Source organism: Gopherus flavomarginatus, chromosome 2, assembly GCF_025201925.1.
Source record: "Gopherus flavomarginatus isolate rGopFla2 chromosome 2, rGopFla2.mat.asm, whole genome shotgun sequence".
Lineage (NCBI taxonomy): Eukaryota > Metazoa > Chordata > Testudines > Testudinidae > Gopherus > Gopherus flavomarginatus.
In genome coordinates this window covers 193105434-193249612 of record NC_066618.1, presented here as the reverse complement: position 1 = coordinate 193249612, position 144179 = coordinate 193105434, and the positions used below count along the sequence as shown (strand labels likewise).

General features: G+C 44.3%; 1 protein-coding gene and 1 long non-coding RNA gene across 6 annotated transcripts; one reads left to right on the top strand and one right to left on the bottom strand.

The window, feature by feature from the left end:
* Positions 1-37695: 37695 nt before the first annotated feature.
* Positions 37696-128354, top strand: KCNG2 (potassium voltage-gated channel modifier subfamily G member 2). Of its 5 annotated transcripts, none has more exons than XM_050941829.1 (4): positions 37696-38505; positions 54558-54695; positions 103250-104074; positions 125979-128354. In XM_050941829.1, the coding sequence occupies exons 3-4, from the start codon at positions 103319-103321 to the stop codon at positions 126792-126794; spliced, it is 1572 nt and encodes a 523-aa protein (XP_050797786.1). In that variant the 5' UTR covers positions 37696-38505; positions 54558-54695; positions 103250-103318; the 3' UTR covers positions 126795-128354. The 5 variants fall into 5 exon arrangements, with proteins under 5 accessions (XP_050797786.1, XP_050797787.1, XP_050797788.1 ...); XM_050941831.1 differs by lacking the exons at positions 37696-38505; positions 54558-54695 and adding an exon at positions 38900-39105 and having other exon boundaries at positions 125979-126530; positions 126622-126718; XM_050941828.1 differs by lacking the exons at positions 37696-38505; positions 54558-54695 and adding exons at positions 45966-46032; positions 101061-101158.
* Positions 49221-49836, bottom strand: LOC127045630 (uncharacterized). Its single transcript, XR_007772783.1, has 3 exons — positions 49722-49836; positions 49618-49669; positions 49221-49460 (listed from the first exon to the last, which is right to left on the bottom strand). It is a non-coding gene; the product is annotated as an uncharacterized LOC127045630 (long non-coding RNA).
* Positions 128355-144179: the final 15825 nt, after the last annotated feature.

Genomic DNA, 144179 nt, shown 5'->3' with positions numbered 1-144179 from the left:
AGAATGAGAGAAGTGAGTTAAGTGACAGGCTTTGGGTGGGTTAAGGGAGAATGAAGCAAAGGGTTATTTCATATTTTAAAAGTATAAGCTCATAATAATCATTAAATAACATTGATATTCTTTGGCAGAAATCTGAGTAATCAGGGATTCTTGCAGGAAAATATGACGACAAACAGAAAAATGTGTGATCTAAGCATCTGTTTCTCAACGACCAGTCTGTGGACCAGCACCAGTCCCTGAGGTCTCCCTGACACAGTTTAGGAAGGCAGCAAGCCAGTCCCTGGTATCAAAAAGGTGGAGAAACCCTGATCTAGGAGAGTTTAAAAAAAAAAAAAGAACAAAATGTCTAAACAGCTGGAAGGTCTATAAAACCTTGGCCTGTCACTGAAAGATAAATGAAGTATTTTAAAGATAAAATGGAAAGTAAAGTCTTCCAAATGGAACTCAAATCACTTATGAATTCATAGTGCCTCACAAATTCCAAATCTATGAGTAGACTGAAAGCTAACATCAGAACATAAGAATGGCCAGACTGTGTCAGACTAATGGTCCATCTAGCTTGTCTTCCAACAGTGGCTGATGTTAGAAGCTTCAGAGGGAATGATCAGAACAGGCAATTATTGAGTGATCCATCCCTTGTCATCCAGGCCCCAATTCTAACAGTCAGAGTTTTAGGGACACCAAGAACATAGGGGGTTGCATCCCTGGCTGTGTGTTGTGCATGACCGCAAGTATTGCCGGTAGGGTGACCGGATGTCCCGATTTTATAGTGAAAGTCCCGAATTTTGGGTCTTTTTCTTATATAGGCTCCTATTATACCCCACCCCCCTGTTCCAATTTTTCACACTTGCTGCCTGGTCACCCTAATCACAGGCCACGGGAGGCTAAGCCTCCCCAAATAGCCCGGTGTGGCCCATGCTCTCCCCCAAGGCCACCTCCAGCTTGCCGCTTCCTCGTTGACCCCAGCCAAGGCAGGCTGCTCCTCTTCCCAGAAGCAGGTGGGCTTCCTGTGGCCAGGACTCAGGGCAGCTAGGGCTGCCCAGCACTGAGGCGGTCCCTGGCACTCCAGGCACTGGGGCCATGAAGCCTGGTGCTCTAGGACGGGAGCCACAAGGAAGCTCAGGGCTCCAGCAGGGGGAAGACGGGGGGCAGGGCCAGGGACTGGCTTCCCCAAACAGGCAGCTCTCATGCTGCCCATGGTGCTGTGTGAAGAAGTACTTCCTTTTGTTTGTTTTAAACTGCTGCCTAGTAATTTCATTGGGTGCTCCCTGGGTCATGTGTTATTATGTGACGGGATAAATAATACTTCCTTATTCACTCCTGTGACTGCCTTTTTCCCAGACTTGCTTCAGTCCTGTTCCAGTCTGCTCCAGCCCTGCCCCGATTTGGTTCCTGTATCCAGTTCTGACCCTTGGCTCTGATCCATGAGTCCTGACTTCACTATTCTCAATCACTGACCCACAATGCACCCACAAATCGGTGCATGATCCTGTTCCCTTATTTACATTGGGTGAAATCCTGGCCCCAGTGAAGTCAGTGGGGCCAGATTTTCACCACTGACTTTAATGGGGCTACTTTCACACAGAGTGTAGGCTTAGACCCTTGGGATACACACACACACACACACACACACACACACACACACACACACACACACACACACACACACACACACACACACACTGCCGAAGCAAGTCTCAGAGCCTGGGTCAACTGACTTGGGCTTGTGTTGCTTACACTGCACAACTAAAAAAGGCAGGGGAGACATTCAGGCTCACTGGGTTTTAGATCCCAGGCTCCAGCCCAAGCCCAAATATCTGTATTGCTATTGTTAGCCCTGCGAGCCTGAGACAATTGACTTGGGCTCAGACTTGCTGCCACAGGTCCTTTTTCTGCTGTTCAGCTGTACCCTGGAATGGTATAGATTAAGGCATAGCCTATATTAGAAAAGTTGCTCCAGTTTAACTAAACTGACTTTAAACCAATCTAACTAGATCAGGGCAAACACTTAATATAGGTGCAGATATAGCTGCACTTAAATCTGTTTAACCTTTACTTAAATCCTTGCTCTCTTCTATATCTAGTGCTAACAGCCATTCACGTTTTGATTATTTGTATTTGATGGGGCTGGTCTGCATCCTATAACCTAGGTCTGTCGGATTTTAAAAATCCCCCAAATATCTGTGCAGGCTAACATATTCCCATATCAGAATGTTGCTTCATGACATTTATCCTTGACAGTAACAAGATGCAAGCTTTGGGATAAAATGAATTGGTCTTTGGGGACAAACTTTAATAGGAGGGACCCTTATATACCGTATCTCTGAAACTTTATAGAGAGTCATTTAAGAAACCAAATATACTTTTTAGGGCATTTCCCGCCATCTAATTGTCCCAACTTTGTGGCCTAGACTTCTAGACCAGTCCTCCTTATTCTCCAGAGTCTCCCTTGGTGCTTACTTTTGAAGGGACACATGCTATTCCATTTTACCACTATCATTATCACTTCTATCAGCCACGTATTAAAATTTATGGGTCAAAGTCTAAGGTTCTTAGTTGGTTTTTACTCATTCCTTGCTCAAGCAAAACACCCATACACTTTCAAGTAACAAAGAGTCCTGTGGCACCTTATAGACTAACAGACGCATTGGAGAATAAGCTTTCGTGGGTGAATACCCACTTCGTCAGACGCTTTTTACAGATCCAGACTAACACGGCTACCCCTCTGATACTTGACACTTTCAAGTGATAGTTTGAGTAAAAACTTCCTGATCTGGCCCATGGCCAAAGCACAAACCTCCATATCTTATTCAGCATTGATTTTTTTCCAAGTAATTTTCTTGTTATCTATATGAGTGTTCAAAATATTTCCCCTAAGGCTACATCTGGTTGCCATCACAAAGCTTCATGAGTTTCTGGCTGCCCTTCATGTCTCTGGAATCTAAATTTAATGCTGAGCAAACTGGCTAAGCTCCTTTTGCGTCTGAGTGGATTTCCTCATTCTCTCTCTCTTTTTTTTAAACTGTAAAAAAATCTTAACAGCTATCACCCTCTGAGCAAGCCTAAGATTGTTTCAGAATTCTGTCTTCATTTTTGTCTTCCAAGTTCCTAGCTAGCCAGCAACTATTGAATGTGCAATAGATGAATATGTATGGGATGTTACTGAACAAAACACACTGCAAGTTTCTCTCTTTGGATGGGAAAGCTTCATCTCTGTTTTTTTTGTTGAAGCAGAAAGCAACTGCATACCCACTAAGCAGAGCAGAAGTGACCTCACCATCATCACCACCTCCATCTGGCCCACGCCCATCGCTTCTCTCCAGAGTTTCTCACTCCCCTGCTTTTTCAGGTTTCTTTGAGGGCTGGCTTAAAGCTGTATTTCATATTTAATTTGTCTCACAGCATTTTTTTTTTTTTACCATTTGTCCATTGGGTTGTCCTTACTTGATCTGTTGCACATAACTGTGTTGTAAAATAGTTTCAATAGTAACAGCACAATTTTTAAAAGTGTGTGTAATATAAACACTATACAACAGGCATGGGTCTCAGAACCTTTTTCAAGGCACTTGCCACATTCAATGAGCATTCAAGTAGAGAATAAAATGAAAAGGGAGTCAGACCCAAAGAGAGGCCCTCCAGTGACAGTTGCTCTGAAATCCAGCAGCCGCCATCCTTGCTGTTCCTGACAGTACTTACTGAAGAGAATAATGTGCTGAAATTCAGATGAACTCTGGGGACCAGTTGCCTTCAACTACACTGGTCAAAAAAATACTGGGTATTGCCTGGGCTAGCTCTGAATTGTGATCTACCATGTTGCAACACACAGATTACCTATTTCAAAAGAAAACATTCAAGAATATGGATCTGGTGTCAATGCAAGAGGGAGCTTTTTCAATTTTGACTGGGTTAAAAATAGATTGTGGCTTGTGCTCAGTAAAACATGAAAGAAAGCATATTGATTTGCCACAGTTCAGAAACTTAGTTTTTGTATCATCTCCTCATTTACATTTGTTTTGATTGGCTCAAATAATTGGAAGGACTGTCCTGGAAAACTTGATGTACATGAGAAATTGAATTACCACAGGGACTGTGTTTCTAAAATGCACACTTACTCCAGCCAAGTGAATGAAGATGTTCAACTACCATGCAATAAAGAAGTCAAGCAAAATACAAATCACAGTTATTTTTTGGAGCAACTCAAGTGCATCCAGTATTTTATGAGGTAAGGACTGGCGATAAGGGGGCATTCGGATGGTGAAAGCAATTTTCAGAAGCTCTTTGATATTGTTTCAACAAACAACCAACTTGACAAAGAAATTAAGCAATGGTTGAAAAAGAAGTGCTGGTAGACTTTGCGCAGCATTATCAATGCACAAATTACAGAAGTGTACTGTCAGGCATTTTTTAAACTTATTTCTGACTGCTTGACTTTGTCTATATTTTCTTTTGTTATTCTTGAAACCAGGGATGTGAGTGGTCATGAACTACTTGTGGTTGCTTTGTGGTCAGCTAATAATAATTGAGGTTGCAGAAGAGTTTGTTGGGCTGTATGGTTGCCCAATGATGGATGTAATATCTCTATTGAATATAATTATAGATGTATTGCTGTGACTGGGATGAGACCTCAAAAACATCCACAGACAGATTTACAATGGTAAAAATGTACTTCAAGGAAAGACTTCTAATGTGGTGACAACCACTGAAGAAATAAAACCGAAAAGCTTTGTCAATTCATTGTTTAAATTATAGCCTCAACCTTATTTTGCAAGATGCAACAAAGAGTTGTCTAATGGTTAGAAGCACACAATGAGCAGTTCATTAAGTCCACAACATAATCCATGCCTTTGCAAAAAGGCTAGCCATATTTCAAATCATGCAAGCTGCATTCCTATTAGATAGCCCTAAGGCATTAAAATCTTTGTCTCAAATTAAGTGGACAGCATGAACACCCGCTATCAAATTAGTGCTCATCAATTATCAAGCAAACACACTGCATACTGTTGTCATTGAAGGTCGAGGAACCAAAGAAAAGAAATGAGGAAAAAAAACCAGGACTGATTTAGCTCATGGAAAAATTTGATATATGCATTGGACTGAAAGCTTGCTTTAGTGTATTTTCCGATTGCGAGGAAGCAGCTGGAGTACTGCTGTCAAAGAGCATAACTGATGAGTGCCCTGTCTTTGATTGCCACCCTTTGTGAACGCTTAAATAGTTTACAATCAGAGGCACACTTTGCTGAACTTTATACAGGAGCTTCGGAAGCTCCCTTCTCTTCATGTGTCATTATATAAGGTCTACATCTGTAATTTTCACTCCCTGCATCTGAAGAAGTGGGTTTTTTACCCACAAAAGCTTATGCCCAAATAAATCTGTTAGTCTTTAAGGTGCCACTGGACTCCTTGTTGTTTTTGTGGATACAGATTAACACGGCTACCCCCAACACTTGACACCATGGATGACGGAAATGCACCATATGTATTTAGTACTCCTGAAGAAAAATTCATGAACAGTTCATTCAACTGCTTGACATTGTAACATGGGAGCTGGATTGGAAGTTTAATCAGAAAACTCTGAAAGTACTTTACCAAATTGAGAATCTTGTGATTTCAGCTGCCAATGGCGATATCTTTGAAGTTCTGAATGAAATCTGTATTTTATATGCAGATTACTTTGATTTTGACTGCCTACATGTTCATTTGATGATGCTGAAGGATTTGCTGAAAACAAAGTGCTGAAATTATCTACCATTGTGGAAATACTTGGAGCTAATGAGAGGGCACGCCAACGCTTTTCTGAAGTGGACTAACTCATTCACCTCTATTTGACAGTTTCTATATCCAAAGTAATTGCAGAACGAAGTTTTTTCACAATGCAAAGAATCAAAATTTACCTCGATTTACAAAGTCACAAGAAAGAATTAACTCTGTATTTTTTCTCGACAAACACAAGGACATTATGGCTTCTTTGGATCAGCTAGATGTTGGCAGGTAATTTTGTGAATTTAATGTTGCCAGGAAAGACTTCATGGCAAGTAGGATTAATTAGTATTTCTTCATGTAGGACACTAAAGAAGACAAAATGTTAACCATTTGTTAATTGTATATAGTTCTGCAAATACAAGTTATTGACTGTTGAAGTTATGGAGAATTACCTCACCTTCTGAAAAGACTGAATTCTACAGTGATGAAACAATGGAACTCCCAGACTTTCATGTTAATTTAAGTTGCTTTTAATACTACTACTACTGCTACTAGTAGTAGTAATAAGCAAAATAAATGACATTGCAAAGCAATATAGCCTATTTTGATATCCTAATCTCATACAGGTATATTTTGGAATGTTTTCTCATGTAGGTTATGTTTCCAAGGAGGTATGAATGCAGTGACCAGCATTCAGGTATTTTAGTATTCTCCGTTAAGTGTTACGTTATACAGTAATAATTAAAAAGAAAACAGATCCTGCAAAGTTGTTTGATTGATTGCATTGTGACTGCCTGTCATTCCTTCACTTTCTTTTTAATTACTATCCAGTATAGCAATCTTCATAAATGGTTTGAATACAGTAAAAAAAGCCTCATGTTTCAGTAGGTTTTTGAGATGTCTGGTTGCTTCTCCCCCAACACTTTTGCAGTCCTTCCAGCACCCATCTTGTACTATCAGGCACCCAGAAGAACCATTGAGGCATCCAGACAAAGGTTTAGACCACGCAAGGCCCATCCTTCACTGTCACCTCTCAGATGGCTACCTCATCTAAACGACCATTTTGACACCTTGATAGAGGCCCACAGACTCTCTCATTAGATCTTCAGCTGCAACGTCCATCCATTCCCCCACCCTTTTAGAGACCAAATTGCCCATTTCCTCCCTTCTTAAGATGTATCACCTCAGACAACTGGGTACTGGAAGCAATCTCAGTGGGCTATTCCATTCAATTGAGCACCGTTCCCCCTTCCCCTCTTGTCCCTATTCAGAGATACTTCTCATGCGGGGCTCCTAAAGCAGGAAGTAGAGTCCTTCCTGCAGGTGGGGGCAATCAAACTCTTTCCTCTGGAATGTATTAGAAAGGGTTTCTGCTCCAGGTACTTTCTGGTCTGGAAGAAAACAGGAGGATAAAAACTGATTCTAGACTTCCAATCTCTAAATACTTTTATTGATACACAGCACTTCAGGATGGTCACCCTAGCAACACTCATTCCATCATTAGATCCCAGGTACCAGTTTGTCACCCTCAGCCTTTAGGATTCCTCCTTTCCTGTAGCCAAACTCCCAGCGCACCAGGACTTCTCCAGGTTTGTCGTGGGAACTGATTATTACTAGTACTTTGTCCTGCCCTTCACCCTATTTTCTGTTCAGAAGATCTTCAGGAAGGTCTCCTCCTTTCTTTCAGCTCACCTGTTTGGGAATAGTCAATTTTCCCTATCTGGACAACTGGCCCCTAAGTGGTCAATTTTTCCTGGAAGTCCAGTCTGCCACCAAGAAAGCCCTAGCTCTATTCCATTCCCTAGACCTTCACTTCAGCACAGATAAATGGACCTTGATGCCTGCGCAACACACAGACTTTACCAGGGCCACCCTAGAGTCTGTGGCAGCCAAAGCTTACCTACCTGTAGACAGGTTCGTCATGATATCCACCCTGATCTCCACCTTACAGCAGAACCCACAAAACACAGCGAGGGTTTGTCATTTGCACTGAGAACATTGGCAGCTCAAATGTTCATAACCCACATGCAATTACTGTCTGTGTCTCTGTCTGTGTCTTCAAGCCTGTCTCATGGAGGTCTATATTCCCAGTATGTGGAAGCTGTTCAGGGAGGGGTCGGTCCTTCAGATAGTACTCAACTCAGTCAGTTATTGGAAGGACCCTCAAAAAGTCTGCATGGGAATCTCCTTCTCACATCTATCTCCCACACACATCACCACAGATTCCTCCCCTTTAGGGTGGGATACTCACTCACAAGCTCACACCATTGAAGGCAGAGGGACTCTGAGAGTTTTCACTACACTTCAACATCCTTGAACTTTGAGCAGTCCGTTATGCCTGCCTCTCATCCTATCTCTCATCTGGGGTCCCACTGGTCACCGTGATGTTGGAGAACTGAGCAACCACAGACTATATAAAGTACTGAGGAGCAAAATCTGGATCCTTATGTGAAGAATCAGTGAGGTTGTGAAGCTGGTGCATATTTATCTGCCAAGATCACAAAGCACCATTGCAGATTCACTGAGCAGAATTTTCTGTTGAAATCATGTTTGGGAGCTGACTGATGTGGTCTTTCCTAGAGCTCTACCTTACCCAGGGTCATCCTCTGGTTGACCTCTTTGCCATGCCTTCCAACTTGAAACATGACTACTTCTTCTTGAGGAAAGGACATGGGCTCAAACTTCCTGGAAGACACACTCCTTGCCCCTTGGCCCCAGGGTTGTTTATACACCTTCCCTCCAACACCACTTATCCACAAAGCCCTGCTCAAACTGAAATAAGAAAAAGCAGTTATAATTTTCATAGATCTGGCATGGTCAAGACAGATGTGGTTCCTGACCCTCAACCCATCTGGAGATGCACACACCTTTGCACCTTCCCCTAATGACAGACCTCTTGACCCAGGAATCAGGATCCATAACTTACCCCAACCTATTATCTTTGCACCCAAGGGCCTGACTCCTCAATGGTTCTCAGGCTGAGACAAAGAAAGCTTTCCCAAGTCTATTCAGTTCTATTAAATAGCAGGAGACCTACCACATGAAGGACTTATCTGCAGAAGAGGAAGCACTTCAAGATCTGGTGCACCCAATGCTCCATATCTCTTGCCATTTCTCCATATTCAACTACCTACTAACCTTGAAATCACTGGACTGTCCCTGAGGTCTATCAAGGTTCTTCACCAGTCAAGGGTTTCTCAATCTTTGCACATCCTTTCTTAATGCCTTTAACAGGCTGCTGGGGACATGCAGAGCTGTGAACCACCATGTTACCTCTCTACCTCAGCAAGAGTGAGCTTTGCTGGCTATTAAACTGTCAGCTCCATGCGACACCAGTCTGTTTTCCTCACCAGCAAACTCCTCAAGATCTACCAGCCTTAATCTTGAGTAGCAGGTAACAATCAGTGAACTCCAGCCCCTGAGCTCCTCAGAGATGTCCCTATGCAATGCACATCCCCTATCACTGTACATTCACAGAAGATATTAAGTTTGTTGTTCCTTTAAAGAGTCAGTACATTCCAACTTATTATGATACCTGGGTTAAACACACCCTTCCCTTCAAGTACAGCACTGAGTTTGGTTTATAGTAAAAATAAAACAAGTTTATTAACAAAAGGACATAAGTTAAGTGATGCCAAGTAGAAGGAATAAAGGTAGAAATAAACAAACAAAAGCAAAAGTACAATTTCTAACGTCTAAAACCTAACTTAAGCTACAGTCTTTGTTCTAGGTTGTTTCCTCCCCAAAGTTCCTTTCCTGGCAGTAGTTGGCTAACTCTTATCCAGAATCCCCACAAAGTCCAAGGCCCTGTTTTTCCTTGTCTCCTCAGGTGAACAATAATCCAAAGTCTTTCTATGTCTCCTTATGACTCAAACTTTGCTTTGTTTCAAGGGTCAAATTCATGGCCTAGGATCCTGTCTCCTCTGGAGTGGGGTGTGTGGGTGGGTGTGTGACTCCATCTTGATGAAAGTGTGCCTTGATGTGTTCCAATGTGATGCTTCCTGCTGCAGTTTCACAACGTAAATGTTCCCTTCTGGGGTTTCCCAGGAAGAAACGTGAGTGAGGGCTGCACACCGTTCCAGTGTTTGTGGGATTGTTTGTCTGTTTAATAGATCTGTTAATGAAAGGACTTGTGATAAATTGCAACTGTTTTTCATGTTCTCCTCAGGTCTCTCATTCTAATAATAATAGTAATAATTTTTCTGAGGCTGTAGCCGCTCAGAAGACTCAACTCCTATTGATCACTGCAGTCTAAGGGATTAATCGATACTCAGTACACCAGTCTATCAGGCTACATCTAACACTTAGAATACTAAAAGTGGAACAGTTTGATGTAAGTGCCATCTGTGCTGCCTAACTAACCTGAGAAGTGAGGAGGAAAGAGAAGAATCTTCCTGCAATCTCATTAATGCAGGCTTGCATGCCTCTAAATAAATTTGCTAAAATTATCTCATTATGCACATTGTTCGGCTGTCCTTTCTAAATGATGAGCACTTGTGGTGTACTTTAATGGATGTCGTTTATTGGCATCTAATGTTCCACCACCCTTATCCAAGGAGGAGCTGTTAAGAAGCATTAGTTGAACTATAAATATTTGTTTCCAATCAAAGGATCATATGCTGTGATTAAAATATGTGATTTTGTATCATGAATAAAACAGTGTGGAGATAGTGTGCCTTCAAAATAAGGTTTTGTCCCATAGTTTTCATAAATTATCCTTTATTTGATAAGGTTTGGGGGGGGGGGAAAGTTTAGGGCATGTAATGTAATGGGTTTTTTTTGGTTTTGTTAGGTTAATTTGTTTCCTGTATATGAGAAGTTAATGCTTCTGGGTAGTCAGCATTATGTTACTGTAGGCTGAATTGAGTATTAGGATAAACAAGAGCCTTTATATGCATGCTATTTAAATGTATTGAAAGAAATATCCTACAGATATGGGTGGTCACCTTAGTCCTTACCATTAAAATTTTTTTACTGATATTCAAGTTACATTGATCATTTTCAGGGTAAACCTATTATTAGTGAGTAGGGTGTTAATATCCTATATAAAGAGGGGAAGCCCCAGTGCCCCGACCCCATTCCCCATCAGGAATGCTGGGGAAGCGGGGCAGGGAGGGAAGGGGCCCCCACTTGCTCTGGCCCAGGGCCCCACAAACCCATAATCTGCTTCTGAACACCATACTATAGAATGGATAATGAAGATTGCTTTAAATTATTCTGCCATAATCCTCTCCACAGAAAGCCAAATAATACACTGCAGGCTGGGTCTCCAGAAATCCTTTGGGAAGTGAATCTGTTTAATTCAGGACCAGGAGCACCAGCAGCTGTTCTAACACAGTGGAATTGCTTGAAAAAATACTTTTAGTTTCTTTCAACATATATGAACTTTTAAATGATCATTGCTATTACTGTCATCCTACATAGAAATCACAGTGGCCCCGGTTTTCAAAAGTGGAGCCCTCTAATACTGAGTGCTGCAGTTATGGCTGTCCAATTTTAGTCCCCTATTAGGGCTCTGACTTTCAGAATTGTTCTGTATCCACAATTCCAGTTTAAGCTGATGGGAACTGAGGATGCTCAACGTGTGAAAATCAGCTCCGTAATAAGTGCCTAAAGTCGGGAATCAGAATTAATGGTTCTTCTGAAAATTTGGCCCAGTATTTCTCTAACTCTTTTAACACTATGCCAGTGTTTTCAAACCTGGGCGGTTAACATTAGGCTCCTAAATCCTACAGTTAGATACCTAAAGAACATTTTCAGAAGTGCTGAGCACCCATAAATCCCAGTGAAGCTGGTTGTAGCTGCATGTGCTCAGCACCTTTGAAAATCAAGCCACTTATTTAAATGTCAAATCTGAATTTAGGAAACTAATATTGGGCACAGAGGTTTGAAAACTTTAGGAAATTATTCTGACTTCCTGGGATACCAAAATTCAATCTCTGTACAATTTGTGGCAATGTCCTGTGTATTAATGAACTTTATTTTCTGTTTGTTTGGGTTACAGAAGGATATTTTTCAGTGTGAAACTGAAATTATGAAACAGGATATAATAGTCTTTATTATAAGCCATTTGCTAACTTCTTGTATTTCAAGAGTCACTCAAGGGGCCATTAATTACAAAGAAACAAGTAAAGGTTGTTGGTGACATTTAATCCATAACCTTGGTTTTATTCATGACAGATCCCCAGGAAAAAGAGAGAGAGGCGCTTTCTAAGGTGCTCTTCCTCATTGAAGCAAAGTCTCTGTTTTCACACCATGCCCAGGCAGGAGCACAATCAACAGAAGTCGTTTAGACAAAGCACATTGGCAGAATTCATTTCAATTTTTCATACACACCGTTGGATTCTAATTAGCTATCACCTCTCAGTAAAAGAGTTCCTGAGGGATTGTTCTGAACAGTTCAGTGAAGATGTCTGTTCAGTGTGCAGCATCTGACAAACAGGCTGATGGGATACTAGGAAGCTTTGTTTTAAAAGAAAGATTATCAAATAGTACAGAAACGGTTATAAAAGCATTGAAGTGATACATCCACATCCCCGTTACGGGCTTGAGGCAATGATAATGGATGGGTCTTTCACCTTTTGGTCAGTATTATTACCATCAAAGACTGATGGCCTGTGATGGGAATAGAATTGATGACCTCAGCATCCATGTCTGTAGGTGTATCAGTTTTGCACATTTTACAAGCACTACATTTTACATCTTTCATGAGCACTAGATGACTTTAAACCTTTCAAAGAGAGAGGGGCTGATCTTCCAACTCTGATTAGTTACTGGTCTAACAAAGAAAGCATGTTGATTCAGATATCCCTTCTCCAGAGTACCCTAACTCAAGGCTGGCTGGACCTCAAAATGAGCAAAGGCCAAGAGCAGTTACCTCTCGACACATAGCTAGGGCCCTATCAAATTCACAGTCTATTTTGGTCAATTTCACAGTCATGGGATTTTTAAAAATAATTTCATTATTTCAGCTATTTAAATCTGAAATTTCACGGTGTTGTAATTGTAGGAATCCTGACCCAAAAAGGAGGGGGTTTTGGTGGGGGGGGGCGGGGTGGTAGGGTGTGGTCACAAGTTTATTGTAGAGAGGGTTGCAGTACTGTTACCTTTATTTCTGCACTGCTGCTGGCAGCATTGCTGCCTTCAGAGCTGGGCAGCTGGAAAGCGATGGCTGCTGGCCAGGAGCCCAGCTCTGAAGGCAGAGGAGTTGCCAGCAGCAGTGCAGAAGAAAGGATGTCATGGTATGGTATTGCCACCCTTACTTCTGTGCTGCTACCTGCAGAGCTGGGCTCAGTCAGCAGCTGCCACTCTCTGACTGCCCAGCTCTGAAGGCAGTGCAGAAGTAAGAGGAGCAATATTGCAAATCCCTTAAAATAACCTTGTAACCCACCTACCCACAACTCCCTTTTGGGTCAGGACCCTCAATTTGAGAAATGCTGGTCTCCCCCGTGATATCTGTATAGTACAGGGTAAAAGCACACAAAAGACTAGATTTCACAGGGGGAGACCAGATTTCACACTCCAGGATGAGTTTTTCATAGCTGTAAATTCAGCAGTGCCCTACACATAACCTAATTCAATTTCTTTGCTTGTCCTTCTGTTGTGTAGCAGCTCCTGGACCATGTGGAAAAGGGATGGGGAGGCAGAGGTAGAAATACCTTCTTTGACTGTGCCAACCAGGCAGCCTTGCTGAAAGAACCTACATTCAATGTTCAGAACTGGTCACCTAGTCACTTTGTATGAAACCTGAAGCTCATTTTTCAGGCTGTACCAGCCCACACTAGCCAAATGCATAGATGGAAACACAAAACATTAATTTAATGAAAATGCAATCACAGTGGTTCTCTTGGGGAAGGAAGTTGCAGAATTGGAGACATCCAGGATATCGTCGTCATTTCTAATTGTGTCAGGCTACCCTCATATTTAGTGCTTGCTCCCTTTGGCTGCCACTGTCACAAGTCTGGTAGCTGGAAGAGGGCTCAGCCTCAGGCTTGCATGGCAGGAAAGATGGTCTGTGTAGTGGGAACTGTGTAGAAATATTATTTATTTGCCTATTCTACAGAGGCAGCTGTGGATGTTAAATCCCATCCTATCAATCGGTCTCCGTAAGTCTGATTCTGCTTTCATTTCCGCTGATGTAAATTAGAAGTAGCTTCTCTGAAGTCAGTGACATTACGATGGTTTGAGTGAAAATGGAATGAGGTCTCTCATGAGTTAAAAATGTAGTGTGTTTCCTGTCCTTTTATAGGTACAGACGACAACTTAGCCATTATCTCACTGTGTAAACTGGTAGAGTGAGTCAGCAGCAAACACGCTTTTAGCAGTCAGCAAGGTCTCCTCCTCAAGATGTTGTGACATTCTGTACCTTGGAGGAACGTACTGTAACCCATATAGTCTTCATTTTCATATAATTGTGATCTCTCCTATAAAGCATGCCTTGTAAGGTATCAGGGGAAAGGTTATGATCTGCTGAAAGTCATTTCTCAATCCATATGTGTGTATTATTAATGCATATGAAGCAATGGGAATTGCGTTGTATGGTGGTCACTAAAGCATGCTGTCAGTTGGGGAATCAGCCAGATATTCGCTCCCCAGAGGCAACAGCAAGGAAAGTAACCAACACCTGGACAGGGTGTCAAATAGCCCATCAATAGCCATTGTCCAGCAAGGGAGCTACAATGCAATGACTCACCTGCATGAAGCCCCATCAGGGGAATTGGTCATCCTTGCTTGAAGAGACTCAGCAATGTCACACAGACATGCCTGGACTTGTGTTCTACAAGCATATGGACTGAGAATATAAAACAGGCAGAGTGGGCACATACATGGTCCTTCTTCTGCCCCCTTCTCTACTGCAAGCCACCAGGACACTGAGAAGAAGACAAGACTCCAACACAGGAGATTGACCCAGGTTTAAGGAACAAACCTGTATATGAAGGCCTGCAATATCCAGTGGGGTGAGAAAAAATGCTTAATCTAGTTTCTGCTGTGAAAGTAGAATGAATTATATAGTAAGAATAGAAAGGATTAAAGAAATGTTGTCTGTACCTTTAAGCAAAGTTGTTGGAATGTTGCAACCAGGTGTCAGGAATACAGACATTAACATAGAACAATTGCACCATTTAAGGGCAATTGGTGAAGCATTAGCCTTAGATCGATAACAGTTAGTAAGGAAATAGGATATGCATGCTGCGCCCCAGGTGAATTTTACTGTTTTGATTTCTTTGTCCCTTTGTCTAATTCCCGCTCTTTTATCTGTATAAATAAGACTGTTTGGGCCTTGCATGGCCACTCACATTATCTGGGTGTTATTGGCGGAGCGCTGCGCTAATAAAACAGAGTGGTCTGACAAATTGTGAGTCCTGATTCTAACTTTGACAATTGGAGGGATTTTTTTAAAAAATGATACACACTACAAGTTGTTGCAGGGGTACTTACTAACATTAAAGTTATTTTAATGTTTAATATTAACAGTAACATTAGCATCAAATCTATAAAAGGTATCTTGTTATACCATGCCTTTTATGTAGGCAGTTTGTGTGCTGACCAGGTATGTTCTTTATTTGCAGCTTCGTTTGTGCTGGCAGTTCTCACCTTTCTTTATCAGTTAGGTAATTTGCATCAACACAGGCTAGGCTTTTGGATTCAAAGCCATCAGCAGAGCTCAGAGACTCTGTCTTAACACACAGGGATCTGAAAAAGAAAACACAGCCTATTGTGGCTCTTTTTGGAGCCCTAATAGGATTTTAATTCAGCAGCATGTTTCATTTGCATTTCTTTTACCCCTTTTTACAATATACACCGCACATGTCGGAGGGAAAATGCACATTCCTTCTATACTATAACTTTTTAAAAACATTAGCCATATCAATTTTTACATAAGGTGTAACTGTTTCTTTTGTTCTTACAGAGTTTTCATGTATCCTTATCAAAGTGACAGTCTGATTCCACAGAGCCATTTTAAGGCTCAGTGTTTTTAACATTGCTTCTTTTTGTTTTGTGCCCCTCACCTCTGCTGTTGCTTCAGAGGGTCACTGTTAATTTCTTATTCTTTTATTACAGCTCTTATCTGCTATTGTTACAAAAAAAACAAACCAACCAAACAAAAAGACATTCTCCTGATTTTGACTGCCCTATTGCAGCCATGACTTGGTCTTTATTTAAACACATTTTAATTTTTGTAAAGAATCAAGTTACCCCTTAAGGGTTAAATGCTAAATCCCAAAGCCAAACAACACTAATTACCTGTGTCTTGCAAAAAGGTCTGTCAGTTTTGCAACTTTGAATTAAAGAGTCAAATGAATTTTTAGTGGCATTAAAAACAAAATCAAAATCAATTTATCTTACACCTACAAAACTGGAGTTTTACAAACCAGATGTGCTGGTTTAGATTCTTAGAATTTTACATATTTTCACAGACAAATAGATACATACATTTTTTTTAAACATTTCTTTACACTACTTTGTTTTTACATAGCTGTATATATATTTGGATGATTTACAGGCATTCTTCTGGAAAAGGGCCCATTTTCCCTTTAGAATGGCTGCAAAGAAACCAAGAATTCTCTCTCTTTAACATGGTCCTTTTTTAACATTTTCCACAAAGTTTAACTGCTTAATTCTTTTTAGCCTCTGTAGAGTTAACTTTTTACTCTCTTTTCTTAAATTATTTGTTTATGTCCCAAAATGACACCTTTATCACCTCAGATTTCTCCATTTTAAGTATTGTTAAAGGGGTTCATGCCTGCACTTACTACTTTTTTTATCCTGACACTATTTCCTTAGGGCTTTCAACTTGTTTCTTTATCTGTTGCTTGCCTGCTTTTCTGGGCCCGATCCTGCTTTTTCCAATGAACCCTTTGTGAGTGATATTGTGGTCATTTCACAATTTTGAAAGAAATGTTCAAGGAAAGGGACCAGGAAGGGTGGGGGCTAGTTGAGGAGCTCCCCCCGCCCCCAGCCTTGCTGAATTGGTAGTGGGACACTATAAAGAATCAATTTCTGAGGCAGATAACAAAGGGGAACAGAACAAGGGACTTTTTGTCCTTTTTACAATGAGATGGGAGTATGAAGGGGGTTGGATCGATCCGGGTTTGGAGAACGGGGTAAAGGGAGCGCTCAATCTGGTGGTGGGAGAGGAGGCTTTTAATAAAGCTTTTAACTTATTATTTGAATATTTGAGAGAGGCCAGTTTTGATTTTGTCCATCTATGATTTGCCTCTTCCCACCACTGCATGAAACAATTAACCTCTCCTTTAGCCAATTTAGTTTTAGGTTGGCCGAGTTTGTCCTTTAAGACGTCCACTCAGTCTTTGTTTCAAGATTTTAACAGTGGCCACTGAGTTTTGGGATCCCCCTGAGTTAGTCTAGACCATTTTTCCAGAAATTTACTGGAGTCTGGACCCTTTTTACAGGACTCTGGACCCATCCTAAATACATAAAATGAGCCCGGCATTCTGCATTACACAGTAGTGTGGAAAGTACGCAGCTCTGATAAAACTTGGTTTTGGTGTTGTATTTTGATGATTTCCAGATTGTATTTAAGCTCCTGAAGGTGTTCCTGGCTTTATTGATTTTGTTCCGGATGTCCTGGCTTGTTCCACCCTCCTGGCTGATGGTGCTGCCCAAGTATGTGAATGTTTATACATTGGTAAGAACATAACCCTCAATCCATACCGGTGATGGTGAGATAATATTAAAGGTCCTGATATCTGTCTTATTGCGGCTGATTTTTCAGTCCAATTTCCTGGCTGACTGCATTGAGTCGAATTGTTTTTTCTTGTATATGGTGTTGAGTATGCGATAGGAGACTGAACACAGTATCAAGCCCTAATTTCCCAAAGGCATTCTCCCTCTGCTGCGTCTCAAGCAGCCACTCTTAGGCCTTCTCTATGCTAGGCTTTTTTTTAACCAAAAATTGCTACCACTGTTACTGGTTGGTCAGTTCTACGAATAGTATTAACTGTGGAAGGGTTAGTGTAAACAGGACACTAATGTTTTATTAACATGTCATTTTAGACCTGCATTATTCAATTAATACATTATTTTTTCAACAAGCGTTATCAGCATGGAAGCATATCCTTTGGAATGGTGGTTGAAGTGTGAAGGGGCATACGAATGTTTGGCATATCAGACATGTAAATACCTTGCAACGCCAGCTACAAAAGTCCCATGCGAATGCCTCTTCTCACTTTCTGGTGACTTTATAATTAAGAAGTGGGCAGCATTTGTAACGTTGCACTCCATAATGTTTTATGGAAATATGCTTATGAGTGTGAATATAATGTAACTGGAATATGCTTTATGCAAAAGGCCTCTTGTAAGTTATCATCACAAAGCTTATAATCTCCTCAGTGTGTTCATCTTATTTATATGTATGTATCATTCTTGTATCTAAAGCTAGAAGTATAAAGTATAACTCTGAGGTCCTATTGTAAATATGCAAAGTATGGACTATTGATGATGGTTTAGAATCTCGATGGCTCACATTGACTAGGACAATTGGTTGTAAATGGCTCTGTTTACTTGCAAGCCTTCCTGTGTTCGTGTAAGCCAGCCCAGGAAGAATGGTGGAATCCATCTTAAACTTGGTGTTTTTCCATTTAGAAGGAGAGATGGGGATCCAGAGAGACAAAAGATTCCCACTTTGTGTCAAAGCTATAAAAGCAGGTGGAAGAGAACAAAGGGGGTCCCAGTCATGAGATGCCTGCTGGGAACTAACAAGGACTGTACCAGGGGAAAGGATTGGGCCCAGACTAGAAAGGAGTCTAGTCTGTGAAAGAAGCTTATTGGAACATCCCTGAGGGTGAGATTTACCTGTAAAATTTACCTGTAAAAAATAACGTATTAGGTTTAGACTTGTATGTTTTGTTTTATTTTGCTTGGTGACTTACTTTGTTCTGTATGTTATTTGAAACCACTTAAATCCTACTTTTTATTCTTAATAAAATCACTTTTGTTTATTAGTAAACCCAGAGTAAGTGATTAATACCTGGTGGAGCAAACAGCTGTGCATATCTCTCTATCAGTGCTATAGAGGGTGGACAATTTATGAGTTTACCCTGCATAAGCTTTATGCAGAGTAAAACCGATTTATTTGGGGTTTGGATCCCATTGGGAACTGGGTGTCTGGGTGCTGGAAATAGGTGACCTGCTGAGCAGTTTTTGGTTAAAGTCTGCAACTTTAGGGTCGTGGACCAGACCTGGGTCTGTGTTGCATCAGGTTAGTGTGTCTGGCTCAACAAGGCAGGATTTTAGAGTCCCAAGGGAAAACAGGCTCAGAGGTAATTCCAGCACATCAGGTGACAGTCCCAAGGGGGTCTCTGTGACCGAACCTGTCGCAGCATTATCTTCCGTAAATGTAAGCAAATGTGTTTGTCTGAGAGATTGGCTGAACAACTACTAGGACTGAATGGTTCTAAAGTTTTACATTGTTTTGTTTTTTAATGCAGTTATGTAACAAAAAAATTTACATCTGTAAGTTGCACTTTCATGATAAAGAGAAAGTACTTATATGAGGTGAATTGAAAAATACTATTTATTTTGTTCATCATTTTTACAGTGCAAATATTTGTAATAAAAAATAATAACAAAGTGAGTAGTGTATTCTTTGTTGTAATAGAAATCAGCATATTTGAAAATGTAGAAAAACATCCAAAATATTTAATAAATGTCAATTGGTATTTTATTGTTTAACAATGTGATTAAAACTGTGATTAATTTTTCTTAGTTAATCATGTGAGTTAACTGTGATTAATCGACACCCCAAGTTATCACACAATACTACTCAAGACTAAGTAATTCTGCAAATACAGTAGGTGAAATATTTCATGTTCTGGACTGAGTAGGCTTTAACTCCCTGCTCTGCCTTCCTCTATAGTTTAGCCACTGGCACGAGCAGAATGTTTTAAGAAGCGCATCATCCCATGACTCTGACGCAGTATATATCAGACCTCAGAACACGCTTTACAATTTGGCTGTCCTGCTTCCCGTTTCTTTTTCAGAGCACGCTGCTAATATGAACCTTGGCAGTACTTATAGGGAGCACAATGACACGAGTTGGCAAGTTGCCTTCTGTTCCTCAACCCCCCTCCTCCCCGTCACTCTGGACTTTCTCCATGAACTCTAATCTATTAAATTAATTGATACCCTTTGGAGGTTAAACCAAAATGTAACTGATGCATACTAACACAAAGCACATCTCATTATTGTTCACCTATGTAACCTTCATTCTCCCACACTCCTTCCCTCTATTATTTTTATTATAGTGCACAGAGACTGCGTAATAACCCTTTAAATAGTCTGTGAGCCTTCTAGTGAGCCTCCCTGTTGCAGAAGCCATCAGAACCCTGCCAAAGCAGCAGCTCTGTGTGTGTGTGTGTATGTATTAGTTAGGCATTGTATGATTGCCTATACTTATTAACCACGGTTATCCAGAACCCAACTATGTCCATGTGGTTTCCTCATATTCTTAATGCTGTGTAACAAACAAAGACATAACAGTATGCTTTGCCATGTTTTCTAATATATGTTGAAAGCTGCTTGAGACTGTGAATCTGTCATTCTTATTTGTGTAAAGCGCCATGCACATCTATCACATTATAATAATAATTAATAGTGCATGGGATTAAACTGTGTTTTCTTTCCATTTGAATGATACAAGGCTGAAAAAGATATCACAATAATGCTTATGGCCAATTTGTGCTATGCTAAAAAAAAGGGTTAGAACATTCCTTCTTGAATCCTGTATGTGGTCAGGCATTAGGATTGCATACCTCTGTAACATTCTTAGCTTACACATGGAAGCTGAAAATGTTGTTAATGGTCAAAAAGTCATCTGGCCTTTCAAAGACCCAGCTATATTTGTTAGTCTCAGAGACCTGTCGAAGTGAATTCCATAGGCTGACTGTACATTGCATAAATAAGCACAGTATTTCCTTCTGGTTTGTGTTACATGCAATGTCTTTTACGTTCTCATTTTGCAGACAAGGTGAAAAGTAGCATCATGGTAAATTTTCTAAATGATCTTCGTAACTTTTCACATGTCAATCAAATTGCCTCTTCTTCTCCTTTCTTAACTAAGTATTCCTTCTCTCTTCTGAAACAAGGTGAGGGTCGGGATCGTAGCGATAAGTTGAGGATCAGAACCCCTGTCCTGAACAATTAATATGGACACTGTCCTAGGCCTTGTCCACAGGAACTAAAGCCGTGCTAATTCCACACAGTGGTGTTTGAAACAGAATGGGGATGGGGATTCCAATTTAAGGTAATTCTGAAAATAGGGATATTTTTGACATCTGCAGGTAGCAACAGCTACTGAATTTGTTACATCCCACATGTTTACCCATGACTGTCCCTTGAGCATTCATTGTAGCTAAATATGACATACATGGGTTTCAAATGTCATTCATTTTGATCTGCGGTGTTGCGATATATAGTAATAATCTCTGGACTTTCATGTGTATCTCTGTTCTCCCAAGCATTGCCCCATGTTGGATTGAATGTCATTGTCCAACATGCTCAAAAGCATGTGTTCATGTCACTCTCTAGTGGCTGCAGCTTTCAGTGAACATATGTCCCAAGAAAGAGGGGAAGACAATAGAGAAAGGAGGAGGGATAAAATGCAACCCCCACAATCAGGAATTATTTTCATGGGTACCAGCTACTAAGCATTCAATTAACTACAAATAAAAACAAATGCCTTCCACAAAACACTAAATACAAATAAGAAAAGTCTTAGCAAAATAAGCCCTTTAATGGAAAAGGGAACTCAGGATGTCTGAGTCTGAGCTCTCCCTTCTCACATCTGTCCCTGTCCCAGGCCATATATGTTTAGGGAGCTCCCACTTTTCCACAACAGAAGCTGGGGATCGTAGGTCAATTTTAGGGAGAGGCCCTTGGGTTTTGAACCTCCCCTTTCATTCTGACCCACCATTCTCAACCCCTTTTCCCCCAATTCTACTAAAGTCCCCATCCCCTGTAACTACAAGGAGGTGTAATAGTATAATGCCACCTGATCTTCCTTTCCTCCAACAGAGATGAAGGGCCTGGCACCCTTGCTCACACTGGGTTCTCTGAATAATCCCACTGATTCCAGGAGTGCTAGTCACACAATAAGATATTACTCAGTCTGAGTCAGGATGGCAGAAATTGGTCCTTACTATCATCTCCGCAAAGCTCCCTTAAAAACCACTCCGGGGTTCAAACTGAGACAAAATGAATAGTTCTCATACCAGTGTCTCCTACACATTAGTCTTATCAGCTAAGCCATTAACCTGTCCAAAAAATGAGTCCAAACTCTTTGGCTATACCATGAGTGACAATCAGGATCCAGTTACCTCAATGGGAGAACCCAGGGGGTTTTGAACCCAAGAATAAGCAGTTGAATCAGCTGATGGCATACAAAGTTATTGAGCTATAAAAATATGTTGGGAAGAGTCTTTTATGAAAGCTTGAAATGTACTGAACTGGATGGTTATACTTGAGAAATGTATACAGACTGGTTATGTATTTGTGCTCATAATTTGTGCTGTAACACTTAGCTCCATCTCACAGGAGTGTACTGAGTAGTCAGAAAGGGAGGGGCTGCTTCTGCAACCAGATGAAGCTAGCTCCAGGCACCTAGATTTGTACAACCCTGCAAAAGACAAATGATGGGCCATTAAAGTTAATGGGAAAACACTGACACAACTTGAAACTGATGTAACTCCTTTGGGGTTTAGAGAGCATGGTCCCGTTAAATCTTTTCCCAGGGGGGAGGGGGAGAGTAAGAAAAAAGGAGGGAAATGCCAGAGGGCCGGACTGGAGCTGCAGGGAGAGAGGGAGGCAGTCTGCAGGCCCTGGAGAAGGAAGCAGGGAGAACCTGCGTGAAGGCTGAGGAGGACAGGCCCGATCAGGGACAGCCCAGGACAGGAGCCAGGAGGAGCCCTGTGCCAGGGAGGAATCGCCTGAGACGGACAGGCCGGAGCTGGACCCAGTATAATGGCTGCCCAGAGCTGCATGGGGTATAAGTACTGGGGCTTGTGACTCTGCGCTGGGAACAAGGAGGGAGGTTGCTAGATAGCTAAGTGGGGAGGTGGTCGCTCTGTGTGGCTTTGCAGAGAGCGGCAGAAGAGGGCACTGGAGGGGTTTGCTGGGGAAAGTTCACTGGCGCTGAAGATGACCAGGAGCACCCAAGACTCACCACTAAACGGGAACTTTGCTCAGGACTCCTGAACTCTGTGTGCAGACACATTACTCAGTGCCTGCCCCTCCAGACTGTGCTACCACTGTGCCCGTGGGGCCTGGGTTTGAATGCAGCCCTGTTCTACTGCTCCTCCTATATTTCCCCTTGTTGTTTTTCTCCTCTCATCTCTCTGTAAATAAATATCTCCCTTTGTTATATCCATTGTACTTTTCCTGTGGGTGGGTGTGTTCACTCTGGGGGGTTTGGAACAGGTGCCCCTGAGGTGGAAGGGATTTCTCCTGCTGCATTCCTGCGTGCGCTTTCTCTTGGCCTGAGCGGCCTGCAGAGCAGACTCCATCTTGGCCACGAGGGCACTAAAGTTACACTTGGTGGCCCGTACGGGGAACTTTGCAGCACACACACCCTACGTTGCGCACCCTGGGCTCTTCTTCACAGAGCAAAGAAACTCCTGAGTGACTTTCATCTCAGTTTAAAAAAAAAATGGAGAGAAGATTATTAGAAGACCTGTGCTGAGGGGCATGAATCCCAGTAACCAAAGCTGTGCTGGTGGCAGGGTTCCAAGAAGAGATGGAACCAAATGAAATTGAGGAGATCCTAGATGAAACTGAAATACTGGGGAGGGTAAAGGTCCACACCCGTATTTACAACCGCAAAGTGAAGGGCATGGTAGCACTATGTGCTCACTCCAAGGAAACAGATCTTGATAAAGTGCCCAAAGAGGTGCAAGTAGCAGGTATCCCCTGGACAATTCTGGGGGCAGAGCAGTCCCCTCCTAGTGTGCCTGTATCACTTGAGGTGGATTCTTTAGCACAGAAATTGCAAGCTCTGATGGTGGATGAGAAGCGGATAAGAGAAGAATTAATTTTCGCATTAGGAGGGGCTCCAACACCTGCAGCGCCCAGCCTAGTGGGATGGGCCAAAGAGCTGGGAAACGTGGTCAAAGATGCATTGAAGCCAGTACATGAAAGTGCTCCATACAAGCGGTTATGTTCATTCTCGGGGGTGTCACCTGTACCCTCAGGGGAGGATGATTGAGACCTGGAGGGATTTTACCGTGCAACTTGTCCAAGAGTGGGAATGCTCTGATACTGAGAAGCGGAAACATGTGCTTGAGAGTCTGAGGGGACCTGCCATGCAAATTATCCGAGCCCTGAAAGACTCCCAACCAGCTGCCACAGCGCAAGACTATTTAACCGCTCTTGAGAGTGTCTACGGTACTACTGATAGCAGTGAAGACCTATCAGGAGCCCCACGAACGCTTCCGCCATACCTATCAGGAGCCCCATGAACACTTGTCGGATTTCATCAGGAGACTAGAGGATTTGCTAGTTAGTGTGGAAGGAGGGCATCCCCACCAAGCGCATTGATTCCACTAGGTTGGACCAAATCCTTCGGGGCACCCAACAAGATGGGTTGATGTTGTGGCAACTGCAGCTGAGGGAGCGGGCCCAAAATCCACCCCCATTCCACAAACTCATTCGGGAGATACATGAAGAGGAGGCGCGATTGTTGCAAGTGGATACAGTGGTGCAGCCGAAGATGGCAGGGCGTCACATCACCACAGTGCTTGGAGAGATGGAAGATGCTCCATCAGTGGCAGCAGCACTGAGAGATTTGACCCGAGAAGTGGCCATGATGAAGGCTCAGGGACATACTTGCCATTCTCAAGAGGGGAGACTAGCAGGAGGGGTGATACCCAGCGAGAAGGTTTCTGTTATAACTGTGGAAGAGATGGTCACTATGCCTTGGACTGTCAAAACAAGACAGATAATGCAAGGATATCTCAGAGATTGCAGCAGACCATTAGGAAGCTTCAGGGAAACACCAACAGGGCTTGGGGAAGGAGCAACCCAAGACCCTGAAATTCCAAGGCTCCCCAGAAAAAAACACAAACAGGGGTTACCCAGATGGGTGGATAGGCCCCCAGGCTATAGTACCTGCTCGTATAGAAGGACGATTGTGTGAGGCATTGCTGGACAGTGGATCAGAGGTCACCATACCTTATGAATCTTACTACCGAGAGCACCTGCAGCATTTACCCTTGCGTCCCCTGTCTGGCCTGACAGTCTGGGGAATTGGCTGTGACTCCTGCCCCTATCAGGGATATATCCTGTTAAACGTTCAGTTTCCAAAGAACGTTGCGAGGATAAACCAGGAAATAGAAACTTTGACACTGGTCTGCCCAGATCCAAAGGGAAGAAAGTATGCACCTTTAATCCTAGGGACAAATGCAAACCTGTTCTGGAGATTGGCGTGGAAATGCTGTAAGATGGCAGGGAACTACTGTCTGCAGAAGCTGCCAATGCACGCTTTATGTAAAACCGCATACCAGCAAGCAAGGGGGCCCTCATCCCAAGAGACCAAGGCTAGACCTTTTGGGAGGGATAGTTTCCAGTTTGGGGATTCCCCCATTCCTGCTGAGTGGAAGGACCACCTGTGTGAGAAGTTAAACAAGAGGAAGGCTGTTTTCTCTATTCACGAATGGGATGTTGGGTGTGCACATGATGTGGAGCACCATATCCAAATGCAGGATGGTCAGCCTTTTCAAGAGAGGTCAAGATGATTAGCCCCCACTGATACTGAAGATGTGAGGCAGCACCTGCAGGAACTGGTTCAAGCAGGTATCATTGAGGAATCCAGGAGCCCCTGCGCATCGCTGATCATTGTAGTACGAAAGAAAAGTGGAAAGGTGCGCATGTGCGTTGACTATTGCACTCTGAACCAGCGGACGATCCCTGACCAATACACAACGCCCTGGGTGGATGATGCCTTGGATAGCCTGAATGGTAGCTGCTAGTTCTGTGTCCTTGACCTCCACAGTGGATACGATCAAGTGCCCATGGCACCAGAGGACCGGGAGAAGACAGCATTCATCTGCCCTTTAGGATTTTACCAATTTAATTGCATGCCTCAAGGAGTATCTGGAGCTCCAGCCATGTTTCAGTGACTCATGGAGTGAGTGGTAGAGGACATGCACCTGTTGGAGTGTCTGGTGTACCTGGATGACATTATAGTGTTCGGGCGCACTTTAGAAGAACACAAGACTCGGCTGTGCAAAGTCCTGGATCGTTTGGAACAGGCTGGCCTCAAGTTATCCTTAGACAAAAGCATCTTCTGCCAGACATCCATGCGGTATGTGGGACACATAGTGTCTGCAGATGGTATAGCTACAGACCCAGAGAAGGTGAAGGCAGTAACCACCTGGCCGAGGCCCACAACTCTAAAGGAATTACAGTCATTTCTGGGATTCTGTGGCTATTACTGCAAGTTTATCAAGAATTTTTCGCACATCGTACATGCACTCACAGAGCTCACTAAGGGATACCCCCCAAAAAATAAGAAGGGGAACTCATCTCGGCATCGATACTTTGATGTGGGTTTGAAAAGCGGTGGACTGCTGAGTGTGAAGAAGCTTTCCGTAAAATCATTCAACAGCTCATGCAAGCACTGATTTTGGTGTACGCTGATCCCACCAAGCCATATGAACTTCATGTTGATGCAAGCTACACCAGTTTAGGCGCTGTCCTTTATCAAGAGCGTGAGGGCAAACTCCGACCAGTAGCGTTTGCAAGTCGAGGTCTCACACTGTGTGAGAGAAACGACCCTGCTCATCAAGTGGAGTTCCTGGCATTGAAATGGGCCATCACAGAGAGGTTCCATGATTACCTCTATGGGGCCAAGTTCACTGTAAAGACCAATAATAACCCTTTGACATACATCAAGAAAACAGCAAAATTATCCATAGCAGGGCACCGGTGGTTAGCGGCACTCTCTGCCTATGATTTCACTCTGCAGTATCGACTTGGTCGATTAAACATGGATGCAGATGCCTTGTCTCGGCAGCCTCATTCTAAGGATTTATTACCCAATGATCAAATGAATGTGGGGACCTCTGAACTGAGAGCTTTATGCCAACGGGTATCCATTGTGGAGGAAAAATCCACAGCCAATGGAGAACAAGCAATTGATTGTCTGGGTGCACCACCAGAAGCCATACCCATAGCCTACTCAAGTTTTACTAGATTACAAGACCCTCAATGCCCAAACTCAAGGATCAAGAGGTAGAGTATGCCCAGCAAGCTGATCCACGGATGAAGGACGTCCTTTATGCATTGGAAAGGGGAAAAGGTCCCAGGGCTATTCGACTGAGTCACCCAGAGGAGGTCATTTTGCTGAAAGAATGGCATCGCTTATTGGTTCGGGATGGACTTCTTTACCGAGGGCAGACGCATCCTCAGAGGCCTTACCATAAGCAATTTGTGCTACCGCAGAAGTACCAGCGAGGCATGTTAGAGGCCTGCCACGATTGAATGGGGCATCTAGGATTCGAGCAATTGGAGGCCCTTGTTAAGGCAAGATTCTGTTGGCCCTGGAGGGCGCCTGACATCGCTCACCATATTCGCACCTGCACCAGATATATCCAACGAAAGACTCTGCCTAAGCAGGCGGCTCCTCTTGTCAGCATCAAAAGTTCTGCACCCATGGAGCTTGTCTTTATGGACTTTCTGTTATTAGAGCCTGACCCCCGGGGTACTGCAAATATCTTGGTGGTCACTGCCATTTTCCTTGTTATGCCCAGGCTTATCCCACCAAAGATCAAAAAGCATCCACGGTTGCCAAGATCCTGTGGGAAAAGTTCTTCGTCCACTATGAGTTGCCCGCCAGACTACACTCAGATCAGGGACGGGATTTTGAAAGTCGGTTAATAAAAGAACTTTGTAAGATCATGGGGATCAAAAAATCACGCACCACCCCTTATCATTCCCAAGGGGATCCACTACCAGAACGATTCAACCGCACACTGCTGAACATGCTGGGAACTCTGGAGCCTCAGCAGAAAAAATACTGGAGCCAGCATGTGGAGCATTTGGTACATGCGTATAAGTGCACTCGACACGATGCAACTGAGTTCACACCATACATGTTAATGTTCGATTGAGAGGCCCGGTTGCCGGTCGATCTCTGTTTTGGAGTGTCTTCATATGGGGCACTCCCAGAAACATACTTGGTGTATGTGACTCGCTTAAGAGATCGACTGAAGGAGGCTTATCGGATAGCGACACAAGCAGCTGGTCACCAGAATCAAAAGAATAAAACCCGATATGATCAGCGAGTGAGGCAACAGGAGATTTGGGTTGGTGACCGAATTTTGGCTCGAAATCTCGGACTACAGGGAAAACACAAAATTGCAGATCGTTGGGAGTCACACCCATACATTATAGAGAAGAAACTTGGGGATCTACCAGTGTATCGCATATGTCCTGAGGGCAGTCACGGCCCCACCAAAATTCTCCACCAGAATCATCTGTTACCTATAGGACAAGTATTGTTTTCCCATGAGGATATTTTCACAGATTCTGAGACTCCCGGCCCTGCAAGTCGGACACGGTCCCAATGACGGAAATATACCTGTCCTCTGCAAACACCCAGCTCCTCAGAGAGTGAGGATGAAATGGGGTTTGGCGAACGTCCAGTTGGGAATGCCCCAACCCTAATGGATCCTTTTGTTGTCACACAAAGAGATGGTGAAGGGGAAGAACCCATACTGAGCACTCCCGAGGCCCCACTGTCCCAAGCTGTGGCGAGCCCCCAAGAACATGATGAGGAAGGTTCAGTGCAGACAGAGAACCCTGTACCCAAACAGCAACTTTAAACCCAGATGCACTCGAATTCGTGCCTCAAGGACCCATCATCTTGCCTCCATGTTCAGTGGTATCACCTCAGCCAATACCCGACAGTCAGCCTAGACGTTCCTCTAGGGAAGGGAAGCCCAGGTGTGTGCTGACGTATGATCGTTTAGGGGAACCCAGTGACCTACAGATCCCTGAGGTGCCATGGGGGGTGAGCTTCCTCGTGGGAAACCTGTTCCACCCCTCGAGGTCCTGTGGGATGGATGATGGGGGCCCTGGGTCTCCTGCTGGGGATCCATGGTTTAGAGTTGCCTACCTTGATGGGGACATCAAGGATTATTTTTTGGGGGGAGGAGCATGTAACCCCTTTGGGGTTTAGAGAGCATGGTCCCGTTAAATCTTTTCCCAGGGAGGAAGGGGAGAGTAAGAAAAAAGGAGGGAAACGCCAGAGGGCCGGACTGGAGCTGCAGGCAGAGAGGGAGGCAGTCTGCAGGCCCTGGAGAAGGAAGCAGGGAGAACCTACGTGAAGGCTGAGGAGGACAGGCCCGATCAGGGACAGCCCAGGACAGGAGCCAGGAGGAGCCCTGTGCCAGGGAGGTATCGCCCGAGACGGATAGGCCAGAGCTGGACCCAGTATCATGGCTGCCCAGAGCTGCATGGGGTATGAGTACTGGAGCTTGTGACTCTGCACTGGGAACAAGGAGGGAGGTTGCTAGATAGTTAAGTGGGGAGGTGGTCGCTCTGTGTGGCTTTGCAGAGAGCGGCAGAAGAGGGCACTGGAGGGGTTTGCTGGGGAAAGTTCACTGGTGCTGAAGATGACCAGGAGCACCCAAGACTCACCACTAAACGGGAACTTTGCTCAGGACTCCTGAACTCTGTGTGCAGACACATTACTCAGTGCCTGCCCCTCCAGACTGTGCTACCACTGGACCCGTAGGGCCTGGGTTTAAATGTAGCCCTGTTCTACTGCTCCTCCTATATTTCCCCTTGTTGTTTTTCTCCTCTCATCTCTCTGTAAATAAATATTTCCCTTTGTTATATCCATTGTACTTTTCCTGTGGGTGGGTGTGTTCACTCTGGGAGTTTTGGAAAAGGTGCCCTTGGGGTGGAAAGGATTTCTCCTGCTGCATTCCTGCGTGCGCTTTCTCTTGGCCAGAGCTGCCTGCAGAGCAGACTCCATCTTGCCCACGAGGGCGCTAAAGTTACACTGAAAAAGAAAACCCCAGTCTTGGAAAACTAAGAAAGGGAAGCAGACCAATTCAGGGCTCCTTCTGAGTGCAATGTCTGCTCTGCAAAAATCCTAGAACATTTCCTGTACCCTTCCTCCAGCTCCCCCTTCCCCGGCAGTGTCCTCTTTTGGGGAACTTGAAATATCGTAGCCCTATCAGAGCCATAGTGCATATTAAGGCACTCAAGATTACAGGGCAGGCAGTGACAGAACGCCTTACTGGTCTGTGTGATCCCCAAAATGTTACTGGTTGTTCTGAAGAGATCATCCTGACATTGATTGTAACTCATTGTCTTTGACTTCCAGCGAAACAATTTAGAGACCCTTTCAGGATGTAAAGCCTATAATGCAGCAAATGTAATACTTTAAGGGCAAATGTTGAATTTATCCATTGAATTGTATTTAAGAAGCACTGACCTTTGAGATTGAAATTTTGCCAGAAGCATCATGGAATTATGTCTATTTGCTCCAGTCTTTCATGTTTAGAGCTATTCTTTCATTGATTCAATTTCATGAGAACATACATTTGTTCATAAATGTTTATAACTGTGTTGTTTAGCAGCCCTAGACGCTTAAATTGCATTGAAAGATTAAACCTAATTCTCAGAACAATTGTAGACAATGTTAGGAATTTTATTTCTCTCCACTTATATTGAGCTATTCATCTTGTTGTTCTGAGTGAGAAATTTCTAATGCTAGAAAATATTTCAGTACAAGTTGGGTGGTGACAGGTTTGATACAATCCCAGAGCGACTGACATGTGATGATGATTATATCCAAACCTCTAGTAGGTAAGCAATCTCTGAACATGTGGCCCTGAGATTAATAAGAATGGAATTCCTATCTTAATAGCTACATTTCCAGTGCTTCTCCCCAATTTAGGCAGCTTGGGTGAGCCTGTGTGTGGGACAGTTTGTGTGTCTACTCAGGGCTGTCTCTAGACACCAGCATTCCACTTTTCAAGGGGCGGCATTCCATTTAATTTTTTTTTTATTTTATTTTTAAGCCAGCCCTGCGTCTACTCCAGAAAAACAGCAGAAATACGACCATACATATTGTTCTTGTGAGGTTCCCATTGTGATTAATGCTATTAATATGGGTAGGTCTTGTTTTTGTACTAAAAATAATGTAGCCAGTAGTTCTTTGCTCAGATGAGTTCTTCATTACTTTGAAGAGAAGCCACAACTACAAAGAAACTACAAATGTAATTTGTTTAACAGTGCTTCTGCTTGAGGGTAGATTTAGTTAGTCCTCTAAAAGTGAGTGCAGCCTTAGCTGGAGGGTGACTTCTGTTCCATTTGTTATGACAATATGTGCTTGGAACAGGATATAGAAGATTACACCGATCTGAATTCACTACTGTGATTCTTGGCAAAGCTGCAGTAAACTACCTGCTGTTTAATAAAGGAGGAAATACAAAGCTGTAATTCATAGCAGTGGTCCTTCCAAAACAAGAGAATGGGGGGGACATCTGTCAACCACCATTATAATATTATATATAATTAGTTGTTGACCATTAAATCACGTGTGCTTTGTTTATTTAATTCTTGAGATTTTTCAAAAGGTATAATTTTATGTTAAATAATTTGAGAAGTTCACTTTGATATAAAAGGTATATTCTGCATGCAGGTTACAGAATTTCTATATATAGCTGCAAAAGATTCTGATGCCTTCTCCTTTAAATCAGGGGGAGGAATCTAAATACATAAGGGTATTATATATATATATTCATGTAATATGTACACACACTGTTGTAATGCAGCCTATAATTGTAGTTTTGTGCACACAGGACCACAATACTTGGAAGGAACTTCAGTGGATAACTGCTGTATTTTCTCCACTGTTGCTATAAATACATTTATACCAACTCTTCCAACTGCATCACTATCTGCAGTGCAGAATGATCCCATAGCACTTGGAACTTTTTACCCATCAGCTGTCCTGCTTGAAACCATTTACAGGCAATTAAAACAATTTCAGTTACAGTTCAGTATAATTGTTTTCCTAGGAAAAAACAGTTTTACATGAAATTCTGTCATTCCTGATGTTTAATGTTCTTTCTTTTCACAGATAAAACATTTAACTATCTTGGAGAACATTAACTTGCTTACCAGTACCAACATTTTGTTCTCGCTTGCTCTTCCTCCCTTCAAAAATACACACAGCAGTACTGTGACAATCAATCAAAATTATTGCAATAATATTTTTCCATGTAGGCTTCACAGACACCGTCATTTAAACTAACTATAGGAATTTTGAAAAGTGTTAGAGCCGCAGAGTGGGAATCAAAATTCCTCGGGTCTTTCTTTATCTCTATCACTGGCTTAGAAGTGGCAGAATTTCTATCCCATTTTCCACACTGTATACATACAAATCAGGTGTCCAAAATTCACCAGCACTCAGCTCTAGCCCATTCTTCCTGAAATTTTCCTTTTTCCTTAAGAAAACTAAAACACAAACCTCAGCTTCTTCCTTATATTGCTGTATCTAGGGATTTTCTCTGAAAGACTTCTTATTTACTATCCAATCTTTCTGAGAGAAAGAGACAAATACTTTTATACTCCCAGGTTGCACCTAATAGGACACACCTATTCTGGCTACCAGGATGAATCAGCAAAATTGCTCTGCTTTTCTGTGCAGGTTCCTAATTTCTAAGGCTATGTGCCACTCCTTGTGTCATGAAAGTCATTTAACCTTTCTGCATCTCAGTTCCTCTGTCTGTAAATTAAATATACTAACATCTATTCCAACTGAGCTCTGTGTAGCTCAGTAGAATATTTAACAAGTGCTTTGAGATCCTCAGCTGAAACACCCTGTAGACTTGCAAAGTATTATTTTTAGATCACATCATGTAAAATGAAGCTGAGAGTAAACTCAGTTTGGCTTTAATAACAAATTAGATGATGAAGCAATGTTAGGAATACACAGTACCATAAATATACACAGTAGCCCTACCAACCTCATAGTTGTTTGCAGGTAATAGCCCCCATTTCCTCAGTTTTCAGGTAAGGACAAATAGAGGTGCTAGTCATATCTGAAGATACATTTATTGCTCTGCGACAAGCTAGCTGTTAGCAACCTTTGCAAGCATATAAAATACAACTGTTCCGCATGACACTAAGAAAAAATGCATGTCTCTCTGAGTATGAAAAAATAGCCGCCTTTTCTATATATTTCACATCTGCAAAAGGCACATGATGAGACAGATTCATGATGACAGTATGTGCTCTTCTCTCTCTTACACTTATGATTCTACTAGGATTGTTATAAGTGAAGGAGACTGGCAGTATTTTCATAGAATCATAGGACTGGAAGGGACCTCGAGAGGTCATCTAATCGAGTCCCCTGCACTCATGGCAGGACTAAGTACTATTCAGACCATCCCTGACAGGTGTTTGTCTAACCTAAAAAATTTCCATTGATGGATATTCCAAAACCTCCATAGGCAATTTATTCTGGTGCTTAACCACCCTGGCAGTTAGGAAGTGTTTCCTAATGTCCAACCTAAACCTCCCTTGCAATTTACGCCCATTTCTTCTTGTCCTATCCTCTGAGTTTAAGAAGAACAATACTCTGTCCTTGGTTTTCCTATTGCTTCTAATGTATTTGCAGAATGTTTTCTTGTTACCCTTTATGTCTCTAGCTAGTTTGATCTTGTTTTGTACTTTGGCCTTTCTAATTTCGTTTCTATATACTTGTGTTTATTTATTTTTATTCATTCTTTGTTATTTGACCTAGTTTCCACTTTTTATAGGACTCTTTTTTGATTTTTAGATCATTGAAGATCTCCTGGTTAAACCATGGTGGTCTCTTGCCATACTTTCTATCTTTCCTACACAGTGGAATAGTTTGCTTTTGTGCCCTTAATAATGTCTCTTTGAAAAACTGCCAGCTGTCAATTGTTTTTCCCCTTAGACTTGCTTTTTATGGGATCTTACCTGCCAACTCCCTGAGTTTGCTAGTCTACCTTCTTGAAATCCATTGTCTTTATTTTACTGTTCTCCCTCCTACCATTCCTTAGAATCATGAACTCTACCATTTCATGATCACTTCCATCCAAGCTGCCTTCCACTTTCAAATTCTCAACCAGCTCCTCCCTATTTGTCAATCAAATCTAGAACAGCCTCTCTCCTAGTTGCTTTCTCCACCTTCTGAAATAAAAAATTGTCTCCAATACATTCCAAGAACTTGTTGGATAATCTGTGCCCTGCTGTGTTATTTTCCCAGCAGATATCTGATTAGTTGAAGTCTCCCATCACCACCAAGTCCTGTGCTTTGGATGAGTTTATTAGTTGTTTAAAAAAAGCCTCATCCACCTCTTCCTGGTCAGGTGGTCTGTAGTAAACCCTTAACATGACATCACCCTTGTTATTACCCCTTTTATTCTTACCCAGAGACTTTCAACAAATCTGTCTCCTATTTCCATCTCAACCTCAGTCCAAGTCTATACATTTTTAAAATATATGGCAACATTCCTCCCCTTTTTCCCTGCTTGTCCTTCCTGAGCAAGCTGTACTCTTCTATACCAATATTCCAGTCATGCGTATTACCCCACCAAATCTCTGTGATGCCAACTATGTCATAGTTGTATTTATTTACTAGCATTCTGAGTTCTTGCTGCTTATTCTCCATACTTCTTGCATTAGTATACAGACATCTAAGATACTGATTTGATTCCCCCTGCCCCAGTTCTGTCTTGTCTCTCCCTTATCCCTGCTATAACATGCTCCCCCCAAAATTCTGACCCTTCTCCCAGGTCTACCAGCTGGAACTGAACCAGTGGTAACACCAATAGGACATTTGAGAAAGAAATGTGTTTGCAAGCCCACAAAGAGTTTAATCATGCTCCCTTTGACATCACTGGAACTTTAGGCTGTGACTACAGTTGGAGCTGGTCCAGGCCCAAATGGAAGTTAAAATTTTTAAACTGGAAGGATGATCAAATAACACCCACACTCTGGATGCCAGTGATAGGAATATCTCTTCATCCCACTTGCATAGATTTGGTTGTAAACAAACTTATTAAACTTTAGACCAAGGGTGGGCAAACTATGGCCCGTGGGCCACATCTGGCCCTTCAGACCTTTTAATCCAGCCCTCGAGTTCCTGCCAGGGAGTGGGGTCGAGGGCTTGCCCCACTCCGCACAGCTCCTGGAAGAAGCGGCATGTCCCTCCTCTGGCTCCTATGCATAGGAACAGCTGGGGGCTCTGCACGCTGCCCCTGCCCCAAGTGCTGCCCCCACAGTTCCCATTAGCCAGGAACCACGGGGCAGCACCTGAAGATGGGGCAGTGCACAGAACCGCCTGGCCGCACCTCTGTGTAAGTGCCGGAGGGGGACATGCCGCTGGTTCCAGGAGCTGCTTGACGTAAGTGCCGCCTGAAGCCTGCACCCCTGAGCCACTCCCATGCCCCAACCCCCTGCTCCAGCCCTGATCCCCCTCCTGCCCTCCGAACCCCATGGTCTCAGCCCCAGACCAGCCTCCTGCATCCCCAACCCCTCATTCCCAGCCCTACCCCAGAGCCCATACCTCCTCCCACACCCCAACCCCCAATTTTGTGAGCCTTCATGGCCTGCCATACAATTTCCATACCTAGATGTGGCCCTCATGCCAAAAGTTTGCCCATCTCTGCTCTAGACAAACATAGGAACAACAGTAGTAACTAATGGCAGATAGTCCTTTTCTATACACAAAGACACAAAACACAGAGCTCCAGAGCCACATGCACTAGCCAACAGGCAAGAAAAAAAATCACATTCATTAAATATGATTAGATAGACTATAAGGACTATGAGTGTAAGGCACAATGTTGGTCCTATGGGTAGGACGCAGGGTTGAAATCAGGAGCCTGTGTTCTAGCCCTGTCTTGCCATAGACTCACTGTATGATCATAAACAAACCAGTTTACTTCTCTGTTCTTCAGTTAGTGACACATATCCACTTTTACAAACTGCTTTGGGTACACAACTGACAAGTGCTAAGTAGTAATATTAGGATAGCACTTACCTGACCTGGACCATATATGCAATATGTAATTATTCCACATTCTCTAACACCAGAATTACACAGCCTATTAAACAGCTTTACTCAGCTATCAATTAACGCAATGGGAATTTGGGGTACACAAGAAAAGCAGTAATGGGGCCTATTTTGTTAACACTAAGGACATGTTCAGAGGTACAGAAATTGAGATGCATTTAAGCAATTGTTTCATAGTTAATTTCCTGGGACAGGCTTCTAATCTTACTTAGTGCAATTTACACGAGTGTAAATCAGGAATAAAGCCACTGAAGTATGCAGGGTCATACTAGTATGAAACTGCCCATATTCTAATTAAATTGCTAGTTAAGACTTAAAATGAGACAAAATTAGAGAAACAAGAAAAGATAATGGAGAAATACAGGTTGTGTTAGGTGAAACTGAATGAGTAAACCAACCACGGGGAAGGACACACTAGGAAAAAGTTCACTGCTAAATTATATATGTCCCAAGTTAAGTGTGCTATCTAGCAATAAACCAAGTAGAATAAAAAAGGCTAAAGTGGATTAATATAAAAGTGCAAAAAGTTCTTTAAAATAAAATAGAGGTATCTGCAAAAATTAAGGCCCAATTGCATTTCCACTGAAGTCAATGTGAGTGTTAAGTCCATAAGCATATGACTCACAGAGCAGATACAAAATGAAATAAGGAGGCACAATGAGGAAATTGAAAAATGGAGAATTAAAATATAAAATAATAAATGGCATAAGGGAGGTCTATTAGGTGCTCCAATTTATCCTTATTCATAATAAAATAAATGTAATTGAAAGGCAATAAATTTAAAACTGGTAAACACTTTTAACACAACACATAAAGTTACCAGTGGAACTGGATGGATTGTGTCCTAAGAACTAAGTAATACTGTAAAAAAGTATAAGAGATTTATATCACTAATGAGAACATTAACAATTTCTTTAGATAGGATAAACAAAATTATAGGGGATAAAAAAACCTCATGCTTAAGGTTGTAAATCAACTACTATCTGGTATAGAAGGATTAGGAGGAAAGTTCTAGCAGTAGGTTATTCCATAGCAGTTCATCACAGGGGTTTTTGCACCTTTCTCTGGCAGAGACAAGGTACTGGATTAGTCAGACTGGTCTGATCAATATAGCAATTGCTATGTTCCTCTATTCTTAGGGATGATTTACTTACTGAAGAGATAGATGATGCTTTAAAAAAAATTATTTACTCCAGTCTTTGAAAGGTAAATGTGTGACAGATATCAAAACCAGCCAGGAATTTTGCTGGGGAAGAAGGAAATACTAAATAAATTGGTATTATGCTAGAATATATAGTAGAGGAATTAAAATTATCTAAAGATTGACAAAATTCCAGGACCAGATAGTAGCCATAGAGGAATTCTGAAGAAACTGGCAAAAGAGATGAGTGAAGTCACAATAAATATAATTAAAATATATTTGGAAAAATAAGGTACTTATAAACTAAAGAAAATCTACTGTAATATCTACATGCAAGAAGGTATCAATAAAATATCCAGGAAGTTATCAATGTGATTTATTTTTAAAAATCACATATTTTTGTTGTAGTTTATTTGTAATTAAAAAAAAATCATTATAAACTTGTGGGGCAGATTTATGTACTTATTTTATTTACATTTTACAGTACTTAAGCAGTAGTTGCATGAGTTGTAGATGATCTTAAAAAAAAAAGTCTCAGAATGCCAAAAGCAGTTCAACTGTAATAGGGGCTAATTGCTGGCCAAATGTATTTACTTAAAATCCAAACTATTATATACTGAATATATAAATGGATTCAAAACTGAAAAACTTATTGAAAAGAAATTAACTGCACAAATAAGACATTTATTCACTGGATAAACACTAGATGCTTAACATTTGAAAAATTATTACATTAAGGATGTTTCACTTTTATTCATTATGGGATATTTTATTTTTGTCAATTTCAGTAATTTGAAAGTATATACATTTTAGTATGCATGGAGCATACAGGTACAGCTGTCTAGGTCCTTATATCTTATACTATTGCTGTAGTATCAAAATTCATTGTAAATACTAATATTTTTTTCCTCACAATACCCTAATAGGGAAACATTCTTCCCATTTTAAAGCTAGGCAAATCAGACACGGATAGTTAAGTGTAACTCCCCAGAGGTAACAAAGGAAGTCTGTGATAGAGGTAGAAATGAACCCGGGTGTTCCCAGTCCTAGGGCAGTATTTTAACCATGAGATCCTGCTTGGCTTTACTGGTGTTAATCTGGAGTATTTTGACGAAGTGGAGTGACACAGGGGCATAACTAAGAGCGGAATTTGACCCCCTAAATATAACGCTGAGTTGCAATATAACATGTACCTTGTAGGACGTTTGTTTTGAAATGTCACATAAGTTTTGTTTCCGAATAAAACAATGTTTAAAAACTGGTCAACTTTGATTCTGGCACAATTTAAAAGCAAAACTCCAATCTAATATGTAAAGAGAAACCAACCCCGTCTTGGTTTGGGTGGGGAGTCGAATTTCCATCCAGAGTTGAAAGCAGGGCTGAGTTACACAAGTGAAGAAAGTGCCTCCTGGTGTCCCAGGAATAAAGCTTGCGCGGGATCAGTTATTTGCTGTTTGATGCTAGATGTCACTGTCCCTCCCCCTGCCTAGCAAACCACAAGCTCTCTGATTTTACCAGCAGGCAGCCGGTGCATGTAGAGCAACAGCAGCAAGGCTGCTCTGTGTCTTCAACATGAACTATGGTAAGTAGTGTGACCAGATGTCCTGATTTTATAGGGGCAGTCCCGATTTCTGGGTCTTTTTTTTATATAGGCTCCTATTACTCTCCACCCTCATCCCGATTTTTCACACTTGCTGTCTGGTCACCCTAATGGAAAGGGTCCCAGGCTGGGTGAGGGTGAGACCCCAGCCAGGGGGAGGAAGGGAAGCGGAGCCGGACTTTCTCCCAGTCCCACTCTGCCTCGCCTCCTCCAGCTGCGGGACCTTGATCCCCGCCCACTCCAGGAGGCCGCGGGCGGGCGAGGTCTGGGGCAGGAGGGACAGCGCCTCAGGTGCGCGGCGGGGCCGCCTTGCTGGCGTGGGAGAGGCGGCGCCAGCTCCCGCCCCTGAGCGGAGCCGGGAGAAGGGGATCCAATCGCTCGCTCCCTCGCGGGCCCCAGCAGGCACCGACCGCCAGCCAGCCGGGATCTGGCTGCTGCAGCCGCCGTGCCCGTGTCCTCCCTTGCGGGGACCTTCGGAGCCAGCCGCCAAGGTGAAGCTCGGCTCTGTGCACGGGGTGTCTGTGCTGGGGCAGGCGCCTGAGCTCCCGGCTGATGCAGCCACCACCAGCAGCTTTTTCCCAGGTACCGTCCCGTGCAGAGTGGGAGGGAAGGGAGGTGGGAGGTTTCCCCTGGGCCCGGATGAAGTTTGTGTGATGGGCATTAGGCGCCCCTGCTCCCCCCTGACCTCAGCGGGTGGGGGCTGCAGGATGGCGCTCAGCTGTGCCCAAATCATTGCTCTCCGGGGGGATCGCGGCGCTCCTACGCTTCTCTCTGCCCAGCGACCGTGTGCCGGGGCAGAGGGGCTGGGGGCAGACGGGTGCCCGCCTGCTGGTGGCTGGGCGCGGTGGCAGGAACTTTCGGTGCCCCTGGAGCCTTTTGTCTCGCCTCCCGTGTTTCCGCGCTCGTCCGGGAGGCTCGCTAGTAGCCTCCGTAGCTGGGAGCAGCGAGCACTGCAGGGGGCCCCTTAGCCCTGAGCCGAAAGGAGTCCGAAACTTCGATCAAGTGTGTGTCGGGGGGGGGGGGGGTGAGTCCCCTCTCGGTTGTTTTATGGAGCGGGAGCAAAGAGCGGCTGTTTGGACGCCAAATCGCATTTGATCAGTCCTCTGGGTCGCCCCTCGAGTTGGCAGAGCAAGGCGCGTGTGAGCTGAAATCCCACAATCATGCTTTCCTCTGAGCGTCTGCCTGGCGCTGGGGAACGGCCGGAGCAGGCAAAGCCCAGCCGCGTCCTGCTCTGCCCCGGGCCAAACCAGGGGCGCCAGCAGCAGCACCCAGAGTCCAGTCAGGCTTTTCCTTCTGGGCTTTTGGGAGGTATCACCTCTAAGCAGCTCTTCTGCCTCCTCCTCAGGACTGCAAGGCATAGGTGCTGGAACTATGGGTGCTGCCACACCCCCTAGCTTGCCGTGGTTTCCATTATATACAGAGGTTTGGTTCAATGGCTCTGAGCACCCTTGCTGCAAGGGGAAGTTTATAGGGGCACAACATAATGCTCAGCCACTCAAAACTTGTCCAGAGGGTAAAGTGCTAAGAAGCATCTGAGTTGCTCTTTGAGGTTTGCTGATGGTGGGAGCTCTGATGTGCGGCTTCCCTGGCACTCTTTGCATGCCAACTGCAATGCCACGTTCTTTTCCTTTTCTGGTATATTTATCTCTTTTGTTGTTGTATGCATTTTTTTAATAGAAATGTGAACAGGTGTGTATTTAAATTCAAACAAAATGTATTGGAAATGAGTGGGGTCTCCATTTCCATGTACCTTTTGTTTGATGGAATCTCATATAAATCAAGAGAGCCTTAGTTGTGCACTATGCTTTCCACCTGCAATTAGTGTGGTTTTAAGTTCATTATTTTACATAAAATGATATATGTATTAGTTGATGATAAATTAGAAATCAGTTGGCCGCATTGAACACCTTGTTCACTGCGCTGTCTTTGTGATCTTAATTGCAGATCTCTCCTTTCCCTTGAGGATCTATGGCATTTAACTCCCTTGCGATGCCTGATGTTAAAACGTCATTTAAAGTTTAAGTGGTAAATAAGGTTGCCAAGTTTCTACTGGCAGAAAACCCGAACACTTTTACCCCACCCTAGTCCACCCCTTCTCCAAGGCCCCAACCCTGCTCACTCCATCCCCCTTCCTCCTTCTGTAGCTTGCCCTCCCCCATGCTCAATCACTCGCTCATTTTAACTGGGCTGGGAGTTCGGGTGCGGGAGAGGGTGAGGGCTCCGTCTGGGGGTGTGGGCTCTGGGATGGGGCCATAAATGAGGAGTTCAGGGTGCAGGAGGGGGCTTCGGTCTGGGGAGGCGGTTGTGGTGTGGCAGGGGATGAGGGCTCTGGCTGGGGTGGGGGCTCTTGGGTGGTGCTGGAAATGAGGGGCTTGGGGTCCAGGAGTGGGCTCAGGGCTGGGGCAGGGATTGGGATGTGGGAGGAGGTTCCAAACTGGGGCAGCGGGTTGGGGTGCAGGGAGTGGTGGGCTCTGGCTGGGGGTGCAGGCTCTGGTGTGGGGTTGGGGTGAGGGGTTCGGGTACAGGAGGGGGCTGTGGGTGGAGGCTGAGGGGTTCAGAGTGCAAGAGGGAGTTTGGGTGCAGGAGGGGGCTATGGACTGGGGCAGGTGATTGGGGTGCAGGAGGGAGTGTGGGGTATGGGCTCCAGGAGGGAGTTTGGGTGTGTTAAGGGGCTCAGGGCTGAGGCAGGGAGTTGGGGCGCAGGTAGGGGTGCAGGCTCCAGGCAGCATTTACTTCAGGTTCCCGGCCAATGGGACCTGCGGATCTGGTGCTCAGGGCAGGAACAGCGTGCAGAGCCCCCATGGCCTCCTCTGTGCCTAGGAGCCAGAGAGATATGCCGGCCGCTTCCAGGAACTGCTGGAACAGGGCAGGCCTGCTGCTGGCGGCCAACTGGCCTTTTAAGGACCCAGTCAGCAGTGCTCACCAGCGCTGCCAGAGTCCCTTTTCAACCGGGCATTCCAGTCGAAAACCGGATGCCTGGGAACCCTAGTGATAAACTGTAAATACCTGACTTTAAGAATTTGCTCTTGCACAAGTGGAATCACATAGGTCAGCTATTTGTTAACTCTTTGAGTGTAATTTATTTCATTAGCACTCTGTTCTAATCGTAAAATCTGTTTTTATCACTCTGTAACTGAAATGAAGCTTCTACACCTTGGCATACAACTACATGGGGTCAAATTCTATAATTTTTACTCAGGCAAATCTCCCATTGAATTCAAGAGTTTTACCCCAAGGTATCGCTAAACTTGAATGTTTAATCATACTTAATAACTTGTTAACTAATATGATTGTAAATTCTAGTGAAGACACCTTACAAATGTTTGTCCAGGAGACAGATGCGAGTTGCTAGTCATGTTTAAACCTGCCTTTGTGTCCTGTCTACCAAAGAATTTACAGTTGTGTTAGTTAATGTGTTAATATATTACTAACAAGTCAGTTGTTGATATGCCCTCCATAAGATCAGCCCCATAAATTGTGAATGAAAATCAATATTGATAGAGGTGCACACAGTTTAACTGTACTGTTCAGCTCCAGTTCCAAAACTGTGGTTAAGACTTGCTCGAGGAAGAAGTCCCTTGTTCATAAGGCCCTTTGGCAGCCTCCATAAGCTACTTTCTGAAGAAGTGGGCTCTCATTTTGGTGCAGTGTTTGTTCTGGAGTTGCTGTTGCAAGTGGGACTTTGTTTAGGTGACCCCTCACTCCTTTTAGCTCTGCAGGGAAAGATTGGCTGAGTCCGCTATAAGAAATGGTAAACACCACCTGAATTGCATATGGTAACAATTTTAGTACATCCTAAAGCACCAAAGTTAGTCCAGCAAGAGATGTATTTTTCCATTCTGTTTATCTAGTCCAGGAAACTACTGTGGTTCTGAAGTGGCTTAAAAGTGACCCCCAAAGGAAAAAAAAAGTCTATGCTTTTTTTGCTTCTTTATAAAGGCATGTAAGATATCTCTTCTGCTTGGGTTTTGATTAGAAATTGAAGCAGCATCTCTGCTGTTTTTCTGGAAGACGCAAGGGATGACTGCAGAGCTGGTAGAACTATGATATTAAAGAAAACATGGAAATGAAACTCCGATGGGAGGTGATGTTTGTTCAGACAGTTAAAAACTGTGGGCTTTTTTGTTTGGTTTTGTTAAAGTTCATATAACTCAAACAAGTAAAATAGATGGAAGGAAAGCTCTTGTTAGATACTCAACACTCCCACCTCTACTAGGAAAGTCTGAAAAGGACCCAATTCACATGATTCGGTCCATGAAGAAAGATTTCCAGCAACACAGGAAATATCAGACTTGATATTGATAATGTAAAGAACAAGTAGGGGAGGGAGGGAATCCCACAAGATCGTCTTGAATATCATGAGGGCAAAGGGGGAGGGCAGAAGAGGGAACAAACTCAATTTTTTTTCCCAGGACACTATTAAAGGTGTGTACACAGATTTTCTGATTGTCTAATCAACATGTCAACCATTGTGAATAATCCCCAAGTAATATTCTTATCACTTTACAAATTATTTCAATATCCCCACATATTTTCAGGCTGTGCATATCTAAGGCATTATTGCACTTGTTAAGATGATTAAAGTCATTTGGCCTTGAGTGTCTCGTCTTGGATTTAATAATACATCTAGAGAGTGCTGCAATAACTGTCAGTAAATGCCTGTCATGTCTTGTGGCTTAATTATGAAATGGTTTTAAAACTCTGCACATGAACAAAACTTTTGCCTCAGCTTTTCAGATGTGATACCTCTGTGAATAATCCTTATGAAGGGCCAGATCCTGTAACTGAATCCATATGGGCAAACCCCCCGCATCTGGGTGGATTCAGTTGTAGGATATAGACCTAATTATACGGCGCCAGCATTTTTTCCTCGTTAGCGTACTGCCCATTTCACAATAGCGGTCCATTTTCAGAGAACTGTTAAACTTCCTGAGTGCACACATTGCTTGAGAAGACTTGTAATGCTTTTGTCATGCTTCTCAGACTTCCCCACTTACGTGTGTTATGTCCTGGGGGATATTGCCTCAGTACCTCACCAGGACTTTAGAATTGTCAAAGAAGGGACTGCCTGTGAGGGTTCTCAGGGTGCCCAGAACTGTGAGTCACCTTGTTACTCTGCCTCTAGTGAGAGGGGAGCAACAGGACTCCCCACAGGGAGTCTAGGCAGCAGCCTGAGCTGGGAGCCTGGGTGGCAGCCTGGCTTGGAAAGAAGATTGGGCACTGGCTGGGCAGCTGTCTTTCTTGTCAATTTCATGGCTCCACTGACCATAGGCGCTTAATCAGTGGGGAAAAATTAGGAGGTGCTCCACACTGAGCAGCAGCCAAGCTCCCCCCCTTCTTCCCCCTCCCCTGAGCGCACTGCATCCCCACTCCTCCCTCCCAGCTCTTCCAGCCCCCTGCTGCCTAACAGCTGTTTGGCGGTGCTTAAAACTTTCTGGGAGGGAGGGAGGAGTGGGGATGCAGTGTGATCAGGGGAGGAGGCAGAGAAAAGGCAGGGCAGGGGTGGGGACTTGGGGGAAGGGGGTGAAATGGGGGTAGGAAAGGGTGGGGCTGGGGTGGGGCATGGACTTTGGGGGAGGGATGGAATGGGGGTGGGGCAAGGGCTGTGCAGGGGCAGGAAGAGGTGGGATGGGGTGGGGGCAGGGGGAGGTCGAGCACCTACTGGACAGAGGGGAAGTCGGCGCTTATGCCACTGACAGCAGGTAGATGTAAGTAATGCAGCGTCTACAACAGGGTTAGGCAACCTATGGTATGGGTGCCGAAGGCAGCACGCAAGCTGATTTTCAGTGGCACTCACACTGCCCGGGTCCCGGCCACCGGTCCAGGGGCTCTGCATTTTAATTTAATTTTAAATGAAGCTTCTTAAACATTTTAAAAACCTTATTTACTTTACATACAACAATAGTTCAGCTATATATTATAGACTTTTATAGAAAGAGACCTTCTAAAAATGTTAATGTATTACTGGCAGCCGAAACCTTGAATTAGAGTGACTAAATGCAGACTCGGCACACCGCTTCTGAAAGGTTGCCGATCCCTGGTCTACAAGGAGGCTGCATTGCCCTAGCTACACCAGTATAAGCCCTATTCCTCTCCTGGAGGTGATATTATTATTTCGGTGCAGTGGGCACTTATGTCAGCAGGAGCAAGGCTGTAGTGTGTATACTGATGTAATTAGGTCGACGTAAGCTGCTTACATCGACCTAACACTGTATTGTAGACCAGGCCTTTGTCTTGCATGGTAATACAGTAATTCCATGAAATTCATGAAAGCATCTACCTCCAGTCGGGTTGTCCCGGTTAATGTTATGTCCCTGCCCATTTAGGGAATATGCGCGTTTAAAGTTGTGCAATGCTCCCTTATAACGTAGGAAGAGCAGCGACTTTACAAGGGAGCATTGCACAAGTTCCGCTTCTCTGCCTCGTACCCCTCCCTCCCAGGGCTTCCTCTACCGCCAATCAGCTGTTCAGCGGCATTTAGGATTTTCTGGGAGGGAGGGGGAGGAGTGGAGACATGGGGCTTTTCCACTCCTCCCCCTCCTCCCAGCACTTCCAGAAAGTCCTAAGCACAGAGGAAAGGACAGCAGTGGGGAAGTGCTGTATCTCTGCTTCTCCTCCCCCCTCCCAGCAAGTCTTTTTGGGGGGAGGGATGTGGCATGCTCTGGAGAGGAGGTGGAGTGGGGGTGGGAAGAGGTGGGCCTGGAGTGGAGTGGGGACAGGAAGAGGCGGGCCTGGAGCATTCCCGGCAAAATCTGAGCCTGTTCTCTGGGGAAGCTGCTGCTGCAAAGGTGCCTCCTAGTGTCCGTGCCTGCAGTGGGCTGTGCCTGTGTGGGGTAAGTCAGGGACACTTCCCGACCACAGTACAGTACTGTACAGTATATAATGCCTTTTGTCTGCCCCCCAAAAACTTCCTTGGAACCCAACCCCCCGCATTTACATTAAATCCTATGGGAAATTTGGATTCGTTTAACACTGTTTCATTTAAAGTTGCATTTTTCAGGAACATAAATACAACATTAAGTGAGGAGTTACTGTAGTAGGTTCATTCCATCCACCAAACCTTCTTGAATTGTTCTCCTGTGATATCCAATCCCTGACAGACTACTCACAGAAATTCCAGATCTGCTGTTCCCAAAGGAGCAGTACACCCAGCTGACCACTTTTACCTTAAACCACTGCTCCTGCAAACCACCACAGCACTTATAAGCACTTAACCCTTTTCTTGATTTACTTTAAGAAAGAATAGAGGTTGCACTAGAAACAAGAGAGAGTGGTTGAAATAAATGGCCACAATACAAAACAAAATGTAGAACCAGGTTTGCATTTTATCAATAGCTACCTGTCCTATCTAATAAAGTTGATTTCCCTCCCAAGTCCAGTCTGTTGAAGAGCTAGCTGATTTCTACCAGGAGGCAAAAGTTGAAATTCATGAAAGCATCTACCTCCAGTCGGGTTTTCCCCCAGTGAATGGATATAGTGTGTCTTTCCCTGCAAGCTGTTATAGTGAAAGTAAGTCTTTTGTTTCTATTCACAGGCAGGGCAAACCCCTGCCTTGCTATAGAGTTCTTTTCTACCTTTATGTGGTTTTGAGTGCTTTCGATTGTGTTTGTGTCATTCTCTGTTGGTTTTCCATTAAATGCTCTGGATGTGGCAAGAGTAGACAATAGAACACTGCATTATTTCTCCAGCCGAGTAGGAAGGGGTGACAACTCCCTCTTGCTTGATTGGCACATTACCCCCTGGTGATCAATTTCTAAACCACGTCCATCAAGCATACTTTCAATATCAATATACTATTCCTTAAATATTATCCTTATCTGTATCTCACAATGGGTATGAAGCTTGCCAAGCTATGAGCTTTCTGTACATACCTTACATATTATTCTTTATGGATAATTATCCTGTCAGACATGCATTTGGTATAATGAGTTTGTCAGATCTGAGGTGAGAGTTGTTTGCAAGGAACAAAGGACCCTTTGCCAAGGGGTCTTTGTGTCACTTGCCCCTAGAAAATTCATTCCAAATTTTACATTTAATCCAGTGCATGCTGGGAGAGGACTTTGGGAATTTAGTGAGTATTATGTGAATACTCTTACAGCATGGACATGACCAGTAAAGACTAGTTATGTGCTCCACTGTGGTGCCTCAGTGATTGGTTTAAGGAGCTCCCGGTAATCTAGGAGACAATCTAGTGCTGGTTGTTCGCCATGCTGCTTTTCTCTGCATGGTGGCCCATAATTACCTGCAGAGGAGGAAGGTAGGAATCTAAATGCCAGGCCTGGTCCAGTAGGAGTTTTGCCTGCATGAGAACAGTGGGATTGGGCCTGGTACACTTCCAAGACTAGTATAAGTGGTAGTAGGGGAAAACTATTAGATCCAGTTAATCCCTGTGCTGTTTGGTGTAGGAATAATGGGGATAAATAAGGAGTAATGAAGTATTGGTAACATTTGAAAATGAGAGAGGCACTTCTGCAAAAGTGCTTTAGGCATTTAGGGATATATTTTTTAATGAATTTAAATTACCTTTAACAATATGTTCTTTAAGAGCCAAGGTCTCACCAAAAATCAATGTGACTTAAGCACCTAAGTCCCATAAGGTATGTCTTCGTTGCAGTTGGAAGTGTGATTGCAGGCAAAGATAGACATGCTATCTTTAATCTAGCTAGCACAGCTAAGAATAGCAATGAAACTGTAGGGAGTACAGTACGGGCCTCAGCCTGGGCTGTGCAAGCCTGCCCCAAACCTTGGGTATGTATTCACATTCCTAGACTGTGCTGAACCCCACGCCATTGGAGTTCTGCTGATATTTATGGCCATGCTAGCTAGATTAAAGCTGGTGCAGATATTCCTACTACCTGAGCTGCATTCATGCCTCTCATTGCAATGGAGATGTACCTTTAGGCACTTTTAAAAAGTTTACCATATGTCTATAAGTTACATGGACTCAGGATGTTATGTTTGGAATTTCTTGTGGCAGTATTACAAGTGCGTGAAGCTACCTGAACTTTGGCCTGATGTCTCTCAAAATATTTCCAAAATACATTGCACTGCATTGGGCCTCTAATTTGCTTAATTAAGGTATCAGCTTTGAGTTATATAGGTTGCATGTTTCCCTGTTGAGATTTTTTTTTTTAAATGTAGTAATCAATCTGATGAAGATATTAAATCAAAGAACTAAAATGTTTTGTTTGTACCAGTCAGACCTTTTTGGGTATCTGTTAATTAACTTGTCAACTCATCAAAGTTACTTCATGCTTTTTGACTTGTGAGCTGTGATTTGTATTCTTGTTTGGTAGCACGTCTGAATCTGTGTTCCATTTCAGCAAGCAATTTAACTGCATAGAGGGCTAGATTCTGCCACATTTTGGCTACATCTCATGTAGACGTATTTGTGAAAACTCTCATGGCAATAATCTGGGCAGTGGTGAGCAGTGCCATGGGCTAGCCACCCTGAGTACATACCCACAGAGTCCAGGCAGGTCTGTACTGAGTGTGGCTAGGCTGTGCCATCATTCATTGCTGGTACTATTGTGGCTACACTCCTATTTTTATCATGCTAGCTCGATGAGAGCTAATGTGAAAATATCCACGTGAGCGAAGGGTGCTATGCTCTGCTCCAAGTGTGGACATAGTCTAAGGGCATGGCTATACTTGCAGGTGTAGAGTGCTGGGAGTTAAACCAGCCTTCGGAGACCACAGCAGGGAAAATGCTGCCGAGTGTTTACACTCTCAGCTGGACTTGCACTGGCATGGGCACATTAGCAGCTCTTGTATTGCCACAAAGAGCAGTGCATTCTGGTAGCTATCCCAGCATTCAAGTGGCTGCAACATGCTTTTCAAATGCGGGGGGGGTGGGGTGGAGTGTGATAGGGAGTGTGTTGTGTGTATGTTGGGGGAGAGAGAGTGGGGCGCTGAGAGTATGCCAGCATGCTGTCTTGTAAGTTCAGATCCTCCCCCTCCTCGCCTCTCTCTCTCACACTCACAGCAAGCAACATTCCATACTAATGGCTTGCTTTGTCCTGGAGCAGGTGATAAGCCGGCTGTCAGAAATGGAGCTTTGAAAGGGAACATCTGCATTCCTACAGTCGATTCCAAAACAATGACAAGAGTAGCCACTTGAATTAAGGAGATTATGGGACGTTTCCGGAGGCCAATCAAAGCGCAGTAATGCAACACTTCGTTCACACTGATGCTGGGACATTTCAGCTGAGGCGCAGCAAGCGTTCTGCTTCTTGTGGAGGTGGATCAGCAGGCGCATTCCAGCTGCAGAGTCCAGGTGCTCTAAGTGCCTTGCCAGTGTAGATGGGTCAGGAGTTAGGGCACCTGGGGCTGCTTTAATGCGCTCTAACTTGCAAGTGTAGCCAAGCCCATAGTCACATTATGCAGTATCTTACTCAAGGTATGTCTACATCTACAATTTTGCAGCGCTGGTTGTTACAGCTGTATTAGTACAGCTGTATAGGGCCAGCGCTGCAGAGTGGCCACACTTACAGCAACCATCGCTGCAAGTAGTGTTAGATGTGGTGTTAGATGTGGCTGCAGCGCTGTTGCACACCGCGGGGAAGGAGACCTGCTTGGAGGGGGGGTCGGGGAACGCCAGAGCAAACCGGGGGGAAGGAGACCTGCTTGGAGGGGGGGTCGGGGAACGCCAGAGCACACCGCGGGGCTGGATACCTGCTTGGGAGGGGGGGGTCGGGGAACGCCAGAGCACACCGCGGGGAAGGAGACCTGCTTGGAGGGGGGGGTCGGGGAACGCCAGAGCACACCGCGGGGAAGGAGACCTGCTTGGAGGGGGGGTCGGGGAACGCCAGAGCAAACCGCGGGGAAGGAGACCTGCTTGGAGGGGGGGTCGGGGAACGCCAGAGCACACCGCGGGGCTGGATACCTGCTTGGAGGGGGGGTCGGGGAACGCCAGAGCACACCGCGGGGCTGGATACCTGCTTGGAAGGGGGGTCGGGGAACGCCAGAGCACACCGCGGGGAAGGAGACCTGCTTGGAGGGGGGGTCGGGGAACGCCAGAGCACACCGCAGGGCTGGAGACCTGCTTGGAGGGGGGGGTCGGGGAACGCCAGAGCACACCGCAGGGCTGGATACCTGCTTGGAGGGGGGGTCGGGGAACGCCAGAGCACACCACGGGGAAGGAGACCTGCTTGGAGGGGGGGTCGGGGAACGCCAGAGCACACCGCGGGGCTGGATACCGGCTTGGAGGGGGGGTCGGGGAACGCCAGAGCACACCGCGGGGAAGGAGACCTGCTTGGAGGGGGGGTCGGGGAACGCCAGAGCAAACCGCAGGGCTGGATACCTGCTTGGAGGGGGGGGTCGGGGAACGCCAGAGCAAACCGCGGGGAAGGAGACCTGCTTGGAGGGGGGGGTCGGGGAACGCCAGAGCACACCACGGGGAAGGAGACCTGCTTGGAGGGGGGGTTGGGGAACGCCAGAGCACACCGCGGGGCTGGATACCTGCTTGGAGGGGGGGGTCGGGGAACGCCAGAGCACACCGCGGGGAAGGAGACCTGCTTGGAGGGGGGGGTCGGGGAACGCCAGAGCAAACTGCAGGGAAGGAGACCTGCTTGGAGGGGGGGTCGGGGAACGCCAGAGCACACCGCGGGGATACCTGCTTATTCCACGGAGGTCAACAAAAACGCTGGTGAGTGTCTACACCTGATGACCAGCGCTGGTGATCCAGCGCTGGATCCTCTACACCCGAGGCACGACTGGGTGTACGGCCAGCGCTGCAAACAGGGAGTTGCAGCGCTAGTAATGCCTTGCAGGTGTGTACACATCCTAAGTTGTAGTGCTGTAACCCCCTCACCAGCGCTGCAACTTTGTAGTGTAGACAAGGCCTCAGTGAAGAATCCCATTAATTTCAGTGGGTCTCCTGGTGGAGTAAGATAATACGGTGTGGTAAAAGTGAAAGAATCCAGCCCAGAGATAGAGAATGTTTTGGAGGAAGAAAAATTTTGACATAATGGTCACTGATTTAAGGCAAATGGTTTGGACTGGTCAGATGATATGTTTTCCTGTGTAAGTGGCATTCTCCCCACTCCCGGCAGACTGCAGGCTGGAGACTGCCATCTTTACTCAGGGTGTGATAGTACAGTAATCCTGTTGCTTTCAGTGGGACTAGTGGAGTAAAGTGCTACCCATCCTGTGGAAGATTGGCAGACTCTGGATCTATATTCATAACACAATGATTCTGTCTGTAGCAAAATTGAAATCCCCATGATGTCTTAAAGAATAATGTACCACAGGTTGAGTGCTCTACATTGACACATTTTTGGTGCTTCTGGTAACTTTAAGTGCATATATCATACCACAAATACAATTCCTATAGTGTTACTCCTCCTGTTAATTATTCTAAAGCTATATTTCAGCAGTCATATACTGAAAAAAAATGCAGGGAATTTGTAGAATAAAATTTATCATCCCAATTTTTCAAGAGAGGTTGAAATCTCTTACTGTTCCTACAAATTTTCAGATTTCATAAAATATATTTATGATAAAATCTAAAGCTTTAAAACTAAAGCTAGTCAGAACTATCTACAACATTTTGTGGTATGCTAATTTTCATAATGAAGGACAATTAAAGGGATGTGGCCAAGTAGTTAAGACCTAAAATTTGATCCTCTTTGATTTTGTTGTAGATTGAAAATAGCTGCAGGAATCTAAATAGCTATTGCAGCAAAGAATCCTGTGGCACCTTATAGACTAACAGACGTATTGGAGCATGAGCTTTCGTGGGTGAATACCCACTTTGTTGGATGCAGGTATTCACCCACGGAAGCTCATGCTCCAATACGTCTGTTAGTCTATAAGGTGCCACAGGACTCTCTGCTGCTTTTACAGATCCAGACTAACACAGCTACCCCTCTGATACTTAATGCTGGGAATCTCTCTCTCTCTCTCTCTCTCTCTCTCTCACACACACACACAGTTTATGTTAGACTCTCTCTCTCTCTCTCTCTCATGGTTCTCCCCGCCCGCCTCTGTTGGTTCTTCAAAGTTAACTAACAACATTATTTTCAAAACTTTCCTTGCAGCACTGTGCACAAAGAGGGATATAAACAAATCATGTGAATTTTAAAATCCATAAGAGAGGCAGGACATTAATCAATGATTGGCCAAATGGCAAAGGATGTGAACAGTACAGAAGGAAAATGTTATTCTCAGGCTTCTAAGACAGTATTAAAACCAACAGAGGGTAAATCAAAATAAAGTGATGAAAAAGTAGATGATAGTGTCCTTTCAAAGGATGAAACTCTACAAACACTAAAGTTTATTTACCACATCGAAAACCTCCTATTTCAGGGCTTTGCACTCTATTAAGAAATATGAAACTGATCAGAATGAGATGGAACCCCCCAAAAGTACTTTGTGAAGCATTAATTTTTAGATTCCTCTTATCTTTTTGGACATTTGAAGTAGGATAAGTTGCATCATCCCTTCTATTAAGAGTATCATTAGCAGAATAAATACACTAATATCAATTAGGAAGGGAATAATTGGTAAACATAAATATTAAGTCCTGTGTGCATATCCTGCTCCCATTGATATGAATGGGAGTTGCATGTGTACAACTGTGGACCTCTGTAATTTGAAGTGGTCTCCAAAGCCAGTCTCGAATTTAGCTGCTTACCTTCCTCCCTAGAAGTCAACTTTGGCATGAGGAGCTTATCTGAAAGAAATACAGTAGTCAGCACATTTGAGCACAGTCCCCCAGGAGCCACTGAATGGAACAGATGAATGTGTTTGTTTTCTGAGAACTGCCATGCTGCATCTGTGTAACTTTTATCATCTTATGACTCTTCAAACATCTCTAGTCAGGCACATTATTTGGATGACTTGAAAGCAAGTTTCTCAGGTGTATTCTAAAGGAGCTTTCGTTTGTGCTGGCTGTAGAGTAAGTCTCTCATGTCCATCAGCATCTTACCTATATTCACCTAGATATCTGAATTACATGACCTCTGGAAATTTAAAATGTTTAGATAAGGACCAGGAGAGTGTGAGTGGGGAGAGGGAATAGTAAAATCAAAGTGTTATGATGATCAGGCCTCCAAGGAATCTGCAAAACTCTAATGATAATTTTTGAACCAATCTTTGTACCTCTGAAGATCTCTGACAAAAACATTTTTAAGTCTGACTAATTTCTGGGCCTATAGGGTTTATTTTACTGAGTCATTAATAAAATTAGAAACGTTGTATTTAACATCTACAGTGATAATGGGAAGATGCTGAAGTATACGCTAAAAATGTATACCGCTTGGTCAGATTCATAGGGAGAGAAGTACAGGATGCTCTTCAACTAGTTGAGGTCATGTCATTGACAAGAGTGGCCTAAAGAGATCTCAGCCAGTGGGGTCAAGATTGAATTTTTCCTGCTTTCATTGATTTGTTTCACATAAATGTACTCTTGTATGTTTTTTTCTCTCTCTAAAGAGAGCCATTTCATTTTGGAAGTGAGGTGGAAATAACTGCTAGGGACAACTTATACATTGGAAAGCTATAAAAAGTCAAATGCATGAGCTTAAGGAATATCAGATTTGCTGGAGCTGCTAAGGCTAATGAAGTACAAGAGGTTGAGGTATTCTTTCCTGAATGGATTATGATGATGAGCAGGAGAAACTAATTTTGATTTCCTTCTAGAAGTCACTGCAACATATCATATTACTGTGTAAGCCAAGCAGGCAATGCCCTCCAGGGAGAGCAAGCAATTCATAATATTCAACAAATTAAAAAAAAACCCATTAAAGTCGACAACTAAGTCTTTTAGTTTTAGAGCTTTAAGAATATTATCTTGTGGGTTTAGTTTCTGCTTTATATTGACTTGCTAGACTGAAGTTTTTACTTAGAGGCTAAGAATGATTCCCCCCCACCCTCACAAATTGCCTTTGACAATATTATTGGGTTGGGAGAAAAAAAGCAGCTATTTCCCAGGAAGTGGAACGCACATCCTCAGAGGTTACTTAGAAGACCTTTTAGTTTCTAATTTTGACATTTGAAATGCTTCTTTGTGGAGTTCACCCTAAAAAGCAGCCAGTGCTGCTAGTTAATGGAGGTTATAATGCGCTATCAGGATTCATATGATCTTTCCTTCTTTATTTCATGCTTTTTCTTTTTCTCTTTTTTCCCCCCATTAGTGAAAATGTGACTGTAATTAACCTCTCATTAGGATGTGAAAAGCCTGCTGTTTTTCTGCATGTAGGAATTACATTTCTTTGTTACTGTTGCTGGGCCTGTTTCCTCCTTGACCCAAAAGCTGGTGATTTTGTTACACAGCAGAACTTTGATATTGATTTATCTGATAGAGCATTGACTTAGTTCTGCCCTTACCCCAGCACTCACTGTGCATATTGTCTTCATCAATGTGATGTAATCAAATTCAGATTTTCAGGTGAGACTCAAAAGGCCAATTTATTTATACAGTGAGCATGTATGCTTGCTTTGGGTGATAGCATTTATGCTCATGTCCATCAATATCAAACTTTACCTATTTAAGGCCTGATCCTGTGACATTTACTCACATGGGTAGTCCCCATGCAGTCGATAGGAACATCATTGTTTTCAGGATGAGGACCTTAGGTGTCAACCTGTGAGCTCAGTATTATCTTTGTTGTCCAGCGGCAGCTTACTTTGTGCTGCATGTTTCTTCTTGCATTCATGTTCGGCCATGCCTCCTAACTTCTTCAAGTTGAACACAAAACAAGCTGAATTTTGCATGGTGAGTCCCTTTAATGGGGGTCTCATTTTTTCTTGGTTGTTATCTTACTATCCTAACTTACCTTTCCTGTCCTCAGGGCTTGATCCTGTAATGATGCAGGGTCAGGGCCTCAGTGCTTGCAAACACTGCAGTTATTTTTTAATTTACAATTGGCTGTCAAGTTATGTTACTACAGTATCACCATAGGAACCTCTTCACTCTGCGACCTACATTGTTTCACTAGGCTGCTGAGATTTTTAACACATGCCTTGTCTTTGCTACTTCCCACCACGTATAACGAAGTTCTTTTTCCCATTCTGCTGGTCGCTATTCTTAGATGCTTCCTGAAGAGAACCAACATTTCTGATCAAATTTCTCCCATATCAAGCATCTCCACTCGCTTTCTCTGGACCAAATGAATGATTTTAAGGCAGAATTAGGTACATAAAAGGCATGAACAGGCTTGCACATAACGGTAAGTTTTCCTCGGATCCCAGTGTCCAGGTTGTAACTCTTGTTTCCATTTGGAGAGGGTTGGTTCTCTATATTTAGTATTCTGTCCCTAAGAGTTTTCTCACAGTGTTTCCTGGAATGTTTCTCTCTCATCTTTATTATCAAATTCATTTATTTAGCCTTGTCTTTGAACTGTATTTTTTTTTGTACATTGTTTGAAGTCATGTAAACAACTCTGAGGTGTTTCAGGAAGGGTTTATTCGAGCTTATATGTGGCTAAGTCTGTGAAACTCTTTGAAAATGTGTATGGCTCATGTGAGTTAATCAAGGTTATACCCAAAGGGTGTTTAAAAAAAAAAAAAAAAAGCAATTTAACAGTTTTTTCTGTGACAAGCTGAAGTATTCTTGGAGCAGGCATAAGCCTGCCTTTTTTCCATACTGCATTTGAAACACCAGGTGAGAACCTCTGAGACTCAGAAAATCACAGAATATGCAGCCTTTGCTTCACTTGTATAGAGTGTAAGTAGCACACCCTGTGTTGTTTTGATCATCTTCGCTTTAATTCAGAATTGTAAATCAACCCTTGGATGTGTATGCTCTTTCATGTAAATATCACAAAAATGTTTCACAGAATATTAAGGTTAATATTTCCCTAGATTCCTTATTCTGAGATTTGTACATTCAAACTCCCGCAATGTTTCTCCAAGGTTTCACACTGAAGGCTTTCCTGATAACAGAAGGACTTGAATTTGTTCTAGAGGCTTTTGATTATGGTCTCTGCAGTGGAAACAAATCCTGTCTGGACTGTAGGGGTAAATTCTATTCATTTACACTGGAGTAAATCAGTGGAGCTACTCCAGATTTACACAAGTGCAAGTGAGAGCAGAACTTGACTCTAGATATTTTTGTGGGGGTTTTTGAGCTGTTGCACTTGTACTATAATTTAGAGTAAAGCTCTCATAGTGGCCAGGGTCCTGCCATGTTACATTATGCTTATATCAAAATAGAAAAATAACACTTAAAAAATTCCCCTAATTTTAAAAACAAAAATTGTAAATGCATATCACGTTGAGGGCCTGATCCTGCAAACTGGTACTGTCATGACTAGTGTTTACTTGCACAAGCGATCCTACTGAAGTAAATGGGAGTGCATATGGATTTCTAATGTGCATAATGCTTTTCAGGACTGGGCTCTCACAGAGCATATAAAAACCATATCTGTTTTACCCAGTCTTGCACACAGTAATTGTTAGTTCAGAGTTGTTATGCATGTAAATAAGTATGCTGAATAATTTTTAATGAGCATTATATTTCTTGATAGGCTTTGATAGCTCCATTGCAGACAGTAATTGTTTGAATTCCCAAAATGTATATGTACATACAGTGCTTCTTTAAAATTTGCTTTTTCTTGAATGGTATCAAATATGGCCTATTGTGTAGTGTCGAGATGCTACAGATTTTAAGGGTTCATTTTTAAGGCTGCCTGGGACCAGTTCTGTTATCTAATAAATGAGGGGTACTCTGACCAACTTACATAGGAGAGTGCATCTAAGCCCCAAATTTCTCCATACGATATGTTTTTATGGGAGTTGTGTATTCAGTGAGCTGTTTGCAAAGAAGCTGTTGTAAGGGTACTGCAGTGCATGCTATACTCAGCTGGGACCAAATCTAGCTTCAGGTCTATGTGAGGGCCTGAAAAACAGTAGCCAGATGGGGAATTTCAGTGTCACTATTGCATCCTGATGCTTGTTCCTTTGAAACCTCCAGAGACAATACTTCTCTTGTCCCTCCACATACTGAGTTAGGAAGGAGCTTTACCAGGCAAGGTCTAGAGGTTAGAAGGTGTTGTCCACACATATAACTCTGTGTCCCCCTTCTCCATCCATGGCATCCTTTTGCTCTGGTTGAATATCCTGTCAAAAGTAGTTGTGCATAATGCAATATTTCTGTCACAAACAGTCTATGTGAGTAGTTGTTCAAGGACAGTGTGGGCACTCCTGAGTTGGCCAATAACCTAGTGCAAATTTACACTACTTTTACTTGTGTCAGATTTGAGAGGTAAAGATGGGGCTCGTTTCTGGCTACTGAATGCACCCCACTACTCTCTTTAGTAACAGACCGTCATATCTGTGCACTCAGAGATTGCCCCAGACCATCCTGGAGCTCTTTCCACCACACGTGGCACTACTTTGAGCAAGAATTCCAGTCTATCCCAAACTCCCGTGGCTGTGGGCTGGTAAACTCTATCCACTTGTTCTTTTTTTTCCCTGAGGGTAGAGCCTTTTCACACTTGTTTGCTCACTATTGATAATTGCATTTAAACCAGATACCATTTATTCTAGAAAGAAAGAGTCAAAACAGGTAAAACCAAGAAATAAAATAAAACAAAAACTCTAATCCAGTTCATTCAATGGCTGGCTGTACAGGTTAATACTTGTTTAACTCACACATCACATCTCTCCCAAAGAACTAAAGAAGCTGAGGACCCTTAGTAATGGTAGTTTTGATGTACTAGTAGTGCAGCCAACATGGACTTAATCTTTGTTTTTAGATGATTCAGTACAACTTATTACTATCTCTTTGGGAACCTCTGAATACACTTGGCATTGTATGTTTTTAGCCCTTTCTGTTAATTGCATCACCAGAACTACAATAAACCAGTAACAACCTACATAACAAGGGTTTTATGACTTTCCTTTTCAATAACTTAGTTATTGCCTGAATACCTTCCTTAGCTCAGCCAATATCAGTATAAGACAAACCTATTTATGGAGGCACAGTACAGATCTCCGGGGTATGCTCAAAAAGGATCTGAGATTCTTGGCAGTGAGCAAAATTTAGTTATTTTTCTGTTTCCTGAATGTGAGAATCAACTGCAGTGTGTCAGCTCATACCACTCCTTTTGCATTCACAGAAGTGGGCCATTATTAAAGAATTTTAATTGCACCTTGGATTGAAACTAGTCTGCAATTTTAAAGTTATCCTATGCATCATTGGAAGTTTCAGTGCAAAACAACGAAGCAGGAAAAACAGCTGCAGTTTCATTAAATAGGATAAAAATGTATGAGAGCTTGAACCCTCAAGCTTCAGGATGTAAATCTAGCACTAACTGTGTAGGATTAGGAAGACACTTGGCATAAGAGCAAGATATGCCATTATTGTCCATTATGAGGTTTCTTGAACCTTTTTTGAAGCATATGACACTAACCTCTGAGGTTTCATCTTATTCCACTTATGAGTGTTATTAGGAAAGCCTGGCTTTGAGCCACTCATTTCTGGAATTTCAGATGGCCATCAGAGGTATTCAGTTCGGCATATAAACATGTTGGTCCATCTTCACTTGAAATAAAAAGTGAATATAAAAGCACATTCAAAAATATTGGATTAATTTCAAATTAGAAATGGCAGTAGAAAAAAGAACTGTCGGGTTCTTAATGTATACATCTTTGGCATTATGCATGTTAGTGGGGATTGTTTGCAGTCCTACTTATTATGTTATTTATTACAGAGCTAGCAGATGCCTCTCTGAGGAGCCCACAAAAATGGCTTCACAGTCATCAACAGTTTAAGCTTTCTAGACTTAGCCCAGTGGCAGCATCAGGCTAACAAGGACAGGTCTCCTGCAAATATCAATGTAAAGGGAGGGAGAAATGTAACCAGAATTTTAGAAGGGCTTTGGAACAGCAGCTACAGTCTGCCACCCAAAGCACCCAGAGCTATGATACTAGGATTACAGAATATCTTGTCCATTGTTTTGAAATACTATCTTAATCAGCAAATTGATCAGAGATTTCTAAAAACCCATTTTCCTAAAAATGTCAGAGTGATTTCAATGTCATCGAATTCTTTCATTAATTTTATAAACCTTTCTCCAACAGTTCTCTTACTCTGTGTTTGTGTACTGATCAGTTACTTAGAACAGGGGTGGGCAAACCATGGCCTGCGGGCCAGATTCGGCCCACGGGATTGTCCCCTAGGAGCTGCTCTCAGATGCAGCCGGCACCACTTTCCTGTGGCCCCCGGGCAGGGGGGCAGAAGTCTTCATGCATTGTCCTTGCCTCCAGGCACCGCCCCCCGCAGCTCCCATTGGCCGGGAATGGGGAACCACAGCCAGTGGGAGCTTCGGAGGAGGTACCTGGAGGCGTGGCAAGGGCAGTGCACGTGGAGCCCTCCGCCCCCACTCCCCAGGGGCCACAGCACTTCCTCGAGCGGTGCAGCGAGGGGCCAGGTCAGGCATGCAGGGAGCCTGCCCTGGCCCTGGTGCGTGCTGCTGCCACCCTGAAGCCGCTTTAGATAAACGGTGCAGGGCTGGAGCCCGAACCCTGCCTGCACCCTGCCCCTCAACTCCCTGCCCTAAGCCCCCCTGCCTGCACCTCACATGCCACCTGCACCTCAACTCCCTGCCCTAAGCCCCCCTGCCTGCACCCCGCATGCCGCCTGCACCCCAGCTCCCTGCCCTGAGCCCCCCTGCCTGCACCCCATACCCCTGCTGCACCCCAACCTCCTCCCCTGAGCCCCTCCCGCATCCTTCCTGCACCCCTGCTCTGAGCCCCCTCCTACACTCCACATCCCTCCTCTGCCCCAATCCCTTGCCCTGAGCCCCTTTCTGCACACTGCACCCTCTCCCACACCCCACACTCCCTCCCTCCCGCACCCCAACCCTCTGCACCGGCCCTGCATACAATTTCCCCACTGAGAGGTGGCCCTTGGCCCAAAAAGTTTGCCTACCCCGACTTAGAAACTGCTTTTTAGGGTTATAAATATGCTCCTCCCTTGATGCCTAGGCAGATATGCACAATACAGATTTGGGGGTTATGCTTATCTCATATTCACCCTTCTCATAAAACAATCCAAGAGTGACATTTGCCCTGGAACAGAGGCTAGAACTAAGCTCGAGCACCAATAAATTAAATTCAGCATAATTCCTAAATTAGGGATTGTGCTAGCCCGCGGCACAGGGATGAATTCCACCCTAGGAAAACATATGGACCATGCACCTACCACAGGTTTTAATGCAAAACTTCCATAGGCTTGAATGTTAATCATTTAGATATTTATATTATCACTGAACTCCCTACTGCTGAGCAATTAATTTTGTAGAAATTATCATACTGACTTTCCAGTTTAAATGACAGTACCAAATAACTCACTACCATAGGTGCTCAGATGGTAGGGGGATAGGCACCAACATAAAACCCTAACATAAACACCATTTCACAGTCAACGTCCCAGCCCATGAAACTACCTCAAAAAGCTTTTAAATGCTCCTTGACCAAGCTTCCTAAATGTAGGATGTCCTGAGATGCTGAAAGGAGCATGTTCTAGAGGTGCAGATGGGAGCAAACCAACTCTAACTCGGTGTAGATGAGTGCTAACAGGGTAGCAAATGCACCCTTTATTGAACGTGTATCTCCAGTCTTTGCCAGTGTAGGACCTGATTCTCTGTTACCTTGCATGTTGGGCAGTCATCTACACCTGTTCAAAGTAAATGTGAAACAAATCCAATCAAAAAGCCTCTCCTGTCCCAATACACTCCCACAGCAGGTGATTCGACAGGCCCTTGTGATTGTGGTACCTGATAAATATTACAAGATCAGCAAAGACACTTTACTACCATTAGATGAAGGATATCAGGCATAGGTGCCTGGAGGTGCACCAAAAACATTTTTTCAATAAATATCCCTCAAAGTATTGGAAGTAGTGGCTGGATGTGGTCCTGTGTCTGTCTCTTCTGATCTAGCGAGAAAGAAAAAATAACGAATGCATATGGAAATGGAGGTGTAATACAGTAACTCCCCACATAACGTCCTCTCGCTTAACATTGTTTTGATCCTACGTCCCTGCCCAGTTACAGAACATATTCCATTTAAAGTTGTGCAATGCTTTGCTATAATGTTGTTTGGCTGCCTGCTTTGTCCACAGCTGTCAGCCCCCTAGCAGCTCCCCTGCGCCCCCCTCCCCCACACACGGTGTCTCCCGCCCACTGGCAGACCCCGCAGATCAGCGTCTTCCCCCACCTCCTGCCCACGGCAATCAGCTGGCTTGCGGCATTCAGGAGGGAGGGGGGAGGAGCGAGGACTCCCTCCCCTGCCTCCCGAACACCGCAAACCAACTGATTGTCGCAGGTAGGAGGGAGGGGGGAGCCTGTGCACCGAGTCCTCCCTCCTCCCCCCTCCCTCCTGCCCCCTGAACGTCGCAAGCCAGCTGATTGCCTTGGGCAGGAGGGATGGAGGAGGAGCGAGGATGCGACGCACCTCCCCCTCTCTCCCCTGCCTCCTGCCCACGGCAATAAGCTGGCTTGCAGTGTTCAGGAGGCAGGGGAGGAAGGAGGAGCCTGCACGCCATGTCCTTGCTCCTCCCCCAGAAGAGGCGAGTTAAGGGTGGGGGCTTGGGGGAAGCGGTGGCGTGGGTGGGCCAAGGGTTGAGCCCCCGCCCCTGGTGCTTGCAGAGTAGGGGAAGCTGCCACTGCTGCAGCACGAGTCCTTCGCCTAGCCTACAGCACCTTCAGCCTCATTGGCTGCCTCATTGTCTCCAGTGCCAGTGGGCTGTGCCTGTGTGGGGTAAGATGGGGGCACCTCCCAATTATAGTACTATACTGTAAGGCAAAAAAAAGAGTTCCTTGGAACCCAACCACCCTATTTACATTAATTCTTATGGGGAAATTGGAGTCGCTTAACATCGTTTCACTTAAAGACGCATTTTTCAGGAACATAACTACAACGTTAAGCGAGGAGTTACTGTAATATCCATTTCATTTTATGAATCTGGAACAGATTAACTGATGAGGGGTAGAGTACATGCCAGAAACAAGTGAGTTTTGTGCAGTTATGCATAATGAATATAATTAAAAAGTGCATTCTGCTCTTTACCAACTTGTATTACATTTCTGCTCCACCAGCAGGCTGTCTACCAGATTAAATCATGTATGTTGTTGTTAGTACAGTTGTATGGATTGGCTTTTGTAATTATACAAATAATATGTGCTTTGCTGACGATATTTATTTCCCATCTGTATTTTTGGTTATATGTGTCATGAGCAGTGTGCGTGTTTCTTCCAAGTAAACAATCTGGTAGCAGTCGAGATTGCTAAATCCATAACCCTAAAGAAAACTGTGCTTTTGTCTATTAAAGTGCTAAAACTTTCCTTTGTAAGGGAATGTGTTTCTGTGACTACATCGGGGTACTTTTTGTCTCCCAGCAGCATGTAAAAACCTGAAAATGTTTAGTTTAACTGGCTACAGCTGGTGCTGATCCTGTGATGACAGTAAAGGTTTAAAGGGCTCTGGAAAGGGGAAATATTAGGTTATGCCCTCTTTTAATTGTAGTTCCTTATGATGTACAGTGAAAGCCTGAAACCTGAATTTTCGTTGTATAGGTTTTTTCACATTAGAAATTCAGATCTGACTCATTTGTCTTTTCCTGGAAGACTCTGTGGACAATTGGAGAACTAGTAGGATTGTGACATAGTAAGTAAGGCCTCGATTTAGTCATGGTATTTTTAGTATAAGTCATCCTGTCCTTGACTTATACTATAAATACCCCTGACTAAATCTTGGTAGGGGTGGGGGCACCCGGGGAGGCTGCTGCTGGGAGGGGCAGGGCCAGCGGCCCCAGCTGCGGGGGGCCATCGACCAGTGGCTGCTCTGACTGCCCGGGGACCACTGCTCAGGCAGTCCCCAGGGCCAGCCACATCAGTCACTGCTCAGGCGGTCCCTGGGGCCTCCTGACCAGGGCAGTGGCCAGTCCTGCTGGTCCCAGGGCTGCTCCAGCAGCAGCCAGTATGGGTGGCCCTGGGGCCACCTGAGCAGCTGGCCCAGGAGCCAGCTACTTGTGTGGCCCTGGGGTCAGCCACACTGGCCGCTTCAGAAGTCATGGAACTCACGTAAGGTCATGGAATCTGTGACTTCCGCAACCTCCATGACAGACTCGGAGCCCTAAAAATAAGTATCTAGGAGGTGAAGACTGAGCAATGGATATCAGAAGATTTTTATTCAGATTGGTTAAAATGTGCATTTAACTCAAACCTTTGCCAAAGATATAGGAGAAAAGTGTTTTGTGAAAGATTCAGTATCCTGCCCCTTAAAGGCAGCAAAAGTTCCCACTCCAGTTTTCTGGCTCTCTGAGGAGTTCTCCAGCAAAAACAGGGAAAGATTAAACTTGGCATGCCTATTATTTTTAACACAAAATCCAAGAAAGATAAATGTAACCCCTCCCCCCCTCAATCTTTAAACATTACAAAGAAACAAGAGCACAAAACCCACCGTTTTCTATCTGCAGGTCACTCTTAATTGGCTGGCTGTTTTCATGCTGGAGGAGTGTGTGTTGTTTCTTTCTCCTTTTTCTTTACATTTTGAGAGACTGAAGCTCTGTAACGGATGGGATTAGGTGTAGATCCGCTAAAGATTTTTGCATGTGCTTGATCTTACACAAGGTATTAAAGGATGCAGGCCTAAGTTATAGCTTTGGGACTACTGAAGTACATAAATCCTTGAAGGATTGGGGCTTAAGTTTGAAAATAGTGCAATATGACAATCGGTATTCCAGATGGACAAGCTTCCAGAAAGTCACTAGCCATGCTCTAGGTTGGAACCTAATTTGGAATAAGAAAGATGAAGGATAACCTTCAAACATATTAAGAAGAAGGGGAAAAAAACCAAAACAAAACAGGCCCCTGGAGTATTTTTCTTAGTATTACCACAAGCATTCATGGCAAAGCAGAGGTAAGGGAAGATTAAAAACTGAAATGCCTGGCTGAAAAATTGATGAATATGTTAGGTGTATAAACAACTGGAAATCTTTTTTGCACTCTGTGGCGTGATACAGGCAGATTAGACTGCAGCTAAATGTTGGCTGCAAAGTGCAGGTGATTGTTGCGGGAAAAGTAAGGTAATGGAAGGAAGAAGAGGTTGGGTAACCAAAATGCCTACAGAGAGCATGTGAGTGAATAAGTGGGAAATAACAACATATGGCACTTTTACCCTGCAAAGTGACTATATTAAAATGGCACTGTCTGGCTTTAGAAGTCTGCTCTCTGTGTGCATGCAGAGCCATATGTGCTTATTTTAGTGACAAAGGTAAATTTTTGCCACTGTCGTCCCTGGAGACACAACACAGCTGAGTTGGGAGTGAGTGCTGAGTTCTGTACTGGCTTGTACTTTATTGCAGGGCCATCTGTGCATTCCCATTTGCCTTCAAATTACACTCCCACCGAAGGCAGGAGAATTACACAGGTGTAACTGAAAATTGGATGAATTCTACTGACAAAAGTCCCAGGAAAGTCCCAGTTTGACCTTCAAATCCCAGGCTGAGTTTGCTGAGATTGTTTTTTTTTTTTTTTTTAAACTTCAATCTCTTTCCTTTTAACTGAGCGAGTGAGTGATCTGGAAATCACTGAGACATAGTAAACATGGAGCCCCGTGATGTCATTTGTAAGGTCACTCCTCAAAGTACAAGGGCACTGTAAGCTCTGACGCAAATAACATACGTAAGACTTAGAGAGGAGTAAAGAGGAAACATTAAGAGCTGAAAGACCTTGGGCCAACTCTTGAGAGAGGATTTGTTTCTAAGTTATCTGTATACAGAGGCAGGAGACATGACAAAAACCCTGGTGCTTTCCCCTCCCTCTGTTGTGTGTTAATGAGTGAGACAGAACCATGGGAAAAGCCATGATGGGGAGTATGGAGGGAAAAGGCAGCTCCATGTGATGCTCTTTTTTTGGCATACCAGCCTTATTCCCTTCTCTAAAAGATCTGCACAGCTGATGGATCACACTGAGAAGGGAGGCATGGTAAGGAATTAGGTCTCAGTAGGAAACAGGGAGGACATACAGTATGTCATGTTTTGTTTACCTTATGAGTTGAAGTTGCAGACTTTGATGCTTCTAGAAGCTGTTACTAAGTCACTTTATTCTCTGTGAACCCTCTTGAAGGGGTCACAGAGTGCAGCCATGAGTCAACCAGCTCATGGCAGTGCAACTACTGGCAGAACTATGCTGACTTGGCTCCCAAGGGGAGAGAGCGCAGTGGGAAGGGAAAGTAGTTCAGTGTAGTTGGCTGAGATCTGCCAACTCGGAGGGGTTTGTTATCCCACAGATCTGTGGCCACATGTTTGGTTTTGTCTTTGATGCTTTGTGAGAACTTGGGAGATGCCTATTAATTTTCCATGCAAGTATTATAGCAAAATACCCATAAAAAGTCCTTAAACAAAGGCAAGTACAAGTGCTAACAATAATACAAGAATAATTTTGTAGAATCATAGAATTGTTGAGCTGGAAGGGACCTTGAGAGGTCATCTAGCCTTCCCATCCCCATCCTCCCATGCTGTGGTAGGATTCAGTACACCTAAACTATCCCTGACAGATGTTTGTCTAACCTGTTCGTACATGCCTCCAATGACCGGAATCTACAACCTCAGTGGGTTTTTGTGCATCTAGTAAAAATCTGCACAGATCTCCACTGCAGGTTGGATTCTTATGGCTATAACTAAAGATGATTATAATAGAAGAATAGGTTTATCAAAGGAAGCTGCTATCGACAGCCTGACAAGAAGGGGCAAAATATAGAGAAGAGGATAACAGAGATCAAAGTAGTTTGTGGAAAGCAGCAAACCAGTAGTAAGGCGTGATTTCAAAACATAATATCTGCCACGTAGTGAGAAATTTGAACTCAGAGGAATAAACTAAGAAATGTCTGTATTCTCTGAATAGGACAAGTGCTTCCTTACACAAAGTATGAAGGAAAGAAACAATTTCCAACTAAGTTTGTGTGGTTTGTACATAAGGCTACGATTTTGGCACAGGTGTTTTTATTAAAAGTCACGGTTAGGATGTGGGCAATAAATCACACTGAAGCTGAAGCCTGGACCCCGCTGCCTGGGGCAGAAGCCCAAATCCACATCCCACCAACCAAGGCTGAAATCGAAGCCACAGAACTTGCAGACGTGTTAAAATCATGGAATCTGTGACCTCCGTGACAGAGTGGTAACCTTACACTATGCTCAAAATATACATCTAGGTGTTGAGTGACAGGATCAGATTAGTCCAGACTAAGTAGAGATGTCTATATTTATCATAGTCTAATTAGAGTTACAATTACTACCACTGTGAAACCAAATAAGGATGTTGAATTTCAGCATAGCAGATTTCAGAAGAATTTTGGAAGAGCCAGGTGAAACCAAATGAGGTAAATCAGTGGAAGGTTGGGACACACAGAGCTGATGAAAAGTGCTGAGTGAGAACTTGTAACCCTTAGACTTACAGCACATTATGTGTCATCGAGCAAAAATGGAAACTAGTAAGAGCAAAACAGATCTGGAAGTTAGTAACCGAGGGGGACGGAGGTGGGCAAGGTTTAAAGCACCTGTTGCAGACACTGGACTGGAAGAATTAAGCAATGAGGTATGGCAAATGTAAGCAAAAAGAAAATGGGGTGAAATTAAAGAAGTGTGTCACTAGAGAGTAAGAAATTATTTGGAAAAAGTTACAATAAAACAAGGAACAAACCTCAGTAAAACAGGCTGACTTAGAATTATGGAAATTAATTTGAAAATACCTATTGGACCATCTTGTCCATCTCCTTGCTGTGCAGAACTGGAACATTATAATTGTCATAATATTCTTTGTCCAGTTCAGTTTTTAATGAATCAAGTGATATGATTAATCGTGCACCATCAAACAGTATCTTACAGTATTGAAACTTACAAGTTGTTAGCTAATGGACAGTGTCCTCTGGCCTCCAGAGGCTAGATTTTTCAAAAGACCTCCAGTTTGTGTGCCTGCATCCACTTAAACATGCACAACCGTTAATGATCACATACAGCAGTATTTGAGCAGACAGCTGGATAACTTACATGCCCAATTGAATCATAGGTTCTTAGGGTTGGAAGGGACCTTAGGAGATCATCTAGTCCACTCCCCGCTCAAAGCAGGACCAATCCCCAAATGGCCCCCTCAAGGATTGAACTCACCCAGTCTGTATGCCCAAATAAATACGTGTGCACACTTTTCATACAAACAAGTCATAAGGCTGTGGAAATTCGACTCCAAACATCTCTTTTCTTCAATCCACTGCTCTGAAGTAAAGAAAACACCAGTCATTATTTATTAAGGACATAGACAAACATTATTTTCTCCTCTCACAATCTCTGTGTGGTAATAAAGTCACAAAGCCTATTTGCACTAGTTCAGATGGTAAGAAACTGACACTCATGAATAAAACAGTAAGCAAAGAGGACAAGTTAATTTAATCTTCCATAAGAAGTATGGAGGAAAAGTTTGCTGACTGAAAATGTTTCTAAACTAAATTTAAAGGCTCTTGGCAACCAGATCAAAATGTCTTTAGTATTTGTGAAAGGGGCAGAGGTGAAGGTTTGGAAGTAAGCCCTACTATCAGTAATTTTCAGTTAATTTACATATTGCAACAGTGATAAGGTCATTGCTGTGACATTCCCAAAAATGCCCAATTGGTCAATCAGAATATGGATAATTAAGTCCTGATTGTGAAAAGAAGCCTTTGATTTTGCACCTTGATAATGTCTGAAAATAATTGTGAGTACCATATGGTGGTTACAAATAAAGTGCACCCACAATTTGTAGGACACAGAGGTGCTACCTGTTTTCTACATGCTATAAAATGTAACCATAATTATGACTGTGTGCAGAATTGCACCAGTAACTATTTCCAGGAGCAAAATCAGAAGAGGAGTTGAGATTCTTCTAAAAACTAGGAGTTCTATGTCAAAATCCATATGCTTATTTGAGAATGGATTCATCCAAAGAAGATCATGCCTAACACATCTGATAGGATTTTTAAAGAAATGTGTATGGGCTTGATTTATTGTGACTTCCGTTTTTTGTAAATTTGCTTCGGGAAACTTTGCTTCTCTGCAAAGCCATCATGTATGGTATAAGCAAGGCTGAGAGTCTTTCACGGAAGTCACGGATTTCGTTACCTTCTGGGACTTCCCTGACTTCTGCAGCGACTGGTGTGGCTGACCCCAGGGCCACCCGAATAGCTGAGGTGGCTCTGGGGCCAACCATACCGGCCGCTGCTCGGGCAGCCCCAGGCAGCTGATCGTGGGCGCTGCCCAAGAGCAGCAGCAGCACCCAGGGCCGTCCCCCGCCCAGAGCAGGGGCAGCGTGGGGACCCCTGGCCGCTGCCCCCTCCCCAGCAGCAGCGGGAGGACACTGGGCCGCTGCCCCCTCCCCAGCAGCAGCGGGAGGACACTGGGCCGCTGTCTCCACCCCAGCAGCAGTGGCAGGGGGCCTTGGGCTGCCCCCACCCCAGCAGTGGTGGGGCCTGGAGTGCCCCCACCCAAGATCAGCAGCATCCCTGGAAGCGCCTCCCCTTCTCCCTCTCCCCCGCCCCCCCCCCCAGCACTGAAGATTTAATTAGGGGTGTTTTTAGTAAAAGACAGGTCACCATGCTGTGATTTTTTTTGGTTATTGCTCGTGACCTGTCCATGACTTTTACTAAAAATACCTGTGTCTAAGTTGTAGCCTTAGTTATAAGTATGAAGCACTTGAGAGGGTAAAGAATCACTTGGATCTCAAAGAGAGAGGATACTTGTGAGTGCTAGTTAGGGAGTGATGGAGAAGACTAATGGAATGCCTAAAGGATGTGCATGAGAACCAATTCCGCTCACTTCATTAGGTGGAACATGCAGCAAGATGATGAATTTTTCATTATGATATAAAACTGGAGATGTGAAAGTGGGGCAGACAATATAAAGGAGGAGGAGACTGATGAGCAGCATTGTGGTTTAAGTAATTCAGTGCATAGACATGTAAGGTACAGAAAGTGCTGGGGACCAAAAAAAAATACGAATGCAACTTTTTAAAAAAAAATAAATAAAAAAGGCTGTAAAAGGGAAATAATACCGAGTCGCTTGAATAAATGTGTTCCTGTGTCTGCAGTTACCCTCAGTTTTGAGGTTATTGGGCACCCTCAGTGTGGCACTCTAGGTAAATGCCCCTCTGGTATGTACATCGGCCAAACTGGACAGTCTCTACGGAAAAGGATAAATGGACACAAATCAGACATTAGGAATGGCAATATACAAAAACCTGTAGGAGAGCACTTCAACCTCCCTGGCCACACTATAGCAGACCTTAAGGTGGCCATCCTGCAGCAAAAAAACTTCAGGACCAGACTTCAAAGAGAAACTGCTGAGCTTCAGTTCATCTGCAAATTTGACACCATCAGCTCAGGATTGAACAAAGACTGTAAATGGCTTGCCAATTACAGAACCAGTTTCTCCTCTCTTGGTTTTCACACCTCAACTGCTAGAACAGGGCCTCATCCTCCCTGATTGAACTGACCTCGTTATCTCTAGCTTGCTTGCTAGCACACATATATATACCTGCCCCTGGATATTTCCATTACATGCATCTGAGGAAGTGGGTATTCACCCACGAAAGCTCATGCTCCAAAACGTCTGTTAGTCTATAAGGTGCCACAGGATTCTTTGCTGCTTTTAGGTAAATGGAATGGGCCAGATTTTCTGATGCTATAGCACCGATGTAAATTGGTCCCCAAAGCTGATGTAACTAGCCTAGGGAAGATTAGCACTGTGCAGCCAAGATCCTCCGGGTGTGTAACAGTGGAGTAGGGACTCTGATTGCACTCCCCTCCCTGTTGCCAGTCTTTCCCTTTTAAAGGAAGATAACCTTCAAACTTAGCCTGTAAATTGCTCACTTTGATTTGTTTTTCTAATAATCACAGATTACCCAGGTACTTTCAGAAACCTCCTGGTTTTCCTGTCCAGCTGCGCTCTCACTCCCAAAACCACTGATCACTGTAACACCTCTCTGGAACTGCAGCAGAGTCCTGTGGCACCTTATAGACTAACAGATGTATTGGAGCATGAGCTTTCGTGGGTGAATGCCCACTTTGTCGGATGCATGCTTTTACAGATACAGACTAAGACAGCTTCCCCTCTGATCTCTGGAACTGTTGCTCCTGAGAGGTGATGCCGTCACCTTCCACCCCCACAACCACATTTGCACCTGAGAATGACAGGGGAATGAGGAAGGGATGAATTTCCTGCAGCCAGTTATAGAATCTGGCTGCAGAAAATCAAAGTGGGGAGGCGGGGCAGGGAGAGAGGCGAGCGGGAGGAGGTCAGAGATAAATATCTTCTTTTCCCCTATGAAAAGTGGTTTCCTTTAGTAATTGCTGCCCATTTCAAGGGTGCAACTGGAAGCAGAAAGTGAAGGCAGAAAAGTGGAAACCTAGAAAAAAAGCTGTGAGTTACAGCAGATCAGAGGAATACAAAGAAACTAAAATGAGGATGAAAAGCAGAAGGATTTACAGAATCCAGGAGAGAAGACGTGTGTCATGGTATAATTCCCCACTCTGAACCTTAGCGTCCAAAAGATGGGGTACCAGCATGAATTCCTCTAAGCTCAATTACCAGCTTAGTACTTGTAGCGCTGCCACCAACCAGGAATTCCAGTGCCTGGTACACTCTGGTCCCCCCAAGACCCAGTCCCTCTGGATCTTAACACAAGGAAAGTAAACCCTTTCCCTCACCGTTGCCTCTCCCAGGCTTCCCCTCCCTGGGTTACCCTGGAATATCACTGTGATTCAAACTCCTTGAATCTTATAACAGAGAGGAAAATTCACCTTCCCCCCTCCTTCTCTCTCCCCCTCCCAGACTCTCCTTAAGAGAGAAAGTAATCTTAACACAGAGAGAGATTAACCTTTCTCTCCTCCTTCCCTCCTTTCTCCCTACCAATTCCCTGGTGAATCCAGACCCCGTCCCCTGGGATCTCACACCAGAATAAAAAAAAATCAGGTTCTTAAACAGGAAAAGCTTTTAATTAAAGAAAGAAAAAAACAGTAAAAATTATCTTTGTAAATTTAAGATGGAATATATTATAGGGTCTTTCAGCTATAGACACTGGGAATACCCTCCCAGCCTAAGTATACAAGTACAAATTAAAATCCTTTCAGCAAAATACAAATTTGAACCCCTTCCAGCCAAATACACATTTGCAAATAAAGAAAACAAACATAAGCCTAACTCACCTGATCTACCTAGTACTCACTATTCTGGTCATATAAGAGACTGTATCAGAGAGATTGGAGAGAAACCTGGTTGCATGTCTGGTCACTCTCAGAACCCAGAGAGAACAACAACCAAACACTAACAGCACACACAAAGACTTCTGTCCCTCAAGATTTGAAAGTATCCTGTCCCCTGATTGGTCCTCTGGTCAGGTGACAGCCAGGCTCACTGAACTTGTTAACCCTTTACAGGCAAAAGAGACATGAAGTACTCCTGTTCTATTAACCCTTAACTATTTGTTTATGACAGCGTGTCCTTAGCAAAAAGCTGTGGTAGCTGTATTACTGTCTGATCTCCTGGTAGACAGGAGAACGTCATCTTTCCAGGGACCAATGTTAATGCCTTGAACAGAAGGGGGAAAAATGGAAAAAATGTAGAATGTAAGAAAATGGCCATTGATAGTGAGGAGGTGGGACTGGTACCTGTGGGAAGTTGTTTGGAAGGAAGAGTTGTGTGAAAAGTAAACATATTGCTCTAACGGAGAATGACTTGAACAGAGTATGGCAACTACTCAGATGCAGGCCAGATTGTGTCAGATTATTGGGTGTGAAATAGACATCTCAGGAGGTTCCTCTGATTTGTTTGTTTAAATATACACCTCTACTCCGATAAAACACAACCCGATATAACACGCATTTGGATATAACACAGTAAAGCAGTGCTGCGGGGAGGGGTCAGGAGGGAGCTGCGCACTCTGGCAGATCAAAGCAAGTTTGATATAACACAGTTTTACCTATAATGCGGTAAGATTTTTTGGCTCCCGAGGGCAGCATTATATCGGGGTAGAGGTGTATATGAGGATGGTGGCAGAGGGAGAAGGTGCTTTCTTTATGCTCTGGCAAAGGAGGAGACAGATTCAGCTGTGAGTGGACAGCAGTAAACCCTGAGATAATAAAAAGAGTGACCTGGTACGATGCAGCGCATGGAAGGATAAGAGCAATATTTGGGCACTGAGATTACAGGATACAATAGAACCCGACAGAGAAAAGGCCAGTTGCGGTAAGGGGCCAAAATTGAAATATTGGGTGTTAGCAGTTGCATGACCATTGTGTAGGAGAATTCAGAGGAACATTCATCAGTAAATTCTTGTCTGTCTTTCATCTTAGAGTAACTTTGTAGACACAGGGAGTGGTACATCATTGCCATTCATTCCTGTCCATGGCTTGTTCCTTCATTAAGCCCAGCCTGATCATGTCCCTGCAAACAATGTCCCACCATCTAGTTGTTCGACCTCTAGGTTAGATGGCTCTTGGCTATGTTTTCATTATTTTCTTTGACCTCCTAGGGTAGCACAGGAAATTCCTGTAATATCTATAAAATCTTCTCCCCAATGTCTAGCCGGAATAGCTTGGCTGGGTGCACGTGAATTTCCACTCCTCACATCACTAGGCCATGGAGTGGAATGAAAGCAGGTAGTCCCCTTTCCCGCCTCATCTTTGGCCTGCCTCAAATCATCCTAGTGTGACAGAATTCAGGGAGACGTCTCTCTAGCCACCTCAAGAACTGCTTTTCACCTTGTACAGCATAACTACACAGAGTCCATAGCACTCAGGGAGGTGGAGGCAGCAGTTAGTATTCTGCACACATAGGGTCGTTTATCTGAAAATCCTCCAAGATTTACATGCAAACAGAGTGCGGGCATTCAACACCACACTGTACGCGTAACTGAAATGCGTTTCCCTGATTTGGATGTTATCTGGCTGTCCATATTGTAAAACTGAGGCTGCAGTTTGGACATGTACAATGGTTTTTAGTATTAGCTGCATATTTATAATATTACCTAACAGAGAGTGACCAACAATAGGGTACATTGCTAATATAAAATAGTCACCGATTATCATTGACAGGAGGTCCAGACAAAAGATGGGAGAACTTTTGTAACCTCATGGTAAATAAGATAAATAGAACTAACAAAGATATCTTATTCCTGTGGGTTGGGACTTTCCAGGGGACCTAAGGGAGTTTTTTAGAGTGTAAGGCAGTGGTGTTTACTGTGACCATCTGGAGGCATGGCCACGGTTCGCTGTTCCTGGCCAATGCGAGCTGCAGGAAGCGGCGTGGGCTGCAGGGACATGCTGGTGCTGCTTCCCGCAGCTCCCATTGGCGGAAATGGTGACCCATGGCCACTGGGAGCTGTGGGCAGCTGTACTTGCGGACGGGCAATGTAAACACTGTCTCATGGCCCGCCAACGGATTACCCTAACGGGCCGCAGGTTGCTCACCACTGATATAAGGCCAGACAGGACCATTAGATCATCTAGTCTGACCTCCTGCGTAACACAGGCCATCGATTTTCACCCAAATATCCCTCATGACTTCAAATAAACTAAAACATTTCAGTCCTCAGGAAGCTAAATTGCTCTGTGCCACAGGCAGAGAACAGGTGGGACTTACATGCCACCAGTGCTCAAGGCCCCTGCAATGACTGGGAATTAATTAGGTGAGATATAGCCGGATGATCCCACCAGGCAATCTGCACCCCATGCTGCAAAGGAAGGTGAGAAACCCTCAAGATCCCTGCCAATCTGACCGAGGGGGAAATTCTTTCCTAGCCCCAAATCAAGTGATCAGTTGGATGCTGAACACATGAGAAAGACACACCAACCAGCTGTCTAAAACATGGGGATTCTCTGTACCACATTAGAGCACCAGTCCACCCCATCACGTATCTGGTCTCTAGCTGTGTGGCAGATCTCCAGTGCTTCAGAGGAACAAAACAAACCCTCAGTCCCAAATTATAATTGTGCATTGGTGGAGAGAAAAAATCCTTCTTGACCCCTGTAGGTGACTTGCTGAAACCCTGAAGTGCAAGTTTAGATTATACACATATAATATATATATATTAGATGTACAGCGGTACAAGTGTTATGAGCATGCTGAGGGCAGTGTTCCCAAGGCCCATAAAGGAAGGGGTGAACAGAGGAGTAACAGATTTACAGATTTCAAGGTCAGATGGGATCACCATGGCTATCTAGTCCAACCCTTACACACACGGGCCACAGAACTTATCTCAGAAGCTGGATCTTTCATAAAAGGCTACTAGCAATAGTTAGTTCACCGCCTCCCCCAGTAAACTCTCCAGTAGTTGATTACCCTCGCTGCTAGGAAATTGCGTCTGATTTCAAGGTTGATTTTGTCCAATTTTAACTTCCAGCCATTTACTCTTGTTTTGCCTTTGTCAGCAAGATTGAAGAACTCCCCCCTCCCATCAGATAGCTTTTCCATGTGTAAGTACCGAGACACAGTGATCAAGTCATCACTCAACCTGCTCTTCGATAAGCTGAATAAGTTGAGCTCCTTTAGCATCACATCAGAAGGCTTGTTTTCTGCCCCTGGATCATTCCTTTGGCCCTCCTTTGAACTCTGTCCAATATTGCCACATCCTTTTGAAGTGTGGGCACCAGAACTGGATGCAGTATTCAAGCAGAGGCCTTACCATGCTGTATGGAGATACAAGATCACTTCCCTGCTTTTCTACTTGATATTCTCCCTTTTATACGTCCAAGGACCACATTAGCTGTCATTGCCACAGCACTGCTTTGAGAGCTCATGTTGAGACGATTATCTATGATGACCCCCTAAAGTCTTTTGCTGAGTCACTGCTTTCCAAGAGAGAGTCTCCCAACCTGTAGGTGTAACCTGCGGTCTTCGTTCTCAGATGTATTACATTGGACTTGGCTATAGTAAAGTGCATTTTCTTGGATTGTAACCATTTAACCAGGCAAGTCAGATTACTCCAAAACAATATCCTGTTCTCCTCATTATTTTACTATCCCACCAATCCTTGTATCATCTGCAGACTTTACCGGCGAAGATTTGCACGTAGGCCCAAGTCCTCAAAGGTATTTAGGCACCTAACTCCCATTGATTCAATAGGAGATAGGCACCCACATACCTTTAAAAATCTGGGACCTAATTCCCATTGAAAACCATTGGAAGTTGGGTGCCTGACTCCCTTTGGCCCCATTAAAAATCCCAGCAATAACCCTTGTCTTCTCTTTGCCCTAATCTACTAATGTCCGTACTTAGAGAGTGATTCATCTTGGCTCAGAACTCCTGTTACCTTATGTACATTATCCCCCAACCTATACTGCCTGTTTGAAGGGCCCTCAAACCACAGCCTCTCCAGCAACTATCTGGCCCTGAATGAGAGAGTGTATTTTTTCTAGCCAGGGCAGGTGTAAGTACCATTTGTATAGATTGTTGCAGTTGTTCCCTCCGGTGGTATTGCACATTGGGGCAGATTCTGTGAGATGCAGAGGACCTTCCAGAAGATGCTGAGCATGCACGACACTCACTGACTTCTGTGAGAGTTGAGGGTGCTCAGTACTCAGCTGGTTTGAACTTTAAGCATAAGGATGTAGCTACTCTGGACAGTAATTGGATCTTTTCCATGTTTGTCTCTATTCGGTCAATTACACCTGATCCTCCCAGTGTTTCAGAAGTTATGTATTTCTTCCTTACTTATTAGTCTATTTGTAATACTGATAGTCTGTGTAAGCATAAAATCATCAAGTGATCTGATCTCATTATCCTATTTTATCTGAACTATTGCAATTTACAATCCTTAGCAGACTGCTAGAGGTTTAGCTAAGTGTTCTTTCTCTCCCACTCTTTGTAACGGTAAAACATCTGCATTTACTCAGTGCTTATATTTATTTCACACTTTGTTTCCCTTGCAGATGATGCAACTATCATTTCCAGCTAGAAAAATGTAAGCATTCCGCAGATGCAGAAATTTACAGTACAAGTTAGATGAATTATAAAACACCAGCAGGTTCTCTTGCTAAACTATTTTGTCATATGAACATTATCACTTGCACCATGTGTTCCCAACATCAAGAAGTCTAAGGTACTTGCCATCTATGGCCTGATTTAATGGAAGTTGAGGGCACTCAGCACCTGCAGGAATTACTTAGGGTACGTCCACACTACAGCTTAAAATCGATATTAGTAAAATCGATTTTATAAAACAGGGTTTATAAAATCGATTTTACGCGTCCACACTAGGGCACATTACGTCGGTGGTGTGCGTCCATGGTTCCAGGCGTCCATCGATTTCAGGAGTGTTGCACTGTGGGTACCTATCCCATAGTTCCTGCAGTGTTCCCTGACCCTTGGAATTATGGGTTACTACCCCAGTGCCTGATGGGGCAAAAATCACTGTCGTGGGTGGTTCTGGGTACAGGCTCATCCCCTCCCTTCCTGAAAGCAGCAGACAGCCATTTTGCGCGTTTTTTACTGGTGAAGTGAGCAAACGCCATTTTACAGCAAGCATGGACCCTTGGTCTGATCAGTACCTTGATCGTGGACGTTGTAAACAGTTCACGCATTCTCGTGCTGTCTATGCCGAACCATGAACAGCAAATGCAGGAGAGGAGGCTGCAGCGACGGCAGCGCGGCGACGAGAGTGATGAGGACCTGGAGACTGAGTTCTCCGAAACCGCGGGCCCCTGCGCTTTGGAGCTCCTGATGGTAATGGAGGAGGTTCTACCCATTGCTCGCCGATTTTGGGCCCGGGAAACAAGCACAGACTGGTGGGACCGCATAGTTTTGCAGGTGTGGGACGATTCGCAGTGGCTGCGGAACTTTTGCATGCGTAAGAGCACTTTCTTTGAACTTTGTGACTTGCTTTCCCCTGTCCTGAAACGCCATAATACCAGGATGAGAGCAGCCCTAACAGTGGAGAAGCGAGTGGCAATAGCCCTCTGGAAGCTTGCAATGCCAGACAGCTACCGGTCAGTCGGGAATCAATTTGGAGTGGGCAAATCTACTGTGGGGGCTGCTGTGCTGGAAGTAGCCAAAGCAATCATTAAGCTGCTGCTACGAAAGGTTGTGACTCTGGGAAACGTGCAGGTCATAGTGGATGGCTTTGCTGCAATGGGATTCCCTAACTGTGGGGGGGCCATAGATGGAACCCATATCCCTATCTTGGCACCGGAGCACCAGGGCACCCAGTACGTAAACCGCAAGGGGTACTTTTCAATGGTGCTGCAAGCACTGGTGGATCACAAGGGACGTTTCACCAACATCCACGTGGGATGGCCAGGAAGGGTTCATGACGCTTGTGTCTTCAGAAGCACTACTCTGTTTAAATGGCTGCAGCAAGGGACTTACTTCTCAGACCAGAAAATTACAGTTGGGGATGTTGAAATGCCTGTAGTTATCCTGGGGGACCCAGCCTACCCCCTGATGCCACGGCTCGTGAAGCCATCCACAGGCAGCCTGGACAGTGGTGAGGAGTTGTTTAACTACAGGCTGAGCAAGTGCAGAATGGTGGTAGAATGTGCATTTGGGCATCTCAAAGGTCGCTGGAGAAGCTTACTTACTCGCTCAGACCTCAGCCAAACCAATGTCCCCTTTGTTATTGCTGCTTGCTGTGTGCTCCACAATCTCTGTGAGAGTAAGGGGGAGACCTTTATGGCGGGGTGGGAGGCTGAGGCAAATCACCTGGCCACTGATTACGTGCAGCCAGACACCAGGGCAATTAGAAGATCACACCAGGAAGCGGTGCTCATCAGAGAAGCCTTGAAAACGAGTTTCATCATGGACCAGGGTATGGTGTGACTGCTGTGTTTCTTTCCCCTTCCTGAACCTCCCCCCCCCCATTGACTTCTGCTGCAAGCAACATACCCTGCACCCTTCCCTAACAGCTTTCTTATGGAAATAAAGTTACTATCTTTTAAAAACCTTGTATTCTTTATTAAAAGTCATTCCCTGTAACCAACCCACCCTCCCACTTTCTTTGAATAGCATGCCATTATAAGAAGAGTAAGAGAAATAAAAAGGTACCCCGGGAGTGGTTTGGGAGGAGTATAGGAGGGAAGAAAAAGGCCATTAAGGGCATTTCAATGTAATGACAGCCTTTTGGTTGGACTGTCCACGGGGGTAGAGTGGGCAGGTGCAGAAAGCCTTCCCCCACGCGTTCTTACACATCTGGGTGTGGAAGATATGGGACATGGTGAGTGAGGGAGGTTAAACATGGGCTGGAGTGGCACTCTGTGACCCCGCAGCTCTTCCACCAGACTTCGGAGGATGTCAGTTTGATCGCGCAGCAGCTCCAGCGTTGCATCCCGCCACCGCTGATCTTCCTCCCTACACCTCTGATCTTCCTGCCGCCACATCTCATCTCGAGCGTCCCTCTTGTCCTCACGTTGGTCCCTCCTGTCCTCACGTTCACTGGCAGCGTTCCTGTACTTTGCCACCACGTCTTTCCACTCCCCCAGATGAGCTCTTTCACTGCGGGTTACTGCCATTATTTCTGTGAACATCTCCTCCCGTGTCCTCTTCTTCCTTATTCTCCTTATCTGACCTATCCGTCAGACTGGGGTAGGGAGGCTTGAAAAATGTGCAGGTGCATGAGTGGGGGAAAAGAGTGATAGAAGGATCATAAGAGATACATTTCGCAGAACAATGGTTATACTCTTTCACAGTGAACTACACTATTCACCGTATGTAGCACGTCACTTCACTAGAAGGTCGCCTTTGGATTCTTTTAGTATTTAGTGCTTGCGGCTGTGGTCAGAGAGCAACACGGACGCAGGTCCGGGGATTACAAATCAGCTTGCAGGCGGACATGGTAAGGCATACATCTAATGGTAGTTAACCGTACAACCTCTTCCTTACCCCCGTACCACTGGCTATTACCAGGTAACATTCATGCTTGGCAGCCAAACTGCTAAAAAGCACATCTTTTGCTTCTTTTCTTATGCCATTAGAAAGGTTAAGCACTAGAGGAAAATTGTGAATGGTTTTCCCCCCCACTCTGCATGTCTGCTGTAATGGCAGGTCACTGAAATCTTACCACCTCCCCCTTCCCCCCCTATGCCTTGGCAATTAGCAGCGAAAATTCCTGCTGCCCAAATGCTAAAAAGGTCAGCGCCATTAGAGACACCTCCCCGTAGGAATGGGCTGTTTTTTACCTCCCCCCCCCCATGGCTAACTGCTAGGGAAGGGTTTTTTTAAAGGCGCAGGAAAGCAGCAATGAAGGAATGGTCATTTCTGTCCCCTTAATAAACTACATTACTTTTTACCAGGTGACCATGAACGATATCACTCTCCTGAGGATTACAGACAGAGAAAAAGAAATTATGCTTCTTGAATGCCAGCAATCCCCGGGACCATACGCAGCTAGGCTTGTCATGCAATGATACCCGATTACGTGCTCCAGGCATGGCATGGTAAAGTTTCGTACCATGGTGGACGGAATAAGGCTGCCCTGCCCAGAAACCTTCTGCAAAGGCTTTTGGGGTACCTCCAGGAGTGCTTCATAGAGATGTCCCTGGAGGATTTCTGCTCCATCCCCAGACATGTTAACAGACTTTTCCAGTAACTTTAATGCCAGCTAATGCATGCAAGCCCTCATGGCAAATCAATCATTAAAAAACGCTTGCTTTTAAACTATGTTTTTTATTTAAAAAAGTACACTCACCAGAGGTCGCTTCCATGGCTTCATTGTCTGTGCTAGTGGCTTGGGAGGGCTGCGATGGTAATTCTGTTTGGGTGAGGAAAAGCTCCTGGCTGTTGGGGAGAATGGAGTGCTGTGTGGTCTCTGCCATCTCGTCCTCCTCTTCCTCCTCCACATCTTCGCCATCCGCAGAATCATCAGCAATGGCTGAGATTACTACCCCCACCTCTGAATCCACAGACAAGGGGGGGCTTGTTGTGGCACAGCCACTTAAAATTGCATGCAGCTCCGCGTAGAAGCGGCATGTTTTTGGCCCAGATCCGGATCTGCCATTTGCTGCTTTGGTTTTCTGGTACGCTTGTCTGAGCTCCTTCACTTTAACTCTGCACTGCACGTAGTCCCTGCTATGGCCTCTCTGCCTCATGGCATTAGAAATCTTTTCAAAAGTTTTCTCATTTCGTCTACTGGAACGCAGTTCTGATAGCACAGAATCTTCTCCCCATACAGCGATAAGATCCAATAACTCCTGTGCGTTCCACACTGGAGCTTTTTTCCTATTCTCAGGAGACTGCATTGTTACCTGTGCTGCTGAGAGCTCCATGCTGGCCAAACAGGAAATGCAATTCAAAAGTTCCCGGGGCTTTTCCTGTGTACCTGGCCAGTGCAGTAGAGTTCCTTTACCTGTCCAGAGCGGCCACTGGTGCACTGTGGGATACCTCCCGGAGGCCATTAACTTCGATTTCCGTCCACACTAGCCCTAAATCGATTTTGTAAAATCGATTTTAGGGTTACTCCTTTCGTTTAGCTGGAGTACAGAAATTGATTTTAAGACCCCTTAAAATCAATTTTAAGTGTCTTGTAGTGTGGACGGGTACAGCGTTAAATCAGTTTAACGCTGTTAAAATCGATTTAACGCTGTAGCGTGGACCTGGCCTTAGATATGATGGCAGTGACTGCTCTAGAAAAACCTAAGCTTAGATGGTCCTACAGAAGAGTAAGACACTGAGACTGCAAAACACATCAAACAAAATGAGGTCATTTAAAGTATAAAATAAATAATACAAAAGGAATTATGCAGTACGAATCAAATTACATGCTTTCCTCTCAAGCGCACTCATTAAGTAGATATCGTCTACTTATTCACAATTCCTTACTCAGATTTTTAGATACTGATGTCTGTGTTTACTCTTTTGCATGGGAAAGCAAATGGATTTTAAATTCGTATTTTATGAAATATTATATTTGTTAAATTGGGGGGCGGGTAACACACGCATTTCTTCCACTGTTTATTCAAGTTAACAATAGGAATTGCTTGTTAGTAAGAAAACAGGATAAAATAATGAGGTTTTGTTTTGGAAGTAAAACCCCTAAGATAAATAAAATGGGTGTGATGTGGTGAACAAACCCCACAGTGGACAAAAAGGTGTTAAGGGATTATTTTGGGCCCAGACAGCCCAAATGCAGCAAATGCTCATCTGTTGGAGGAATTAAAAGATGCGGAATTAGCTCATTTGGGGGTAGACTTGGAAGAGAGTTGGCCTGCAGCCCACAGCTCCAGCAGTGCAGAGAAGAGGGAAGGCTGAAGTCTCTGATACAATTGCCCCAAAAGGGCCCTCCCTGAGGGAAGGGAGAACCGACCCCAGAAACAATCAGTGCAGGAAGTACTCCCCTCTCCCCTGCATGTGGACCCTGGACATTGGTAATCCCTTCTTATTTTCTTTATTTGGACTCCCCCAGCAGGGGAAACCCTTGGACTAGGTTGACCCAGGGTAGGGAAGATAGGAAGTGTCCCAGAGAGGGCAGCCTCGGTTGCCAGACCACTGGTAGCCCAAAGGGCCCTGGGTTGGAGTTCAGTGGAGTGGGAAGGCCTAGGCTCACCTACCAACAACCCCACCTGTTGGTCATGGGTTGAAGCCTTGACCACTGGGCCATGCTTCCCAACCAAACCCCGAATGAGGACCATTACAACGAGTAATTAAATCTGGGTGTTCCCTGTTTGTAGCGCTCAGTACTAGTATCAGAGAGCTGTTATACACATATACCAGGGGCGGCTCCAGGCACCAACATGCCAAGTGCGTGCTTGGGGCGGCAAGCCACTGGGGGCGCTCTGCCGATTGCCGCGAGGGCAGCAGGCAGGCTGCCTTCGGCGACCTGCCTGCGGAGGGTCTGCTGGTCCCGTGGCTTCAGTGGACCTCCGCCGAAGCTGCGGGACCAGCGGACCCTCCACAGGCAAGCCGCTGAAGGCAGCCTGCCTGCCGTGCTTGGGGCGGCAAAATGCCTAGAGCCGCCCCTGACACATACACTGCTCCTTTGAGATACTTGTTATAGGGGGGTGGAAAAAAGCCATAAATTTTGCCTCATACAGTATAATTCTTGGCACCTTCTCGTCAGAAGGGAGTGTTCTGTTGACTATTAAATGAAGCAGCTTGAAAGACAGATCATTTCCCTGATTAAAATAAGATTTAAGAAGTGACAACATGGGTGAGGGAACCTCACAAGTTCAGAGTGTGACTGAGATATTGGGAACTGACATGATGATTGGGACCAAGAAGGTTATAACACCACTGCATACGACAGTGATTTACTGTTGACAGCATTTTCAAAAAATGTGTGCTTTATGACCAGCATGTCATTAGGCAGCATGGAGGCAACTGCTCAGGAACAAAAACCTGTCAGTATCAGAGATGTGTTAAAGTGAACTCCGTAACTGTATTTTATCCTGACATTTCTGTGTATGTGCTGGCATTTCAAGGAGGGAGGTGGCAGGCAATGTGGCAGAAACTGAGGTAGCTCTAAAAAGAATGCTTGTCACAGAGAGGGCCTGACCCTTTCATGAAGCAGCCTACTAAATTATGTGTAAAAAAACATTCAGGAAATAAATAACAAGTCTGAGCATTACCGAAGGCCTGGATTCTTCCTTGAACTTTGAAATTTGTTTCTTAACTGTCTCAATAGAACCAGGTCACCAACTACACCAGGCAGGCAGGGTGTGTAGTTATTAGAATCAAGCATCTCTGATTTCTAATGATGAGGTGCTTGTCCCAAAATGCCAGCATGGAGTGTGTTCTCTGGCCTACTGACATTCTCCAGAAAGATGTCAGTGAACTTTTCTCACTTATTACACAAATTATTAACTCTTCTGATTCTAGCTCCTAGAGCTGTTCCAGTGCTGTTGAAGCTGGTGCTTTTTGAAAAGGATTAGGGAGATCAGAGAAAACACTACAAATAATCAGGAAGCCATGTTCTAAATGACTCCAAAGACACTGAATTTGCTGCAGAGCCCACTCTTCACTACAAAATTGTACAGATATGTTCATTTAAAAATACAAGTTTATGGTGCTGATGGCCTTAAAGATTAACCTGCTCAAGGCCTCTGGAAATTTCCACTACACGCGTCTGACGAAGTGGGTATTCACCCTCGAAAGCTTATACTCCAATACATCTCTTAGGGTATGGCTACACTTGAAACTTCAAAGCGCTGCCGAAGTATGAGTGTAGTCGCAGCGCCAGCGCTGGGAGAGAGCTCTCCCAGCGCTGCATATACTCCACATCATGGGGTTTAGCTTGCAGCAGCGCTGTGGCACTGTTTACACTGGCGCTTTACAGCGCTGTATCTTGCAGCGTTCGGGTGTGTTTTTTTCACACCCCTGAGCGAGAAAGTTGCAGCGCTGTAAAGCGCCAGTGTAGCCATGGCCTTAGCCTATAAGGTGCCACAGGACTCTCTGTCGCTGCTCAATGTAGTGAATGAAGTATTGTCTTTCTGGCTTTGCAAACAGCTTGAAATAATGGTATTGAGAGGTGTTAAGTGTCCCCATCATCTCAATTGGTTGTTAACACTGAAGCTTAATTATGTCAATTTAAATATCAACATTATGTGCTGCTTATGTTAGCAGACACTTAGTGAAAGTACTTAATCAGTTTCAGAGTGGTTAGTCTCTAAGGTGCCACAAGGACTTCTCCTTGTTTTTACTTAATCAGTGTTCGGGGGCAGTAGTGACTATTGGGCAGGGGGAAGTGAAACTGCTATTACTGGTGTGAGAAACTAAAGAAGCCTCCTCAAAAAGTGTCAAGTCACTTCCATCCCTGCCCACATTAGGGCGGGAGAGAGGGAGGAGATATATCCATTCCTCACAAGGACCAAAATCATCTGCTGCCTTCTGCATAACAAAAATCCAAACCATTTCCTATGCCAGTTGTCCCCAAACTGTGGGGCATGTCCCCTTGGGGGGGGGGGGGCACAGAGGAACAGTTGGGGGGTGTGGTGGGTCCCAGGCCAATCCCCACAGGGGGAGGGAAGGAGGCACCCCCCAGCCCTGCTTGGCCCCCAGCTGTGCTCTGGCCCTGTTCCTGGCCCCACCCCCAGCCTCAGGCCCACAACCATGGCCCGGTTGCAGCTCTACACCTGGCTGTGGCCCTGGCTGCCAGCCCCCATCACTGCACGGCTCCAGCCTGGCCCCAGCCCCACGCTCAGATAGGGTTGCCAGGCATCCGATGTTTGTCCAGAACACTCAGTTGAAAAGAGACCCTGGTGGTTCCAGTCAGCACTGCTGACCAGGCTGCTAAAAGTCTGGTCGGCGGTGCAGCGGGGCTAAGGCAGGCTCCCTGCCTACTCTGGCTCTGCACAGCTCCTAGGTGCAGGGGCAGCCAAAGGGGCTCCGTGTGCTGCTCCCACCTGGAGCACTGGCTCTGTAGCTCCCATTGGTCGGGAACTGCAGGCAATGGGAGCTGCGGGGGTGGTGCCTATGAGCAAGGACAGCGCACAGAGCCCCCTACCCCTCCGCCTAGGAGTTGGACATGCCAGCCGCTTCCAGGAGTTGCCTGAGGTAAGCGCTGCCTGGCTGGAGGCCACACCCCAACCCCCTGCCCCAACCCTGAGCCCTCTTGTGCACCACAAACCCCTTATCTCTGGCCCCAGAGCGCAAACCTCCAGTTGGAGCCCACACCCCCTTCCGCACCACAACCCTCTGCCCCAGCCCAGTGAAAGTGAGTGAGGGTGGGGGAGAGTGAGCAATGGAGGGAGGGGGGATGGAGTGAGCAGAGTGCAGTGACTCTGAGAAGGGGCTGGGCAAGGGTGGTCAGTTTTGTGTGATTAGAAAGTTGGCAACCCCACGCCCAGCCTTGGCCCCTGGCTGCAGCTCTGTTCCTGGCCCCAGATCTGTCTTTAGCTGCAGCCAAAGCCTTGCCCCTCCCCACCCCTGTCCATGCCTTCCCCTCCACTTCCTCCAGGGAGCTGCGGCTCCACTCCTGGCCCTGGCTCCCGGTGGAGTGGGGGGGGGGAACAGGGATAAAGCGGGAAGCACGACCCTGGAAAGTTTGGGAGCCACTGTCCTATGCCTTATCAGGAGTTAAAACTCCCAGCTGTTCTTACCAGAAGTTAAAAACCTCCAGCTTTCCCCTGTCAACTCCTACAGTGCAGGAGGGTCAGTACAAAAATCTGAGACACATTCAAAACTGAAAATATGGAGTTGACATAAAAGTGAATGACACTTCAAAAGTGTTTTGAATTGAATATCAGAATAAATAGAAGATACTGCACTGATTATATTATTTATTTTCAGATTTAATTCAGTAAAAACTTTCATTTTTTAAATTTAATCTGAAATGCTGCAAAATGTAGGTGTATTATGCTAAAGGTTATATAGGAACTTGGAAATAATAGAGAAGAGAACTTAAGGACAATATTATCCTTCCACTCCTTTCAAAGAAACTGTACTAATTATAAAAATGGAATATGTATACTGTACAAGAGCTGAAGTGTCTTCTGGTTTGAAAACATGTCTGGAAACCGGGATTCCTGCGTTCTATTTCCAGTGCTCATTTACTGAGCAGCTATTCAGTATTTTGGTTTTTCTTTGTTGTTCAGTGAGTGTCCCGAGCCCTGCCTTACTGCACACTATTCAATCCCTGCTCTGAAGACAGAATTGTTGATTTTGTCACGGGCATTTCTGTGGTACTCATCGCAATAGCATCTGAGTGCTTCACAAACACTAATGAATTTCTTTTCACAACTCCCTGTGAGGTGAAGGGCCGGGATTAGCCCCATTTTATAAATGGGGAAATGAGGCACACAGAAATTTCCACTAATTTTGAAATTAATTTGACACACACAGAACCTGATTTTTCAGTGGTATATAGCCACAGGCAGATTAGGGGTTTGTGGGGCACTGGGCCAAGCAAGTAGGGGTCCCTTCCTACCCCTTCTGCCTGCAGTCTGTTACCTCCCCTCCCCCCAGTGCTCTTGTTGGGGAAATGGGGTTGGAGCGCAGGGGCTTGCCCCCCTCTGCCTGCCTGGCACTCCAGGTGGGGCCACCCCAATTGTCCAGGGCCCGTGGACATGGGCCCGCCAGCCCAGTGGTTGATCTGCCAATGTATATAGCACTATATATCTTCAAACCGCAGCTCCCACTGACTTCAGTTGCAGCTGTGAGTGCTTAGTACTTCAGCAAGTCAGGCCCCAGGGTCTCAAGTTGGGCACAAAGACAATGAGGAACGCATAACTATTGACCACATGTGAAGAGTTTGGTTTATGTGACTTGACTAGCATCAAATAGGAAATCTGTGGAAGAGGCAGGGATAAAATCCAGTTCTCCAGAGCAGCAGCCAACTACCATAACCATTTTGAGACCCTCCTTTCTCTTCCCACAGTCCCCTGCCTCATTCACTGCACACCTCCCAACTTCTGCAACAGATGAGGCAGAGGTCTTACAGACAAGTCTTCACTACATCACTGATTCATCTCTAGAGCACTCTCCAGCCTGTGCACTGAATGACGCAGCGGTCCTGTGGAAAAATTAGTATGTGATCATTTAATTAAAGACTTTCCCATAATTAGAGCTGGTTGGAAATGTTCTGATGGAAGTTTTCCATCATAAAATGCTGATGTGTCAGGCATGCTGATTCCAATGAAACTTTAGATGTAGACCGACTGGACTGGAAAGAAGTCTGGTGAAAACACTGTAATGTTTCTTTGTTTTCCCTGGACTTGTTCTCAGAAACCACTGAACTGTTTTGGGCTGAAATTTTCAAAAAACAAAATCTGCCTGAGGCAGACACTAGGTATGTAAAATTTTAGCCAAAATGATTAGTTTGATAAAGTTATAAGCAACTGAAGACTGGTTTATAATGGAAATGTCAGGGAACATTAATAATAGGCAGTGTTACCAGTTCTGCCTGTAATATACACACCCTTATGCAGGGCCGGTGCTGCCATTTAGGCGGACTAGGTGGTTGCCTAGGGTGCCAGGATTTGGTGGTGCCAAAAAGTGGCGCCCTCCAATTTTTTTTTAAGTGTTTGAGCAGCCGCTGCCACTGGGAGGGAGAGGGAGTCTGAGCTGCCACCGGCAGCCCAGGGGTTCCCCTGGGTCAGCGCGCCAGCAGCTGGCAGCCCAGGGGTTCCCCTGGGTCAGTGCGCCACCTGCAGCCCGGGGGTCCCACCGCGCAGTCGCTGCTTCGCTTCTCCCGCCTCCCAGGCTTGCAGCGCCAATCAGCCGTTTGGCGCTGCAAGCCTGGGAGGAGAATTAGAGCAGCACAGCGTGCTCGGAGAGGACGCAGAGCAGAGGTGAGCTAGGGTGGGCAGGTACCGCAGGGCTCCTTGGGCCTGGGGGTGGGGAGCTGCCACGGGGGGCAGGGAGCCGCCGTGGGGCGGGGCGCCTCAGGGCAGAGGGGAGCTGCAGCAGGGCTGGAGGGGCGCAAGATGGAAGTTTCGCCTTGGGCGCGAAACTTCCTTGCACCGGCCCTGCCCTTATGTTATACTGGAATAATTTATTCCACGACTGAAATGCAGTACAGACACTCCCCGAGTTACGTAAACCCGACGTACGCAAATCTGAGCTTACAGAAAAAGTTCCGTAAGCTAGAAATAGGAAGTTTTCTTTGTTTGTTTTTTCTTTTTTTGCATAATGGTCGGAGATACGTTTCCAACGTTTGCAAGTACCTAAAATAGTGGTAGCTTCATAAATTGCTAATCTAAGGGCATGAAAAGACTCCCATTGGTTACAGTGGATTATGGATCAGGCCCATAGAAAATAATTGATGCTGTTTTTAGTTTTCTCTTAAATAACTGGTCATTTCAATCGCCTTTCTTTAACAGTAACATTAGATTCTGAAGGTCTCTCCGCTTACTGTTCAAACCCTTTGATGTTGAAGTGTTTAAATGGGTTGTAGCCAAAAAATTATCTTGTCTTCACCATGCAGATAACAACCTGTGTTATTGTTATGGCTTTCATCGTATTTAGCAGCAGATTATGGTTTAAAAAAGGGCACATCCACCTAATATGAGGCAGTTTCTCAAAGCTCCATGGTCTCCCAGAATGACCTTTCCTCCAGTTTGTACCACCTCTGCCTTCTTGACAGAGCCTGTATTTTCCCCTAACCTGATATTTCCAAACCCTTTCCTCCTCCTCCTCAAAACTAAAATCCCCCAGGTGGAGCTGATGGAGGGAAGCTATCTTGGTGATAGCTTTTGCTCAGCCCAGGAAATTCTACTATGGTATAAGTTTACCACAAACATTTTTGTGTGCATAAAATAAATTTTCCAAACAGGTTTGTGCTGAACTGAGGGGAGTTATAGGATGTTGAGAGAGAGAGAGAGAGAGAGAGTGTGTGTGTGAGAGAACTATTTGTATATTATAATATTTTCATATTAAAATGTAGATTAACTCACTCTCGCTTTTGGTTTTGCTTTTCCTTTTCCGTTCCTTGTCCATCCCTTCTTCACTTATACTGTGTAAGGTATCTTCTCCCCTCCTTTTTTACTGCCTGGTTTCCATCAATCTAGTTTAATTTTCTCTCTTGCATGTCTTTATGCTGCTTTCGGATGTGCATACTGTGATGAGAGCTTCTAGTTATAAAAGGTACAGCTTACTGGAGGGTGAAAAGTGCTGGCTAGGTCAGTGAGGGCTTTGTCTGGTAAAGTGGTACCTTTTGATCTAGAAGGTTGGGAACCCTTGGATGAAATTTCCATTCTTATGCCGATTACACACATTGTTTTGAAGAACTGTATTAGTTATTCCTTTGCTCCTCATATTTAATCAGCTTGTCTTGAGACACAGTCATGGATATCCAAGTTGGATGGTTCTTAAAATTAATTAAATGCTCCTAAAACTGCACGATTAATTCCTGGCACTAGATACCAATTTAAATAGTCTCATCCTCCCTTTCCTTAGACTGGCTGTATATCAGAGTAATCAATAGTCAAGATCAAATTTTAAGTTTTGGCTTCTGACCACCATGATTTTGCACCCACAGCTAACGGCAGGTGCAATTCTAAGGGCACAATCAAGTGCAGGTGCAAATGATAGACGTTGCCATATTTGCAAAGAACATCTACTCCTATAAATCAAAAAAAATTAGTCATAAATTCTCTCATTTCTACTGGTAATATTGAAAACGATAGTTCCCATAACAATAGGTGACAGGTTAAGGTGTTTTGACTAATTTAGATAGAATATGTAGACACAAAGAGTCAAAGGTGTTAACATGACCCTTTAACTGTCCAACATTAAAAGGTTCAGGGTTTGGTATACACAGACCTCAGCCTGCTTAGTTCCATGGAAAGCACTTCATTAAAATCCTTTGAAACCTTTTATCAAAGATATTGACAGGGAGAGCGGGGGAAATACAGAATTAGTTGAAGAATTTGAAATGTAAAGTATTAAGTAAGGCTTTCATTTTAACACCATTCCTTGTTCACTTTCCCTTTAGCTGGAGAGAGTTTTTAGAAGGAAACCTCCGGATGACAGTCTTTTAGATGGTATTAAAAGATGGTAATAACTATCCTTTTGGGGGAAAAGAGAAGGAGTTAGTTGAGATGGACTGGAGCTGTTAAAGTCTGAACCTGTTTCCTAGAAGACAAAACAAGACAAATGCACACAAAACGGGAAAGAAGAGAACAGCAAAGATGCAAAAATGCAGTTTTTGTCTCTGGTGTTGACTTTCATTTGCAGCCTTAGTGCTGGAAAAACTCAAGCATGGCACACGGTCTTAGCCCCTCAGAGACGTGGCAAATGTGTGCCACCATCTGGCTGTTTAAGGCATTGCTTTTAGTTGCCTCTCTGGTCACAAGTTTGCAGCAGTGTTGCAAAATACACAGTCCAGACTGGCTAAGCCGGACTCTTATTAGACAGGAGGAAAAAATGAGAGGGATAGAAACGATAAGAAATAAAGCGTGGAAGGAGAAGGACACGTAAGGGTTGAGGGAAGTGATAAAGTCTTATATCCCAAATGGTGGTCATCAGTCAGCCAGAGACAGTAGAGGTAGTGATGTCATCTAGGTCCCCCACTCTGGCCTGGTCTGGTCTGGTCAGGTCAAGATGTCTCTCAGGATCAGAACAACAAAGGTCCAAAAATGTTACTGTAGATCCTGAAGTTCCCGGGTATGATGGGGTATCTGCCATGATGGTGAGGCTCATTCCTACCTCTTTTTTCAGACACCAGTTGTCCCCCTTTGCCTCACCTCCACTAATTTTCCCAAAAAGTCTTTTATTTTTAGGAATCCCAACAGGCTATGTTGGGATTCCTAAAATGTGTCCCATATGTCCCAAATGAATAGCTCATTTCCTTATTATTTTGTCCACCAATTAGGCCTAATTTCCGATACAACAATTTTGGGTCATTGATTTCTGGTCCCACATTTCTCTTGTTTACCTTGCATGAGCCTAACATAATCCTTGAACTATATCCGTAGGACTTTTTTGTTTAGACTAATTCAGCCTTTCTGTCTCCCTTTTACACTTTTCCTCGTCACCATATATTGTATGTGATTGGAACATTTTGTAAACTTTTATCCACTTTCCCACAGTTGATTTCACAATTCAGGTATATTGTGTGTCTGCCCGTGCTGCAGTCACACCTTCATTTGCTGTGTAGACATACCGACTTAGTCTTGGGAGTGAAAAGTAGGAGCTCTTTCTGCTATTTGTCTGAAAGCCACCATATGCACCTACTATACTATGCTGTACAAGCCAGCAAATAATATTACTATAATAGAAGGCCAGTTCATGGCATAGAGAGGAGTAAAAAGGAAGGGAGAGAGCCTGAAGAGTGGCAGAAGAAGGGGCCTCAGAATTAGGGGGGTTCAGGTAAGTTATTTGGACCAAAACTTTGCTCTATTACGATTACATACAATAAATAATGTAAATGTAGGGCTCCAACCAATGCAACAGTAGCAGATGATTCAATATCTCTAATAAATACAAACAGCTCCAGGCACAGCATTGGAGTCAGGTTAATTTAGTTAGCTTATTTAACAAATTGAATTGTTTCAGCTCATCCTATAGCAGTGACCCCTTTCACATAGCAAGCCTCTGAGTGTGACCCCCCCGTATAAATTAAAAACACTTGTTTATCTATTTAACACCATTATAAATGCTGGAGGCAAAGCAGAGTTTGGGGTGGAGGTTGACAGCTCATGACCCCCCATGTAATAACCTCGTGACCCCCTGAGGGGTCCCGACCCACAGTTGAGAACCCCTGTCCTATAGCATGATACAAATTCAATGCTGGATTTCTGACCTGAAATCCTGTTTTTAAAAAACAGTCTTGTCAGAATTTGAAAACAAGTTTATTTTTTAAATATAAACTGTCTCTTTCCCACCTACATGGAGGGGGAAGCCTTATTCCTGAGACTGAAAAAGAAACTTTACGTTTAGGACACAAAGCATCTAATAAAAGAAAACTAATAGAACATTGACTAGTCCTTCCTTTTTTCCAGCTAGCAAAGACAGTTGCTGAATAGTTCATGCACACCATGGTTTCCTCTTGCTACTCATGTCATAAACTGAGAGAGAGGCAACTTTCATCTTCTGTGGACAAAGAAAATTATATTTTTGGAATTCTACAGAGACCAGTTGCAGTAATGCTAATGTGCTTTCCCTTTGCCTTGTGTACTGTGTCATTTATTGTTAGTTATAGTCTTTTCATGCTGCTTGAGGTTTGAGCTTTTCCCCTTGAAAATGTTATAAATGTAAAGTTGACAAAACATAAGGAAATACATGTGCATCTCATCCTCTCTTATAAATTGAGTCCAGTCAAGATTATAACAGGTAGCATGGATTTTGATCTGGGGTGTTTGTAAGAGCAATCAAAACTTTTTAGTATTAATCCTTTCACTTCCGATAACTTGTGAGGTCAGGGCCCCATTGTGCTAAGCACCACAGAAACACATAGTAAGGGACTGTCCTCGCTCCAAAGAGCTGACAATCAGAACAGAAAAGTCAAGCCAAGTTTAGGAGAAATGAAGTAGTAGTATCTCCATTTTAATAACAATTATACTTCAGTAATTGTATAGATGGGAAAATGAGGCACAGAGAGCTTAAGTGACTTCCCCAAGGTCACACAGGAAGTCTGAGGCAGACCTGTGATTTGGGCTTTTCTGCTTTTATTGTTACCACATCCTTCCAATCCAAACTCACACCATTTGTTTCACCCAGTTATTGCATACTGTCTAATATATAGACTGTGAGCCCACTGGGGCAGGGACTGCCATCTTTACTTGTCTGCCCAGTGCCTAGCAATTCCAATTCTTGACTGGAGTCAAGGTGCTACTATAATAGAAATGGTAATGACTGGAAATTGAACCCAGATTTCCTGAGTCCCAGTCTGGTGCCTTAACTACAAGATCTTCAAAGATTATTTTCAAATTGTGTCTATAATTTTTGCTTTCAGTAAACATATTTTATACAATATGAATTATAAATCTTATGATGATGAGATGTAGGAATTGTCTTGGTACCAGTCAGTAATGTCACTTTCCAGCTTGTCTGCTAACCCCAAGGCTTTGAGCACTGCAAAATGGAAACACTGCCTGAATTCTCCTTTGACTCCAGAGAAAACATTTTACATTCAACCTGATGTATGTTTCATGTCTGTGACTTTAAATCATGTCACAATGACCTGTGCTCTGTCAGAATGTATTCGGTTACACAAGATGCATTTAAAAGCCAGAATTACTAAAAAGCCCCATAGTCTTCTGCAACTGGGTTCCAAAAAAAGGAAAACTCTACAATACCTTGTAACATAGAATAGCAGATGGAGTGATGACATTCATCCCAGTTTTGAGCCAAATGGCCCAGATGAAAGAAGGTAGCTGCTACAGGAGTGGGTGGTGAAGAATGTATGTGTGCATTGAGGGGTGTGCAGCAGGAAATATGGGTGGCAGAATACTCATCTCTTTAGTGGATTACATCATTTCTTGAAATATTCGATACAAATCTGCTTATGAAGCCATGGTCAGAGGTTGCAGATTTACATCATTTTTGAACTATTGCGTAAGCAGGGTGCAGATCATAGAAGACGTGACTCCTATCCTTTTCATATATGGCAGAGAAAAGGTTTTCTTACAGGGTTGCAGGGTTTTTTTAATGAAAATTATCCACAGTATTTTCCTCTTCCGTGCACAATCAGCCCATAGTAATCTTTTAAAAAATGTTCCTTGCACTGCATTTTGAAATAACAAACACATGCAGGGCCAGATTCGCTCCTGCTCAAAGATCTGCTAAGTTTAAGGGACAGCTGGTTTCAGTCCCCTGACTTTCAAGCTGGTCCAGCCTCAGAGCTGCTTTAATTTATGACTGCTGGCTATGACCCCCTAGGGGAATCTGCAGAGCAGAGTTGTGATTTGCCCCTCCCTTTCCTTCATACACTCTCACGTCTATACTAGGGTGTGAGACAGTTGCCATAGGAGCCAGCTATACCACCTGAGAGTCCCCTATCCTGATGGCAGAAATTCTTAGTTGGGCAGCTGGGGCAAAATTCCAGTCTGTTTGCACGACTCAGGCCATGGCTACACTGGAGAGTTGCAGCGCTGGTGATGGGGTTACAGTGCTGCAACTCACTCTGTGTCCACACTTGCAAAGCACGGCCAGCACTGCAACTCCCTGGTTGCAGCACTGGCTGTACACCTGGTCTGCCTGGGGTGTAGTGATTCCAGCGCTGGTGATACAGCGCTGGTCATCAAGTGTGGACACCAAAAGCGCTTTTATTGACCTCCAGGGTATTAGGAGGTATCCCAGCATACCTTTTCAGCCACTCTGCTCATCGTTTCACACTCCACTGCCCTGGGCTCAGGTGACCCGCCCTTTAAAATGCCCCGGGAATTTTAAAAATCCCCTTCCTGTTTGCTCAGCCAGGTGTGGAGTGCAATCAATCAATCAATCACTGACCGTGCCTCCACGCCCCAAACGAGCCCCAGCATGGAACACTTGTGAGCTGCAGGACCTCATCAGTGTTTGGGGTGAGGAAGCTGTGCAATCACAGCTGCGCTCCAGCTGTAGAAATTATGATACCTATGGGCAGATATCAAAATCCTTGCTGCTAAGGGGCCATGAATGGGACGCGTTGCAGTGCAGGGTAAAAGTAAAGGAGCTGCAGAGTGCCTATTGCAAAGCCCGTGAGGGAAACCGCCGCTCAGGAGCTGCCCCCACGACCTGCCGTTTTTACAAGGAGCTGGATGCCATACTTGGGTGTGACCCCACTGCCAATCCGAGGAGCACGATGGAGAGTTCAGAGCAGGGAGAAGTGGGGGAGGGTGTAGAGGAAGCCGAGAGTGAGGCTACTGTGGAGGGAGTGGAGGGAGACACCCCGGAGTCCCAGGAGGCATGCAGCCAGGAGCTCGTCTCAAGCCAGGAGGAGGCTAGCCAGTCGCAGCAGCTGGAACTTGTTGATGAAGAGGAAGCAGAGGAGCGTGTTCCCGGTAAGCAGATTTTACTTTTAGGATGGAAATATTTTGTGAGAGGAGGGTGGGGGTTATGGCTGCCTGCATGCATGCCTAAATGTGGAATAGCCCATTGATTTGGTCTATCACGTCTCTGTAATTGGCCTCCGTAATCTCTTCAAAAGTTTCAGCCAGAGCGTGGGCAATGTGCTTGTGCAAGTTTATAGGGAGAGCCACTGTGGTCCTTGTCCCGGTTAACTCGTCCGCGCCACTGTGCCGCGAGGGGTGGGGGGACCATTGCTGCACACAGGCAAGCTGCATAGGGACCAGGGCGGAATCCACATTGCTGTAGAAGACCTTCCCTCTCTTCCCAGATAACACGCAGCAGTGATATATCTGGCAGTAGAAAATCCTGTTGAAAATGTAGTGATGAGTGTTCAGTACAGGTACCCAAGTAGCTGCCCTCTGCTTTCCCCAGTGCAGGTCCCCAAGTACCTGCTCTCTGCTTTCCCCAATGCACAGAAACCCCAGCCCTCAGGCAGTTCCCCTTCCCAGGTGAAGTCGCGGCAGAAACACTCACCCCATTGCTCACCATGCCTTCGCTGCCGTGGCCTCTGTGCTATGTTTGGTATGTGGAAGTGATGCTACAAAAAGTCTACAAACTCCTTCACTGTGATCATAAACAATGTAGCCTCTGTATTAAATGTTTCTATTTCTGTTATTTTAAGTGTCCTTGAATACTCCAGCCCTATCACCGCCTGCGTGAAGACTACAGAACTTGAGGAAAAATCTGGAAAATCAAAAGAAGATTTGATCAAAGCAGTTATGAATCAGTACGCCAGAGACAGTAAGAGGCTGCAGGACTGGAGAGAGAAAATGCATGAGTGGAGGCAAACACAGAGCAGGAGAAAGGAATTGGCTACCAAGAAAAGCACAAAGCAGCTGATAAGCCTCCTGGCTCGCCAAACGGACTGTATGCAGTCTCTCGTAGCCATGCAGGCAGATCAGTACCGTGGTAACCCCCACCCCTCCCAAAGCTCTCTCCCTTGTTCCTCAGTGTTTGCACAAAACACCTTTCTCCAGCAGCCTGGTTCTTACCACCACCAGCTGCCCCCAACACCTGTACGTTCACCTACCAGCCCTGAGAACTACAACCCTTATCCTATGCACTCAACCCCCATCAGAATGCAGCATATTAATCCTGAAGTGCAGCAGGCATTGAATAGCAATCCAAGCAGAACATATTCAAACCTCTGAATGGACAGTCCACCACCCTACCCCCCTGCCCTTTCATGTACTGTATTTTGAATAAATGATTTCTTGGCTTTTAAGACATTTTTTATTATTGCAGAAAGTGAGAAATACTGTACCCCAAGGGAAAAACGGGCACAGCAAAGGCACCAAACATTACTGTTGGCTTTCAGCCTCAAATTGCTCCCTTAAGGCATCCCTAATCCTTGAAGCCCTTTGCTGGGCCTCTCTAGTAGCCCTGCTCTCTGGCTGTGCAAATTCAGCCTCTAGGCGTCGAACCTCGGAAGTCCATTCCTCACTGACTCTTTCACCCTTCCCTTCACAAATATTATGGAGGGTACAGCACGCGGATATAACAGCGGAGATGCTGCTTTCCCCCAAATCTAGCTTCCCGTAGAGACACCTCCAGCGCGCTTTTAAACGGCCAAAAGCACACTCCACAGTCATTCGGCACCGGCTCAGCCTGTAGTTGAACCAGTCCTTGCTCCTGTCAAGCTTCCCTGTATACGGTTTCATGAGCCATGGCATTAAGGGGTAAGCGGGGTCTCCAAGGATCACAGTGGGCATTTCGATGTCCCCTACTGTGATCTTGCGGTCTGGGAAAAAAGTCCAGGCCAGCAGCTTCTTGAACAGGGCACTGTTCCGAAAGATGCATGCATCATGCACCTTTCCAGGCCATCCTGAATAAATGTCAGTGAAACGCCCATGGTGATCCACAAGTGCTTGGAGAACCACAGAGAAATACCCCTTGCGATTAATGTACTCGGATGCCAGGTGGGTGGTGCCAGAATAGGAATATGCGTCCCATCGATCGCCCCTCCACAGTTAGGGAAACCCATTTGTGCAAAGCCATCCACAATGTCCTGCACGTTCCCCAGAGTCACGGTTCTTCTTAGCAGGGTGCGATTAATGGCCGTGCAAACTTGCATCAACACTATTCCAACTGTCGACTTTCCCACTCCAAACTGGTTCGCCACCGATCGGTAGCTGTCTGGAGTTGCCAGCTTCCAGATTGCAATAGCCACCCGCTTCTCCACTGGCAGGGCAGCTCTCAATCTCGTGTCCCTGCGCCACAGGGTAGGGGCGAGCTCAGCACACAGTCCCATGAAAATGGCTTTTCTCATCCGAAAGTTCTGCAGCCATTGCTCATTATCCCAGGCTTGCAGGACGATGTGATCCCACCACTCAGTGCTCGTTTCCCGAGCCCAAAGGCAGCGTTCCATGGTGCTGAGCACGTCCATTACTGCAACAAGCAATTTAGTGTCTTGCGCGTCAGGCGAATCAATATCATCGTCTGACTCCTCACTGTCACTTTGGAGCTGAAGGAATAGCTCAACTGCCATGCGTGATGTGCTGGCAACATTCATCAGCAAGGTCCTCAGCAGCTCGGGCTCCATTTGTAACAGAAATCGCGCTGCAGATTCACAATGGCACCAAACTGCTTGGAATGTGTAGCAAAGCACCACGGGGCGTTGGAACAGGAAGCAGAAAGACCCGCACCCTTCCGTCCCCTTCCCACAACCCACAGCGCCAAAATGGGACGAGGTGCTCTGTGGGATAGCTGCCCACAATGCACCACTCCCAACAGTGCTGCAAATGCTGCAAATGTGGCCACATTGCAGCGCTGGTAGCTGTCAGAGTGGCCACACTGCAGCGCTGGCCCTACACAGCTGTACGAACACAGCTGTAACTCCCAGCGCTGCACAAATGTAAGAGTAGCCATACCCTCAGTCTGACCCAGGATATACTGTCTTGCAGCCAGAGGTATGAAGTCAATACAAGTCTGTGGTAGTTTTCATGAAAAAGGCACAGTACCTGATTCTGAACTCCCACCAGTTTTAGCCAGGGTCATACCACTAATATCTGTAGACCTACTCCTCATTTACACTAATATCTGTAGACCTACTCCTCATTTCTCTGGGCCTGTTGTGTAGTAAGGTGATCACCACTGTACTTAGCCATAAGTTTTTTCATAAGATGGTATGATGTAAATTAAATCTGGCTGTGCCTACCTTCATAATAGATACTTTGTTGTTGTTGTTGAGGTGGCTGAACGCTTTGCTCATGGCTTAGATTTATTCCACCTAATGTGATTAGCATAAAGTGATGTACAAATTCAGATAACTCCAGTCAGGGAAGTACATATTGAGCCTCCGATAGGGTCTATGTTTTGATACCCCCATTCCTCTCTACCCATGTGTTGATTAAATAAGAGAAATGCCGACTGGCTGATGCTGTAACCATTTCTGGAAGTGTTGTATTTTAAAGTGACTCTTTGACTGCTGCTTCACTGAAGGTATGTGAGTAGTTTAGACTAGAGAACATCAACATGCAATGAGTATTTTAAGACCTATGTAGCTTTGATAAACCCTTAATATTTCTGTGAAGGTCAGCATGATACATTCCATGCATATAAGTCAGCAACAGTCATTCCAGAGTGAACCTACTTCTCAGGAAAGGTGCCAGCATGGTAGGCCTGAACAACAGTTTATCTGCTCGACAGCTGAAAAAGCAGTGCAAGCTTTCCTATGCTGTTCCATCAACAAGTCTCAGCCATGATCTGGAGGGACCACTTCTGAGGTATATCAGGGAGCGTAATGCAGCTCCATGTCTATTCAGTAATTTGGCTCCATAGTGACACTTCCAAAAAAGATACCAATTGTTGACATTTGTAATGGTGTTTTTTATTATGTGGATGTTTGCCTGCTAGCAACATGACTGACACCAGCAAACTCATTCCAACTGTTAATCTAATTTTCAGGTCTGGTCTACACTAGAAAATTAGGTTGGCATAACTATATTGCTCAGGGGTGTGAAAAATCTACACCTGTGAACAGTGAACTTAAACCGACCTAAATTCTCATGTAGACAGCACTTGGGGACGTTGATTAACTACTGTGACATTCCCCTGGTGTTATCTGGATTGGTGATCTACTAGGTCACTCCTATCCTCAACTCTGGAAGCCAGACTTAACCTGCTCCGCTGTGAAAACCCCCACCCCCGGGCTGTTCACGCACAGCCTCTGGCATGTAAACTGCTCCCAGCTATGTGAGCGAGCACTTTTGGCCAGCCAGTGCTTGGCTCATGCAACCAAATGACACTAACCAATATCTCTGATCCCAGACACAACCCTAGGAACTTCTGTCTTGCAGTGTCCAGTTCTGCCTGCTGGACATTGCAAGCTTATATGAGTTCGTCAATTGAACAAAGAAATTGATATGTACCAGGTTTGTTATCCCGAGGGGAGTGTCTGACACACTTCAAACCAAACGCACTGCTTCAGGTAGAATAAACAAATTTATTAACTCTTAAAGATAGATTTTAACTTATTCTAAGTCAAAGCGCAAGAAGTCAGATTTGGTCAAATGAGATAAAAGCAAAATGCATTCTAAGCTGATCTTAACACTTTCAATGCCCTTACAAACTTAGATGCTTCTCACCGCAGGCTGGCTGGTTGCCTTTCAGCCAGACTCTCCCCTTCGATTAACACTCCAGTCACTTGGTGGTAGTGCCTGTAGATGTAGGTGGAAGAGAGCACATGGCAATGTCTGTCTCTTTTATCATGTTCTTTCTTCCCGCTTGGCTTTGCCCCCACCTTCAGAGTCAGGTGAGCATTATCCCATCGTAGTCCCACACTGACCAAGGGAAGGGAGGTGACTCACTCGAGAGTCCAACAGATCTTTTGTTGCTGCCTCGGCCGATGTCCTTTTTTCCTGTGAAGCTGGGCTGGGTTTGTCCCATACATGCCTTAATGAGGTGTGAACTGCCCCTCTGCTCCTGGAGGGTTTTGCCTGGGCTTGTTTTAAGCCATGAAGACACATTTTCAGCCTCATAACTATATAAATGAAATTACAACCTATAACATTACTGTAACTGACAACAATGCTCAGTGCATCATGAGCCTTCCAAAGGCACCTGACATGATAAACTTTGCACTGGATACCATACAATCATATAGAAGGATGAACATGGGGGTACAAAGGTGTTCCCCCCGAGATAGTGTCACACCTATGCCGGTGGGCGAATACCTCTCATCAGTGTAGGTCATGTCTACACTAAAGCGCTGCAGCAGCACAGCTGTGCCACTGTAGTGTTTTAAGTGTAGACAAGCTCTCAGAAACTACCTGAGATTCTGCTGCCGACCTAGAGGAGAAAAGCTCCATATTGTATTACCAATCCCCTATCCAGTCACCAGTGACAATTTAATAAAAACCTGAATGTCTGATTCATTATGTTATTTAATCAACAGGATTTTTATAAAACATATCCTCCTTTGTAGTTCAGAGAGCTGGAAATGAAAAGGCCAGTATATACTGAATGCAAAAATCTACATGCACATCATGCTGCTGCTTAATTCTCATTCACCTAGAAAATTGGACACACACAGCATTAGCTTCAAAAGAATGCTGGAAATGTATTGGTCTTTTTCTGCACCATCATGCTGATGGACAGGTTGGAAGAAAGCAAATCCTGGCTTTTTGCCACAAAATGATGTACATTACTTTTCAGATGTTGACTTGTATAACAAGTGAAGCATGAAACAAAAGCATGATGCCCAGAATAGTGGCAGTGAATATTTTATCTTACTGACAAAAGCAACAAGAGCTGCATCCTTAAAGCATACGCTATGTTAACAACACACCCTTACTATGACAGTAATGATATTTGCAATTGCTGCTGCATTGAAGTCCATGAGAAAAGGCACTAGTTTCACAGGATGTAGGTTGCTATGAGATGCCCTATTTTACTCTTTTTGTGTAGGTTCTTAATTCCTTCTGGACTAGTGAAGTTTCCCATAGCAGCCTTTCTCTCAGTGCACTGTCTAGGATGGGGCAGTAGTGCCATGTTAGTGCCAACTAACATGTCAGTTAGTTGTACTGTGTTAAAATTTGTTACCCTACTGTGACTCCTGCTGAGACAGACCACCAGGCAGAGGAATGCTATGGGGCATCCAACAAACCAATCGGACGGTCTACATCCTCCAAAATCAGCAAGATAGGATGTGTAGAGAATGGCATATAAATTCCTTCCCTCTGAGGAATTTTCTAATAAAATAAAGTATGCTTTGGGTTCAGGCCTCAAACAGTTTCTCTTACAAATTGGGAAGCATCTGACAAACAGAAACATTTAATCACTTTCACCAGAAAATATTTGAGTTCTATGAAATTTAGAGAAAGGAAAGTACAGGTTGTTGTGTAGTTTTAGCAATTTACTCTGTCTTATTTGACCTAAGATGAAACTGACATCATCTCCAGTACAGAGCATTTATCTACTCTACTTAATTTGTCCACATATTTTTGTAGAGGACTAAATACTGCAAATCAATGGGAGTTGGGTATGTAACTTAGGAAAATCCCACCCTATGCTTGTTGGAATTCTATGTAGAGGGAAATCCAATTTCTGTCATTTTGGCTGCAGAGCCTACAGAAGCTTCTATGACTTAGATTTATATGAAGGCCACATCAGACTTCAGAGCCAGACAAATTTCTCTTGTAGAGTTCTGATTTAGGATGTAAGCAATGCCTCTGTTAGAGTTAATATGTCATGGCACCTTGTATTCTTCTTTCCCCTAGTCCCAGTAATATTTATAGAATGTGACCCATATTAGTGATGCAGGCATGACTCACTTAGCCATAACTGAAGAGAACAGTAATGGTGTGACACATGCCTTCAACTAACAAGCATTTATCATTTGCTGGTGGAAGGGCTTAATCTATCTAAGGATTGCCTGAGGCCAAAGGAAAGAAGAGCTACTGTGATTTTGTCTTTGAATATATAATAATACCTAGTCTTACATCACACTTTTCATAACTAGATGTCAAAGCGCTTTATGAAGGTTAGTGCCATCATCCCATTTTACAGATGGAGAAACTGAGGTGGAGAGAGGTGAAGTGATTTGCCCAAGATCACCCAGTGGGCCAGCAGCAGAGCTAGAAATAGAACCCAGGTCTCCTGAGTCCCAGTCTGATGCTCTAACCATGAGAACCCTCATATTCAGTTCTCTTTCTAGCACACATGAATGGGAAATCAAATGAGATGGAAAGTGAATTGGAACATGTTACTTTCACCACAGTTGTTGAATTCCCACCTCACCCTCACCATCCTGCCGTAAGTGCTGTTAAACTATCCCTCATTCCATAGCTTTGTCTCTGCTTGTCTACCTAGTTATAGAGCCATTTCTTCCAAATAAAATTGCTCCCCACCTCTAGTCCACTTCCAGTCCAGATCTCCTGTTTGGAGGCCCAAAGCTCCAATGCTTGTTTATTTTCCTTCCTTACTTACAAAGGCCTTTATACAGCCCAGGAGGCTTTGAGTGTTCCCCTGCTATAATTCCAGAGTACCAGAGATCTATTACACTGCTTCAGGAGGAAAATGGGTGGAGAACAGAGAGGCTCAGAGCTCTGAAGACAAGCGGTACTGAGAGCAGAATAACAGGCAGCAGATGCTGAATAAATAAGCTTAAGAGATCTGAGGACAGTGGTGCAAGAAATAGTGGTTCTGTTTAGGGAGTGAAGGTGGGGTGTAAACTCAAGCCTGGAGCTGCAAATGATGCCCCTGATACATTCACTGCCCTGGTCCATAACAAAGAAAGGCTTTCCAACCAGAGACTTCCCCCTCAGGGCAAGAAGTTTAGAACCTTGTCCCCACTTCTTGTAGGTTGCTTAGGGAATTGGGGTGAAATCCTGGCCCCATTTAAGCCAATGGCAAAATTCCGCTTGCATCCACAGACAGGCTGTCATGTCTGGTGTTCAGATAAAAAATGCCAGTCAGGAAGAGCAGTTGTAACGTGTTTCTCTGGTTCCTCAATTTACTTGATTGAAATCTGTCACTGCACTAGCCAGAACTAAGATATGGTCCCCAGTGCTCCAGTCCAGCTTGATTTTTGTTAAGCAAATTTCAGTGGGACTCCTCACAGAGTAAAAGCTATTGTGTAACTATGCAACAACATCTGGTCCCAAATTAGCACAGCAAGTGAGTTCTCTGTTTACAAGCTACTTCCAGCCCCACTTCATTCTTAGATTTCAATCTCCAACTATCTGACTGCTGCTGACTAATGAGTCTCCTTTGGAACTTTGGCAGGTCAGAACATTCCAGCTTTCAAAGGTGCAGTAACCACATCTGTCACTGCAGTTCTCGAATTTCCATACACCACACGCTGGAGCACTGCTGATTTGGTTATCCCAAATTGTAAGAATAAAAATATGACCCTCTTAAAGATTGTTTTCATACAATATGATAGCTACACAAACTGCACACCATATGTGAACTGTGTAAACCAGTGTAGTGAGGCACAGCTGGGCCCCTCTTACTTCTGCTTCCCTCACCAACCAGTCAGGGACGCCTCAGGTTGATGCAATCACCAGTGCACTTTACATGTAGCTATTTCCTACCACCACCTTACTATCTATGAACAGGTTTGTTTCTCAACCAGGCTTTACAAGCAGCAGACTAGAGCCGACTCGCCTGCCTGTTTCTCTCTCTTTTTCTCTTTCTCCTCCCACCCACAGCCCTTTTATAGCCCCTAGTTAATTAGGCTGGCAGCTGTTGCTAGTTGCCAGGCAGGCAAAGGCCTATTCAGCCAGCTCCAATCTACTTCCCTTATTGAGACTGGCGTGGCAGAAAGCTGGTTAAGCACACCTTACCCAACACCCTGTCACAGCCATGTTAACTGAAAAGTATTTGAACCATATCAGTAGATGAGCACTGATTGTGAAAGAGGTTTGCACTCTCACCACTAGATAATTCCATAGTAGATGCATCCCCTGGATTTGTCAGAATAAAGAAAAGGTCTTTCAACAAAGCCTTATCTGATAACCTGTTCGACTCCCAGGCCAATGGTGATTTCCATTTTAACATGCTTCCACACAAACGCTTCCTCCCCGCCCCTTCATGGACTGGCTGGGATATTATTCCCCCTCTAGAAAGGAGCAGGTCACAATGATGATGCCTTACTCATACTCCCTTTTGGTCATCACTTGGAGCTGCACAGTAGGCTCCAGAGGCAGGGACCCAGCTTTCTATTTGATTGCTGTGAGGCGTGCTTCTCGGACTCAAGGTAGGGGGATAAAAGCAGAGTGGGTCCTAAAAGACTGGTCCTAAAATGCAAACAAAATTTTAAAAAGGGCAGAGAGAACGTTGTTGTAGAATTGTTTTTCTCTACTGGAGGCCTAATTGTCATGTTTTAATTTCTTTTTGCAGACTGGCCACTTGTCTCCACTTTATGATGTCTTTCTCTGAGTAGATCGGATACCTCCATGAACGTAACAAATGTATCAGGAAATGGCATTGCTCACTGGGAACGCAGATCCTAAGTTCACTTCGTATTCCTACAACAATTTGGAAAACCTGTGCGAGGTGCAGACCAAGAAAGGGTTCTTCTTCAAAAAAGCCAAGCTTCTTCACCCTGGGGAAGACTTGTGCTGCTTGGCCCATCTAGAGGACCGAACCAGGCATGTGATCATCAATGTAGGTGGCATTAAATACAGGATTCCGTGGACCACACTGGAGAACTGCCCTTTGACCAGGCTTGGAAAACTGAAATCTTGTAACAACTATGATGAGATCATGGACATCTGTGATGATTATGATGTCAGCTGCAATGAGTTTTTTTTCGACCGTAACCCTTGTGCCTTCAGGACCATCATGACTTTCCTGACAGCTGGGAAGCTGAGGCTTCTAAGGGAGATGTGTGCCCTCTCTTTCCAAGAGGAGCTCGTGTATTGGGGGATAGAAGAGGAACACCTGGAGTGGTGCTGTAAGAAAAGATTACGACAGAAGGAGGAGGAGGCAGCCGAGGCCATGCTGTATGAGAGGGAGATGATGGTTAATGAAACTCCGCAATGTGCCTTCCAGGACAATAGCCGTTCGGGTTTGTGCATGAGAAAGCTCAGGGATATGGTGGAGAACCCTCACTCAGGGATCCCAGGAAAGATCTTTGCTTGTATATCAGTCTCTTTTGTGGCCATCACTGCAGTGAGTCTCTGTATCAGCACCATGCCAGATCTCCAAGAAGAGGAAGAGCGGGTGAGTGCAGCCTTCAGTGGCAACTCTTACACTATACTTTATCAACAGCAAAACACACTAAGTAAGCTATTTTGTCTTGTCTCATCTGGAAAGATCAAGGACAAAGTCATTCAGATACTGCCTACAGTATTTATGATGTGGAGTATAGTCTGGTGTAGGAGACCACTATTTTATTGTTAATCTAGCTGAGGCAATCAAAATCCTCTGCTTTATCGATGGCGATGTGCCAGTTTGCACCAATACAGAACTTTCTCCCAGAATGCATGCGTGCCACCACCACAAAACAGATGCCAGAATAACAATTATTTGTTCTCTCATTATTATACAAACGAACCTTGCTTCAGGTTGACTCTTTTGACGTTGGATTATTAGCTGTGTCTGTCTCTAGATTGTCAGTTCTGCCTTTTCCCAAAAAGTACATTAAATATTTTGTAGAACATACCCTCATGTGCACTAATTTTCAAATGTGCTGAGCACTCATAGTGCCAGTTGATGCCTGTGGGAGTTATGGGTGCCCTTCACCACTGAAAATCAATCACTTTATTTATTCTTCATTTTCAGTGCAGTTCCTTAGGATCCAGTCTCTTACTCGTGTGGGTAGTCCAGATTCCTGGGGTTAGTCCCATTAAAGTCAGTGAGAGTTTTGCTTGAAGATTGCAGGATGCAGCCTTTAATTTTTACATTGAAATGAGTGAAAGTAAAAGATTGAATGGGATGATGGAGCATTGCAGGTGAGGGGTTGGAGGTGGGGGAGATGCTTCGGAAAAGTTCCCTTGTCTCTGAGGCTTTGGGCAGAGCATGATTACGGTGTAAGTGGATGGATATTTTACTCACAACCAAACAAGCCACTTAATGTTTGTGCTTGTTTTCCAGCCCAGTGGTCATTTAACACAAACCTGACCAGTCACCTGTTTCAACAGCACTTCATCCAGTCAGGCTTTGCCAGGGTAAACACACTTTTGTACGAAGCTCTCCTTATGGTAAAAATCTCCTGAAACCACTTCTTCTCCTAGCACCCCATCCTACAGGCCTACAGGGTGCTGTACATCCTCGGCTCCCCAGAAATTCCAGAGAGTTCTGTGCTGTGTTTTTATGAGTACTTCATACACAGCTAAAATCCTTTCCCGGTATGTTATGCATAGGACATTATCAGGTAGCCATGTTCATCAGAGGTGTTGAATTTAGAGTCAGACCCATGGAACAATAATACTTCACGCTAAGAAAAATTATGCAAAACACCTGGCCTGTTGTTTTTTTTAAATTGTTGTTTAGTTAAAATGATCTTGTGTTACAAGCTTTTTATCTCCTAAAATGAAGAGAGTACGTAAAAATGAACATTTTAGGATAGTAGGTAAAGCCACATTGTTCTGATAGTTAAAACAAATCATAGTTTCAAAAGCCAGTAGCTGCAAGAAAACTAAACTTCCTTAATTCGTATTTTAGATACAGCTTGTGGAACTGAAAAACTCAATACCTTTTAAATAAGCAAATTCAAACAAAATCTACTAAAAATGGCCTTGAACAATTAGTTAACCACTAGCCACTATTGTCTGCAGGGTGCTCTAGATTTTGAGAGAGAGTTTCTATAGCAAATTGATGCAGGATGAATCCAGTTTCCTGGGAAAGCCCTGTCTATGCTACTACTAAACAAAATGGGTTTGAACTTAACAGTAGTCTGCAGAATAATGCTCAGCACTAGTCTTGCAGCAAGACTGGGACTGGCTAGCTTGTTAGGGCTTGGCAGGACCAGTAGGAAACATTGTGCCAAGATCGAGGCAATAGGGAATGCTATGTCAAGATGAAGGGAAGGTTTTCTAGCCTCTGAAAAGTGGGGTAGGCTGGGGCTCTTGGAAGAAAAGAATCCCAAACTGACATTTCTTCCCTTCTTTCCTCTGCCTCTCCTTCCACTAATAACACTTCTGCAGCACCTTGTAATCAAACATCTCATAGCACATTTCAGGAGTGGATATCAGCTCTTTTTAATAGATGGGAGAAACTGAGGCATGGAGAAGTTTAGTGAGTTGACCAAGGTCACACAATGGGGGATCAGAGTTGAGAATATAATCTGGGAATCTTGACTGCCAGTCTCTTATTTCTAATCTACAGGAAATACTGCTTCCTTTGAGTGCAATAAAGGTGGGACACAGGGGACTGCCGGTAACAGATTGATCTTTATTTCCTCTTCCTAGTTACCTGTTATGAGTAAAGGTTATAAAAAATCATACCCCTGGCAGAAATTGGTCTCCACTCTTACAATGAGGAAGAGCCGTTACAGAGAGTGGGGTGCATGGTTGAAAGGCGTTTGTTGGGGAGCATGAAGTTTTCAGTAATGTCACATAGATGTAACATACTTGACTTTTCTAGGGCATTTGACTGAGGCACTGCACAACATTCCAATGATAAAACTAGCCATATACAATATCAGTATAGCACACATTAAATGGCTTAAGAATTGACCAACTGACGTATGTCAACAGCTCGCTAGCAATGGGGAATCCTCACTGAATGGGGCTGTTTCTAATGGGGTTCCACAGAGACTGATACTAGGCCTTATGCTAGTCAACATTTTCAGCAGTAATCTGGAAATAAATATAAAATCACTGTAGATGACACAAGGATTGGTGGAGAAGAAAATAATGATGAGGAATGGGCCGTAAATACAGAACAGTCTGGATGGCTTGGTAACTTAGGCCCATGCAATGTGTTTTTTTTAATGCAGAGTTATATACTTACAAACAAGTAATGCATGCCAGACCTACAGAATTGGGGACTGTATCCTGGAAAGTAGTGACTCTGAAAAGGATTTAGGGGTTATGTGGACAAGCAATTCAATGTGAGCTGCCAGAGTGGTGCTGTAGCAAAAAGGGATAATGTGATCCTTGGAAGTATAAATGGGACTAGAAATAGAGAGGTGATTTTTACCTCTGTATATGGAATTGGTGAGACAGACAATGCAATACTGCATACTACATTTTTTAAAAGATGGTACAAAATTGAAGAAGGTGCAAAAAAGAGCCACAAAAATTACTCAGGGCGCTAGAGAAAGCACCTTACAGGGAGAGACTTGAGGAGTTCAATCTATTTAATGTATTAAAAAGAAGCTTGAGAGGTGACTTGATTATAGTGTGCACAAGAACATGAACATAGAGAAAATACTGAGTACTAGGGCTTTTTAATCTAGCAGAGAAAGGCATAAAAAGAAATAATGGTTGGAAACTGAAGCCAGACAAATTCAAATTAGAAATTAGGCACAAGTTTTTAATAGTGAGAGTGATTAACCACAGCTGAAACACATTACCAAGGGAAGTGGTGGATTCTTCATTTCAGTGTCTTCAAGTCAAGAATGAATGCCTTTCTGAAAGACATGATTTAGCCACACAAATCATGCTTTAGTCAAACATATGAGTTATTGGGACAATACAGAAATAACTGGGTGAAATTTAATGGCCTGTGATATACAGGAGGTCAGTCTAGATGATGTAATGGTCCTTTCTGGCCTTAAATTGTGAATCAGTGATGCTCCTGGAAGTAGTCATTGTTCTGTCACTCACATTGAGAAGGGGTTGTGAAAGGGCTATGGGCTTGGTAAAGTGCTTTGTTTTGTTTCAGGCAGAGCCCCAGGATGGGGGATAGGTGATATGATCACCTGTCCTTTATTTCACACGTAATATCCCATGTCCTGTATCGAGTCAATATAGGATGCACTTCTTCCTGCATGTCAGCAATAAATAATCTTTCAAAGGGTCATACTCAGTAATACAAAAGTACAGTTTTATACCACGAATAAAACATTGTGGGTGCTGTCCCTTTTAAAAACAGCCTTTCTCCAGTATGATTCATACCAGTGTGTGCGAGATGTACAGCACACAGTTATGTAACTCTCATGACTGTTTTCTGTGTATAGCTTATTTTTATGGTGTTTGCCTGGCTTGCTGCTGTGAGATGCTCCATTTTGGAGAACCCATTTCAGTTCAAGGCAACTGCTCTTACAGTTTGAGCAACACACATTTTGCTCATTCATGGAGATTTGTTTTTCTCAATCTAAAATAAAAGCTGTGCAGTCTGAAAGCACATGATCTCTCTAGTGTGTATGGAAAACACAACATTCTTTTTTGTTTTCCTTGAAACACAAGTGGGGGACGAAGAAGTAGTACAGAAAATATTCCACTTTTGTACTCTAAAGACCTATGCCGATGTAAAGCTCTGTGTCTGACATAGGCCCCTATCTGGCAACAGATTCTGCAGGAGTGGAGCCTTGTTCACTTCACTGAGTCTCTGCCTGGATGCAGGAATCTGCCCACAAGGAATAATTTGTAGGATCAGGGCCTTGGATTGTAAACTCCTCTGGCAGGAGCAGTGTCTTCCTCATTGTTTATACATGGCTCAGCACACTGGTGGAGCTTAGCAAGTAACAGTAGTAGTAAAGCATGTTAACCATCTTGCACACTGTTGCTTGTGTACAGTTTAAAATTTGAACCCAAGGATAGATCCTAGGCCTGGTCTGGAGTCGCCTTACAGGGAGAAAATGTGCCTACATCTCTTCTAGACAGGGAATAAACACTAAATATTCTTTCAAGGACATGCTGTACTCTGTGACTCAAGCTATCTGGCTGGAATTATTATTGTTGCATTTATATGTTGGAGATATCGAGACAGGTACTCTGTTTTACAGAGCAGCAGTCTTATTCCTGAGTGGATGAACTCTAAGAGTGAAAGGTTTATCTCACCAAGAGAACCCTCTTCCTGCTGATAAGTCATACATCCATCCTATTACTGCTTCGGGAAAAAAGGAAGGAACTTATAATGGAAAAAAAATGGTTGAGCATGTTTACTTAGAACCTGATCCTCCACACTCCATTACACCCCAGTGGTATCCCATGGAAGTCAGTGTAACTTCTCACAGATGCAGGATCAGAGCCTTAGAAATCAAAAGTAATTATCATCTGTGCAGTCTCAGTTGAACAGACGGGATTATTTTGGAGAGTTATTCCATTAATTGGGTGCCAGCACACTTTTAAGAAAAATATGCAAAAATAATCATTCCTAATTTTTTCTGCATATTTCAGATGAGTCTAGATGACGATAGCAATCCCTTGTGGTTCAGCAGAGGGGTAGATAGCATTGGCTTGCTATTATCACACTTAATTTTTTTTTTCTTAGTAAGGGTCAGATTCTGCCACCCTTATTCATGCTAAATAGTACCTTCCACTGCAAATAGTTCCATTGACCTCAGATATTGCTCAGTTATCAAAAAGGGAGGCAGAATAACTAGCTTACTTTTTACCTCCAGTTACTAATCTTGATTTACACTAGGACACTTACTATCTTTACCAGATTTTTCAAGTTAGTCTTTATGTGTTGGAAAAAACCCACCAACAATATACATAATGATCACTCCTGAAATGTTTAGGGAAAAGAGAGATTTCAACTATCCAAAGAAAAGAAAAATAAAGGGAATCAGGCAAATCTGCTTAAAGTGACAGTGGGCTATTTAATTTAAGGTACTATAGTCTATTGGAAGACTTCTACACAAGGCCTGTGCTTAACTTAAGGAGAAAAATTTCTTAAGGAAAATGTACTTCTGAGTCAAATACACAGCAGTAACTCTCAGACAGCGAGTTCTTTCCAGACAACTATGCTGTGTATCTCCAAGACACACAAACAGTTAGAGGCATATGATGTCTTTATGGATTTGTAGGCATATAATATTCCTAAGCCAATTTATTAACATACTAAAGTAGTGGCAAGAATAGAGTCACTGAAGGCATGTGGTTAATATGTTGGAGAACTCTTAAAATGATCATTAATGCACCAAAGCAAAAGCAATGCTGAGAAACCAAGGTATGAAGAGAAACAATCAAATACCATTGGATTGCCACACTAGGCCTGTTGTTTTGTTCTTGGTGAGGAGCCTTAAGATGTAAAAACAGCCTCTCCTATATAAAGAGGGAAGCTTACTTCTTCTACAGGATCTCTCTCCTTTGGGAAGAATAGTAGCAAAACAGAAAGTTCACCTAAGGCATATACCCTTGTTTTCTCAAAGAGGAGACCCACTTGTATTTTGCATCCTTTGTCTGGGATGATCCAGAATAACAAGTGTTTATAGGTGGCTCAGTGAAAATCATACAATAGTCAATAGTTAGTACACTGGAGCAGCTGATTCATTCTAGGGCTATGGATACTACACTACAACTTAAGTCAACGTAAGTTATGTCACTCAAAGGTGTGGACTAACCACCCCCCGAGCGACATTACTTATGCCGACTTAAGTGCCGGTATGGACAGCGCTGTGTCAGAGGGCGAGCTTCTCCTGCCAACATAGCTACTGCTGCTCATGGGAGCTGGAGTAATTAAGCTGACGGAAGAGCTCTCTCCTTTCTCTTAGAGCGACTACATTAGTGAGCTTACAGCAGCGCAGCTGCAAACTCTCTCTCTAGTGTAGCCATAGTCTAGGTGTCCCTGTGTGTTACCTGAACACCAGTTTCCATTTGAATCAAGTACACCTCTACCTCGATATAACGCGACCCGATATAACACGAATTCGGCTATAACACGGTAAAGCAGTGCTCCGGGGTGGGGGCGGGGCTGCGCACTCCGGTGGATCAAAGCAAATTCAATATAACGCGGTTTCACCTATAACACACTAAGGTTTTTTTTGGCTCCTGAGGACAGCGTTATATCGAGGTAGAGGTGTATTTTTGATATTTGCTGTATCTCTTACCTGTTAAATAGCTGCTCTTCCTTTATCTTTCTATAGTAAAAGGAAGTTATTTAAACTTAATCTAAGGCTTTTACAGTGTTCTTTCATAAAGTGTATGTTACTTTAAAAAATTCTGAAGAACTGATCTGTAAAAGAACTTACACATTTGGAAGATTTTATTTTAGCTCTTTCAGGTTTGATGAATCAGTTGCATAGACATATCACTGATTAGTCCCCTTAAATTAAATTACATCACATATATTCATATTGTACAACATATAAAACTCTCAGCATAGTGCAGAGGCATTGATATATTGGCTTTTCAATTGGTTTTGTTTGCCCTTTTGTTCTTTAGGGAGATTAGTTTGCATTTCTAAGAATACTGCTGCTAAAATAAGCAAAATGTCAAGAACATCTAAACAAATTGTCTTTCAACATAACTAGATTTTCATTTCCCACTCTATCATGAAGTTTAAAGATGCCCCATGACCACACACACACACTGGGTAGGATTCTCTTCTCATGTTGGTTTAAGCCAGGGGAACTCCAGTGCAGTCACTTGAGTTACATCTGTATAAAAATGGCGCAGGAAAATCAGACCTATGCTTTCTTCTTCTCTACATATGGTGATATCATGTGGAGCTGTTGTAATTAGAAAAATTCTAATAGTAAGTTACAGTTCAATAGCCTTGAATTGGAGACCATGTTATAACAGAGAGACTCATAAATAATTTATGTAAGAAGATTCCAGGATTATGTTACTCTGTGTCACTCCATAGCCTAAAATTTCTGTACAGTGAGGGCTTGGCTACACTCGAAACTCCAAAGCGCTGCCGCGGGAGCGCTCCCGCAGCAGCACTTTGAAGTGCGAGTGTGGTCGCGGTGCCAGTGCTGGGCACGTACTCCACCTCCCTGTGGGGATTAGCTTGCAGCGCCGGGAGCCGCGCTCCCAGCGCTGGGGCACTGTTTACATTGGCGCTTTGCAGCGCTATAACTTGCTGCGCTCAGGGGTGTGTTTTTTCACACCCCTGAGCGAGAAAGTTGCAGCGCTGTAAAGTGCCAGTGTAGCCAAGGCCTCAGTGTGAAATGATGGAAACAACTATAAGCGTGGTTGAGAGCTCTTTTTGTTTGAAGTATCATCTGGTTCAGTCATCGCTGGGATTCGCAGTCTGTTACCATCCAGTTTTTAAGTTCTCAGCTATTTTGACTTTTCAAATGTAAGGCATGTATCTATGTCATGCCAAGAGTCCTACCTCTGTGATATCAGAGGTAACCCAACCAATCCTCACCCTAATTCTACAATTAGTTTGCATGCAGCAATTTAATTGGTTGTATGAGGGAGACTGCTCAGATGGTGGATTACTTAGCTCAGCTCCCACACCCATGCAGCAGCACAGGCTTTCAGCTACTAGTCAAGTTAATAATACCTTATACTGTACAGAGAGCTGAGACTGTTTAACCTTTTGGGTTTAATTTACACATACTGTATCCATTACCCTCAGCGGTCAGGATTGGGAATAGATGTATATTGTGAATGTGAGTCAAATAATATGTGACTGGAAACCTTATTTCACAAAAGGTACCCAACAAAAAAATAATTTCAGACATTAAGGCAGTTCCTGTATAACAACTGTTGTTGAATTGTTTAGATTTTTCTAAGCTATATTCTGCTGTACTTTAAATGGGTGAGAATTAGAACTATTCAGGACTGTAGAATGTCAGAAAGGCCAAGTATTTGTTGCACAAATAGTATTAGATTGTCTCATGAGCCTCACTATTTTAGGTCTAGAGCTCCTGTCATTTTTAGGTTAAACCCTTTATTTGTTTTCATGAAAAATAATGTAGAAAGATGAAATAGAAAATGCCAAGGGTAATTGCTATTTCAAGGGAACACTCCACTTCAAACTCTTTGAGGCCCTCTATTAATCTCTCTCTCTCTCTCTCTGATATACAACTGTTTTCCCTTGGCTCCCAGCTGCATTAAATCCCGTCTTATTCATCACTATTAGATCAGCACCTATTTGTGATACCTTGGTGCTCTGCTTTCATTAATGGGAGCCTTAATAAAAATGCCGTTCATTTTATTATCAAACAGCATGTTTTAGAAGCTGACACACAGTGAACCTAACACTCACATTTAAAAAAAAATACCTTTACCCATGTTACAAATATTGTCTACAGCGTCTAGGCATGTAGAGTGGGATTTTAGACTTAATTCAACTCCCTTGTCTTGTTTGAAAATCCCAGCTGTGTAGCACATTCATCACTGAGATATCTGAGTACAATAACACTGAGCTGTAATAACAAAATATTCTTTCAGATGAAATCATTGTTCAGTTTTGATTTACTTGTTACCATTCATGTTGTTAGTTTGCTTTTTGTATTTCACTTGCCTTGGACAATTCAGTCCTATACTAGCTGGAAACGGGAGGGACCAAATGACCTGTTATGTCTCTTCCATCTCTAATTGCTGTGATTCTGTGGACAATGAAACTGACTGGTGAGAGTCACTTTCACTTTCTAGTTTTGATGTGTTTGCCCACAGTCCAGAGGAATATTTTAATTTAACAAGTGCTCATTTTTTATAAATTTCTTGACAATATTTTTGTTCATATTATGTTTCTGTAAAACTTACATAAACTCCAATTTATGAGCCTGAAGCCCATTGACAGCATCCTTTAAATCCCATTTAAATCCCAGCATTTCTTTCCTCAGACCTAAACAAAAGTTTGTCGTCTTATTTCCTTTGGGCTCCCCCTATCTGTTCAGTTTAGCCATCTGTTGTCTATAGTCTTACACGTAGATTGTGAACTTTCTGTGGCAGAGCCTGTCTCTGTGATATGTTTGTACACTGCGTAGTACAATGGGGCCCTGACCTCTGTGTGTTACGGTAATACGAGTAATAAATAACAAGTTGTATTTTTGGTTGCTGTTCAGTTGCACGTGCACTCAAAACTGACATTTCTGATGTGTCTGGTCTGACCAGCATGGTTACTGAGTGAGGGACAGCACAGATTTCTTTTTCTTCTGTCAAATGGGGCCATCTCAGATTGTATAAGATGCAGCACATAAAACCTTTACAAATTCTAATCAAAGAATTTCATGCTTGCATCATCTTGATGTGGTCTCCCTTCTCCACACCTGACAATCAGAGAAGTTTGCTGTGAAAGTTCCAGTCTGAATTACTCAATCATGTCTAAAAGCAGTCATGGAAGTGAGGGCTGTATTCCACGGTCACAAACAAAATTCTACAACCCAGGCAATCTCTAGGCTGTAAATCCAAAACCTTAACATTAGTTTCAGACTGTGTGATGACGTTCTTTTGTCTGAACCCCACAGAATATGCATGTATTACAATACCGATGGCCAGATTTTTCATGGCAAGGGCAGGGAGTTGTGATTGTCTTTTGAAAACGGTAGTGGGAGTTGTGTTTTTCTGTGAATCATCACAATGATTCAGCCCTTCACATGTAAGCAACACCTGTATTACTCTTTCCTTCATGTCTGTCTTTCGGTTCCCTGGTCATCCCATTCTGTAGTGGGCTTCCACCTCCAGCTGTCAATGTTACAGTATCACCATTAACTCCAGTGATCACCAGTGTGGATGCATCTGATCTCGAGGGAAACAGAGTTGGTGCTAAGAGTCCTCTCACTTCTGTCCCACAAAGCACTGGTACAGCAAAAGTGGCCTGTCTGGCCACTGTTCTTCACTCCGCTGCCGGGGACTAAGATGGCTGGAAGACACCAACTTATCCAAATAGCACTGCACTCATGGATCTTCCTGGTGAGCCATTTTCAGAGAGAGGCACTTCTGCAGTTTTGGAGCAGGCTGCTTATGGATAGAAAATGATGTGAGGAGTAAATAGGGAATGTTGGTAAAGCACTTAGTAGAGAAAGTGCTGTGTAATAATCATCCATCATATTTAGCAATTACTATCCTCTTGAAGCAGCCACAGTTCTAGGTTTTTTTTCTTTCTCCCCCTTTTCTTGTTTGTCTGTCCCCTTAAAAACCAACAAAATGGCACGCTAGTGCATGTTTTTGGCTGAGAGTAGTCTGCCTCCTTGACTTAGGCAGCTTAAACCTTAGCAGCAACAGCTACAGAAAACGACATAAGGACATAGTCCTGCCGTAGCCCCAGGAAAAAGAAGAGGCCAGTTCTTCCAGCCAATACAGAGAGTCTGGGGACTGTGACTGCATTTTGTTTCACTCAGTGTTGGTCATAACATTTTTGGGTGGGCATGTGGAACAATTTCTGCAACTTCCCATGCTCGGAACTCCCTATCCATAGCAAGTATTGCAGCCTCAGTTTCTGAACCTCTCCCTCTTAAGTTCAAACATTACATACAGTTTAACTTTTTAAATAGAAATTACTTTCTGTGGGGGTAGAAAAGGGCTAAGCTTTCTTCAGAGGACAAGGAGGACCCTGAGGAAATGTTAAGGAGACGTGGGGAGCCATGTTTGTTGAGGGCATAAGAATGGCGAGTTTTGGATGCATTGGCTGATCTGAACCTAGGTATGATGAAATGGACAGATCATTTCAGTGTAGTAATGACTGGGGAGGGGTTCTATGGGGCAGGCTTCCTGTTAACTTGGTAATAAGTATATCCTGTGCTTAATGAACTTTTCCGCCCCAGATATGGATTTTACCTCATAATTGGTAAGGACTGTTAAGTTTTTGTTTTCATATTATGTTAAAATATCACAATACATTATGGTCATGATGAAGAATTAAATATTCAGGAATCTTTTAGGAAAAAACACCAGCAACTTTGTGTTTTTAAACTTTTCACATTTGGTGTAACTGTGGTACAAACAGCATAATGTGCTCCATATTTAATCTATTTTAGGTACTTAGATGGTCCCTGTTACTGAGCACCTCATACTCTTTAATATATATTAGTCTCACGACACCCCGGTGAAGCCGGGGTTTATTCTCACTGGAGAGATGGGAAACTGAAGCACAAAGGCAGGTGACTTACCCAAAGTCCCACAAGGAATCTTTGAAGAAATCCAATGCCTCCTTCCCCTGCATCCACAGTTTAAAAAGTACAAAAGGCCAATTTGCAATACCCTTATTCACCCTGAGTAGGATCCATACTCAGGGGTGAAAGTAAGTTAAAGGACTAACCAGTATGCTGGAGTCCTGGGCAGGGGCAAGGCCTCAACCGGAAGAGGCAGAGCCTTTAAATCAAGATTTAAAGCCCTGGGGCTCCGGCTGTGGCTGGGAGCCCCAAGGCCTTTAAATCACCCCCGGAGCTACCAGCTGCAGAGGCAGTTGGGAGCTGTGGGACTCAGGGGATATTTAAAAGGCCCAGGGCTCTGGCTGCCACTACCGCAGCAGAGCTCTGGGCCCTTTAAATCTCTGATGGAGGCCTACTGCCGCTACCCCAGGGCTCGGGCAGCAGGGCTCGGGAGGCGATTTAAAAGGCCCTGTGCCTCAGCTGCAGCAGGGAGCCCTGGGCCCTTTAAATAGGCAGCTTGGGGAAGCTGGTCGGGTCTAGTGCAGCATACCAGCTCTTACCGGTACGCCATACTGGCCCGTACTGGCTTACTTTCACCTCTGTCCATACTCCACAAATGTTTGCATTGCCTTCAGTGGGACTGCTAGTGCTGTCAGGTGCTATTCAGTGCTAGTAAGGGTATCATAATCTATCTATCCCTAGGTGTCGTCATTTACATCACAGGAAATATTGGGCATTTTCACACTCATACCTTGGCTTGTTTTGAACGGTAAAATCTGTCCTTTACTTGAAGAAGAAGAAGAAAAAAAAGCATGGGCATGTTCATCTCAGAGCTGCAGGAGATGTTACTATCTGAAAATGTGAAGATTGGACTGGAACAGAGAAGCTGATTGTTTTTGGCTAGTCCCTGTATAACTGGACTTCAGTAATAAAGTGATTTAATGCAACACTATGCAGCACCTATGCAGCACTTAAACAAATTACATCAAATCACTTAACATTACAAATACTTATATTTCAGCTGCTCTAGATGCTATAAGTGAGGTCAAGGAAATGGAATTGTGTGAAATTGAAGACTTTTGGAACTGCCCTGGAAACCTTTTTCAAGACAGAGGGAATGGAATAATATAAAAATGAATAAATATTTTTTTTAAATCACCTAAAGTAAAAGCTTAGCCATTGCCATTATTATTTATCGAAGGCCTAACAATGGAATAGAGAACTGGAAGCAAGCTAATGAGCCAATATTTTCGAATGGCCCATTAGATGATCTAGCTAATTATAAGCTAGTTAGCTTGATATTGATCCCAGGCAACAATCATGAAAAATCTGATGCAGGGTGCAGTCAGTAACGTATGACAGAATCATTAGTGCCAGACAACATGGTTTTATGGAAAAGAGATTTTGTCAAACGCAGTTGATATTGCTTTTCGATGAGATACAAGTTTGGCTGACAAAGTTAACTGTGATGAAATAATGGTTTTGGTGTATGTTTACAGTGAAGCTGGAGGTATAAGTTCCAGCTGAACCAAACATACCCGGGCTAGCTCTGATTGAGCTAGTGTGCTCAAAATGGAACCATCGCAGTGCGAGCAGCAGGACAGGCTGGCTTCCCTGAGCCCAGTCCCATCTGGGACTCTATGTATGTACTCAATATGTATGTCTCCTTGAGCTAGAATTTATACCTTCCAGCTCAAGTGTAATACCCATACCCTGTGATTTGTGTAAGGTATTTGACTTAGTAGTATGTGACACTCTGATTAAAAATAAATGTGGCTCATACGAAATTAATTTAAAAGCTGGCTGATTGATAGGTCTCAAAAAGTAATTGTAAAGGAGGAATTACGATCCAGCAGGGGCATTTGTAGAGGGGTCTTTTAGGGATTAGTTCTTGGCTCAGTGCTATTCAATATCTTTAGCAATGATCTGGAATAAAGTGTAAACTCAGTTTGCAGATGGCACAAAAACTGACAAAGGAGTAAATAATGAGGGGGACAGGTCAGTTCTAAAGACTGATCCAGTAATGAAGGCACCTGGACCATAGCCCCACCCCCTCTCAGCCTCCTCCCCTGAGGCCTCATCCACACTCCACCCCCACTCCGTCCCAGGCCCTGCTCACACTAGGCTCCCGTCTGCCAAGTCCCTCTTCTCTTCCACCTCCCCTCCCCTAAAGCCCCACCACCTGCTGCTCACCAAGTCCTTCCTCTCCTCCTCCTCTGTGACCCCCCCCGCCCGCCACTCACTGAGTCCCTCTACTCCCTTCCCTGAGACCCCCGCCACTCCCGCGCTGCTCTGAGTCCCTCCACCCCCTCCCGAGACTCCCATCACTCACTTAATCCCTCCTCTCCACCACTCCCTCCCCCATAACTCCCACTGCCCACTGAGTCCCTCCATCTCCCCCCTCCTCAACCAGCGTGGGAGTCACGAGACGAGGGGATAGTGGAGGAAGTCAGCAAGCGGCAGGCAGTGGAGACCTCAGAGGAGGTGGAGAAGAGGAGGTAGTCGAGACTCAGTGAGTGAGGAGCCACAGGGGAAGTGGAGATGGGGAGAGACTCAGCAAGGAGCGGTGGGGGCCTTGGCAGAGGGGTGGAGCAGGGGAGGGAAGAGATGGAGCATGGACAGGACTACAGGGGAAGGGACCTCGGGGACGGACCGCAGGTGGGGCCACCACAGTCCAAGTGTTCATGCTCTCAAAGGTGGCAGGTCGGTGGCTGTGCTGCAGAGGAGGCTTAGCCTGTGCCTGTGAAGGTTAGCAACTTGGAAAGAGGTCAGAAAAGAGCTACAAGAATGATTCAAAGTTTGAAAAGCTGCCTTACAGTGAGAGATGAAAGGACTCTTTAGTTTAGCAGACAAAAGCATCATAACTGCAGACAGTGGAGATCCAGTGGCTGGAAGCTGAACCTAGCTAAATTCAGCCTAGAAATAAAGCGCTGTTTTTTTTAACAATTTACCACTGGAACAATTTACCTAAGGATATAGTGGATTCTTTGTTTCTTGGGGTTTTCAGATTGAGACTGGCTGTCTTTCTAAGAGAGATGCTTTAGTTCAGCCAGAAGTTATGAGTTTGATGCAGGATTCACTTGGTGAAATTCTCTGGCTTGTGTTTTGCAGAACCTCAAACTGATGACAATATGGGTTCTTTAATATCTATGAATCTACGTATGATCTAATCCCAAAAGATGCCGTGCTCTCACCTTGCACTGGAGTTTCCAGTAGGAGTTGAGTGCACTCAGCATCTTTTGGGAGGTGCTCAGCATCGTTCAGGCCCAGGCCCAGGCCCAGAGTTGTCAACAATATGAAAGGAGCAATGACAAGTTATTGTGATAAAGAAAAGGGATAGCCATAAAAATGCAGAATGTTAATGTTTCCTGCATTGGCTGAGTGAACTTTTGTGAGTTTGACCCCTTTTAATGCAGTTCTCTGACTGACTGAAGAATCTTTGTCAATACTGGCTATTGGCATAAAAAAATATTGGCATAAAAAAGCAAATCTAGGCCAATATCTAGCTCTAATTTAATATTTTCAATCAAAGTGTTTGGTTGCTGTTCAGACTCAGACTGTAGGTCATTTGTGAGCAGGATGACTCCACTGAAACAGACTACAATAAATTTCAAACTTCTCATTCACTGGCAGCAACCACTGCTCTCTCTCGCTTGCTCTCACTCACTCTCCAGCACTTTGCTCCTGGATGCAAATGGAAAATACAGAGACCAATATGAAGGCCGGGGACTTCTCAGTACTTTTGATCCCTCTTAAGATTTATATGAAACTTAGCTGGTGGTGCTCTGAATAGAGACTACAGGGGGCAAATTTTGTCATGCTAGTGAAAGGTCCGTGCATTCTGGTGAACACAACAGCTTCTTCCATTCCGGCACCAGCCTCTGGACACCAACAGAATAGTGTCAGACATCTAAAACTAACCAGTATATGCTGACGTTTCATATCCTGTTCTGAAACCAGCCAAGAAATCTGCCAGGAGAGGACATGTTATCATTGTCCTTGGGCCTTTGTTTACTGGGGGAGAGGCACAGCACTGCCAATGCCACCTTGAGATGCTCTCTCTGTGCTGTGCAAAGGCAGAAAGAGACAGCATTTCAGTATTTTGGTGCAGAGATCGTGGCAGCAGCAGGCAACCAGCAGGATGGCACATTCAGCCAGAGGCGAGGCAGAAGACCCTTTACCTCCCTTTACACCACATGATAAAGGGGAAAGAAGGAAAATCAGAAAGACCAGCTTTGGGAAAAAAGTGGAAGACAGGAACCAGCTTTACCAAAAAAAAACCATAGGGCTGGAGATCACAGCAGGGGAAAGCAGCTGAAGAAAAAATATGGGGCAATGAAGGAGAAGCAACAAAAAGTGGAAAGATGGGGGAGAAAACAAAGCTAAAAGGATGGGGAATGGAAGAGATAAAACAGAGGGAGGCAAACAAGCATAAAAATTTTGCAAGGGATCAGATTTTAAAAATGAGGCTAACAAGGTGTTTGAGCCAGTGTGATAATGGCAAGTATTAGAAAAGGGCGTTGGGACAAGCTTAAAAAAAAGACAGGAAGGGATAGGGGTAGCAGGAACACATCTTTTCCAAGATGCTGTAAATCCTGGGTTACAATCTTGCTCCCAGCTGTTAAGTGCTTCATGTTTTAATTTTCCACTAGTTCCAGGAGAGGTGTAATTATAGGAGCACAACCTAAAAGGGGGACATCTCCCTGAACATTTCTGAATTCCACTGCTTTATGAGACCACCCTATGGCTCTTGGACAGCTCCTTTCAGCTAAAAGCGCAAATTCTGTGTGCTGGCGTTCCCCATGGAAGCTGAACCAGCTGTACATAAACGTCTTTGGCGTGGACTCAGTCTCAGCCCCAGCTGAGTTCTGCTTTGTTGGTGATTTACATGCTATACTGCTGCACAGCTGCTACTTATGGGAAACAAGCCCTGTCTGTATTGTCTCAGTCCCTGCCATGTTTATATGAAGCGGGTGTTTGGTAAATTCCAAGCGCTACAGTTAGGTTTTTTTGTGGCAAGACTGCAGAGCAGACTCTGGCTCGTTTCTATAGCATCTGCACTGACACTTGTGAGGATGACATTTACAAGGGCTATCAATCCTCATAGTTCAGGGTGAACTGCAGTGCAACACAGCTCAGTGCTCTTCGCAGCTGCTCAGGACCCAGCAGTTATGGAGGCACACAGAAGGATGGATTTAAAAGAGACTTCGTTGTTGCTTCCAACCTTTGTGTTACTGGCTCTTGTGCTGCTGCTGAGATGTAGAAAATAAGATGGCCTAAACTCACTCAAAGTAGTATTTGGAACTGGAACCCAAATGCAATTGAATTGGACTCTTACTTAAAAAGATGCCTATTCTAACCAATGACAGCCAAATCTTATCAAGTAAGGAAAGTCTCGCTCTCTCTCACACACACACACACAACCCACCCCACCCCCGATCAGGAACAGATCAATGGAACATTTGTTACATTGTTTTTAATCTTCATCAGACTTAATGATATTTGACACATCCGTTTGTCATTACTACTTAGTTGTATTATGGCAGCACCTGGTTGTTCTAGATGCTGTACAACCTGCAGTCAGATTGTCAAAAGCTCCGACTACCCAGTGTGCTGAGCTCTTTTGGTCAGAGCTGGGCCCTGCCATCTTGAGTTTACAAACTAAATAGACAAAAGCTGTGAGCGATTATTACCTTGATTTTACAGGGGGGATTTAGGCCCAAATCAAGAGGTGTTAGGTGCCTAAATAGCTGTGAGGATCTAGCTCCAAGTGACTTGCACATGGCTACACAGGAACTCTGTGCCAGAGCCAGGCATTGAACTCTCATCTCCTGAATCTCCTCCAGTGCCCCCCACAAGACTAGAGAAGCTCTGTCCCCCCAGCCATGGCTCCAGGACCGCAGCGTGGAGTGAGAGCTCCCCCAGCCCTGAGGCCATGCATGGAACAAGATCTCCTCCCGTCCCAGGGTCACAGCTGGGGTTGGAGTGCGGGAGTTTCCCCTACCCCACCCACCTGGCACTTATGCTGGGGAGGAGTTGGGGCACTGAGGCTTCCCCTGCCTGCCCAGTGCTTCCTCTGGGCTTCTGCCACCTGGTGGTGGATTTTTTTCGAGGGTTCCCCAGTTGGCCGGGGCCCCTGCACATAGGCCCTGTCAGCCCCGTTGCTAATCTGCCACTACCTGAAATCCTGCTTGCCCAATACACCGCTGCAAGAGAAGGCCCCCGGACCAGAAGTGTAAGGAACAGTGCTCACTTAGGGACAGGGTAGATCTATCTATAAGAGTGGGTATAATAGGCCATAGGAGGCTCAGTCTCCCTTGGCACCGCTGCAGCCGCTGGACCCCTGGTTGCAGGGTTTTGGGGGCAAGTTTTTGATATTTTTTTTAATTATACTGCCTTTTCAGCCACCCCAGGGCCTGCATGGGGCATAGCAAAGCTTCTTCCAGAGGAGCGTCTGAGAGACACATGCTTTTGTCCAGGTGGTTGGGGGGAGTGTGGGGGGGGTGCGGCGCAGCTGCAGTTGGCCTGAGACTCTGGGCAGGGGGTCGCGGGGCTTCAGCTGGCTGGGAGCTCCTCTGACCAAGCGGGGGGGCCTCAGGGCTTGGGCCACGGGCTGGGGGAAGGGGGGAACTGGGGCTAGTCTCCCTGAAGAGTGGCTTCACTGAAGCCCATGACTGTTGGTTAGGCTTATGTTGCAGCTTGCTGTTAAAAGGTGCAGCCATTAGCTTTTCCCTTGCAGCACCAAGAGCTTAAGCTACATTAACCTATTGCACTTCCTGTTGTATGTTGTTAGGATAACTTTTAAGTAAAATTGCATTGGTTTTATTTTGTGTGTTTGTCTGCATAAGAGCCATTATTAATATTTTTGTTCCTGGAGGCAACCAAGGTATTGTTCAATAGCTTCATTAATGATCTGGAGGATGGCGTGGACTGCACCCTTAGCAAGTTTGCAGATGACACTAAACTGGGAGGAGTGCTAGATACACTGGAGGATAGGAATAGCATACAGAGGGACCTAGACAAATTGGAGGATTGGGCCAAAAGAAATCTGATGAGGTTCAACAAGGACAAATGCAGAGTCCTGCACTTAGGATGGAAGAATCTCATGCACTGCTACAGCCTACGGACCGAATGGTTAGGCAGCAGTTCTGCAGAAAAGGACCTAGGGGTTTTGAGGCGACAGTGTGCCCTTGTTGCCAAAAAGGCTAATGGCATTTTGGGCTGTATAAGTAAGAGCATTGCCAGCAGATCAAGGGAATGTGATCATTCCCCTCTATTCGACATTGGTGAGGCCTCATCTGGAGTACTGTGTCCAGTTTTGGGCCCCATGCTACAAGAAGGATGTGGAAAAATTGGAAAGAGACTAGAGGAGGGCAACAAAAATGATTAGGGCTCTGGAGCACATGACTTATGAGGAGAGGCTGAGGGAACTGGGATTGTTTAGTCTCCAGAAGAGAAGAATGAGGGGGGATTTGATAGCTGCTTTCAACTACATGAAAAGGGGTTCCAAAAAGGATGGATCTGGACTGTTCTCAGTGGTACTAGATGACAGAACAAGGAGTAATGGTCTCAAGTTGCAGTGGAGGAGGTTTAGGTTGGATATTAGGAAAAACTTTGTCACTAGGAGGGTGGTGAAGCACTGGAATGGGTTACCTAGGGAGGTGGTGGAATCGCCCTCCTTAAAGGTTTTTAAGGTCAGGCATGACAAAGCCCTGGCTGGGTTGATTTAGTTGGGGACTGGTCCTGCTTTGAGCAGGGGGTTGGACTAGGTGACCTCCTGCTGTCCCTTCCAACTCTTAACTTCCATGAGGTACACCCACCAATGTTATACAGTGTGCGGCCCTGTGCAGCACCACCAACTATAAATATTCATAGGAGTAATAGGAATACTGCAGAGGGGTAACTAGAGGATACCCATCTAATTCCCGCTCAGAGCTGTGGTCCCAAGCTTCTCCGTTACTCTTAATGACATAAGGCTTCCAAGCAGCATGTGAGAGGTGTTATCTTCTGAGTAACCTGGGAAGGAAAAGGAAGACAAAACAATAAAGAAATCCCAGGCTTACCAATGGGGAAAAATTCCCACTTAGAGTCTTCGAATCCAGCCTGAAAATAGTCTTCCATGAGGAGTATGTGCTTTGCTGCACTGGGATGTGATGAAAAGAAAAGGTAACAAAAATCAAATTAAAGACAACAGTATAAAGGCCTCCATAGATATAAAGTTATGACCATGGCCCTATATAGTAAAAGATGTCTTTAAGTTGCCAGCTGTGCAGTTAAACAGGGATATGGTGTATGTGGGGGCACAGCTGTTTATATGCACAAATATCCTAGCATGTTCATAGACAAGGTCAGGACCAGCTTGCACAGCTGATGCCTCTTCCGCCGCCCTCCATCTTAAAAAAAAAAAAAAAAAGTTCAACTACCAGGGGCAGTAAAAAAGCAAATAAAATGGCAGGGTGTGTGCTCCAGAGAGGCCAAGAGCAGGGGTTCTCAACCTTTTTCTTTGAGGTTCCCCACCACCACCATTCTATAAGAACTCCAGGGCCCAGTGGGGGCTCAGGGCTCCTGGCTTCAGCTACCGGGGGGCAGGCCTGGAGTGGCCTGGCATGGGGCTGGGAAGGCTGGTCCTGAGATGGCTCCCCTGGTCACGAGGGGAGGGGAGTGCTCAGAGCTCCGGTTATGGGAGGGCAAGTTTGAGGGCTGTGGGGGATGAGGTCTCGGGCAGAAGGGGGTGGGGCCGGCAGGCTAGCCTCCCCACAGTGGAAGTTCCCCCCCGCCCATGACAAAAAGACACATTTAAATGAGTGATAAATATAGGTCAAATATAATTTAAAATGGAATGAGAGAAGAGGATAATTGCATACTATCTGTGGCTACAGGAGTTGTTATATCAATACATAAAAGTTCATGAACCCCCCTGAAGTCAAACAAATAAGATGTCTTACACTGGTGCTAAAACAAGTGCCCCCTCCACTCCTCCAAAAGCTGCTGTAAAACTTTAACATTTCAGCATGAATATTTAATTATGAGAACAGTTCTGTGATCCTAAGTAAATCAGTATGTGTTTATATACTCAAGGTGATTACCACTGGAATGAAAGTTAATAGCAGCAATTTAGCTGTGAATTAGCAGTGTAGTTGCAAGGTGAGATTAGCAATCAAAGGACAATCATTATTATTATTCATTGCTGCCCAAGTGCTCAGAGGTTAGTTTGTTTGCAGCTTTTGTGATTAAAAAGCTCATTTTCCATTAAGCCAGTCTGCATTGGAAGGAATTTATTCAAATAATTCGCTGCCCCTAACAGTGTGAAGGAAAATTGTTATGATTAGTTATAAGTAAGTAAATAGCTAAAAACATCTTTTTCCTCGAAAAAACCAAACAGAGTTGGGGGCTGGTGATTTTTATTTTTTAGAAATACTCACTGTTCCAAGTAGTTTTTATAGAAGGTTAATAAATTATTAAGATTGTTAAGCATGTTACACCTGTGAATAATGTTATAGACTATTCTAAGCACGTCATTTAAAAGCATTATAGATTGTCATAAGCCACAGTTATCAACAGCATGTTGATTGGTGGAAGTCAATTATTTATTAAAAATCTAACTCTGTAGGAATTATTTATAAATGAAACTTTAATACAAAGTGTGACTCATCATTCTTTCAACATCTTCATATTTTGGGTGTAGTACCACACAGAGCTCACTGCAGGATCAGGACATTAGTCTCAGCTTTGATCTACACTACAGATTTACTTCGTATAACTACATTGCTCAGTTGTGTAAATAATCCACACATCCGAGCAACGTAGTTATACCAACCTAAGTGTTGGTGTAGACAGTACTACATCAGTGGGACAGCTTCTCCTACCAACATAGGTACCGCCTCTCACAGCAGTGGAGTTATTAAGCCAATGGGAGCAATGTTTCCCACTGGCTTAGAGTGCCTTCACCAGAAGGGCTACAGTGGTGCAGCAATGCAAGTTTCTAATGAAGACCGAGGGCAGGTCTACATCGGCAGCCTGTCAAGCCATCAGTGTTCTGTCTTGACGTCAGTTATTCTGGTTTTCAATTACCCATTCTAAAAGTTTTCTGTGATTTATTTTCTCTTTGTTACCAGTGATTTGGATAAGTTTTAAACTACACTGGAAGGTGTCTTTAAGAAACACTGTTAAACCTTTATTTGTTGGTCCTTTGGCTAAATCCCTTGTCTTTTATTCTTTTCTGTTTTCTCCACCTCCTGTTAGGGTGAATGTTCTCAGAAGTGCTACGACATCTTTGTGTTGGAGACAATTTGCGTTGCTTGGTTTTCCTTTGAGTTCCTCCTGCGCTCCATTCAGGCAGAAAGCAAGTGCGCCTTCCTGAAGACCCCCCTCAACATCATCGATATCTTAGCCATCTTGCCTTTCTACATCTCTCTGATAGTGGATATGGTCTCTGCCAAAAACAGCAACAGGAAGCCTGGCAGTGGAGCAGGAAACAAGTACTTTGAGCGAGTGGGCCTGGTTCTACGCTTCTTGCGGGCTCTCCGCATCCTGTATGTCATGAGGCTGGCACGCCATTCACTGGGACTGCAGACACTGGGGCTCACTGTGCGCCGCTGCACCAGGGAATTTGGACTCCTCCTCCTCTTCCTTTGTGTTGCCATGGCCCTCTTTTCTCCACTGGTTTATTTGGCAGAGAGCGAACTTGGAGCCAAGCAAGAATTCACTAGCATTCCCACCAGCTATTGGTGGGCTGTAATCTCCATGACAACTGTAGGCTATGGAGACATGGTACCTCGGAGCATCCCGGGACAGGTAGTAGCCCTGAGCAGTATCTTGAGTGGTATTTTGCTGATGGCTTTTCCAGTCACTTCCATCTTTCACACTTTTTCCCGCTCCTACACAGAGCTAAAGGAACAGCAGCAGCGAGCTGCAAGCAGACAGTTGCACCAGCTAGAGGAAACCACCAGATCCCCAAATGGTGACAGTTCTCAGGGACTGGGTACCTCCTCCCCACTAGACACAGCTGGGGTGTGGCGTCAGCCAGCAGTGAACCTGGAAGACAAGAGGAGGTGTTGACTGCAAACAACTAAAAGATTTAGCCAGCAGCACTGAACTAGCAAATGAGAGAGTTCCAGATCTGAAACAAAACCCTATGGAACGAACATAAATCAGGGTATACAGTAAGACCTGTGCAAGAGACTGTCCTTCTTGAGTAACTAAAAACAACATGGAGTACTCTTCTGCTCCCTCTTTTGTAGAAGGCTGCTTTCATTAAGCAACTGATTTTGGGCAGCCCCCAAGGAGCAGTTGCTTAAGCCAGGTTTCCACTGTGTCCGCTAACAAGAAAAAAAAATTTGGAGAGAGAATTCATCCTAAGGGCCCATTGCCGGGGGAAATAAGGGTGCCATTTACTGTACATAAGCTTCCTGGCAGCCCTACTCTGTGCTGAGAATGTCCCAAACCCCTTATTCCCTGTGCACAATGCATTCAATCTATGTGGCACCTCCATGGGGTGTACATCTCAAAATGTAAAGGGGAAAGTTGAAAGATGGGGGAGAGAGGCCTGCCTTGGCCAGCAGAACGGCAGATTTATCCCTATTCCCTGGTCTTTTAATAAATAGTGATTATTTATTTATTTTTTAAATTGGGAACCATAATCTGGGCCGCCTGCTGACAGGTCTGACTCGTGCTCTTGCTCTTTATGCATTATTTAGTAAACATGCATATCTACAATAGTAGGCTTTGCACCTTAGCCCTGATGACATAACTATACATGGACAACCTTGTTAATGATACTGAACGTCAACTTCTTTTCCTTTGCTCATATTTGCATATGGCTTAAAAAATGTGTTCCTCTGTTAGCTGCCTCCTTCCTGTGTTTTAAAGACTGTTTAACATTTAAGCAAAAATTAAAAGCACCTGCCCAGTAGGGGTAGCCTTACGGTAAGGCAGGATGGGAATAGTTGCAGACACTCATGTCTGTAGTTTTCTGCAGTTGTACTTTGAAGACTGCAGCTCTATACAAAGGGTTTGATCCAAACCCATTAAGTCAATGGGAGACTTTCCATGGACTTTGGGGATCAAGCCCCAAAGCAGCAGCTGTCCCACATGTTAGGGAATAATCTTGGGAAGAGATGATCTTCTCAGACCCAGGTTACAACTGTCCATCCCTCCCTTCCCCCTAGTTTTCATTCCAAAAGATCACTGCATTTAAACAAAAAGTCTGTGCCACAAAAACTCAAACATTTTTTGTTTACTGAATCAAAATTTTCATATCATGAGCATCTGGGAGCTCTCTGCCCCTTGCTGCTCCTTCTTCGCTGTGTAGCTAGTTCAGTTCAGCGTGTAGCGTACAGCTGGATGGATTCCTAATACTGGGTATCATTTAAGAAAAACAGCATTGATGGGCACCTCATTCTTTACTGATGTAGGAACATTGCACTGCCCTTTTCTGTTCCACCCCAGCTGTCAGGAAATGAACAAATACTCGTATATTACAGATGGGTTTTTTTCCCCAATGGAGACAAGAATAACCCTACATTAGAAGATGACTGTAGTAAGCCATTCCTCAAAGGAATGGACTGAAAGACATAAAAGGTTGTTTTATTTTAATAAAAACTGGAAGTTTTGTTCCTGTATTGTTGCATTGGCTTTTCTTTTCCTTTTGAGGCAGTGCCATGTGCTCCAATGTCCCCACAGCTGACAATAGCCATTTGCTCTTCCTGGCCTGTATTAAACATTGCCCATGATCAGAACAACTGGTCAAGGAATTTGAAAAATCTGTTTAATTTAAAGAACAAGATGAAAAGCTGAACTGGCAGATACCTTTGCACACACGTTCATTCTCACATAGGTGCCAGCTCTGGGTCTGAGGTTGAGATGGGAGGGGCACCTACCACTCCCATTGACTCCGAGGAGAATTGTGGTGTCTCAGTCCCACCCAGGAGTGAGCCCTTCTAAAAGGGCCTTCTGGACATAGACTCATAGACTCTAGGACTGGAAGGGACCTCGAGAGGTCATCGAGTCCAGTCCCCTGCCCTCATGGCAGGACCAAATACTGTCTAGACCATCCCAGAGAGACATTTATCTAACCTACTCTTAAATATCTCCAGAGATGGAGATTCCACAACTTCCCTAGGCAATCTATTCCAGTGTTTAACTACCCTGACAGTTAGGAACTTTTTCCTAATGTCCAACCTAAATCTCCCTTGCTGCAGTTTAAGCCCATTGTTTCTGTTCTATCATTGGAGGCTAAGGTGAACAAGTTTTCTCCCTCCTCCTGATGACACCCTTTTAGATACCTGAAAACTGCTATCATGTCCCCTCTCAGTCTTCTCTTTTCCAAACTAAACAAACCCAATTCCTTCAGCCTTCCTTCATAGGTCATGTTCTCAAGACCTTTAATCATTCTTGTTGCTCTTCTCTGGACCCTCTCCAATTTCTCCACATCTTTCTTGAAATGCGGTGCCCAGAACTAGACACAATACTCCAGTTGAGGCCTAACCAGCGCAGAGTAAAGCGGAAGAATGACTTCTCGTGTCTTGTTTACAACACACCTGTTAATGCATCCCAGAATCACCTTTGCTTTTTTTGCAACAGTATCACACTGTTGACTCATATTAAGCTTGTGGTCTACTATGACCCCTAGATCTCTTTCTGCCATACTCCTTCCTAGACAGTCTCTTCCCATTCTGTATGTGTGAAACTGATTGTTCCTTCCTAAGTGGAGCACTTTGCATTTATCTTTATTGAACTTCATCCTGTTTACCTCTGACCATTTCTCCAACTTGTCCAGATCATTTTGAATTTTGACCCTGTCCTCCAAAGTAGTTGCAATCCCTCCCAGTTTGGTATCGTCCGCAAACTTAATAAGCGTACTTTCTATGCCAACATCTAAATCGTTGATGAAGATATTGAACAGAACCGGTCCCAAAACAGAACCCTGTGGAACCCCACTTGTTATACCTTTCCAGCAGGATTGGGAGCCATTAACAACTACTCTCTGAGTACGGTTATCCAGCCAGTTATGCACCCACCTTATAGTAGCCCCATCTAAATTGTACTTTCCTAGCTTATCTATAAGAATATCATGAGAGACTGTATCAAATGCCTTACTAAAGTCTAGGTATATCACATCCACCGCTTCTCCCTTATCCACAAGGCTCGTTATCCTATCAAAGAACGCTATCAGATTAGTTTGACACGATTTGTTCTTTACAAATCCATGCTGGCTATTCCCTATCACCTTACCACCTTGCAAGTGTTTGCAGATGATTTCTTTGATTACTTGCTCCATTATCTTCCCTGGCACAGAAGTTAAACTAACTGGTCTGTAGTTTCCTGGGTTGTTTTTATTTCCCTTTTTATAGATGGGCACTATATTTGCCCCCTTCCAGTCTTCTGGAATCTCCCCCGTCTCCCATGATTTCCCAAAGATAATAGCTAGAGGCTCAGATACCTCTTCCATTAACTCCTTGAGTATTCTAGGATGCATTTCATCAGGCCCTGGTGACTTGCAGGCATCTAACTTTTCTAAGTGATTTTTTACTTGCTCTTTCCTTATTTTCTCTTCTAAACCTACCCTCTTCCCGTAAGCATTCACTATACTAGACATTCCTTCAGACTTCTCAGTGAAGACCGAAACAAAGAAGTCATTAAGCATCTCTGCCATTTCCAAGTCTCCCGTTACTGTTTCCCCCTCCTCATTGAGCAGTGGGCCTACCCTGTCCTTAGTCTTCCTCTTGCTTCTAATGTATTGATAAAAAGTCTTCTTGTTTCCCTTTATTCCCATAGCAAGTTTGAGTTCATTTTGTGCCTTTGCTTTTCTAATCTTGCCTCTGCATTCCTGTGTTATTTGCCTATATTCATCCTTCGTGATCTGACCTAGTTTCCATTTTTTATATGACGCCTTTTTATTTTGTAGGTCACGCAAGATCTCAAGGGTAAGCCAAGGTGGTCTTTTGCCACATTTTCTATCTTTCCTAACCATTGGAATAACTTGCTTTTGGGCCCTTAATAGCGTCCCTTTGAAAAACTGCCAACTTTCCTCAGTTGTTTTTCCTCTCAGTCTTAATTCCCATGGGACCTTGCCTATCAGCTCTCTGAGCTTACCAAAATCCGCCTTCCTGAAATCCATTGTCTCTATTCTGCTGTACTCCCTTCTACCCTTCCTTAGAATTGCAAATTCTATGATTTCATGATCACTTTCACCCAAGCTTCCTTCTACTTTCAAATTCTCAACAAGTTCCTCCCTATTTGTTAAAATCAAGTCTAGAACAGCTTCCCCCCTAGTAGCTTTTTCAACTTTCTGCAATAAAAAGTTGTCTGCAATGCAGTCCAGGAACTTATTGGATCGTCTGTGCCCCGCGGTGTTATTTTCCCAACATATATCTGGATAATTGAAGTCCCCCATCACCACCAAATCTTGGGCTTTGGATGATTTTGTTAGTTGTTTGAAAAAAGCCTCATCCACCTCTTCCGCCTGATTAGGTGGCCTGTAGTAGACTCCCAGCACAACATCACCTGTGTTTTTTACCCCTTTTAGCCTAACCCAGAGACTCTCCACCCTTCCATCTCCTATGTCCATCTCCACCTCAGTCCAAGTGTGTACATTTTTAATATATAAGGCAACACCTCCTCCCTTTTTCCCCTGTCTATCCTTCCTGAGCAAACTATACCCATCCACACCAACATTCCAGTCGTGTGTATTATCCCACCAAGTTTCAGTAATGCCAATAATGTCATAGTTGTATTTATTTATTAGCACTTCCAGTTCTTCCTGCTTATTACCCATACTTCTTGCATTTGTATATAGGCATCTAAGATACTGGTTTGATCTTGCCTCCCAGCTTTGCCCTGACCCTCCTTCCTCTCTGCCATTATAGCCCGTGCTCCCTCCTGTTTCCAACCCATCTCCCAGGTCTTGTTCCCCACTTACCTGTGGGCTTTGCTCATATAGCACAGTAACATCATCTGGAGAGACTTTCCCTTGCTCCTGCTGAACCTCACATCCAAGCTGTAGAAATAGCATCCCCTCAGTGTGGGATCCACAGAAATACCACGCTGGGTGTTTTTCTATGTGTTTAGCTTCCCCAAGATTAGCCCTATGCCTCCAAACAATTTTGGGGTCCTATGGAGAGGTGAAAGTGAATAACAGATTAAAAGCTATGTACTGCCTCTTCTTACAAGAAAAGGAGGAGAAAAAAAGATTGACCTGCCCCTCTATGAGCCACTTCCAGGCCTGCCAACTGCTGCCAGCATCTTCACAGCATGGGTCTTTTTGAGTTATTAAGAAAACTATTGGCCAGTAGTAAAGCAGCCACCACACAAACCTTGTGGTTTCTGCCCAGAGCTCAGGTCTCCGAGTACTGCCTTGCAGTGGAGAATTAGAATGAAGCGTCATACTGCTGGAGAATTGCCACGTACTGCTACAATTTGATATTTTAAACTGGAGCAGGATTTTCATGTGTTAAGTCTATTAAGGCTCGTCTTCAAGGCCCAGCATACTAGCCTGCTAAATGTAAAATCAAGCTGTACTGTATGGTAATACATGCAGTATGGAGGCGATGAAGAATGTGGCAGAGTATTCTTGTCCCAAAACTAAAATTAAAGCAGCTCATAGATTCTCCAGCTGAACTCAATAGACAATCATTTCATAGTATTTACTTTGTTTCATGAACACCATATGCTGTTTATACATATAGTCTAAACACTGGACACAGTGATCACACAAACCTTAAGGGCTAGTTTACAATGGGTTTGTAGATGTCTCTTGAGATGATGAAGGTTATCAGTGTGTCTGTTGAAGTCCATGACTCTAGGAGCATTAGATTCTTTCTAAAAAAGAGAGCACATCATGTTTTTCCTGACAGAATGAAAACAAACCTTTGCTCTTGGAGGTTTAGCAAATAGGCAGTAGTGAACTCCGCTTATGGATCAACAACTTAGAAACCTGTATTAATTAGGATATGGTTTTAGCAGTTTCTAATGACCCCATCACCATAGTATCTAGCAGCCAGGTGACAGGTATTTAAGGACACTGCAATGCTAAGATCAACGATAATGTAGAAAAAGAATGACTTTGCATGTCTAGCACCTTTCAGCTTAAGGTCATAAAAGTATTATTGTTGAGCTATATTATAAGATACTGGCTGTGGTCAGCCAATACATAATAGTTTCAAAAGCCATGTAATTAAATTACAATGTGCACACAGTTTTTTGACTAATAAATCAACAACTTTAAAGACATCTTACTCCTGTTACATGAAGCATGGCTTTTAATAAAGGTTCCGTTTGCATATTGAGCTGACAAACCAGGAAGGTATAAAGCAGGAACCCTTTAAACAAATTATTTTGGAAGCCTTATCAAGTTCTGTTGCACTGAATGTCAGACAGACTACACCAATATGAGAATGGTTTTTATTCAGCAATAGATCTGGTCACTGGTAAGGCTTATTACATTGGATCAGGTGCTTTGGAAGCATTTTCACACACAGAATTTTCCATTGGTGCATCTGGGCCATCTCCTAACCCTGTCTGCAACTTTTGACCAGCTTGGTAGGCATCCCTATGTTTTTCTTGTGTAATACATATTTCTGATCCACAATCATAATTAGACGCTCACTTGCTCTTTCCTAAAGACTGCAAATAAGCATTAAGATCTCTTCTACAAAAGGCCAGAGTTGCTAAGCTCTGTGATAGAGGCCATCTTTCCCACTGCCATCTACATGGTGACATTTTGATTTCATGAACACATTAAGAGTTCTTATACTCCAAGTTAACTGAAGTGCGCACATACTCCTAGAAGAGTATTTCCGTGTTGCAAACCCTGGTGTTCTTATTGTGAGTCTCAGGATGTTTGCTAAGGCCTGGTTTGAGAAAAGTCCTGGCTGGGATGATTTAGTTGGGGTGGGTCCTGCTTTGAGCAGAGGGTTGGAGTAGATGACCTCCTGAGGTCTCTTCCAATCCTAGTCGTCTATGATTCTGTGATCCTTAAAACCTCAGTTTGAGGAGTCTCAGCTTTCCTCTCTGAAACAAAAGTAAATCAATATCCCTCATAGCTGCAGAGATAAGAACTTGAAAATGTGAACTCAAAGGGTTCAGAAAGCAAATAAAGCGAACCACACATTTATTAGTTTTACAATTTGTTTTGTTTTTAAGTCAATTGACTGATATTTTGAATGTTTGGGGCTGGCAGCATTGATATTTTCAACACATAGTGCTATAAAAGTTTGACAACAAAACCCCCCCAAAATTCAGAGAGTTATAGGGACCAGATGGTACAATGCTATAGAAAAATGGGATACACAGGCTTTTACTATACTTCTCCACTGCATGTTCAAAACCAGCCCTGATCAGCAGTGACCAAAAGCTGTTACTGCACGATGAGCTTTGTGAAATGAGCAGATGGTCTCTGTTAAAGCTTCTCAGACTGGGCCCAGAATCACAAAGTTATTATCATAATAGGCATAGTTAGTGGTAGCCTCAGTGCAGAAACTTTCCTGGCCATAGAGGCCAAACTACCCTTTAGCCCATAAACATATTGCCATCACATCAGGGTTGAGGTACAATAAAAAGGAATACACAAGGGGCAATGTGCACTGCTGCAGCATCAGTAAAGGGCTAGTCTACACTGGCAACGCTAAAGCACTGCCATAGCAGCACTTTAACATGGCTTGTGTGGTCATGACGCAGCTCCCAGCGCTGGTGCACTGCCTACACTAGCACTTGACAGCGCTGAAACTTGCTGCGCTCCGGGGGTTGTTTTTTCACACCCCTGAGTGGGAAAGTTGCAGTGCTGTAAATTGCCAGTGTAGACAAGCCCTAAGAAGAGCACTTCACTGCTCCAGCGCAAGTAGCCCAGCACCTTTCACAAGAACTAAATTCACAAAAATGTAGTGGGCGGGGGGAAGTTGACAGCTGAAATTCACGGCACTATCATCTACTCTGGGCATTTCAGGCTTCTGAAGTCCTTTGGGGTCAGGTCACTCACAAAAACAATTTTGCAACTTAGAGAAATCCGATCTGTTTCTCTAGATGTGTATTGTACTTGTTAGACCCACGCTGCACATCTTTCACACTTATACTTACCCTTACATGTACATGAACAATATTTTCACTAGGCCGCTGCTAATAGTCATGCTGATACTTTCTTTCTGCTGCAATGTGTCAACAAAAATATTAAAACTAAACTCTCACACTATTACTGGGCTCTCTGAAGTCTCTTGGCATAGTTTAAAAATGTACTACACTGATGTAAAGCCAGAGTAAAGGGGAGAATTTGAGATCCTAGTGTTTTAGACAGCCACTTCATAACTTTTTAACTTTTTTTTAGCGGTGTGTTTTAATTTCCTTCGTTTAAAGAAAGTAAAAATATAAGAATAAGGTTCCTTTCACAGCTTTGCTCTGGATACTGCTATTCTCTTTGTGGTCTCAAGAAGGATGGCCACAACCAGAGGCTTCAACTTCCCTTCTAGAAATGGTCTCCATTGCTCAAGGTTCTCCACCCCTCACCACCTTTCCTGAATTAAAGCCACTCACCCCATCAGGGACACCCCTAACCTGAACCCAGCTGTCAGCTGCAAAGCACAAGACAGCTACTGTATTTGGAATCACATCTCTAGCTTCCTGGTTAGCTCTCTTCTCATATCATCTCTGGATGTTCTACGGAACCAAGGAGACATTCTAACACCATGGCTGCCAATGTTTCTGTCAGAATAATGTGTACACTGATTATATGTAGCTACAGAGAGAGAGAGATTTTTAATAGATCTGAAGTCATACTAAAAAAAATTATTGGCCTTTACTAATCTGTTAGGCTAAGCACAGAGTGCTGCCAAATAAATAATGGAAAAAGGCAAACATGCTCAATTGCCATGTATTGGTTTTTCATCTCCACAATTAAAAGTACAAGGTAAAGGTACATTGGTGTCAAAGATTATTATCAGCCCAATTCTGATACACTTACACCCAAAAAGTACCTTACTCTGCAAGGAATCCCACTGATTTCAGCCCCGTAATCAGCAGGTACAACTTCCATTGACTTCAGTGGGCGCTCCTGTCATAAACAGATAGGTACATGTTAATGTCTCTTTTACCTGTAAAGGGTTAACAAGCTCAATGAACCTGGCTGACATTTGACCAAAGGACCAATCAGGGGACAAGATACTTTCAAATCTTGGTGGAGGGAAGTCTTTGTTTGTGCTGTTTGTTTTGTTCTTTGTTCTCTCTTGGAGCTAAGAGGGGCCAGACGTGCAATCAGATCTTTCTACAATTTTTCTGAAACAGTCTCTCATGTTCAAAATAGTAAGTATTAGATAGAAGGCAGATTAGTCTTTATGTTTGTTTTCTTTATTTGCAAATGTGTATTTTGCTGGAAGGATATTTTACCTGTGTTTGCTGTAACTTGTATCTTAGGCTGGCGGGGGGCGGAATCCCTCTAGTCTATATAAGCTGAAGACTCTGTAAACATTTTCCATCTTGATTTTACAGAGATAATTTTTATTTTTTCTCTCTTTAATTAAAAGCTTTCTTTTTTCAGAACCTGATTAATTTTTTTTTTCCTTGTGTAAGACTCAAGGGGATTGGATCTGGACTCACCAGGGAGTGGTGGGGGAAGAGAAGGAGGAGGAAAGGTTAATTCCTCTCTGTTTTAGGATCCAAGGAGTTTGCATCAGTGTACCTCTCAGGAAAAGTCTGGGAGGGGGAAGGAGGGGGAATGGTTTAGTTCTCTCTGTTTTAAGACCCAAGGGATTTGGGTCTTGGGTCCCCCAGGGAAGGTTTTTGGGGGATCGGAAGTGTACCAAAACACTATATTTTTGGTTGGTGGCAGCGCTATCAGATCTAAGCTAGGAATTAAGTTTAGAGGGGTACATGCAGGTTCCCACTTTCTGGACGCTAAAGTTCAAAGTGGGAATAATACCTTGACATGGTGGCACAGCAGTGGGATTAAAAGCAAAAGCCAGTAGGATTTTTTTCTCTCTCCTTGCTAGCTGCTTGAAAGCAGGCTGAGAGGAGTGGATTTTAAAACCACAGCCAGTGAATTTTTTTTCCCCTCTTCTCTCCTTTCTGGCTGAGGGAGGCAGCCTGAAGGCAGAGGTGTTAAGTTCTTTAACAAAAGTCTTTGTTAAAAAGGCGGCAAGCTGTGAGCCAGCAGACACCAGCAAAAAACATTTGCAAATGTTTTTTTTTTCTTTCTAACTCTTCGGGCATAGATAGTTAGAAGTCTCTGTTAACCAAGCAGCCCTGAGGAAGCAGTCTGGGCTGCAACATTCCAGGCAGTAAGCTGCAGAGGGCGCAGCCAGCACAAGAAAGCAGGAACAATGAGTTCCAAGGAACGGGCAAGACTGGATGCAGAAGAACAAGCCAAAGAAGCTGACCACAGCCGAGACATGGACAGGAAACAAAAAGAGATAGAAATGAGACAAAAAGAGATGGAGATAAGAAAAAAAGAGATGGAGATAAGAGAAAGAGAAGAGAAAACCAAAGTGGCGGCCCACAAGAGAGAGCTAGAGATAAAAGAAAAAGACATGGAAGAGAGGGAAAAAGAGAGAAAGCATGAACTGGAATTAGCAAAGGCTAAGCAGAATGACCCAGCCAACCCTAACAACCCTTCTCCAGGTACTGTTTCCCATCCCAGGAAATTTCCCACCTACAAGGCAGGTGATGACACTGAGGCCTTCTTGGAAAATTTGGAAGGACCTGCCATGGGTACAACATCTCTACAGACCAGTACATGATAGAGCTGAGGCCACAGCTCAGTGGACCCTTAGCAGAGGTGGCGGCTGAAATGCCTAAGGAACACATGAACAGTTATAAACTTTTTCAAACCAAGGCCAGAATCACAATGGGGCTAACACCTGAGCATGCCCGTCGGCGGTTCAGAGCCCTAAAGTGGAAACCAGAGGTGTCATTTACCTGACACGCCTGCCACGTTGGAAAGAATTGGGATGCCTGGATATCAGGAGCAAATATTAAATCTCTGGACGAGCTGTCCCTCCTAATGCAAATGGAACAGTTCTTAGAGGGTGTTCCTGAGGAAATAGAAAGGTACATCCTAGATGGGAAGCCCAAAACTGTAACCGAGGAGGGGGAGATTGGAGCCAGATGAGTGGAAGTGGCAGAAAAGAAAAAAACTACTAGCAAGGGGAGTGACCAGTCAGCTGGGCGATGCTTTAAATGTAATGAACTGGGACATATAAAGGCTAACTGCCCCAAGAACTCCAACCGAGTGCAGTTCATTACACCACCATCACACCAAAGATCCCCAGGCCCAGATGCCTCTCAAATACCCTTGGAGCAAAGGGAAACTTTGAGAGTGGGCGGAAAGAAGGTTATCGCGTGGAGAGACACGGGGGCACAAGTGTCACCTATCCACCAATCCTTAGTGGACCCTAAGTTCATCAACCCAGAGGCCCAAGTGACAATTTACCCCTTCATGTCAAAATCTGTAGACTTGCCTACAGCTGAACTGCCTGTGCAGTACAAAGGCTGGTCAGGAATGTGGACTTTTGCAGTCTATGACAATTATCCCATCCCCATGCTACGGGGAAAGACTTGGCCAACCAGGTGAAGCAGGCCAAGAGGGTGGAAATGGTTACACGCAGCCAAGCCCGGCAAGCTTCCAGACCCATCCCTGTTCCTGAGCCGTCCACAAGGGCCCTGTCTGTGTTACCAGAGACCCAGACAGAGGTGGTGGACCCGGATCCCCTGCCAACAACTGCAACAGCCACAGTGCCTCCAGTCCCAGACCCGGAACTGGAAAAGCAACCAGCACTGACACTAGCTCTTGCAAACCTGTCTCCAGCCCCAACGCCAGAGGGCGCCAGCGGGTCTGAACTGGCAGAAGCAGCAGACAACCCTACCCAAGCGGCTCAACCAGAGCCCGAAATATGGCATAGTGCACCAGCGGAAAGCGGTTCACCATCCATGAACACAACCCCATCACCTACCTTGCTTCCAGAGGGACCAAGCCCAAGTCCACAATCTAAGGAGGAACTGGTGTCTCCAGCCTCAAGGGAACAGTTCCAGACTGAGCAGGAAGCAGATGACAGCCTTCAGAAAGTTTGGATGGCGGCACGGAGCACCCCACCACCTCTCAGCTCTTCTAACCAATCCCGGTTTGCTGTAGAACAAGGACTTTTATACAAAGGAGGCTCTTTCTGGTGGACACCAGGAAGACTGGCATCCTCAAAAACAGTTGGTAGTTCCAACTAAGTACCGGGGAAAACTCTTAAGCTTAGCCCATGATCATCTCAGTGGCCATGCTGGGGTGAACAGAACCAAAGACAGGTTGGGGAAGTCCTTCCACTGGAGGGGATGGGCAAGGACGTTGCCAATTATGTCCGGTGTTGTGAGGTGTGCCAAAGAGTGGGAAAACCCCAAGACCAGGTCAAAGCCCTTCTCCAGCCACTCCCCATAATTGAGGTCCCATTTCAGCGAGTAGCTGTGGATATTCTGGGACCTTTCCCAAAAAAGACCCCTGGAGGAAAGCAGTACATTCTGACTTCATGGACTTTGCTACCCAATGGCTGGAAGCAGTAGCTCTAAGCAACACCAGAGCTACAATTGTGTGCCAGGCCTTAACAGACATTTTTGCCAGGGTAGGTTGTCCCTCCGACATCCTTACAGATTCAGGAACTAATTTCCTGGCAGGGACCATGAAAGATCTGTGGGAAGCTCATGGGGTGAATCACTTGGTTGCCACCCCTTACTACCATCAAACCAATGGCCTGGTGGAAAGGTTTAATGGAACTTTGGGGGCCATGATATGTAAATTCATCAATCAACACTCCAATGATTGGGACCTAGTGTTGCAGCAGTTGCTTTTTGCCTACAGGGCTATACCACATCCCAGTTTAGGGTTTTCACCGTTTGAACTTCTGTATGGCCACGAGGTTAAGGGGCCATTACAGTTGGTAAAGCAGCAATGGGAGGGATTTACGCCTTCTCCAAAAACTAGCATTCTAAACTTTGTAAGCAACCTACAAAACACCCTCCGACACCCTTTAGCCCTTGCTAAAGAAAACCTAAAGGATGCTCAGAAAGAGCAAAAGGCCTGGTATGATAGACATACCAGAGAACGTTCCTTCAAGGTAGGAGACCAGGTTATGGTCTTGAAGGTGCAACAGGCCCATAAGATGGAAGTGTCATGGGAAGGGCCATTCATGGTCCAAGAGCACCTGGGAGCTGTTAACGATCTCATGGCATATCCCAATTCCTCCCTAAAGCCTAAAGTGTATCTTGTTAATTCTCTCAAGCCCTTCTATTCCAGAGACTTAAAGGTTTGTCAGTTTAAAGCCCAGGGAGAAGATGACGCTAAGTGGCCTGAAGGTGTCTACTACGAAGGAAAGAGTGATGGTGGCGTGGAAGAGGTGACCCTCTCCACTACCTTGGAACATCTGCAGCGGCAACAGATCAAGAAGCTGTGCACTAGCTTCGCCCCATTGTTCTCAGCCACCCCAGGACGGACTGAACGGGCATACCACTCCATTGACACAGGTAATGCTCACCCAATTAGAACCCCACCCTACCGGTGTCTCCTCATGCCTAAGCTGCTATAGAATGGGAGATCCAAAACATGCTACAGATGGGTATAATCCGCTCCTCTACCAGTGCATGGGCATCTCCAGTGGTTCTGGTACCCAAGCCAGATGGGGAAATACGCTTCTGCGTGGACTACCGTAAGCTAAATGTGGTGACTCGTCCAGACAACTATCCAATGCCACGCACCGATGAGGTATTGGAGAAGTTGGGACGTGCCCAGTTCATCTCTACAATAGACTTAACCAAGGGGTACTGGCAAGTACCGCTAGATGAGCCCGCCAAAGAAAGGTCAGCCTTCATCACCCATGCAGGGGTGTATGAATTTAATGTGCTTCCTTTCGGGCTGCGAAATGCACCCGCCACCTTCCAAAGACTTGTGGATGGTCTCCTAGCAGGATTGGGAAAATATGCAGTTGCCTATCTCGATGATGTGGCCATTTTTTGTGATTCATGGCCCAAACACCTAAAATACCTGAAAAAAGTCTTTAAGTGCATCAGGCAGGCAGGACTAACTGTTAAGGCCAAAACAGAGTGACTTACCTGGGACACCAGGTGGGTCAAGGAACAATAAACCCCCTACAGGCCAAAGTGGATGCTATCTAAAAGTGGCCTGTCCCAAGGTCAAAGAAACAGGTCCAATCCTTCTTAGGTTTGGCCAGGTATTACAGGCCATTTGTACCACACTTCAGCCAAATCGCTGCCCCACTAACAGACTTGGCCAAAAAGACCCAGCCAAATGCAGTTAAGTGGACTGATGAGTGTCAGAAGGCCTTTACCCAGCTTAAGGCGACGCTCATGTCTGACCCAGCGTTAAGGGCCCCAGACTTTGACAAACCATTCCTAGTAACCACAGATGCATCTGAGCATGGTGTGGGAGCAGTTTTAATGCAGGAAGGACCGGATCAAAACTTCCATCCTGTCGTGTTTCTCAGCAAGAAACTGTCTGAAAGGAAAAGCCACTGGTCAATCAGTGAAAAAGAATGCTACGCCATTGTGTATGCCCTGGAAAAGCTATGCCCATACGTTTAGGGACGGCGCTTCCAGCTACAAACCGACCATGCGCGCTAAAGTGGCTTCATATTGCCAAGGGAAACAACAAATAACTTCTTTGATGGAGTTTAGCTCTCCAAGATTTTGATTTTGAAATTCAACACATTTCAGGAGCTTCTAACAAAGTAGCTGATGCACTCTCCCGTAAAAGTTTCCCAGAATCAACTGGTTAAAAATTGTCCTTAAAATGTGAAAAATCTTGTAGTTTACATAATTCGTAGTATATGTAACGGTGCATGTGTGTTATTAATCTGTTTATTCTAAAGTTCTAGGAAGAAATCACCGCCAGTGTGGTTCCACACTGTCTGAGATTTGGGGGGAGTGTCATGAACAGATAGTTAAGGGTTAATGTCTCTTTTACCTGTAAAGGGTTAACAAGCTCAGTGAACCTGGCTGACATCTGACCAAAGGAACAATCGGGGGACAAGATACTTTCAAATCTTGGTGGAGGGAAGTCTGTTTGTGCTGTTTGTTTTGTTCTTTGTTCTCTCTTGGAGCTAAGAGGGGCCAAACATGCAATCAGATCTTTCTCCAATCTTTCTGAAACAGTCTCTCATGTTCAAAATAGTAGGTACTAGATAGAAGGCGGATTAGTCTTTATGGTTGTTTTCTTTATTTGCAAATGTGTATTTTGCTGGAAGGATATTTTACCTCTGTTTGCTGTAACTTGTATCTGAGGCTGGCGGGGGAATCCCGCTAGTCTATATAAGCTGAAGATCCTGTAAACATTTTCCATCTTGATTTTACAGAGATAATTTTTATTTTTTCTTTCTTTAATTAAAAGCTTTCTTTTTTCAGAACCTGATTGATTTTTTTTTTCCTTGTGTAAGACTCAAGGGGATTGGGTCTGGACTCACCAGGGAGTGGTGGGGGAAGAAAAGGGGGTGGAAAAAGGTTAATTCCTCTCTGTTTTAGGATCCAAGGAGTTTGCATCAGTGTACCTCTCAGGAAAAGTCTGGGAGGGGGAAGGAGAGGGAATGGTTTAGTTCTCTCTGTTTTAAGACCCAAGGGATTTGGGTTTTGGGTCCCCCAGGGAAGGTTTTTGGGGGACAGGAAGTGTACCAAAACACTATATTTTTGGTTGGTGGCAGCGCTATCAGATCTAAGCTAGGAATTAAGTGTAGAGGGGTACATGCAGGTCCCCACTTTCTGGACGCTAAAGTTCAAAGTGGAAATAATACCTGGACAGCTCCCATTTACTGTCAGGCTGAATTTGACCCATTTGGTCATAAGAGTTTCACTAATTTCATTGGGCCCTGTCACAGAGAAAAAAAAAAAGATGACTTGTGACTCAGCGTGCCAGAAACTGGCCATAGGAGTACATTTTGAGCTATACTGTGCAACTTATTACACTGATCAATAACAGAAGTAATCCCCTTGACTTGACTGGGAATAACATGGGTATGTGCTTCCCACAGTCCATAAGAGTTGCACAGTCCAGCCCTTCTATTAGCAAATTGTAACAGGGCAATCAGCATTTTACTTAATTTTCAGACTCCCTTGTATCCCTGACGTCCTCCCACCCCGCTCTCTCCTCTGTTTTTTCTGCCTTCTCCCCCCACAGTCTCTGAAACTCCCCACAAATCACTCTTAATTCCCTACTTCTGCTTTCTCCCTAATTTATGTCTCCCCCCCACACTCACTTGACCAGAAAGCCCAGTCGAAAAGGGACCCAAGTGGCTCTGGTCAGCACTCCTGACTTGCCCGTTGACAGTCTAGTTAGTGCAGGGCTGGCAGACTCCCTACCTAGCTCTGCACAGCTCCCAACGGGGGGGGCAACATGTCCCTTGGTTCCTAGGTGGAGGGAGGCCACGATCTCAGCGCCAGCTCCACAGCGCCTATTGGCCGGGAACCACAGCCAATGGGCACTGTGGGGGCAGTGCCTGTGCGCAGAGTCTCCTGGCCGCACCACCACCTAGGAGCTAAGGGACATGTTGCTTGGGGGCAGCCATCTGAGGTAAGCATCATCCAGAGCCCGCACATCCACCCCACATCCCCTTACCCCCACCTGGAGTCCCCTCCCGCACCCACACTGCTGCCCAGATCCCACACCCCCAACCCCCTACCCCAGTTTGGAACCTCCTCCTGCACCCCAAATACCTCATCTCTGGCCCTGGATGGAGCCCTCACTCACACACCAATGTCCTGCCCCAGAACCCATCATTTCTGGCCCCACCCTGGAGTCTGCACCCCTAGACCAGACCCCATATCCCCTCCCACACACACTAGACCCCATACCTTAGACAGGAGCCCCCTCCCACACTCCAACTCCCTCGGCCTCAGCCCAGAACTCCCCTCCTGCCTCCCAAACCCCTCATCCCCAGCCCCACCCTAAATCCTCATCCCAACCCCTTGCCCCAGCCTGGTGAGATTGAGTGAGGAAGGGTTGGGAGAGCAAGCAGGGATGGAGACAGGGAAGGTGGGCAGAGCCTCAGTGAAGGGGCAGGGCTTTGGAGAAAGGGTACAGCCTTGGGGCATGGGCAGGGCAAGGGTGTTCAGTTTTGTGCAATTAGAAAGTTGGCAATCCTACCTCCCTATCTCCTCAGTCTCTATTCTGCTCTAATAGCAGTAGCTCCCCAAATCACTAAAAGCAGAAACAGCAGCTCCCTAGTTCCTTCCTATCTACCACATGCTCCACCAGCAACATGGATGTCAGAGCTAACGAAACTCCACCAGCAAGGCACATACTGGTCAAATGCCCTGGTACCCAATGGGCCAGTCTAGGCCTGATTGCTTTCATTTTCTAATTAACATGGGAGGATGTAATATCTCACACCCAGGGCTTGGCTACACTCGAAACTCCAAAAAGTGCTCCTGTGACAGAGCTTTGAAGTGTGAGTGTGGTCGCGGCACCAGCGCTGAGAGCTC

Coding starts and splice junctions, on each gene's coding strand:
- KCNG2 (XM_050941830.1), top strand. CDS start 103,319: ATGTATCAGGAAATGGCATTGCTCACTGGGAACGCAGATCCTAAGTTC. Junction 104,075..125,978: donor TCCAAGAAGAGGAAGAGCGG/GTGAGTGCAGCC, acceptor ACCTCCTGTTAG/GGTGAATGTTCTCAGAAGTG.